Here is a 104,461-nt window from a genome sequence, read left to right on the forward strand (position 1 = left end):
ATCGACCGATTGGTCGAAAAATGCCGCCGCAGGGTGTTTCAAAAAACGCATCCGATGAGGCCCTTCCCGATTCCCATTCGATGTGATTTTTCTACCTTTGTGACCACCGTTTCCTTCTCTACAAGTTGACCAAAGTAAAGCACCCAACCCCAATGTGAGGCAGAGGAGCTGCCGTACTGGAGAGCCCCATCGCCGATGAGTTTCGATTTTTTGTATTTTTTCGACTCACCGATGGCCCTAAGTGTATTTTCTCGCATGAACTGGTGAAAGTTCGGCTAAATTCGACCGAAAACGGCCAAAAACAGCCAACTCGAGGCGGATCGCCGCCGCTAGCGGCGGCATCGCCGGAGCAAGGCGTAACCAACGTGCTAGAATTTTGAAATTGGTCGAGTGGACTCTGGGTCTGATTTTTGGGTTTATTTAGAACACTTGTAGGTACCATAAGCGCGTTTCAGTTTCCAAAGAAAAATTCAGGGAACCTAAGGACCGCCCGTAGGCGCAGTAACCATCTAGTTTTTGGCATCGAATCAAGTAAGAATCTCTCACTCTATTTCCTATCATAGATGTGAAGTTTGAATAAATAATAATACGGTCTTTTGTACAAGTTAGATAGATATGCATAATTAATTACGGTTTGCTAATGGATCCCGAATCGGACATTGTTCTTTATTGATTTTTATTGATTTATTTTACAGTTTAAAGACATGATGATATCTGGTTTAGGGTTTTAAATGCATATATTACTGTCTTACTTGACTACTGTTTGATTTTGAGAATTTAAAATATGATTGCATTGTTAGATGCATATTACTTGTTTATGTATTTATGTTTAATTTGGTAACAGAGATTAATGATAAACAAGAAAGGGATGTGATCTAATAAATAGATAAAGTGATAGCCTCACTAGATATCCTAGAAGATGGTGGACGAACCGGGTTCATAGGAAACCCTACTGTGAATGTTGTCTCATACCGGACGGGGTATGGTGACTTGGTCATTTGGCTCCCATATCAGACGGGGTATGGGGACGACCCGCTTCACCCTCATACCGGACGGGGTATTGAGGTTTAATATCTTGGCACTCATACCGGACGGGATATGGGGACGGTCCTGGAATTAAGATTATTAACAGAAAAGGTTCACGTGTAGCGGGGACACCCCTTGTGGATCCCCATGGATACTAGTAGGCTGATAAAAAAGAGCAATTGTTGTTTGATGATTTGAATATAAAAATATAATGTGTGCTATGTTGCAGATTATATATGAAATCATGATATTTATAATGTTATTGTTTTTATAGGTTGTTTTTATAAATCTCACTGCGGTAAGTGGACGATAATTAGTTTTATTATTGATAAATGAATTTGTTTAAAATTTGTGCTCTATTGGTTGTTTTCGATTTTCTACCAACTTTTACTTCTGTGATGACGATATATTGTGATGTCCTTACTGGGCTAGTGTAGCTCACCCCTTATTTAACCATTTTAGATCAGGAGGATCCGGTCCCCGAGCCCAATCTGTAAGAAGGCTACGAGTAGATCCTAGATACCTTATAGTTTCCTTTATTTTTTTTCATTTTTCGTATTTCTTTCAGAAAATTTGTTCCGTGATATTTGTTAGTACTTTTGACTTATCGTGTAAGGGATGTTAATCTTAACCTTTATTTCGCTTCCGCACTCAAATTATTATATGCATTTCTTTTTAAATTTTCGGGTTCGTTACATAATCGATTGTAAAGCATATGTGAAAATCAAAGATTTTATTCCATAAAATCTTGTTGGGATTCCACATCAACAAAGTCGTCCACTTTGTTCTAATCCTTGCCACATACTCTCTTCATAAGATCATGGAATGATTCATAAGATCTCCTCCTATTTAAAGTGTGGTCGAATATCATCACTAATCAAGTCCTTATTTTCTTATTTAAATCAATAGAATCTTCTCAAATTGAATGTCAAACACTCAAAGAAAGAGATCAAGTCAAGGGCGGCCGTATCTCAATTAATTAATATTTATTTTCTTGTATGTAATTTTCTTATTTATTATTTTCTTAAGATAAACATTAGAGATCTTTTAGGAGAGTAATTTCTATTATACTTCTCATTGTTTGCATCTATAAATAAGTCTTATGCATTAGTTGTAAAGCATCCAAAATCCAAGTTTTAAGTCAATAAAATGCTAAGTTTTCTACCTCGTCAACTTGTGGATTTGTCTTCAACCTTCTTATTGAGTTGAAGATTGATGTCTACTTATCAAGATAACTTGTGACATTTTCATCGATCTTGTTTTTTAAAATTGATTTTAATTTATCAAATTTTTTTTTTCTTGTGATGTTCTGTAACACCCACTAATTTTATAATTTTTATTATTATTATTTTTAATTTTTAATTTATTTTATTTTATAATTTTTGAATTTTAATTGATTTATTTAATTTAATAAAAATAAAAATAATAATAATGATAAAATTGGGTAAAAATATTATTTGGATTTAATTGAAATTGATTTTGGAAAAAAGGGGTGAAAATTTGGATTCTGGGAGTATTTTTAAAAAGAAAATCAGAAACTGGGGGTTCAAAACGCAATTTAGAAAAATTGTGCCCCGTCAGCGCCACGTTAGCAGCCACGTCAGCGGCCCAGTCAGCAGCTCTAGCCAACCAGGACCTGCCGCGTAGCAAGGCCACGTCGACCCGGGAACGGGCCACGTGAGCGATCCGCGTGCGCGCGATCGGATGGCCCAGATGCGTCCCCGCCCGCACGGACGGCCCAGATCAAGCGTGCATACGGACGGCCCAGATGCACGCGCACGGACGGCCCAGATTTAATCCAAATTAAATCGCGATCGAACGGTCCATATTAAATCAAGATAGACGGCTGTGATTAAAAGGCAAAGGGTATAAATAAAACCCCCACACCTGACCACAAAAACCCTAGCCACCAGCCCTCGCCGGAGAAGACGAACCAGATGCCGGAGGAGCCGGCCGCCGCCACCCGCCGCCGCACCGGGGAGTTTTCTGACCGCCGATCGAGGTAAATTTCATGCCCCCGGCTCGTTTTTCAATGCTGAGTTCTCTGGTGGCCAAATCGGAGCCAAACTCCCGACCAAACGGCCGAAAAACACAGCCGAAACCCTGCGGCGCTGCTGCGCCCCTCCTCGATTTTTGCCTCTGATGAGCCCCTTCCCGGCCTCCGTTTGATACAATTTTTATATCACCGTGATCACCATTCTTTCCTCTACAGGTTGATCGGAGCCAAATCACCAAAACACGAACCACGCCGGAGAGCCGCCGCACCCGAGAGCACCGCCACCGGTAAGCTTCGGTTTTTCGTAATTTTTTGGCCCCCCGAGGGCCTTAAGGTTGTTTTATCGCAGGGACCGATGCAAGTGTGACCGAATTCGACCGGAAACGGCTGAAAACGACCAACCCGAGGCGAATCGCCGCTGCAAGCGGCGGCGGAGCCGCCGTGCCGGAATTGCGATATTGGCCGAAAGGGGCCCTGGGTCTAATTTGGGATTTTTTGGGGCACGTGTAGGTACCAGTAGTGCGTTTCAGTTCCCCGAGAAAAATTCAGGGAAAATTAGGGACAACCTATAGGCGCACTGTAGAGCCGTATTCAGACCCCGAAAACAAGTAAAGATTCCTCACCCTATTTCCTATCACGGTATTAAAGTGCAATAAATGATAAAATGGTATTTCATGAATCAATAGCTATGTGAAATTGTTTAAGGTTGCTAATGGAGCCCGAGTCTAGTGTATTTGTCGGTCAGTTGTTATTTGTTCTATTTTACAGTTTTAAATGCAGTATGATGTCTGATGTTTTTATTTCATAGTTTCGTGTGCATGTATCACTGTTTCATTGATTATGGACTGAATGACTGAGAATCCGATATTGTGTGTTGTCTTGTTGGCGTGAACTACCGGTTTGCATGTTTCTGTGTGACTTAATGATGGCGACTAAAGAAAAAATGATAAAAAGTTATGTGAATTGGCAAACGAATAATGTGGACAACCTGACTAGGTATCCTGGGAGATGGTGGACGGACTGGGTCCGTAGGGAACCCTACCGAGAACGTGGTCTCTCATATCGGACGGGGTATGGAGACCTTATGTGTTTTTGGCGCCCATACTGGACGGGGTATGGGGACGGCCCGTTTCACCCTCATATCGGACAAGGTATTGAGGTTCATGGTTTTGGCGCCCATACCGGACGGGGTATGGGGACGGCCCTGGAATCAAGTTATAAATGTCACGGGTAGCGGGATCCCTATGGATCCCCATGGATACTAGTAGGCTGGTAAAGAGGAATTATGCTGTTTAAAGATTGAAATGCAAACGCGTGATAAATGTTGTATTATAAAGTCTATGTGATAACGTGATGATGATAATGTGTTGCTTGTGTATTGTTTTATGGATCTCACCAGGTAAATGGAAAGTAAACATTTTTATGAACAAATGAGTTTATTACAAATTATGCTCCATTGATCGTTTTTGTTTTCTACCCACCCTTACTCCTGTGACAGTGAGGTAGAGTGATGTCTTTACTGGGCTAGTGTAGCTCACTCATTACTTAACCATTTCAGATCAGGAAGACGTGGTTCCCGAGCCCATTCCGCATGAAGACGGCGAAGGGGACGCCTGAAAACTCCGTAGTTATATTTATAGCTTTTATTTTCGAGTTTCTCTTTTAGTTAGTTTGTTCTTTTATACTTTGAGCACGTTTTTGGTTTTAATGTAAGGGGTGTTAATCAAAATTTTTATTACGCTTCCGCATTTGACCTTTTTAATACACATATTTCATTTTAAAATTCCGGAGCCGTTACATGTTCTAATCAATTCATTTGTCTATATTATTTTAGTTACAATTATAAGTTGATTGTTGGCTAAGTAAGGAATGCTTGTTTAGGGAATAAGTTTTATGTACTAATTGTGTACGTGTAGGTTTAGATTGCATTGTTGATCCTGATTTCCGCATAAATAAGCATGTGATATTTTTCATTAGTAATAAAAGAAATTTGGCCCATTTTTATTAATTTACAGTGATATTTGAGGACTATCTCATATACTTAATATTTTTAAAGTTTGATGGTTTATGTCATTTATTGATAATTGCACTAGAGTTACCTACTACTTTTACTTAAAAGCAAAATATGATGCTAGCAATATATTATTTAAGTTCTGCAATATGATACGAATTCAATTTAGAACATCTATAAAAAAAAAAAAAAAAAAAAATTATGTATCGACAATGCCAAAAATATTTTTAATTACACACTTTCATCATTTTTTCACTGATGAATTTTTCATGAATCATCCTGTGTTCACACTCTACAAGAGAACAAAGTAGTGGAACACTAGAATGGTTACCTCTCAACGAATTTATAAGTTGAGTCAAGCATTATTTACAACTGTTAATGATTTTATTGGGTTGGTGAGAAGTTTTTAAAACATAGATATTGATATCTTTGTTTATTGAATCCAGCAGTGAACAAAAACTAAATAAGCATAAATAGGTTTCTCTTGTAACTCAGCTTAAGATTATCATAATTTTTTGTCTAAAGATTCAGCATATGTTTATTTTGTCACCTTATTTGTTTTTAGAATTAAGTAAATGTTTTAAGCAATTTTAGTTTATATTATAAATTTTAAAAATATTATTTAAATAATTATTTATTAGAAATGTTTTTAATTAAAACTATTTAATATTTGATAAAAATAATTATAAAAAATATTATTATGCTAAAAAAACTTATAAGTTATCTACTTAATTAACTTTTAAAATTTTAAGAATAAATTTTTAATAAAAATCAAAATAATTTTCCAAAAACTACATATAATAATTTTTAACTTTAAAATTATTAAAAATAAATTTTAATTTTAACGGTTGCCAAAAGCATTTTGTATATTTTGTATTTTTACTTAAAATGTAAAAGCTAAAGTCAAACCTAAACCAAATTACTCTTTTATAACGTCAATATAATTTCTGTTGAAGAAAAAAGGATAACCATTTTCATCCCCACTTAATAGTAAAAATTTGTAAACAAACATGGTACACAATAGCTATTTATAGGTGTAATACATCTGTAAACCTACAAAGAATTACACGCGAGTAATCAAATTTGAATGAGGCCATTCCCTAAGAACAAGTATGCCATCCGGACAAACCCTCATGAAGGTTCTAAAATTCTCCTTTTCTCAGGCTACATAACATTCTTCTCCAGCTTAAAATGCTGTTAAAGTAATAATACAGTTCACAAGAGGCTAACCTGGCAGCGGTGAGTTCATTACCTGCAGCCAATTGCTCATATAAAAAATGGCGAGATAATGGCTGGAAACGAACCAACTCAGCACCTCTTTATGATATCTGCAACATTTCTGCCTATCTCTTCTTTCGTTTGCTCAGACACAGGGACATCTCCAATGTACATGTCAAAGAAAGCCCCTGGAAATAAATTGCATATCAAAACATTAGTGTTAAGTTTCACCCTCCACTTGTTCAACTTGGTGTTCTGAAAAGGTTAATTTGCAGGCCTGTTTGGCTGGTGATATCAAATATGTTCTAACACAACTAAAAATTCACTTACTGCATAAATCCTTGCTGTGGACTGCTCCAATCTGATTGCCACCAACTGCACAAATGTTTTTCACCCCAATAAGATGCATGCATGTCATATTTAAGATATTTACTCAGGTTACTCTTCTGCCGTATGTGGTTATTCCCATTTAATTTCTAAATTTTGTAGAAATGAGTTAATACGTTATACACATAACTAAAATTAACTTCACATATATCTCTAATTCCACAACCTTTAACATATATTCTCAGATATCAAGAAAAAATTACAAAAGCACTTAATTTAAATTAGACATAGAATTGACTAGGAATTACAATTTTATTTTCAAGAAAAATTTATTATATTTGAATTGTGTTCATATTACTAATATATGAAATTAAAGTTTAATCGAAAATCATCCTTAGTGAGAATTCAGATGGAAAAAACTAATGCTTATATTGGGTGGCTAGGTGGCAGTCATTTCTGATGCATCCATTGTTATGGAACCATAATAAAAATAGCCGTTCCCATGTAAGTAGTTACTCACTTTCTGTAATCAGGTGTCCGTCAGCTGTCCGCCGAAAATCAATCATAGTTCCCTGCAAATTTCCATTAAGTTTGGGTAATTTACTGTAATACACCACAAAAAGTCAACAACGAAAGACTAAATAAAATATTACCACAGGTATTGGGATATCTTTTGTGAAGAACGAACCAAACACACTTAGGCAATGATAATCAGTGTCCGGATTTGTCTATAGAAGTCAAGAGACTCTCCAGCAGTCAGTATTATTCAGAGTGGAAAAACAGAAGAGATTTTTTTCTAGTTAGAGAAACTACCTTTGCCAGACGAGCACGCAGAGATTTCTCAAAAGCACTGCAAAACAAAGAGAAATAAAGATTTAATTTTCTCTCAACCACACAATCAGCTAGATTATGTGTGAAAAGATAAACATACAACATGAGACCTATTATTAGGCTCAGGCTTCAACTTCTAAATATTGGCCCAAAATTTAAATGGATTTACTTTCAAATATCCCCTTGCATGGTAAACTGAGTACATTAAATGGAGACTGAGTTCAGCAAAAATTTCACCATCTGAACATGAGTTTGAAAGTAACCATTGACCAGCCTTAAGACTGGAATGGAGCAAATGAGATACCAATCAAAATGGTCTCCTGCCCTAAGAATAAAAGAGCCAGTAGCATTCATGACTCAAGATAAGAAAGAGATGCATCATAAGCATTCTTTATATGTTCACAACATAAAACACATTTGGCACCCTGCATTTTAAAACAGTAATATACATATTTGACACAGTAGGAAATCTTTAATCAAAAATGGTCCATGTGCAATTTCGTCTGGAGGACATTATTATGATGATTAAAAGTTATTGTAACGAAAGGATTAAAACCAATGAAACTTAAAAATAAATATAAAAAAACTTTAACTTACTCTTTCACAGTATTGATCTTGAGCCCATTGCAATTAACCACAAGCCTAACCCGCATATCAATATCCTCCCTGTCATGTTCAAATAAAAAATCATTCATAAGCAATAGTTCAAAATTCAAAACAACGTTGGAAAAGCTAGCAACCATAAGGTTCAACCTAAAATTTTGAATCAAAGCAGTTAACTGCATGCCCTAAGAACAACTGACTTACACAAAAAAATGCTCATAAAAGTCCGCATACTTAACAAAGTAAAAACATTTTTTGCATGGCATTGACAATGCTCAACCTCAAGTACCTGAGAAGATCTTGATAAAAATCATGGTGGTTGGTTAGTTCACATATTGGCACAGACCTATACTTCGGACCCAATTTTTTGCAAAGCGAAGAAGGATGAACATCTATAAGAAATGATCAAGTATTAGAAGCTGAAAAAATGAAGATTCATGTGCTAATAACATCAGATTAGAATGCAGAAGAGTCCACTAACACTTACAAAACCCAAATGCATAGACCTTTAGAGATCTAATTTTAATTATTTTCATAGTCCTGGACCCAGTTCCAACAAGCACCTGAAATGCACAGGAAAGCTGTATGCATTAGCAGGAAGGGGAAAAGATTAAGTAAGATTACAAGGTTCATCTAATGATATGCGTGACAAGCTCCATTAAGAAAGCTGTGAATGTACCTAAAATATTAAGTAGCATAATTTTTAATAAAAGTAAATTATTTCCTCTCTTGGAAAATCAATATTCTTCAGATTTCATATTTGCCTTAAAGCTCTCAAAAATGACCCAGTAAGTATCCCTTTGAGATCAACATCAACAGCAACTGTAACAGAGATGAGACCACACTGAAAGCCAAGCACATTGAGCCTTTTACGCAGAGGTTGGTGTTCAGAAATGCAAATTCATTTTGAAGTGTTCAAAAAGAAGCAAAATTGATGCCAAAGTCATAATAAAATTCAAAGTGAGACCAATACTCCAGATTATTTCGATGCATGTCATTAAAACAGCATGGTAACCAGTAATGTTGCTTTGACCAAGTTGTCAATGTGAAATAACTGAACTGAATGTTAAACTTGTAGGAAATTGTCCAACATTTATCATTCATGTTCCAATATACATTCTAATATCCTCTTTTGTGTGCAAGGACACTTAATTGAAAACATAGAGAAATCATGAACTTGCCATTTTTCTGTGCTGAAATTTAATCCGACAGAAACGGGCCAGCTAAGATTCACACTTGAACTTTGATATTGAAAAGCTTAGATGATTCAGTCAATGCCTCCTTTTCAACTTTTTACAGACTTCGGTCATATCAATACACCTCCCGTAAAATGCCAACATCTTTGCAGCCCATGGCTTCACTCATCCACAAGTACTGTAACCTGACCTCCAAATCACCCCCCTCCAATAGTCAAATCAGAAAACCTAAGAGGCAGTTGCCATGCTCTCATATCATTGATAAAAAAAAATCTTAGAATGTCCATTTAAAGCCCGTATACTTTTCAGATGGTTGTAATTTTTGGTCCTAGAAATTTAGAGCACTCGAGCAACATCACTAACACATAAAATAATACAAGGTAACAAAAAGTGGAAAAACTTAAACTGATGGGAAAATGTTCAACTTTTATTGCTTGTATTCTAATACATGTTCTAATGGTTACCTTATCCTTGGTGACTTAAGACAGTGCAAAGAAATATATTTATTTTTTATTGTTTGTATTCTAATACATATTCTACTAGTTACCTTATCCTTGGCGACTTAGACAAAGCAAAGAGACATATAGATTTGCAATTGGATGAGCCTAAACATTCAACATAACTTGTATATAGAAAAGGGATATCCAAAATTAAATAATCAGTTAAAATAATACTAGAAGGATACCCATCAAGTTGCTGTATAAATGGCTATTACAGGATAATGTAACCTTAGGACTGAGACTGTTAGACATCCATAAACAACAGTGATATTACTGCTTTTACCTCAGAATCTGAACTTGAAGCATTCTCTGCATCTAGGAATTGGTCCAATATCATTGGAAACTCGATGCCCGTTCTGGGCTCAACAGCATGTCTGGTCCAATTCAAGTCAACAAAAGATAACCCGCCACATCCGTGATGGCCCACCTCACAAGGCCTTTGGTCCACACATTCATGCATTTGAACATCTGTCTTCTCCAAAGGAACCGCAAGTACTTTAGAAGATCTGATGACAAGCAACAAGGAAATGAAATTAGGTAGCATGCAAAGAATTAAAAACTGATTGCCAAAAAGAATAAAAGGAAAAAGGAAGACTGCAATCCACTCCAATCATGAGACTTCACTTACAAGTTGTCAAATGGGGTTACCATAGCAGCAGCTAAGAGAACAGAACATGATTGTAATCTTTCAGCTTGATTAAAAAGTTGTCTCACAGTGAATCTCGATATTTTCATGGCAGGTTCCCTTTTAGATCTCCTACTGGATTGAAATCCGGCAAGACTGTGTGTACTAGAAACTACATGCTTCACCTGGGCAGAAGATTTATAGCTTGTGCATGCTGAACCATGTTGGTTGCCTGATATTTTCCTACTCAAATTTGAAGTGGAACTACTAGAGAACAAAAAAAGTAAAGCACCGGCAAATTTGGAGAAGCAATTAAAAGCTTCTTGAAGGGCCAAGTTCCCGGGGACATATAAGTTTGAAAAGAAATTACTACCAAAACCATGTGATACAAGGGACTCCATCGGTAAAATGTACGGAGACCCCCCATCTAGTTCCATGAAAAAGAGCCAATTATTCAGCATTTTTTTTTTGTATCCTAAAATCCAAAACTCTCAAGCTTTTTTAAACTATGATTATTGGCAATCGCACAAAACCAACGAAGAATCAGTGGACCTGCAAAAAAATTACCCCAGTATACAAGATATCAATACAAAATTCATTTAGAAGATATTTTAACTCAGCAAATATTAAATTATTAGTCTCGCTACCACAAAACTAGGAACTGACGAATATCTTGAATAACTAGATTTATTCTCCACAGGTATGGATATGATCCTCTAAATTGAATCCATATATTAGTAAAGCAACCAACGCTGTGGAAATGAGTCTTCCGATCCACTTCTAAGACCAAAGCCTGGTTTTTTCTAACTAAAAAAATCCTTCTAATCTCACATTAAATATTTCTAAAAGGACCGAGCAACGTAAAAATATGGCCACAATTTTACAAAGACATTTAAATGACACAGGGAGATCCCAATTCCTTCACGAATGATGAAAATGCCCCCACCAAACGAAAAGCAGCAATAAAACAAAAGGATGCAATTGTATCGATTTAGCTTCCGTCAAAGTTTTTGACAGCCGAAGCTAAATAAAAGGAAAACAAAATCAACAACAAAACATAGCAAAAAAAAAGAAAAAATCAATTTAAGGCAACTTCGCGAAGAACGTGAAAGCAAACGGCGATAGAAATTTGTGACGAAAGGTTTTTCTTTTTGAAGAACTTTGGAAAATACTTTGCACAAATAATGCAAGGCAGACAAAAAAGGAAACGTTAAGAAAGTACCAGAAAGCCTCAATGATGAAATGGAGGAAGGGGCTGTTTTGCATTGGAAAATTAGGTTGGGGTTCGTGATGACGTTTGTTTCATTAGCTTGAGAGAGAAGAGGAGAGGGAGAAGGGGAGAGAAAGGAATATGCTTGGTTCGTTCGTGTAGGGAAGGAGAACAAGTCAGAATGGATTCAAAAAGGTAACTAGAGGGACAGGAATGGGAAAAAGGAAAAAGATGTTTTGGGTGATCGATTGATTGTCTGGTACTCGGATTTTGGGTGGGTCCAGTCCAGGGTTGGCCGGAGGAAGAAGACAACCATTTGAGGGTTAACAACGAATGAAAAATCAAGGGGAAGGCAACATAATTTTCAATGATAATTTCAGTTCAATTTTTTAACAGTATTTACTTTGGGTGGTTTATACTACAAAGTCATGAGAACCAAAACCCAATAGGAAAATGCTAAAATAGTAATTTGATCTCCTTATTATTTATTTTTAATTTAAATTAATTTTTATTTTTATTTATTTCATTCTAAATTACTTTAAAAAAAAATTTTAATTAATTCTTCAATATTATTAACTATTAATACTATTAATTTGACGTTATATGTTAAATTTATTAATATATAATTTTTTCATCGATATAATTATAAGTTAAATATTATTTAAAATCTAATAGAAAAATGCTAAAATAATAATTTGATATTCTTGTTATTTATTTTTGCTTAAACTAATTTTTGTTTTATCTATTTCGCTCTAAATTAATTCTGTATTTTTTAAAAAAATTTTGATTTAATTTCTTTTTTTTATTAATTATTAGTATCGTTAGTTAAAAGTTATATATCAAACTTATTAATATATAAAAAATTTTGATTGATTTAATTGGTCAAGTCGATGATCCAATTGCCATAATTTAAAATTTAAAAATAATTAGATTTTTTGTTTTCTAAAAAAAAATTAAATTACTTCAAATACAATATATTTGTAGTTCAATATAAACAAATTAATATATAATTTTTTAAAATATTACGTTAAATGACACATAGTATCAAATATGATATCAAAAAATTCACAACTGAAAGCAATAAGAAGATTTTTTAATTAATTATGATTATTGGTCCACAATAAAGATAAATGGTAAAAGAGATGTCAAAAGAAATAATTTCTACCACACAAATTTGAAGCAAAAAGAAGTCCTACCTAAAGATAATACTCAAAAATTTGCCTAGCTCTTAAAACTAATGAGAAAAATTTGAGAATTTCTTCTTTTGTAGATTTATGTCATCACTAATAGGTTCATTAGTTTTTTTTTTTTTTCGAGATTTTGCAAGCTTTAATTATTAAGAATCCAAGTTCCAATTTGCATTCTTTTTCCTACTTTGACATTGAAAATGGACTTAGAGTTTTTACCAAATGAGATAGAATAATGCAAAATGAGAAAATTTTACAGTAAATATATTTTAACAATAAAAGATATTTATATAATCTAAATACAAATTTCAGATTGACTCCTTATAATTTGATATTTTTTTACTTTAAGCCCATATGGTTTTTTATTGGCAGCCCACTAACTAATTTTATAGTTTAACTGTTAGGAAAATACTTTAACAAAATTTATAGTTTTAAAAAAAGACTAGTCGGCCACTCCTTAAGCACATATATTATTGCCTAGACTCCTGACATTATTGAAAGAATAGATGAACGTAATCAAATTTTAATTAAAGCTAATTAAAAATATATTTAATAATAAACAATAAACCGAGCCCCTAGCTCCCCCCTATCTTCATTATCGTCGATGATATTGCTAGTGCATTATCATAGGCATAAAGGGGTGGTGTAAAGATCCTCATCAAAAAAATTTATAGTGTTTATCATATGTAGTAGGGGCATGTTAAAATTGAATGAGAAGACAAGGAATGAAGAGGCGAGGATACAATCATCATTATCAATAACGAAAGATGAGGAATCATAACCTCTATAGTAATCATCGGGCTACAATAATGGCTAATGCATTGTTCTCCTTTAGTGAACTATCTACGTTGTTGGCAGAGACAACCCTCCTAAATCCCCGAAAGGACTCTTTTATATTGCTCATGTTGTTACTAGTCTATTAGTTCAAGTTTAGAGAACCCACCATCCTTTACCTACATATGGCAATGATATGGATGATGACCTTAGTATTGCAAGTACATCGGAGGAGGAATCCAAGATAATTATTTATAAAAAATATTGTTTTAGCCTTGTGCCCATGGAAGGAGCAAGCAATGGCACATAGGCAGCATCCTTGGTGGAGTTGAGGTAGAGGGGAGCTACGGTTATTATTTTTTATCTTATTTAATAATATTTATAATTAATTTTAATCACTTTTGTTAATTTTTTCACCAATGTAAAGAAGTTCAGGAGTGGTCATATAACTATTTCTTCAACTTTTATAAGAGATAATATGTTTGCCTGATAACTAAAATACAAGATAGTTGACTATCAAGAGAAAAAAACCACGTTGTCTTAAAATAAAAATGTCAAACCATAAGAAACTAAACTAAAATTTATCATAATTTTAATGTTTACGTATTACTAAAATATTTTAACTTATTTAGGTACCTAATTAACTATTTGATATACTATTATATGATTGTTACATAAATATTGAGTTATAATTTGATTATTTAGATATAACATCTCTAAGTTTAGTTCTTAATAAATTTTTTATCTAAATATTATGCTTAAACTGATAGAGGTCCCAATCAAAGTAGAATAAAGAATGTAATTTTTGTTCTTTGCTTCGGGTGCAAAGGAAACCACAAGTTTTAATTTTGTTGCTGAATGAATTTTATTTGTAGCTGTAGTGAATTTACAGGCAAAGGAGTCATAAAATTCAGCCACTTACAATTGAAATCTAAACATAAAAGATAACAATGAAATAGAAAAGATAACATAATTACTTAACGGCTAGCTACAGATTTCTTGGCTCTGCAATTTCTTCACGTTTTTCTTATTTTTCTTCTGCAAGTCATGAGTTAGGAATTGGTCTTCTCTGCGATCTACGTGGTGGTGTTGTATCACTACCCCCCCTTTTTTGTTAGAACCTTGTCCTCAAGGTTCAGCTCAGGAAACTTATTATGTAATTCTTGAATGTTCTTCCATGTTGTATCTTCGGTGGAAAGGTTGTGCCATTTAACTAAGCTTCCTTCCACAAACTTAGGACTTTTTTTGAAGCCAACGGGTGTTAATGATAGCTTTTAGTTGGATGTGATATTGTCGTCGGCCATAATTGGTGGCAATTCTATACTTGGGTTTATCAACTCCCTTACTTTCTGTTTGAGCATGGGTACATGGAAGACCGTGTGAATACAGGTCCCTTCTAGCAATTTGAGCTTGTAAGCTACAGGTCCTACTCGCTACAAGATTTGATAGGGCCTATAATATTTGTAAGCTAATTTTTGGAATGTTCTCTTGAAGGCGGTCTGTTGGCTGTAGGAGTTTGAGGAACACCCAATCGCCTTCATTTAGTTCCACATCTCATTTTTTTGTTGTTGGTCATCTGTTGCATTCTGTTCCTGGCAGCCTGAAGGTTAATCTTAAGTTGTTTTAATAGTTGGTCCCGATTAGTACGTTGCTGATCCACCTCGTTGACTGGTGTGGACCCGACATGGTAATGCAGAATGGCTGAGGGCGGTCACCATACAATACTTTAAAATGGGTCACACCGATAGAAGAGTGGACAGTGGTGTTGTACCAATATTATGCCCATGGAAATAAGTTGCTCCATTTCCGGAGGTACTGATGAAGGAGGCATTGGAAGTATTGTTCAACACATCGATTAACTACTTTTGATTAACCGCTCGTTTGAGGGTGGTGGGAGGAGCTCATCTTGAGTTCAGTACCTGATTACTTAAAAATTATTGCCAAAAATTATTAATGAAGATAAGATCTCAGTCACTTACAATGGAGCGTGGCATGCCATGAAGCCTGAGGATGTTTTGGATAAAAGTAGTTGCTACTCCTTTTGTTGTGTATGGATGTGTCAAAGCTAGGAAGTGGGCTGATTTGCTTAATTGTTCGACCACTACTAGTATGATGCTTTTTCCATTGGAATGAAGGAGTCATTCGATAAAGTTCATTGTAATATTATCCTATACTTGGCAAGGTATTGTTAGTGGTTGCAAGAGCCCTACTGGTGTCAAGGAATCTGCCCTGGCCTTTTGGCAGATGTCACATGCTGACATATATTTTTGTATATCCTTGTACATTGACAACCAATAAAACTATTGTGCTATCCTTTTGTAAGTTCTCAGTGTTCCTAAGTGGCCCCCGATTGGTGAGTCGTGAAATTTCTTTAATAGTTAGGGTATGACAGGGGTTTTGGGTGGAATTACAACTCAGTTGTGGAAATAAATCAAGTCATTTCGCCACCCATAAGGCTTATTAGAGTTCTCTATAGCCAAACTGCCAATTTTTTGCATATAGAAGTGACCAGTTGCTGCCTCTTGCATCTGGGTCCAAATACTACTTTGTAGGATATAAATAACATTGATGGTAGGGCTGCCTTCCTTCCTGGAGAGTGTATTAACAACTGAGTTTACTTTTTTGAACTTATAGAAAATCTCATAATCATATCCTACGAGTTTAGAGACCCACTTCTATTGTTTCGGGGTGGTGATCCGTTGATTAAGGAGGTATTTTAAACTAACCTAGTCCGTCTAGATAAAAAACTTGTGTCCCAGTAAGTACGGTCTCCAAAGTTTGATTGCCACCACTATAGCTAACATTTCCCTAACATATGTTGACCATTTGTGTTTGACAACACCCAAGGCACGACTCATATAGACAATAAGCCAACATTTCCCTAGCATATGTTGACCATTTGTGTTTGACAACACCCAAGGCACGACTCATATAGACAATAAGCCGGTTTTGTTGGGATAAAACTGCTCCTATACCATTTCTTGATGCATCTGTCTCTATCATAAAAGTTCATTGAAGTTTGTCAAGGCTACTATTGGTGTGGTAGTGAGTGCTTGTTTGAGTTGTACAAATACCCTACCTATTTCATCAATCTATCTAAATTGTCTTTTCTTAAGTAATTGAGTGAGGGGTTGGGCAAAAATGCCATAATCTTGAACGAACTTTTTGTAGTAGCTTATCAGCCCCAAGAATCCTCTCGGTGATGGTGGATGGTCATGCCTACCTTATCACTACTTGTATTTTAGTTAGATCAACCTTAACTCCTTGAGCGGTGACAATATGGCCTAAATACTCAAGCTCTTGGGCCCCCGAATATACACTTCTTTTGTTTCACATAGAATTGATGTTTTCTGAGGATCTCGAACACCTGTTTAACATGATCAAGATGTGAAGCCCAGTCTGACTGTAGATTAGAATATCATCAAAAAATATAAGTATGAACTTACATAGGTGTGCTTGGAAGATGGTGTTTATAATAGCTTGGAATGTTGATGGCATATTGCATAAACTGAAAGGCATCACCAGGTACTCATAGTAGCCATTATGAGTGCAAAAAGCAGTTTTGGGAATGTCATCGAGTACATTTGGACTTGGTGGTATCCGACAGTCAAATCAAGTTTGGTGAAATAAGCTGCCTCATATAATTTATCTAGCATGTCGTCAACGGTCGGAATGGGAAAGCGGTCATTGATGGTGACTGAGTTCAGAGATCTGTAGTCGGTGCAGAAGTGCTAAGTGTCATCTTTTTTTCGGACTAACAAAACCAGTTAGGAGAATGAGCTAGTACTCGGCGAAATTAGCCCGTCCTGTAATAACTCATTAACATGTTTCTCAATTTTAAATTTTTAAAAGTGTGCATACCGGTAAGGCCTCACATTGATTGGTTTTGTTCCGTCTTTGAGGTTGATATGGTAGTCAATCTCTTTAGTTGGTGGCAGCTGGTTGAGCACTCAGAACACTTCTTCATATTTGGCCAGGAGTTTTAGCATGTCGGGTCTATTCTCGACTTCTTCGGCTATCTTCCCATTCACCCCTGGCTGTTCTTCTGTCAGCCAACAAATGGCGCACATCAAGTGCGTTCTGTCTACCTCTTGAGTGACTTCGCTGATGGAAGCAAGTTGGATGGTCGGGGCGTCTAGGCCGCTTAATGTCCATCGACAACCATCAAACTGGAAGCTCATAGTGAGGTGTTTCCAGTGACACTTAACTGGTCTCAATTTTTCTAGCCACCGAACACCAAAAATCAAATCCAACCCAGTAAGTGGTAAAACATAAAGATGGAGAGTGAACAAGGTACCTTGGATGGTGATCGACACGTTGTTGAACTGACCCTGACATAAGAAAAGACGATCGTCTACAACCTTGACCGAGAAGGGCGGGATTGGCTTGATTAGTAGGCGAAGTCGATCATTTACCAGTTCATTGATGAAATTGTGAGTGGAACTGCTGTCTATGAAGACCACCACTGTGTGCCCTTGGATAGTAGCGGCGACCCTCATGGTTCAAGCGATCGGCCACCCGGTGAGGGTGTGGAGGGAGATTTCTTATGCATCTTCCCCTACTGTATCTTCGTCTTCATCCTCGACTGCGTCTAGAATCAGGAGTTGTGAGCAGCGGTATTTGTGGCCTGCCATGAACTGCTCGTTGCAATGGAAGCAGAGGCCTTAGGTGCACCTGTATTATATTTCTTCCTAGGCGAGGCATCTTGGTTGACCAGCATGGGGGGCTAGGGTTTGAGGCACTTGGGAAGGTAGGTTTCTAATTGGGCTGAATTGTGGGTAGTGCCCAACTGCTCTTCTCTCATATGAGCCAGGCTGATTGCTTCCTTGAGGGACTTGGACCTTAATATTCCAATCTCATATGCAATTTCGGGATTAAGTCCACCCATGAATGTCCCGGTGAAGGCCCTTTGTGTCCAGTCATGCACCCGGTTCCCAAGTCTTTCAAACTCCCGTTGGTATTCTTGTAATAGGCCTGTTTGTTTAATATGGGAGAAGGCCTCATCAAAGTCTTCTCCTTTGGTTGACCCGAAACGAGCTCATAGTTCCTCCACAAACCCGGTCCATGTCACTGTTCTCCCTTCTTCCCTGTAAGCTTTTTTTAACCAGGGCCACCATTGATTTGCCTCGTCCTCGAGATAGAAGGAAGCGAAGGAGACCTTGTGCTCCTCTTCGGTGTGCTGGAAATTAAAGAGTTGTTCGACTCGATTGAGCCATTCCGTCGGGTTGTCTCCCGAATAAGTTGGAAAGTCGAGCTTCGCCATTCGTGAGTGGAACACCGGTCGGCTACCGTCGATTCTTGTGGGGAAAGGTTGGTTCGTCTGGTGACTGCTGGAACTCTCTCGATTGAGCACGAGGGTGTTTATCAACCGCCGGATGACATTTTCTAGTTGGTGGAGCTTGTCAACCGTGCTTAACTCCATGCGACTCAAATGGTCCTGGATATCACTAACGTTGTGCTCTGGGTTTTCTATTCTCTCCTTATTGGTTGACATGATGAGTCTGCTCTGATACTACTGATAGAGGTCCTAATCAAAGCAAAATAAAGAATGAAATTTTTGTTCTTTGCTTAGGGTGTGAAGGAAACCACAAGTCTTTTAACTTTATTGCTGAATGAATTTTATTTACAGCTGTGGTGAATTTATGGGCAAAGGGGTCCTAAAATTCAGTCACTTACAATTGAAATCTAAACAAAAAAGATAACAACAAAATAGAAAAAATAACATGATTACTTAACCTGCTATCTTCAAATTTCTTAGCTCTGCAATTCCTTCACGTTTTTCTTATTTTTCTTCTGCAAACTATGGTTTGGGAATTGGTCTTCTCCGCGATCTACGTGATGATGTTGTAACATAAACTTATTTTATCTTTCATCAACAAAATATTATTAATCCGTATAGATTACTATATAACACATTATTAATAAGAAATTCTATTATATTTACTCAAACAAATAAATTTTAATAGAATTGTCCTACGTGTTTGAGAAAAAAATCTATAAATAACAGTAGTTTGCAAACTTTTTAGCTTATTTCTACCATAATTAACTTACATAAAATGAACACTAAAAATTATGATTACTTTTATGCACCTTAACCAGATTAATCATCAAGTATAACTCAATTTCATAAGTTCATGAGTGGTTAATTAAATAATGTTATATAAATTGTACATCATAAGTAGAACTGAAAATTCATGGTCACTGCAGTAAAAAGGAAAGTATTTGTACTTGTACTCGTTCTATTCAAGCATTTTATTTTATTGTAATATACAGCATTAGATTATACTGATGCTATCCAGGAGTTAAATTTGACCGGTTGGGTTCTCCAGATTGGACCCGTAAGCCGATACAACTCTGATTCTCCCACAGATATAGTTACAGCATTGACTTTGTATCATAATTGAAAGAATATGTTCTTCCTTTCAGTCTCCAAATTTAGAAAAAAAAAAAGATAAAAGAAAAAAATAACAAAATAAATACTACAAAACACCAGTCCCTAAAATAATGCGTGAAAGTTCTTCTCTCTTAATCGTGTGATAAAGAAATTCAAATTCCAAAACTTTTTTAAGGCTGAGAAAATGTGATATTCATGGGCTGATTCCGTCCAACTCTTGTAACTCCCAAAATCTCACCATAAGTTTTAAGTTTTCCAACTATCAACATTCTTGGAAAGAAACCATTTTTCTCTCCTCATCATAATAAGCCAGCCTCGAAAAGGTTTCTCCGCCTCAAAGTTTCATCTACGAGCTTGAAAGTCTTTTTTACGAGCTTCTGATCAAGGGCTGTGGTTCGATATATCTTGAACACCCTGTCTACTCGATCTGGGGTGGTGCTTTGAAAATACAACTCCTCAAATTTCTTCTTCACAAATCTGTATATCAAGTGCGTATGAAAATTAATTTAATTGGGTATTTTCCTCTTTCCAAAAGGAGAAAATACACTACTTGTAAATGCTTACTCATATGCATGCTCAATCTCCTGTTTTCCTGTTGAAACTGGCTGGTAATCTTTGAACCAGTCACATACACTTAGTGGCACCTACAGAATGCGCACATTCAAAAACCTAACCAATAATAATGTTCCACTACCAAATATATGAAGCAGACGTTTGGCTCTTACTTTTAGAACCTTCTTTTCAAAGATATCAAACTTGTTAAGAAACAGCATGAAGGATGTCTTCTGCAGAAAATATACCAGAGCAAGCTTAAGAAAAAAAAAACTGACAATAAGAAAATGATGAGATTCTACAAGCATACCGATAAGAAATACACGATTAGAAACATATAAACAGCAGCAGTGAGAATGAAGGTAAACCTCAAAACATGGCTGCTTCAGGACCCAGTCAAAGAGTTCCTTTGTCTCCATCATTCGGTTCTTATGTTCATCCTCAAAGATTATTTGATCATACCTGACACACCAACACACTGTAAGATAAGAGTCTTATAGTGTCATATTATGTTAGACTGTAGGTAAGTAGAGTCCACAGAAAGTCCAAAGCAAGGTTCAATTTATCACAAGTGTGGCATGCAGACAAACTAATAACAAGTGAAAGAAAGCAGGTGATCTTACTCGCTAATAGCAGCGCAAAAAATTACAGCTGTTACACCTTCAAACAGATGGATCCATTTCCTCCTTTCATTTCTCTGGCCTCCAACATCAAAGAGTCTGTAGACCTCACCACTTTTTTTATTCTCGCCAACAGGGCTGCTAATCATAACCAATTTATGAGTCATTGATCAAACTAAAGAGCACATTAATGGGCATGTCCCACTCTAGTTTAGGTTGAACTCCAAATTAACCATGCAAGTTCAAGCTTAAGATAAATATATTATCTCATAAAATACCACAGAATATTCATGCAGTAAATATGAAGTTATCATGTGAATTTTCATAGCCAGAAAAAAGAAAGATGAGATGGCTGGATAGAAAACCAGTAGGTCAATAAGAAATATGTTGCTATTGCCAATACAATTGTCTATTACAGCTTTTGGGTGAAAGTTAGCAGGCTACAGTGCTGGAAACACTGAAGGCAGGAGAAGAGAAAATCAGCAAGATAAGCACAACTCAAATGGGTAAAGTTGATAAATACATCAAACAGCTAGTTAGACACATGAGGAGGATAGGATAGTCACATTACTTCAGGAGGCACTAAGTTTGTCAAGGTATTTTTTCTTTGCTTGGAAGATGGCACTCATCCCATCCTTTTATATATTATCTTTCATTTTAATTTTTTAATGGATTATTTGGATGTATTTGGAAGGGTTTATTTGCACTTTCCATGATTACTATAAAACTTGAAACAGATAATTCACCTGAACTGGATTTCTACGACACCAGTTGTACGAACTCTTGCATAGAGAACATCCTCCTGAAATATCCAAATACACCATGAAGCTGATGGAGTTACTATTTTTATGAAATAAAGTAGCTAATTTTTGTACTAGTCATATAAAGAGCCTCAAATGAAATTAGAGTTTACGATATCCTATCCTGCATAAATCTGAGAGGCTGTTGATACCAAATAGTTTTCTTGAAAATTTAGTATTATGATATTCCGTGTGCTAAAATGTCAATTACCATTGAAAATTGCCAAAGCTACAAAAAATAAGTATCACATTCAAGGCAAACCAAGGAAAAAAATGAATGCTTTGAAGACACACAAAAAGCTCACAATAGTTTTCAGTATAGAATTACAGCCACTCCTATGTAATGCTACATCACTCCATAAAAACAAGTAGATTACCAGTTATATAGATTAGGATAAGTCATATTGAGGATTTGCAAATACCATGTAGAGCTTATAACATATTAGTAACTAATCCAAGTTTTAGAGAAAAACCAACCTTTAAAGTAGGACATTAAAGAGAGGTAAGTTGTTACAGAGAAAGCTTCTAGATAATCCTTCAATACCAGGGATCCAAAAGCAAGCACTGAAGTGACCAACTGTTCTTTTCCTTATTTAACTTTTGTAAAGTCCAACTATCTTATACTCAACAAGATGAAGCATAAACAAATTCTGTGAGGAGTCTAGAATAATGTAGACAAAGTGGAACAGCGCAAAGATATATCAACTCGAAACTTTTTGGACATGCTTATTTTAGCTGACACTAAGGTGTTCATGAAAGTACCAACCCCTCAATCCCGGACATCCATATTCTAATAAAAAACTGAACAAATTTTATGTTGGAACATACAATTCTCAAGGAAAAAAAAAGAAGAAAGAGCAACTTTGAATTCTAGATACCTTTGTCGGAATATAATTTGCATCTGACAGTCTCTGCAAATTTTCCATAAAATAATGAGCACAATCTGGAACTTGAAGTTCATTACCACGAGCGTAAGTTTCCTACACATGAATGAAATAAACACTGAACCATTTCATTTGTCGTAGATATTCTCTTAAAAAACTACTAGCCAAAATGAGTTAAAAGGAAAGCAATGAACCAATGAATCAAGACAACTGAGACTTATTATCAAGGAACCAGCATATGCCAATATATTACCTGAATAGCAGCATCTTTCCACAAAGTTTCTATCTCCTGAGCAAGCTCTTTTGTGAGACTAGGATAATCTAACCTGCTACCAATTTCTGATAGTTTCTCCCCAATTTCCTGAGGCAGAGAAGAAATTTCATTCAGTTCATAACATTTCAATTATGAAAACAAACAAGAAAGACATCAAAAGAAAACCAATTTGGTTTGCAAGATGTTTTAGGACTTCAAACATCAGAGCAGCAGACAATGATATAATGGTCTCAAACCTTATTTTCACTGGATATTTCATATTTCGAAGAATCTGTTTCATTCTGAGCAAACTCCTTTGAGCCATCATGCAATATCTGTTACAAAAGTATTGAATACTTTAAATCCACGGATCACAGGACTTTTGTACATTTCACAAAAGAACTAGCAACAGATACTCTTTGTATTATGCAAAAAGGGAAATAACCAACACACCCTTTCCAAGTATTGCATACTTTTAGAGTCTGATAAACATTGGCATGGATGACTGGGATATAGCTCCTGAGCTCAGCCTCATCAAAGCCAGTTTGAAACAGAAGTTTTATCTGTAAAAAATCCATCACGAAAATGTATACATATTGAAACAGAGTAATCGAGAGCACACTATGACAGAGGAAGTGTACTATATGTCAGTCTTGCCTGCTTAAAAATGGTGGATTTCCCAGATTCTCCAGCACCTTAGCAACAAAAAGATTGATAACATTGTTAATAAAACAACCCAGCAGGACAAAAAGAAAAAAAAGTAACAACTTAAGAAATTTTGCTCGCACCAAAATGAAGAGAAGAAAGGAAGAAAATTGAAAAGACAGGAAGAATAATTTATTAGTCTGTCTATGTGTAGATGAAAGCAGAATATTATAAATATAAATGTCTTTAAAGAGAAATGACAAGTAAAAATTTGACCAAGGCCTTGCACTGAAATGGAAGAAAGGAAGAAAAATACTAGCCCTAATACTCTTTTAGATCTATAAGCATTTTAAGTTACGTAAATTGAAGAGACAGAGGAAGAATAATTTATTAGTTTCTCTATGTGTAGAAAGCAGAATATTAAAAGTATAATCGTTAAGGAGAAAATGACAGAAAAATTTGGCCATAAGAGGCAATAAGATGACAGAGATTTACACAATAGGCGTGTAGCACCTCTAAGCTACTTTTAGAAATCACATCTTCACCACAAGCTAGTGAAGGTAAGGAAACATTTAATCATGTAAGAATGATTTGATGTGTATCTTTATTGACTATTAAAACCTTATATATACAAATTTTCTAGGATGAAAAAGAAAATAAATAATTAGTTTACGCTCTTTTTAACACTCTCCATCAAGCTGGAGAATAGATGTTATTCATTCCCAACTTGTCAATAAGAATTTGAAATTTTGAATTGCTTATGTTTTTAGTTAACAAATCTGTCAATTAAGAATTAGTGGATATATATAGAATACAAATTAGGCTACTTTCAAGTTTTTCATTGATAAAATATTTGTCGATCTCAATACATTCGGTCCAACCATGTTGCACTGAATTGTGAGTAATGCTTATAACCAACTTCTTGTCACAGTATAGACGCATAGTCTTTTCCCACTTGATTCAAATATCTTCCAAAATTCTTTTTTATCCATTACACTTTACATACCCCTTGAGCTATTACTTAGAATTCTTATTCTACATTTGATCTCCCAACTATAATTTGTATCTTCCAAAATTTTTTTTTATCCATTACACTTTACATACCCATTGTGCTAGTACTTAGAATTCTGACTCTATATTTGATCTCCCAACTATAATTTGTTTCTTACTTCTCTAGGTGACTAATGTCTAAGGGAAAATACAATATCTTATAGTAGATCTTCTATTTACCACTGATCCTCTATAATATGCATCAATATATGTTTTTAGGAGCAATTTATCATTCTTTCTGAACATTCCTTTCTCTGATGACCTTTTTAGGTATTAAAGTATTTTTTAGGCTACTTCGAGATACACTTTTCTCAAATTGTGCACCAATTAGCCTATAACATTTACTACATAGACAATGTCTATTCTCATATGAGATAGATAAATCAATCTTGCAATTAATCTCTAATATATTTCTTTATTTACTGGTATATCTTGTTCTATTATTAGAACCAATTGGATTGCTAGTTAGTTTGCATGCTAACTTGTCAGTGTCTTTTAATAGAACGGTCAAAAATTGTTGGGATATCCATATAAATTCCTTCTTATAATTTTTCATGCAACATGACATTTTTCACATCAAATTGTTGTAATCGTCAGTCAAAGCAAACAACTAATGACAATAAAATTCGAAGAGTGTTCATCTTGGCTACTGGGGTGAATATCTCCTGGTAATCTGTCTCATGTGTCTATAGTTTTTTACCATAAGTCTCGCTTTATATCTCTCGATTGTCTCATTCTCTTTATATTTTATTGAAAAAACTCATTGACATTCCACTAATTTATTACTTTTGGATATATCTACTATTTTTCAAGTCTGGTTCTTTTTAAGTATCTGCATTTTTATAATTATGATATTTTTCAATTTTTCACAGGACAATACCTCATATACCAAATTAAGAATATACCATTATTTAAACTTGTGACAAAATTTCTATACTTTGATGAACACTTATCAAATGACAAATTGTGAAAATATAGATAGTGTTTAGTGCATTCCTTTACACCTCTCACAAAGTGCAATAGATATACCATTATTAAAGGATTGTATAGGTTTTTCAAGACCTTATCTTAGTTCCAGGAACAAAGTTGGATTCTTGGACCGACTTTGTTCCAATGCTCAGCATCTTTCTCCTTCTATATACCTAAGAAAATCAGAATTTGGTACTGGTCTCTTGAGATGATGGATTTTGAAGGTTTCATAGTGGTGGTGAGTTTTTTTGTGGGTTTTAAAAGTTCTTTCGTGATAATCATCTTGAGGTGTGTGGCACGATAGTACGTTAAAATCCATTAGGAGTTTTGTATTATTATCTTCCAACATAGGCTCTCCTGATGATATGGTTGAGTAAAGTAGGATTTTTATTCAACAATTATAATATCAGCAGATATAAAATTTTTGGATTGACGGATTGTAACATTTGTACACATTTTAAAAGGAGGAGTACCATACAAATACAAATTTCTAGATCCGAGATCAAGTTTTCCTCTTTGGTGGAAATTAATATAAACAAAAGTAACACACCTAAATATCCAAGGATCATATGGTTTGTGATACTTACTGTTGGGTAAAATTGTCGAAATGTTTTAAGAGTACTTTTGAAGTCAAGAATATTTTTAGTCAGACGATTAATAATGTAGGTGGGTAATAAGGACAACTTCATCTTAATATTATTTTGGAACGTTAATTTTGAGAAGAAAAGCTCTTGTGGTGATTATAAGATGACTATTATTGCATTCTGCTAATTCATTTTGTTGAATGAATGTAGAACGATTCATGAAGAATCCATTCTTGATGGGTGAAATACGAAAGTGTGAAATTGAAAAAATCATTAACATTATAGGTACAAAATTTTTCTATGGATGTTCCAAATTGAATTTTTATCATCTTGCAGAATTGTATATAATATGACTAACATCAAATTTAACTTTGAATAAAAACAGTCATGTGACCAATGCAATCATTAACAAATGAAATAAACCATCGAATTTTAGAAATATTATATATGTAAGTTGGTTTTCAAATATTATTACGAATTAATGAAAATGGAATTGAACTTCATTTATTACTAATGAGAAATGTTATACGTTTATATTTTACAAACTCACAGATATCGTAATATAAATTTCTCTATTCCAAATTTTTAAATAATGAGGGAAACATAACCTTTAAAATGAAAAACAATGGAAGCTTAAGTTTTTTATAAAGTCAAATCTTGTGTGTAAAATTGGTAGTAATAGCAAAGAAGGATCATCCAGGTACATCCAAGTAGTAGAATCCGTTTCTGATTCACCATGTCAAATTTTCTTTCCCGAATTTGGTCTTGAAAATCATAGTAAGAAGAGTTAAATATCACTTTACAGTTTTAGTCAGACGATAAGTTATTGACCAACACAATATCAATACAAAATTTAGAAACATATAATATATTTTTTAGGACAAAAATATGACTAATCTTTAATATCACCTTTGTTTGCAATAGTATTGAGAAAACTATATGCAACGACATACTTTTTATTACTTAATCATGGAACATATATATGAAAATATTTAGAAGTATTAGTCATATAATTTGTTACTTTTAAGTCTATAATTCAAAAAAAAATTTAAAAATTTATTTAAGGCATTTAATCCATGTGAGATAAAAATTATATTTGATTGTGCAAATTAATAGGTACCTATTTGTTTCTTCAAGAACTCAAGTCAAGTTCTTAATCTTTCAATCTCCACTTTGAATTTATTAAAATTTAAAATTGTCATATTGAGAGTTGATCCAATAACTTGAGATGTTAGTTCTGACATCTTCTACGAATTGAATGATAATTAATGAAAAAATTATCAGAAAAATTTTACTAAGAACACATGACTACGTAAAGAAAATACTAAAGAAAATATCAATTATGCGCTAAGTCACTACGTCAACTCAACAATTCCTACTGCCTTGAACCTTACCATTTTACTTGACTCGGTTGGGCTTGGATCTAGACAAAAGGCACGAGCATAGGGGTGTGGCAAATGAATCAGTGGTTGCACACGTGTCTGTGCACAGAGGGTTGCGATAGACCATGGCAAGTTAGGATTGCGCAATTGTGTCCGGTGTCTCTGTTTGCGTTTGTGTCTGAATTTCGTGACAGATGGTATCTGAAGTTCTTTGGAGAAAATAAATTTCTAATTTTTATTACTTATATTTTGTTTACATTTAGACTATATATATAAACTAGTTATCCTTATTCTAGTTAAACTCTAATTATACGATATAATTATATTATTAGAACTCTAACTAATATACTATTCTACTTTGCATGAAATCTGTAGAAAATCATGAAATGGTAGTTTAGTAATTTTGTGTGAATTTGTTGTAGACAGATGGGGATGTCCACTATCACAATATTCTTTTTTTTCTTCATTCTGTAAGGATTTTTTTTTCGGGTGCCAGGTACCTATATAATGGCACCCTCCTTATTCTGTAATGCAAGGAAAATTAGAGAAGGAATTCTTCTCCTCTCGAAAATCTTCATCTTCCTTCCCTAAAATCTTCATGATATCAGAGCCTCTCTGATCCAGAAGCTTCAATCCGACTAAGCCAAATCCTCAGATGGTCGCGGATGAGCAAAATTACTCTCCACCGAAGTACTCTCGAGTGCTTATCTACCTACACCCATCAACACCGAACTGGTGGAATAGTCTTCATCATTCATCATTCATCACCGGCCACAAACTCAATGGCAACAACTATCTGCAATGGTCTTCATCAGTGTTGTTGTTCATCCGAGGGAAAGGATGTGATACTTGACTAGCGAAATCACGCCGCCACCAGCACACGACCAAAATGCGCAAGCTTGGAAGATTGAAAATAGCATGGTTATGTCGTAGCTAGTAAACTCCATGATTCCCGAGATTGGAGAGAACTTCTTACTCTACGAGACTATGCATGAAGTTTGGAAAGCTGCCCGAGAGTTCTACTCCAGTCGGGATAACATGTTGGTCATCTTTGAGATTGAATCCGCCCTCCATGAGCTGCGACAAGGTGAGATGTCTGTTACCCAGTATTATAATTATCTCACTCGTAATTGGCAGCAGCTTGATATCTTCGAAGAACACAAATGGAGCTGTTCGGAAGATGCAAAGAAGTTCAAAACGATTGTTAAATAGAAGAGGATATTCAAGTTTCTAATGAGGCTGAACAAAACTCTAGATGACGTAAGAGGACGAGTGTCAGGCACAAAGCCCTTGCTAAGTATTCAATAAGTTTTTTCTGATGTCCGCCGCAAGGAGAGCTGGAAAAAGGTGACGATGGGAGAAACCCAGCTCGCTCAACTGAGTGAAAACGCGGCACTCACTACCCGGGTCACTGATTTTCAAGGAAATAGAGGATGGCCATGGTGTGAATTCTGCAAAAAACCAGACTATCTTCATGAGAAATGCTGGAAGCTTCATGGAAAATCGGGAGAGAAGAAGCCCATCAGACCAGAAATTCATCACGGAAATCTAGCAACCTCGGATGATACATCAAACACTCAACCCAATAGTGCTCCCTTCAATCCAGAACAGATGGAGGCACTCCTAAAGATGTTTTCACAAAAGGGTCTTCTTGGTAATGCTTCAATTGCACAAAAAGGTAATTCCCTACTTAGTTTATCTACCTGTTCCACAAAAAGACAAATGTGGATTATGGATTCAAGGACATCTGATCATATGACAAGAGATTGTTCACTGCTTCAATGATATAGTGAGTGTAAGGAGGTATTTGCTATAAAAATTGCTGATGGAACAAGTTCTAGGGTGGTAGGAATTGACTCAACTAATATATCACCATATTTGACACTACATTCAGTTCTCTATGTACCCAATTTGGATTGCAATCTGTTATCTGTGAGTAAACTATCTAAAGACCTGAACTGTGTTGTTAAATTTGACATTGATTTTTGTGTATTTCAGGATTTGGCTTCGGGGAAGACGATTGGCAGTACTAGGTTATAGTCAGGATTATACCTTCTACTAGTTGAAACATCTCCTTCAAATGGACAAACTTCAAATGCAGTATGTGTTAATTCAGTTTCTGTAGGATGTTCAAAAGATGACCATTCTATCATGTTATGTCATTACCGATTAGGACACCCAAACTTTTTGTATTTGAAATAACTGTTTCCTGCTTTCTTAAGAAATAAAAGTCTACTTTCATTTCAGTATGAATTATGTCAATTCTCTAAACATATTCGAAATTCTTTTCCAAAGTTGGCATATAAGCCCTCAAAACCTTTTGCATTAATCCATATTGATGTATGAGGACCATCACGGGTAAATAACATTACTGGTACAAAATAGTTTGTATCCTTCATTGATAATCACACTATAATTACCTGAGTCTTCCTTATGAAAGAAAAATCTGAAGTGGACTAAATATTCTACAAATTCAACACTATGATTCAAAACCAATTTCACACCACAATACAAGTGTTGAAATCAGACAATGCATGCGAATATTTTGAATCCACCCTGGGAAAATTCTTTATTGATTAAGGCATTATCCACCAAAGTTCATGTGTTTACACCCCATAGCAAAATTGTATAGTCGAAAGAAAAAATTGATATATCCTTAAAGTTGCTCGATCACTTATTTTTACTACACATGTTCTCAAATATCTTTAGGGAGAGTCTAGGCTCACCACCATTTACTTGATCAAAAGGATGTCTTCCCATATACTCAAACTTAAAACACACTACGAAACTCTCCTTCAAGTCTTCCCTAAATCTCACGTTCTAAACACAGTCCTGTTTAAAGACATTGACTACTCTGCTTATGTTCACATCCATGCTCATCTCAGAGGGAAACTAGACCCAAGTACCCTCAAATGTGTATTTGTTGGATACTCATCAAATCAGAAAAAATACAAATATTTTTTTCCCAGGTACCCGTCAGTTTTACAACACTATGGATGTAACATTTTTTGAAAACTAACCATTTTATCTCACTCTTGATATTCAGGGGGAGAACTTCACTCAGAAATATCAATTATGGAATGTAAACACACCTCCTCCACATATCTCTTTGACAAATATACCTTCTCCAATAACTGAACCGATCCCTGAAACTATAAAAGAGTATGAACTTCTCACAAAAATTAATAATCCATTACCTGCAAATAGTGAATTACGTATCTACACTAGGAGGAATAAGACTCAATATGGTAAAGTATCTGAACCAACTACGCATTGTCATAAATCAACTCCTGAACCAGGCATTCAGAATACAACAAGTAATGAAATCTCTGACTCATCAACTGATATTGATACTGAGTTACCTATTACTTTACGAAAAGATGTTACATTCTTGCATCATGGATCCCATACAGGATTATGTCTCATATGGTAAACTATCTTCAACATATCATGCACTTGTTGGTAAACTAAACAGCAACACCATGGAACCAAAAACAGTTCATGAAGCACTCAAGTTTCCAGAACAGAAAACTGCAATACAAGAGAAAATCAAAGCACTTGAGAAGAATGGGACATGGGAGTTAACTGAACTGCCTTCAGGAAAAACTCCAGTAGAATGCAAATGGATCTTCACTACAGAGTATAATTTAGATGGTAAGTGTGAATCGGCAAAAAATCCGCTTTGTTGCTAAAAGTTTTACTCAGTCATATGGGATTGATTATCAAGAGACATTTGCTCAAGTTGCAAAGCATAATATTATCTGGGTACTATTCTCATTAACCTCAAATCTTGATTGGCCTCTTTATCAACTTGATGTGAATAATGCTTTTCTCAAAGACGATCTAGAAGAAGAGGTGTATATGGAAGTTCCACTAGGACTTGAAATGAACGACAAAAAGTATGTAAACTAAAAAAAGCACTTTATGGTCTTAAGCAATCCCCGAGGGCATGCTTTGATAGATTCACCAGGGCAATGAAATATATGGAATATGAACAATGTCAGTTCGATCACACATTATTTGTCAAACACAATGTCACAGGCAGAGAGAGTTGTTCTAATTGTGTATGTTGATAATATTATCTCGACTGGTGATCATGTTGAAGAAATTCAGAGACTCAAAAGCTTTCTAACCAAAGAGTTTGAAATCAAAGATCTTAGGATACTTAAGTATTTTTTTGGAATGAAAATAGTTCGGTCTAAGAAAGGAATCTCTGTATCACAACAGAAATATGTCGTGGATCTCCTGAAAAAAACATGTATGCTTGGTTGTAAACACGCAAAAACACCTATGGAGTCAAATGTTAAGCTAGGTCTCAAAATTAATCGTAAACCTGCTGATAGAGAAAGGTATCAGAGACTTGCAGGCAAGCTTATCTACTTAACTCATGCAAGACCTGACATCAGTTTTGAAATGAGTACTGTGAGTCAATTCATGTCTCAACCTACTGAATAACGCATGAATGCGGTATACCAGATTATGAGATACCTAAAAATGATAACAGGACAGGGATTATTCTTTCAATAAACAATGAACAGGGACATTGAAATCTTTACTGATGCAGACTGGGCAAGATCAGTAACTAATAAGAGATCCACATCTGGTTATTGTACATATGTGTGGGGCAACCTAGTGATTTGGCGTAACAAGAAATAATCTGTTGTGTCAAGAAGTAGTCTTGAAACTGAATTACAATCACTTGCTCATAGGATATGTAAAGGAGTGCAGCTGAAAAAGACACTACTTGAATTAAGATTCTCAGTTCCTACCCATATGAAACTCTACTGTGATAATCAATCAACCATTTGCATCGCAAAAAATCTTGTGTATCATGATAGAACTAAACATGTTAAGATTGATTGACACTTCATCAGAGAGAAAATTGAAGATCAGGCCATAACACTACTATATGTTCCAACCAATCAACAAACTACAAATATACTCACAAAGGCAGTACTAAAAGGGCACTTAATAATATTGTATCCAATTTACGATTACTCAATATCTATGTAACTTAAATTGAGGGGGAGTGTAGAAAATCATGAAAGGGTAGTTTAGTAATTTTGTGTGAATTTGTTGTGGACAGGTGGGATGCCTGCTACCACAATATTCCTTTTTTCTTCATTCTATTAAGATTTTTTTTTTTTCAAGTGTTAGATGCCTATATAATGTCACCCTCCTTATTATGTAATACAAGAAAAATTAGAGAAGGAATTCTTCTCTCGAAAATCTTCATCTTCCTTCCCTAAAATCTTCAAAATCCTTATCAACACTCCCTCTCAAGTTGGTGCAAAGACATCACACATGCCCAACTTGCAAATCAAGTTCTGAAGAGATTTGTTGCATAGTCCTTTAATGAAAATATCAACTATCTGGTTGCCAGAAGATACATAATATAAACATAGAGAGTCACCAACCACCTTCTCTTTTATGAAGTGTCGATCAATATCAATGTGTTTTGTCCTGTCATGTTGAACTGGATTATGAGCAATGTTAATTACTGCTTTATTGTCACAAAACATGGATAATTTCTCATTTTAAAGCAAATTTAACTCCCTCATTAGCTTTTGCAACCATAGTACTTCACATACTTCTTGGCCATTGCTTTATATTCCGCCCAACACTGGAGCGAGCAACCGCATTTTGTTTCTTACTTTTCCATATGACTAAGTTGCCTCCTACAAGTGTGCGGTAACTTGTAGTTGATCTTTTATCATCTAGGGACCCAGCCCAATCAGCATCTTTAAATGCTTCTATTTTAAGGTGACCATACTTATATAAGAACAGACATTTTCCTGATGCAGACTTCAAATATCGTAATATGCAGAAGACAGCATGTAAGTGAGTCTCACGAGGATCATATATGCACTGACTCACAAGACTAATTACATATGCTATATTAGGTCTGGTATGTGAGAGATAAATGAGTTTTCTAACTAGTCTCTGTTATCTTCCCAAATCAACTGATGTGCCACTACCTGCTTGCAAGTTGTGGTTGCTCTCAATAGGTGATTCTGCCGGCTTGCAACCCATCATACCAATCTCTTCTAGTAAGTTTAGGATATACTTCATTTGAGAAATGAAGATTCCTTTATTGGATCTGACAACTTCAATCCCTGAAAAATATTGCAGTTTTCCTAAATCTTTTATTTCAAACTCTTGAACAAGAAATTCCTTCAACTGAACCATCTTCTTTGTATCATCTTCAGTCATCACAATATCATTTATATAAACAATGAGAAGAGTAACCTTACTCTCACGATGTTTGATAAACAAGATATGATCCGCATTGCTTTATTGATATCCAAAAGAGATCATAACTCTTCTAAACCGTTCAAACCATACTCTTAGAGACTGCTTCAATCCATATAAGTCCTTTTTTAATTGGGAAACTTTTCTTTACGTCCTCTCATTTTCAAATTCAGATAGAATTTTTATGCACACCTCTTTTTCTAAGTCTTTATGGAGGAATGCATTTTTTACACCAAACTGTTGTATATCTCAATTAAGGTTAGCTGCACAAGACAAAAGTATCATAATTGTGCTCATCTTTATAACAGGTGCAAATATCTCCTGATAGTCAATTCCATAAATCTGAGTAAATCCTTCAGTCACTAATATACCTTTGTAGTAAATCCTTTAGTCACCAATATACCTTTGTACTTTTCAATCGATCCGTCTGCTTTGTGTTTTACAGTAAACACCCATTTGCAACCAACTATCTTTTTTCCTTGTGGAGGTGAAACAAGTTCTCATATTTCATTCTTTGTCAATACTCTCATTTCTTCAATCATGCCTTTCTTCCACCTGAGATCTCCTAAAACTTCTCTCCAATCCTATGGAATAGACACAGAAGAAACAGACAAGATAAAAACTCTATAGAAGAGAGACAGAGAGTCATAGGAAACAAAGTTAGATATAGAGTACTTAGTGCAAGTTCTCGTTCCCTTTCTAATAATAATATATTTATCTGATAAATCACAAGAAAAAAATAACTCACCAGTATCTTCTGAAACCAGAGAAGATTCTTGACCTGTAACAGACTGCATGATGACGTTTTTAGACTTCTCTCTCCTTGAATACTTTTTCAAGTCTGATTTATCTAAACATCCAACATTATCTTCTTGATTAAAACTTTCTACAATAGAATTCTCCCCCTGGACATGACTCTCAATTGTTTCTCAATTAGGTATCACTTCCCCCTTTTCACTCTCCCCTTCAAGAGGTATTGGGTTTGAGTTGAAGTAAAACTCTTTTCCCCTAAAGGTAACATCCATAGTCACAAAGAATTTTCTAGATGATAGATGATAACACTTGTAGCCTTTTTAGGTAGAATAATATCTAAAAAATATACACTTAAGAGCTATAGGTTTTAGCTTACCCACATTTCTAGCATGAACAAAGCACACACATCAAAACACTTTTGGGAGAACAATGTAGGAATTTTTTTCTTACAAAACCTTCATAGAACTTTTAAAATTCAGGACCCGTAAAGGCATTCTATTGATAAGATAAACAGTTGAGAGAATTGTATCTTTTCAATAACTTTTTGGTAGATTCATAATGAACATTAGTGACCGAGCTATCTCTAATATGTGCTTATTTTTTCTTTCAGTAACCCATTTTGTTCATTGGTGTAAGCACAATCTGTCAGATGAATTATTTCATTTGACTCCAAGTAAGCACGGAAACACTATCCATAGATTCTGTACCATTATCAGTTCGCAAAATTTTAATTTTAGCACCAAACTGTCAACATATCATTTTATGAAAAAATTGAAAACATGAAAATACATCACCTTTTATTTTTAACAAATAAATCCATGTTAATCTAATACAACAGTTAATAAAAGTAACAAACTATATAATGGCAGAAAAAGAGGTATTCTAAGTAAGTCCCCAAACATCAAAGTGAATAGTTATAAAAAGATCAGTACTTCTATTATTACTTAAATGATAAGAGTTCTTATATTTAGCAAGTTTGTATGCATCACAAAACAAAAATTCCATAAAAGTTTTTTTAAATAATTTAGGATATAATTTTTTAAAAATAAAAAATGAAGAATGCCACAATCGTCGATGTCATTGCAGTATTTCCATATTGATTTCTTTATGCCTAATGGTTACTTGATTTCCAATTAAATTCAAATGTTTATCCAAGACATATAAGCCATCTTGCAATCTACCAATGCCAATACTCTTCCCGATTTGAAAATTCTGAAAGTTGCAATGATTATGAAAAAATTTAATTTTACAGTTGAGATCTCTAGTTATGGCACTAATAGATAAAAGATTGTCAGAAAAACTAAGCACATGTAAAATTGAAAACAATGTAATAATAGGAATACAATTAATGGAATTTGTTCCTGACACAGGGGTGTATGACCATCTGCTATACGGACATTATCCCCTTCAGTACAAGAAGAATAGATTAAGAATTTTTTAGAAGAGTTTGTCATATGTCTATTTGCTCCAGAGTCTATGATCCAGTTACCATGAATAGAAATAGGATGAACAATACCTGATTTTACCATATTTGATGTACCAACAGTTGATGGAAAGTTAAGTTGACTCAAAAGGCGCTTCAGATTTTGAATTTCCTCTGTGGAAAAGGCTCTAACGGATGGTGAATCAATTATTTCCCTAATTTCAACAAAATTTGTTTGAGATCTTGTGGTTCCACCTTCTTTTCCTCCCTGACCTCTAATTGGTCTTTCATACAACTTCCAACAAGTTTCTTTAATGTGTCTTGCCTTACCACAATAGTCACACTTTCATATATCTCTGGATTGATCAGACTAAGCAACTAATCCAACCTTCTCAACTGGTGCAATGTGAAGTATGACATTTTTTCTACTCTTTTCTTACTGAACATAAATATAAGTTTGTTCTAATGAAGGAAATGGATCCTTACCAAGCACTTGGACCCGTATTTGATTATTTCGGTGTTCAGACCAACTAAAAAATTATAAATTCGTTGTTTTTCTATCAATTTCTGAAATTTGATAGCATCTGCAGAACACTCTACTTGAAAATCTTAATAGTGATCTAATTTTTATCATATTCCATTCAGTTCAGAAAAATATTGAGAAATAATCATCTCTCCTTACTTTGTGCCATGAACTTTATTTCGGAGTTCATAAATTTGGGTGTCATTACCGATCTGTGAATATGCAAGAGATATTGCATTCTATATTTTTTCAGCAGTGTGAAGCAACAGATATATTCTGGCAATATGGGGTTGCATAAAATTTATGAGACATGACATTACCAATGAGCTCTCAGAGTCTCATTTATTATATTGTAAACTATCAACATCTGGTTTCTTCATCTCACTAGTAATATGACCCTACAATCCTCTAGATTTGAATAACAATAAATAAGATCTCGACCAAGTAAAATAATTGGTTCCATCAAGTTTTACGGGATTGATTTGTAATGAAAAATTATCAAAACTAGTAACACTCACCTTTTTTGCTTCTGTTATCTCACAATGCTAAAAATAAAAAGAAAAAATACTCAATAATAAAAAATGGACCTCTTATCTGCACCAAAAAGCCAAAAAATGAACAAAAAAACAAAAAAAATGACCAAAAAAATCGAAACCAGATCTAGCTCGGCTCGGCTTAGCACCGACTCAGACGTGGACAGCTCTGCTCAGGCACGAACATCGAAGGTCAGAGTGGTCTGGCGCGTGAAATGGCCACACCAGATGTCCCGTGCACCGAAAAAATGGACTGGCACAAAGGAGGGGCTCCGTCCAATCAATGCAGCGCGACTCAGTGCGCCACCGGTGCAGTGTGGCGTGGTGTGCAGGAGGATCAGTCGAATCGTCTCCAGACACAAATCGACTAGATTGGAGCGGCAGAGGGACAAAACAGCAGATCTTCAAAACGTGCGTAGCCGTGTGAAAAAAAAGGTCGGATAATCGCGATCAAGCTGGATTTTGTGCAGAAAGGAACCAGATTTGTCTCAATCGGGCTTTTATGGCGATATTCCACCGTTTTTCAGGCCGAATGGGATGAAGCCAGCAGCGTGTGTGATGGACACGCACAGAAACTGTGGTTGTTCTGGTCGGCGTTGAGCAGTGACTCCGTCTAGGTGATGTTGGGTTTGGTTTCTTTAGTAGTTGAGTACCAACTTTGGCCTATTTTGCTTATTTTAGCATTTTTTCAAAATCCTAAAATAGCCTTCCTTTAGCTCTAATACCATGAAGTTTTTTGGAGAAGATAAATTTTTAATTTTTATTACTTATATTTTGTTTACATTTAAAATATATATATAAACTAGTTATCCTTATTCTAGTTGAACTTTAATTATAGGATATAATTATAGTATTAAACTCTAACTAATATAATATTCTACTTAGCATGAAATCCTTACCAACAGTATCACATCTTACGAGCTAGAGTTGCGCGACGAATGGTGTCAAGACTATTTCTAGGATGGAGAGATGGTGCTGCATCTGCGAGTCGCGTCTGGTCCCAACTCGACAAAGAGCAATGTCGCGTCTGGTGGTGCAACTCGTCTAGTTAGCTCAAGTATGATGAAGGCGACCGAGAGAACTGTGCATGGCAGCTGTGTCAAACTAGATCTGACAATGAAGGTTGGACTTGATGGAGTTGACCAGCTATGATGTTGGCTTGTGGTAGAGGTGGTCGGGCTGTGGTGGCTAGTAATGAAGGTTGGCCCCTCTGGGGTCTTCTTATTTCGATAATGAATGTCGAATAGAATTTGTAAAAGAGTTTAAAATTTCTTAACCTAAAACTCATATACCATGTTAATAATAGTTTAATATGTATACAGGTTTTTAGAATAGGAAAGGAAATAAACAGTTAATTACGAAAGAGTAATTTACCTTATACCCTTCAATCTAACTTACCTCTCTTTAACAAATTAGAATCAAAAATTAAAACTTCCATCAAATTTCTCCAACCATGTCACCAGGAAATATCTTTAAGTATACAACTGCTGACAAATAACTGAGGGACTCATTTTTTAGGTTTCAGTTCAATTGTATGTCATGAAAGACTTCACTTGAATGGCAAACAAAATATAGATCAAAACTTCAAAAAACCCGCACTTTATGAAGATTTCACTTGTATGTCGTGAAAGTGAGGGAGGCCCACGTAGGTAAGAAAAAATTTCTTATCCCCTAAATTATGAAGACAATGCAAAATAAAGCATGCATGATAACCTATACTACCACCAATCATCCAAGCACGACTTTAGAAGTTTACAAACATTAACTGGAAAGTTAACAGGCTATCATAAAGTATTGAATAGGTTAGTAAGAATCACAGTCTGAGTTGCACGTACCAAGCAGTAGAAGTTTCTGAATATGCTTTTCAGCCTTTGTTTCTTGTTCAATTCGCCTTTCAATTTCTACAGCCTGGAAATGCATGCATTGATCGTTAGATTGATACATTATATATCAAGTAAAAGATGCAATACAGATAAGACCAAAAAAAAAAAATTTTAACATAGAATCATGAAAATTATATCCTGTAGCATTCAAATATGCAGCATAGAACTAGAAACTTCGTCCACCATGATTCACCTGTGCATTCTCTTCAGCATCTGTGTCATTATAGTGATGATGTCTGCTGCAGAGTAAGCCCATATTTGCTACAACACTAGACAGCATAGAAGATGCCCAAATCAAGCTCCAGAAATATCGTAGAAGTCTTTGACTTTCTTCTCTGACTTCCGCTCATAATGTGGCTTAGTTGATCTGTCTACAAACCCAGTAAAAAACCTAGATGAGAAACTTTTTTTTCTGCTAGTGCTTTCAAATTAAATGAGTACTTGCAAATGTTATGAACAGGTTCAGTACTCTCATTCTTCTACAAGGTTATGGCTGAAGAGAAACCATAAATCATAGGATAAATGACAGAACCATTGTTAAACATGCAAAGAATCAAAAACCTAATCAAACAAGTAAAATACAAGTGCAATACGAGAGCTGCAGCCATGAGGTCTTCCCCTTTGTCTTTAAAGCAGTTAAGCTCTAACAATAATGCACTCATCTTTAATGGCACTTTGTCGATTTTAGAGCAATGCTCCTATATAGAATAGAATATTCATGAGATCTGCTGTTATGGATGGGTTAAATACGTAATTATCAATTCATCAATTGTGGACAAAAAAGGGTATATGGTAGAAACAAGTTGGACATAAAAAGCCATAAAAGGTAAGCTTACTGGAAAGGTCATTACTTTAAGGAAAGCCAAGCTTACTGGAAAGACATCAGCCAATGAAGACACAGTCTGTAAAGACAGTTAATCGGCAGTAAATTAGACCACGATTTCCACACAAAACTGTTATGCGTTACAAGTAAGAAAAAAACAAGTGCTATTGTAAATGAAAAGAGTGCAAAATGCATCTCCCTAAATTAATAACCAGAGCCACATTACCATCCTATGCATATTATGTAATGCATCCTATTTCTAGTGCAACACAGTTGACACCTTCTGTGGCAAATTACATACTCAACGAACATGACTCTTGATGAACAATATCGAACCGGGCTACAATTTACGAATTGAAGATTTATAGTTCATGATAATTAGAAATCCATAAGCAACTTCAACTCGCAATCCGTCACTTTAGCGTTTAAGAAAGAATAAGAAAAAGAAAAACATCTAGTCGCAAAATCATGCACATTTACCACCAGAGCAACAAATTTCCAGTAAGTAGCAAGAAGAAACTGAAACAAAAGATTGAAAAACATCTAAAATGAGAAACGAAATGCCTATATCTAACTCCGGAGAAAGAAAAAAAAAAAGTGACAAAAAATAGAGAAAATTGACTTGATCTGCCACCGTAAGGGCAACGCAAAGATCCCCCAACAAAATTAAAGCAAAAAAACAAAAACTAAAAAGAAAAGAAAGATCTGGAAAAAGGAAATTTAGGAAATAGAAAGAGAAAAAAGAAAAGATTAATACGAATTACCTGATAAATAACCAAGTGTCCAGTGAGGTACGGAGTGAATATATTTGGAGGCAGATTTAGCTGTTTCCTGGATAGTTGCTCAGTGTGGAAATAACAGTTTATTGTAATTCCTGTTGTTTAATATAAATATATAATTGGAGTGCATATATATATATATAAATTCAGGGGGAGAGAGAGAGAGAGAGAGAGAGAGAAAGAAAGATGGAGATGGAAAGGGAAAGAGAAAGAGAAAAAAAAGACAATGCGTGGAGAACAAATAGAAAGAGAAGGAGAAGAAGAAGACGGAGACAAAGACGACGAAGAGAATGAGGAGAAAAAGAGAGAGAGAGAGCGCCGAAAGGTGGAAGAGGGGGGTTAGAGGCTTCTTTCTTCAGTCAAAGCTAAAAAGAGGTACACACTCCTCCTGTCTGTCCTCGACTGCATTAATATAATAATAATAATATTATTATTATTAATTATTAATTATTAATTATTGTTAATCTCACTTACAGGAAATTTATTTTTTAAGAAAGAAAAAATAATTTTATATTTGTTTAGACATGCAGCAATGCAATGGAAGTATGTATATGTATATATATAGTCCTATGAGTCTTTCATACCCTACCGTAGACTCTCAACCGTGGACTGGATTGCTCTCTCTCTCTCTCTCTCTCTCTCTCCTTTTGTCCGTCAAATGTCTCTTCCAATGTATTTAGGATATTTCTTTCTTACTATTAAAAAAATAAAAAAATAAAAAAGTGAGGTTGAGATTTTAAAGTGAAATAAAATAAAATTTCAGAAATTTTATCTCATAAATTTTTAAATAAATCTGGTTAATTAAATAATATATTCTCACCAATAATAACACACAATAAACATACAGTCCAATTTAAGTATGTACAAATTTTTATAGAAAATGAGATGTAGAAACTATCTAGTCAAAAATAAATACCACGTCAAAGTAGATATCAATAAGTGTATTATGATTTTTTGTTCTGATAATTAATTTTAATTGATACTATATGAAGTTTGAGCTTTTCTTTTTTGGTTTGATAAACTAAAATAAATAAATAAAAAGATTTATTTATAAGATAGATTTTAGTTATAGTTAGAAAATTGCTTTGTTGTATATGAGTTTGTATATTTAAAAATTTTAATTCTTAAAGATTAACAAAAAATTTTCAATTCCTAATTTGAATTGATGAACAAATAAGGATTTTTTTTTTTTATGGGTTATAGAGTTACAAGAAACTCTCTTTTATTTTAGTTTATTCTAAATTTTTTCAAATGATAGTTTACTCTAATTTACTCTATTAAAATTATTCATATGTGAGGCATTTTGATTTTAAGAGCCGCTGTGTACCGAAATGATAAAACAATCTTGAGCTAATAATGTCTCTCAAATGGCTTGTGCACTCGGGTAGAAAATTGTTTCTCATACTACTGCTTTGAAGCAATGGGAAGCAAGGGTGATAATTTTTGTAAAAAAATATATATATATTAAAATCTTTATACTTAAAACTCATTAATGAGATTATAAGGGTGTTGGGGATGTGTTTAAATGCTTGCACTAACTAAAGTACTGAAAATTTGAATTAGATGAACTTTATAGAAAGGAAAAAGTCATGTGAGCTCAACATGTTACAGTAGACTAGTTGAGATGGAGAGATCGTAACACGAAATTCTTCCATATTAGGGCAACCATAAGATAGATGAGAAATAGAATAAATGGAGTAAAACTTGCATCAGATGAATGGATGATAGAAAGAATATTCATTAAGAAGGCTTTCATGAATCACCTTGCTTCCACCTTTAAAGTTGATGGCTGCATGGACATTAACTCAATGTTAGAATGTGTGAAAAAGAAAGATTACTCCCCTAATGAATTTTTAGGCCTTCGAACCCTATAAATTAACAGAGGTCGACATTACCCTCAAAAAATACACCTCATTAAAGCTCTTGGCCTAAACATTATGTCCCCATTCTTTTTAAAAAAAATAAAAAATGAAGTGATATGCATTTGATGCTATCTCTTTGTTATTAAATTTCTTAAATCATAAAGCTTTATTGTATAATATAATCACACTTTTATCATCTTAGTACCAAAGTCAAATAATTTAAGACTCCATCTTATAATAGACTCATGAGTTTATGTAACATAGTCATATAACCGATAGTCAAACGCGTTAAAACCTTATTAAAAGTTGTTTTATATGACATTGTGCATCCATCTCAATTAGTATTTTTTCCAAGGCGACATATTAATGATAATGTCTTAATAGCCTTGGAACTTTCCACTTTATGAAAACATAAACTAAGACAAGAAAGGGATCATCTGCACTAAAACATGACAACAAAGCGTATGACAAAGTGACTTGGCCTTTTATAAACCAGATGATCTTAAAGTTGGGTTTTACAAAAAGTGTTGTTTTCTTAATTATGGAATGTGTTACTATTGTTTCCTATCTTATTTTGGTAAATAAAAAGCTTCACAATTGTTATATCTAGATAGGGGGCATCTGACAATGACATTTTTTCTCTTTTACCTCTTTATTTTATGTGTATGCGTATTTTCAACCATGTTAAGAAAAATATAATTACAATGACGAATCAATAGGATAAAAATCTATCAATCAACTCTTGTTATCATTCATATGTTATTTGCAGATAACATAATATTTAGGAAAGTAAATATCACGGTCACCACTCTCTTGTAGGGCATGTCCGGAGTGCACTACACTTTACACTTAATTAAATAAAATATAATGAAACTTTTATTCATACAAACGTACAGAAGCATTGCATCCCTTGATATATGTACATTAGATACATACAAAACGAGGTTTTAAATCTTTTTCTTTCTTATATTACAAAACAGAAGTACAAAATAGTGATTTAGGTTCTTATAGAGCCTAACTTATAAAAGACTTCCCTACTATTATCCATTACTCCTCAACGGTCTATACAGGATTTGAGAATAATGAGGGAGTGATATGCACTATCTCAATAAATAAATATCATGATATACAGCGTAATACATACAATATATAAAATTTTCACACACATCAAAACATATATCTTGTACATTTACAAATAATAGATAACTGAATCAAAAAACAAATAAGTAAATAATAAAATCACATTTATTTGGCTACATTATATAGGGAACTATACTACATCATCGTTATGAAGGGTTGTTCATATCTTCCAATTGTCATGCATGTATAGGTGCACACCTAACACTTACCATATCCCCATACACCCGAAAACGGAACAGTTATGCATGGACACACTGAAGCTTAGCATCATGCAAGTGCTTTCAGAATGACTTACCTTAATAACAAGTAATGCACACTTATTAAAATCAAATTTCAAAATATATGGATGAAATAACACTTAAAACACAAAATTACTTTCACATAACATTTGCACTTTATATATGAAAGTACGTATAAAATACTGATAAAAACACTTGAAAACTATATATGTTATGCAATCATAATATCCACTTATCTTAAATTCTATGGAAATTTTCATTTCGGCACAGTCCCCTTTTAGACAAACTCCTTATAAAAACTTCAATTTCCTATTTTCAAATGAGCATAGTCTCCCCTTAGTTTATTTTAATTTTCTACTAGAATTCCAGTAGAGTCTCCCCTTAGGACCATTAATAATTTTTAACTCAAAAGTACATTTCTAATATAGAAACAACATATTTAGAAAAAAGGTAAATGACCTTACCTTATATCACACGAAATCTTGATTTTGACAGAGTTCCAACTTAGTTTTTAATATTTTCCACTAGGAATTTCGGCAAAGTTTCGAGTTTTTAATATTTTTCACTAAGAATTTCGGCAAAGTTTCAAGATGTTTTTAAACAATATCTAACCTTTAAAATATCCCTCACATTACTAAAAAATACTCTCAAAGGTTCATGGGAAACTAAATTAAAATGAGAGAGATATGCTTACCTAAAGCCCAAGGACTACCCTTGAGAACTTCCCACTTTTTCTCTCATATTTTTCTCTTTTTTTTTTCTCCTCACTATACTTCCCTACCCCCCTTCCTATCATTCCCTATTTATAGGAGAGGAGAGCCAAAGTGTTAGTTGTCTATCTGATATGGGATATGTGGTTCACCATTTTAACTTCTTAACTGATGTGAGACCTTTGTAACTTTAAACTTCCTAATCGATGTGGCATTTTTTTCACTTCAATCTCCCATTCTAGAGACTTTCATATTTATCCAGACTATTCGCAGCACTTTATCCTTCTTCGAAGTGTGTTCGTACCAGACTTGGGCTCCATTCTAATTGTTTTGGGCCGCTTTAGGCCCACCTATACCCTTAAGGCCCAAAATCACACTCCATGCACATGCATTCTCTTTCAATAACCATAACTCCTTTGATTCTTCTGAGTTTTCGGTTTATTTTAATTTTTCTTGTTCATTGTCGTTTCAACTACTTAAAAAAAAAATTAGACTCAAAATGACTATATTGACCCACCTAAGGTTCACCTAAGTCCCATAAGATCTAAACTGCACATAAAGTTAGGCCCATGCCCATACCCTTATTTCAAAACTCCATAACTTACTCAATTCTTAATCTTTTTTAGCAAACTTATGCTTTGTGTGTTCCTCAAGCAAAGAACTATCACTTGGTTTTAGTTTGAGCTTCATTCGAGTCAAATTGGTCCACTTATGGCCTAATCAAGCTTAAAAGTCCAAAACTATTTTCCATGTGCATGCCTCTTGGGTTTGGTCTTATTTCTCCCAAATTTTCTTCTATGGAAACTTTTTTTTCTACCCACTTCTTCTTTATTTCTCAGCCAAATTTGAGTCTCAAATTTTGTGTATTTTGATCTTAGGACACAAATCAAACCAAAAGGCTCAATTAGGGCTCCTTAGGGAATTTCCTTCCTCACATGGGGATTTCTCTCTCGATTTTTCACCCAATTATTTTATTATGTTCCTAAAGTATTTCCTTGCCTTTTACAATATCATCCTAGTCTCGAAAAGTATTCTTGGGTCTAGAAATCTCAGTTGAGGAAAAACTCTTCTAAAGAAATTTTGATTATTCAAATTTCATTATTTTCACTCCATTTTACTTGAAACTTGGTATTTGAATCCAAATTATGTTGCTAATTACATGCATACACACAATCATAGATATCACCTACTCGAAACAAGCTCAGGGAATAGTCAGGTTATCATAGTAAAGATAGATGAGGTAGGAGCTAAGAAGGAGATCCTGAAGGATTATGAGCAACTTTTAGGTCAAGTTATAAATCAACAAAAATCAACAATCTCTTTCTTGAAAGGGACAAGTATAACACAAAGGTGGGTAATTTTTGAATTACTAGAAGTGCAATGGAGAGAAACTCATGCTTAATACTTGGGTTTACCCGTGATGATAGATAAATCAATAACAACTACCTTTAACTCCCTTGTGGATAGGGTGACAAAGCATATTCAGAGCTAGAACATGAAAAGATTATTAAGAGTAGGAAGATGAGATGTTCAAAACAAGTGCACAACCATTCCAACCTATGTAATGAGTGTTTTTCTTATCACTTAAGTATATACACATAAATATAAAGAATTATTTATAGCTTTTAGTGGAATCATGAACATCGGTTGAGAAAAATTCACTAGATTGCGCAGCTAAAGTTACCAAATTCCAAATGAGGTATGGATTTATATTACTTAATAGTTTGCATAATTTAACAATGTTAGTAAAATAATTCTAATGTCCAATAAGTAGCCAAATTCATTGCTATTGTGCCTCTTGAGTGCCAAATACTTTTTCAATGGAGACATCTATAATATAGGGGGTGGATATAGGCCAAGTTTCTCATAGTGGAATATTTTAACAGTATGTGATCTTCTAGATTATAATTTAAGATGACAAATAGGAAATTAATAAAATGTGTATATTTGGAGGCATAAATGGTTGCCTTTACAGCTAAGGCACCATGTTTGGATCCAACCACTTCATGGCCCAACTCCAACATAAGTCTTGAAATTATTTGATCCTCATGAAGCCATTTAGAACATCCCATTATCGCACTACTTATTTAGCTACTAAAAAGTCTCACAAATATTAGCAACCCCCCTTAGCAGAAGGTACTACTAAATAGGCTTATTTGGAGCTATACCAAATATGGGGATTACACCTTAAAATTTTGGCCACCCTCAAGCATGGCTAAAGAGTTGTGGTTTGAGAGGAGGCTCGAATTGCAAAATTTTAGATTTCACTATTGAGGTAAACTGTGGACTATTTTAATTCTCTCTAAGATATCGTATCAGTGAAATATAGACTCGTTTAGAAAGAGGTCAATGTTAATCCTACATGTGAAATGTATGATGAATATGAAGAAATAATGGAACACCTCTTTAAATGCTACAATTATGCCCAAAAGGTATAGAGACTCGATCCTTTAAGAGGTATGCTTTTTAACATTAAAACTTTTTGTTAATGGTTGTCATGAGGTTTGAATTGAAAATGAGTAAATAGGTATATGTGGTGTATATTTGTTGTTTGGGGAATATAGTGGAGCCTTAATATATGTTATTATAGAAACCATTGGTTGATGCCCAATGAGCTAATTATAAAGTTATGGGACATGTGGCATGATATCCATGAATTATATAGTCCATATCAATTTACCTCTTCGACAAATGAAAGTGAGATTACTAAAGTTAAACTTGGATGTTTCTCTGAAACATGATGGTTAGAGAGGACTCGAAATGATCTACAGGAACTAGAATGATAATATTATTTTTTTAACGCATGAAACCTGTCCATACTCCAGAATTTATGGAGACTGTTGAAGCATTAATTTTGCCGTACAATTTTAAACATATCAAGGGAAAAGGTGTAAATGTCTATTTTTAAAAGCATTGCGTTACTAAAGGATAAATGTCTATTTTTAAAAGCAGTTTTAATATAAAATAAAAGTATTCCTAAGATAAAAATGTATTGTTTTTTATCAAATTTTTATAAAAAGCACTTTTAATATAAAATATAATATTATGTTTAATTAATTATGCTATAGAATTAATATTAAATGTTAAAGAGAGAAAAGTTTCGTAGTAAGAAAATTTTAATTATTTAAATGATTTAAATATATTAAAAGTAAGTTGTCTAATATACTTATAATAAATATAAAATTATAAGTGATTAACTATTATTACATTTCTATGTTTGAAGTATTAAATTTATGAAGTAGAGCATAAAACTAATAAAATAAAGTTATTAAAATTATTATTCACTCAAACTACATTTTTGAGTAGCACTAAAAACTTATCAATAATATAAACAGTTTGTGTTATCAAAGAAACATATATATATATATATATATATATATATATATATATATGAAGTGTTATGAATGACTTACCTCATGATCATTAAATCCAAAAAGAAAGAAGCAATTATTTTTACAGCATTAAACTGATTATAAATAATTTGAAGTAAAACAAAATTTTATAATAAAGATTAAAGGAATGTAATTTAGGTACATGATAAAATAATAAAAGTTAATGTTATGAAGAATCACGTAAGAATTTCTCGAGGATCTTGTTGAACTCCCTACTATTCTCAGCTTGAGGCATATGCCATGCATTCTTTATTACTTCTAATCTTGTCTTAACCCCAAGTATCCTGCCATAAATTCAAACTATTATAATTCATTCGTATACATATATATATATATATATATATATGTTTAAATTCATATCATTAAGCCACATCCATTTACGTACTCCTTCAGTTCAACAGCCATTCTCAAGGGGAATATCTTGTCTTCATCTCCCCATATTAGCAGCACTTCCTACAATATACATACATATATAATACAGAAATAATAAGTAATTAAAATTAATCAATTGTTATAATAGAATTAGTTATTAATTAGTTTGTAATCAGTTACAATTTGTTGAAGTTAGTTTGTAATTTGTTAGCAACTAATTAACAACTCTGCTATAAATAAATTGAGCATGTAATCCATTATACATATACATGAATACAACAATTTTTTTGTTTTTTTCTTTTTTTTCTTCTCGGCTATCTTGCTTCTGATGTGGTATCAGAGCTTTTGCCAAAATTTTTCTTCAAATTCAAAAAGCATCTGTAATAAAGCTTCCGCTGTTCATCCTCGTGGTTTAGAAATCAGAATTTCTCTTTTGTATTTCCTCCTTCATCTCGACACTCTGTTCATCTTTATTTTTCTACCGATTACACACCAGTTCAAGCATGGCTCGTGGAGGACAATCCTCTCCACAGCAGTGTCTGCCACCATCCTCATAACAATTTCCACCGCTTATATCACCTGTTGTTGAGCGAGTTGCTGCTGCGACATCAGTTATGAGTGATACTAATCCTCATAGTCCCTATTTTCTTCACAGCAGCGATCATCCAGGTGCTATACTTGTCTCTCATATACTCACGGGTCCAAATTACACAACTTGGAGCCGAGCCATGGTTATGGCTTTCACGGCAAAACATAAGTTTGGATTTATTGATGGGTCAATTCCTCAACCGGATGCAACAGATCCATTGGCTGGAGTTTGCAAGCGCTGCAATAGTATGATCGCTTCATGGATTCTAAATGCTGTATCAAAAGATATCGCCGACAGCCTCTTGTTTCACGATAATGCAAGAGCTATCTAGAATGATCTTCGGGACCGCTTCAGACAAAGCAATGAACCACGCATCTATCATATTAAACATTTTCTCCAGAATTTCTCACAAGTCAGTCTCGATGTTAACACTTACTACACAAAGCTTAAAGCATTGTAGGACGAATTAACCAATTACTTACCTGTCCCAGCTTGTTCATGTGGTGGAATGCGCGTTTGGACGAAATGCCAACAGAAAGAACAAGGAATGCAGTTCCTTATGGGGCTGAATGACAGCTATTCTAGTTTGCGCGCACAGATCCTAATGATGGATCCTTTTCCTCCAGTCCTAAAGGTATTCAATTTGGTCACTCAGGAAGAGCGACAACGAGGCATCGGAATCAATGGTAGTACAAATCGCGGCGAGGCAATGGTTTTCGCTGGCGGCGCTGGAGCTAAGTTTGGGGGAGCTTCTGGAGGTCAGGGACGACCTAGGAACCAACCTGTTTGCAGCTATTGTGGGTTGACGGGTCACACCATGGATCGGTGTTATAAACTCTACAGGTACCCGCCCGGTTACCCAATCAAGAATAAAAGTTCATTCCAAAATAATATGGCTCAGGCGAGACGGGTAGGGCATGTGGCCAAAAGTTCATCGTCTTCTCCGATTGCTCAACCCGGTTTTGATTCCGGGTATTCTCTGCCAGCCGCCGCCGCTGCCACTTACACCACCCCTCAAATCCAGGAAATGATCGCTCATCTAAGCACTCAACTCCGTTCGTCAGCAGCCTTGCCATCTACACCGCCGCAGTTGACCTATATTCCCCACGTTGCTGCTATTCAATCCGCGGCTTCTCACGCGAGCAACAACACCTTTCACCTTTACTGCTTTCATTTAACAATAAATATCTTAACCGAGATTCATGGATAATCGACACTGGTGCCACTCATCATACATGTTGCAATGCAAAATATTTTTTCACACTACACACCATTTTTCCTGTTGAAATTACACTGCCTAATGGTAATATCGTGATAGTTAGCCAAGTTGGGAATATCATTCTTACCGAATTTCTTACACTACAACATGTCCTGTATGTTCCTGCTTGTAGCTTCAATCTGTTGAGTGTCAGTATGCTAACAATTCATAGTCACTGTATGGTTAAATTTCTGTCTGATTCATGTGCTATCCAAGACCTTACCAAGGGGTCGACGAATAGGACAGGTAGCAGACACGTGAACCTTTATTTTTTGAATTTTGTCCATTTATTTTGTAATAAAATTTTTCTTTCTAGCTCAATTGTATCCAAACAATCTCTTTGGCATGCTAGAATGGGACATCCCTCCCTTACAAAGATACAGATTATCAATAAAGAGCATAATATTGCTTCATCAGATTCTGAAAAGCAATTTCATTGTCAAACCTGTCATTTCGCGAAATAAAGAAAATTGCCTTTTATTTCCTCAAATAAACTAGCACCACATCCATTTGATTTAGTTCATGTAGATATATGGGGACCATTCTCTGTTCTCACTCCTGAAGGATACAAATATTTTTTAACAATTGTTGATGACTGCTCCGGAGCCACTTGGGTTTATTTGCTTCATACCAAATATGAGGTGCTTACAATTTTTTCCATATTTTATACCTTCATACTTATCCAATATAATACTCCTATAAAAGCAATTAGGTCGGATAATGCACATGAATTAGATTTTAGAAATTTCTTTCAGGACAAAAGCATCATGTCTTATCATTCTTGTGTTGAAACTCCACAATAAAACTCTGTTGTGGAACGAAAACACCAGAATATTTTAAATGTCGCACGTGCCTTGTTTTTTCAATCACACCTCTCTCTTGTATATTGGGGAGACTGTATTCTTACAGCAGTTTACCTCATAAATAGAACTCCTTCTATTATTTTATCACATAAAACCTCTTTTGAGATTCTTAATCATAAACAACCATCTTATACACATCTTTGTATTTTTGGGTGTCTATGTTATAGTTCTACTCTTACTTCACATTGCAATAAATTTTCTTCCCGTGCAAGAGCTTGTATTCTGCTTGGTTATCCCTTCGGCTACAAGGGTTATAAACTTTTGGATCTGCAAACAAATCAGATCTATATATCTCGTCATGTTGTGTTTTATGAGGACGTTTTTCCTTTTCATTCTCGAGAATCTCTTCCTTATGATGATTTCTTTGGTTCTTCAGTTCTTCCATTACCCATTACTGATTTTGACACTGGTCTCAGTCCTTCCATTCCTTCTGATCTTCCTAATATTTCTTCTTCTAGGCCTTCTAGAGTAAGGAAACCTCCCTCACACTTAGCTGACTATCATTGTTATTCTACACAGAGAACCATACATCCCATTTCTACACATCTTTATTATACCAGATTACGACCAGCCTACCACTCTTATATATCTGGCCATATCTACTTCTTCTGAGCCTGCAAACCTATCACAAGCCTTATCTTCCCCAGAATGGCAACAGGCTATGCAAACTGAGTTAAGTGCCTTGAAAGGCAATAATACCTGGACTATTGTTTCTCTTCCAGCTGGCAAGAAGGCTGTTGCTTGCAAATAGGTATTTAAAAATAAATGCAATTCTGATGGTTCTCTTGAACAACACAAAGCTCGCCTTGTTGCAAAGGATTTTACACAACAGTATGGTGTATTGATTTTCTTGAGACATTTTCTCCTGTGGCAAAACTAGTTATAGTCAAAATATTATTGTCTCTTGCTGCCACATATGGATGGAGTTTGACACAACTTGATGTCACCAATGCCTTCCTTCATGGTGATCTTAGTGAAGAAGTCTACATGGAATTACCTCCTGGATATTTACCAGGAGAGGGGGAGATTCTTCCACCAAAAGCAGTATGTCAGCTTCATAAATCTATTTACGGCCTTAAACAAGCATCAAGACAGTGGTTTCATAAGTTTTCTACTGCATTAATACAAGAAGGATTCAAGCAATCTGAATGTAATCATTCTTTATTTGTCAAAATTCATAATAATATTTTTGTTGCTTTACTAGTGTATGTTGATGACATTGTCATCGCCAGCAATAATGATACAGCAGTACAGAACTTAAAGACAGTTTTGAGTTAGAAATTCAAGATGAAAGATCTGAGTCCTCTTCGGTATTTTCTGGGTATGGAAGTAGCACGGAATTCAACTGTTATATCTTTATGTCAAAGGAAGTATGCACTTGATCTTTTGACTGAAACAGGATATACATGTTGTAGATCTGTTTCTGTTCCTATGGAGCCAAACTTAAAATTGTCAAAAGAAGATGGTGATATTCTTGAAGATCCAGCTAGTTATTGTCAACTAATTGGAAAACTGTTATATCTCACCATCACCAGGCCAGACTTATGTTACTATGTTAACAAGTTGAGTAAGTTCATGTCTGCCCCACGAACTTCACATTTACAAGCAGCCATGCGTATTCTACAGTATATTAAGAAAACGCCTGGACAAGGACTTCATTTTTCATCATCATATTCAGTACAAGTAAAAGAATTTTTTGATGCAGATTGGGGAACTTGCTCAGATACTCGACGGTCGTTAACTGGATTTTGTGTGTTTCTAGGTTCTTCACTTGTTTCTTCGAAATCAAAGAAACAAAATGTGGTGTCTAGATCATCAGCTGAAACAGAATACAGATCAATGGCCAATACTACGTGTGAGATAGTTTGGGTTCTCAGCTTATTACAAGAACTTAAGATTTTACACTAAGGATCGGCATTATTATACTCTGACAATCAGACAGCTTTGTACATTGCTTCAAATCCAGTTTATCATGAGCGTACAAAGTACATTGAACTTGACTGTCATTTTGTCAGAGAAAAAATACAGTCAGGATATTTAAAAACTATGCACGTGTCATCACAGAATCAGCTTCCAGACATAATGACCGAGGCTTTGTCTCCACAATTGTTTTACTCATTACTTGGCAAGATGGGCATCATCAATTTGTATGCTCCATCTTAAGGGGAGTAATAGAATTAGTTATTAATTAGTTTGTAATCAGTTACAATTAGTTGAAGTTAATTTGTAATCTGTTAGCAACTGATTAACAACTCTGCTATAAATAAACAGAGCATGGAATCCATTATACATATACATAAATACAACAAAGTTTTCTTTTTTTCTTCTCGGCTATCTTGCTTCTGATATGTTAAATAAATAAATGTAATATATATTATATATACATGCACATACCTGTTTAAGTGGAGTAATGCTTGGATTCTCATCCCTTCCAACGCTCAACCCGTCCAGAAGTTCTTTCTTCTCCTTCCTGTTTCCATAGTACATTTCCTGCAAGAATATCACCTTGTCAATAACAAAATCACACCTTGTCTATATCAAAGATGCCATCCTTAATTAACTAGTTAATTAACTGATTAATTAATTAATTAAGAAAGTGGACTTAACGTGTACAAAGTCATTGTAGAAGATAGCAGGAACGAAACGGAGCGCACGAGAGGAAAGCGATAAGCCGGTGAGAGTCCGGAGCTCCTCCGCTGTCGCCGGCAACATAACCTCCTCCACTTTCCGACATCTCGCTCTCTTAATTAACTCATCGTTATCGCTTTTTCTCAAATTCAAACCACAACTAGCAATCACCACCTTCTCCACTCTCTCCGGCCACATTTTCGCCAAGCTGTACGCCACAAAACCTCCATAGCTCGTTCCTACTACATGAAATTTCTTAATTCCGATCATCTCCATTACCTTCCCAATTGATTCCGCCTGGAACGCCTCCGATCGCGCAGTGGAGCTGCTGGTTGACTCACCGAAGAACACCAAATCAGGCAAGTACAGGTTGAAATAGCGGTTTAGGATTCGTATCTGGTACTGCCATGTCCAGATCGCGGATGGACCGAAAGCGTGGATAAGAAGGAGGTTTGGTTTGTTGTTTTGGTCGCCTGATTTCGGTCCCCAGAGATGGATGGTGGTGTGTTCGTCTATTGCTAGGGTCTGAGAGGAGAGACCGACGACGGCAAAGAACTTTCGCACGAAGTTGCCGTAGAGAGTAGCCAGACCAAGCAATGGTGCCATCAGTTGATGAATGAATCAGTCTTTTCCTCTCTGTTCTTTTTGACGTCAATTCTGTAACTGCTAATTTAAATTTGTCCGCCATGACAATTTTTTTTTTTTTTTTTTTTTGAAAAAAAAACTGATCATATTCATCAGTCTATTCTTTTTTAACTACATTATCGTTGCTAATTGTTCTTAAAAAATTCATAATCGGTCAGAAAATTATGAATTATTTTGTATTAATGAAAAATTATCACAAACCACTAATTAGTTCCTCCACATTGGAACTTTGGATTGAATCTTAATTAGTTAATAATCATTTTGTAATTACGAGTAGAAAATCATTTTAACTTCCCCTACAAATGAGGTTAGCACATCATACATTTTCTTCTCATCTTAGGTGATGCATGTTTAACTAATAAGGTTAAAAGTATTTTATTTAACAAAAAAATTGTTAACAAAGCATAGATTAGTTATTTTTTTAATAAATATACATATATATATATTAGATCTTTTCACTCCATGTGTTTATTATAATTAAAAAAATTTAACTTAACCGTCATGAATAGTTTTTATTATCATTTCTAAATATAATACGATTAGTTAAAATTTGATTCAATATTTATAAAGTAACGAATTCTACGTTTTCAATAAAATTTGAATTCATTGATTATTCTTGAAATATTTTATTTATTTAGTCTGATAATTTATAATGTTTTGAAAAATATAAAAATTAAAAAAAAAATGATTTATTGATATGTCAATTAAATAGGTTTTAATGTTTTCTTCTAGAGTAGGTAAAAGTTTTATTGGTTGTTTAAGTTTTTGTTAAACTATTATTGATGGTAATACATAAAATTGTAGTAGGTGTATGTTGAAACTTAGTAGTTATAGTCAAACCAGAAATTCCAATTATTAGAATTAAACTTTTCTATTTTTATTAAAATTTGAAGTCTTGATAATGCTAAAAAAATGGTCGTCCAACCAGAATTGGGCTTGGATGTACCACATTTTTGTTTCTAGTTCAAAATCAACTTTAATATTCATTTTTATAATTCTAAAAAACAAATAAAAAATTATTTATAAATCTACCGATGATAATAATTTCAAAATAATTCATCTATAAAATAATACATGTTTATAAATATATACAATTTAATCAACCGACCCCCAAAGAGGCTTTGGCGCACTCAACACACACACACATATATATATGTATGAATTCATGCACACAAATTCCATAATTTAAATAAAATACTTTGCATCATGACCAGAGACATTTTGTTGCCTCAACTCTAGACAACCAACTCGTAACCACAATATTCTCCATAATAATAACAATAAAAAATTACGAACACAATAATATTATTATCAATTTTTTTTTTAATTATATAATCACTATTTTTATTATTCCTATAAAAATAAAAAGTTCTACAATGGAATTGTGTGTTTCATGTCTGTTTCGTTTTAATTAATAAAAATAATATATGATTAATTAAATATATAAAAATAATTATAAAAACATTATTAATAAATAGTTTACCAAACCTCTTTGCCTAAAAATTAAAAGAAAACCAAAATGACTTCCTTGTGTTTGGCATACATTGAATCTTAATAAAAATACCTAATTTAATAAAAATATTTTTTAATTTACACACAAAAAAATGCTCTCTCTTAATGATATTTTGCTTACTGAAAAAGGCATGGCGCCGCCGTGCCTGGATGATGATCGTTCGACAAAAAAAGTGAAAATAAAGGAAAGACCCAATCGTCCGGCACTGGAGGGTGAGTTGGTGAGTGAATCGATTCTAGGCGAGAACATGGAGGAGGTTAGTGACATGGATCTAACAGAGTCGAAGGATGGTGAGCGGATGGAATATGAACAGCAAAGAATGGGTCTTTATGGACGCTGGGAATGAAATCATGAATCTTTCAAGAATGAACTTACCAATGCAAGGCCAATAGAGAAGAAGGCAGATGACTTCGAAATCAAGGATGATGATGTGATCCTGGCTACGGATGGTGACTTCCCGATAGTGGCCTTCTCAGATAGAGTCCATAACGATTTGACCCAATCCATGAGGAACTCAGTAGTAATCTGATTGTTGAGCAGAGCCATTGGGTCATTTACAAACATTATTTGACAATGCAACTATGGACAACATCTTTCACAGTTGAGGAAGATAAAGTCACGTCAGTGGTTGGCTGGATCCAGTTTTTGGGGTTGCTCATCCAATACTACCATAAAAGTGTGTTGAGAGCCATCACTAAGGCAATCGGCACGGTGATGAGGATCGATTATAATACGGAATTGACGGAGCAGAGAAGTTTACGTGTCTAGCTGTCTCGGTGGATTTCACTAAACTGTTGATTTCTAAAATTTAGATTAAGGGGCATTTTCAGAGGGTGGAGTATGAAGGGCTACCAACAATATGTGAATATTATGGCCACCTTCATGACCAATGCCCTAGGAAATCCACAAAGGCCAACACTGAAGGGGAGAGTCGACCTGAAGGAAATACCCAGCTTGCCCTGTCGTAGCCGGTGGCACAAGGGAAAAAATTTGGGCCGTGGATGCAAGTGTTGCACCAAGTAAAAAGGAATTACAGGAAAAAAAATGGCCCCGCTAACAAGGAAGGTTTCATTATCATCGGCCCTATAGATTGGGGTCACACTTTGATTTGATTGTAGAGATAGGGGAGGGGGATTCAGTCAACATCGGATTGCATGTGGATTTAAGGAAAAAGTCTGTAACGGGTGTTAATGTAAGAGAGTAAAGGAAGGGAAAGTCGAGCATCACAGGGGAATATTGGTAGATGATGAACAGGGTGTTAATATGGGTAATAAATTAAAAGAAACTGTTACCAGGTTGGGTCGGGTTGGGTAAAGCGAGCAGGCCCCAGCATAAAATCTGTTGCGCTGGGCCCAGGAGAGGAAGCGCCCATTGGAGTTTAACAGGGAAGGTGTAATGGCCCAAAACGTAAGAGAAAATAAATTATAAATTGACCGCGGAAGCGAAATAATAGCGTTAGGGTTTACATTCATTACACAATAATTCAAAATACCCAATAGGGTTACGAGAATTATCATTGTAAAAGAATAACGAAAAATTAAAGAAATAGATGGAAATAAACAACTGAACATCCTATTTGCAACCCTCTTGTGAATCAGAATTTAGATCTTGGTCCTCTTGATATGAAAATGTTAATGAAAGAGTGAGATACACTACCTCAGTAAGAATGTCACACTACTTATCGATATAGAAACGAAGGTTGGTAAAAATTATGAAAACAACTAATGGAGCTCTTAATTTAAATAAATTCATTTATCATAAGTAATTGTACATTTGTCGTAGTGAAATTTTTAAAACTAACCTATAGAGGTAATAACACAAATAATATAATAGTCTCATATTCAATTAACCAAAACAATAAATTTTTCTTTTTATCTACCTACTGGTATCCATAGAAATCCACAGAGAAGTCCCCACTACGCGTGAACCCTTATTCAATATTGTCAACTAACCGGCCGTACCCATATTCCGTCCGGTATGAGAGCCAAAAATACCATCCATCAATACCTCGTTTAGTATGAGGGCGAAACGGGTCATTCCTATACTTCGTCCGGTATGAACGCTAAAAATATCATCCCTCTATATCTCATATGGTATGAGAGTGAAACGGGTCATCCCTATACCATATCCGGTATGAGCGTGAAAATACCAATTATCGATACTCCGTCCGGTATGAGGCAACATTCACGATAGGGTTCTCTATGCACCCAGTCCGTCCACCATCTCTCAGGATATCCAGTAAGGCTACCATTCATTTATTCACTTAATCAAACAATTTTCTGTTTACATTTAATTTTCAGTTTTACAGTTTAATTGTAAATCATGAAAAATAAGCAATACATGCATAAAAAAACTACAACTGAATCATCTTACTAACTCCAATCTATTATCATGCATTTAAAACTATACAATTAATCAATCAGTTAAAACATGATAAACAGTGATAAGTAATCAGTCTCGCCTCCATTAGTAACCTGTGATTAATTATCTAGATTTTTTAAATTGAACAAAATACCACATTATTTATAATTAAATTTTAATTCTATAGCAAGGAATAGAGTGAGGGATTCTTACGTGAATCAGTGTCCGAGTGTTAAACTTTCAGCTGCGCCTACTGGTAGTCCCCGGGTTCCCTGAATTTTTTTTCTAGAGATTAAAACACGCTCCAAGTACTTAGAAGTACCCCAAAAAATCCAAAACAGATGTTAAAACCCTTTTCTGACCAATTTCAGAATTCTAGCACGATGGCACCGCCGTTCGCGGCGACGGTTTGCCCCGAACTGGCCGTTTTCGGCCAATTTAAGCCAATTTCTGCCGATTTTATACTTATCCTTACGAGAAAATACATTAAAGGGTATTGATTGGCCGAAAAAAGTCAAAAAACAAAAGCTTACTAGTGGCGAAGTTTACTGGTGTGGCAGCTCCGCCGGTTCACCTTCACGGTTGGGCCTTTTTCTTTGATCAACTTGTAGAAAACAGAATGATAAATACAATGGTAGAAAAATCACACGAAATGGGAATCGAAAAGGGCCTCATATGAGGTAATTTTTTATTTTACTCGTGATTTTTGCCTCATCCATTGGTTCTTTTGCTCTGATTTGGTTACGGGGGTCTTCAAAATCGAATTTTAAGCGAATGAGAAATTTTTTACCTCTTTTGGCAGTCGGAGGTGGCTCTGGCACGGCGGCAAGCGACAGTCGACTCCTTCTCCCGACGACTGATTCTTCTTCTCTGATGGGGTTGGTGGCTAGGTTTAGAGTTTGGTGTGAAGTGAGATATTTATATTCGTTTTTTTAATATGGATCGTCCATCGCGTTTGATTTTGACCGTCCGATCGCGTTTAAATAGAAAATAAATCTGTATTGTTCATTGCGATTTGATTTAGACCGTACGATCGCGCCTGAGGAGGAAACGAACCCGGACTGTCCACACACGCAGGATAAATCCAGACCGTCCGATCGCATGCACGCGATTACCAGCGTGGCCTCCCAAGTGGCACCGCGTCAGCATGCCTTGGCACGCGGTGCACTCTAGTTCATTAAGGCTACTGACTGGGCAGTCCTACGTAGCACAATTTTTTTAAATAATATTAAAACCCCCTGTTTCTGATTTTTTCTTCAAAAATACCCCAAAACCCAAAATTTCACTCATTTTTTTCAAAATTATTTTCAATTTCATCATCCACCTATTTTTCCTAATTTTTACATTAAATAAATTTCATAAATTAAAAAAATTATATTTTATATATTAATTTTAAAATTTTAAAATTAATTACGGGTATTACAGAAAGTTTGTGACAAAAAGGCCCAAAGGAAAAATTATGGGCCTCCCAATTAATTTTGACCTATCAGCCTTGATCCATTAGGGTCGAACCTTACTTGACCTATAGAGGAATTCAGTGGTTCGGATTAGCAACCAGGGCGAGTCAGGTGTCCATACTGACCCGGCCAAAATCACAACCTCCGACGCCTCTTCGTCAAACACTCAGAGCCAGAAGACGGTCTGGCCTCCTCATCGACAGCTTTCTAGTATCCATGTGAACAAAGCATCCCACTAGGACCACAAGGTGAAAAAGCAAGGTGAAGAGGTCCTGAATGCTTCCAAAATTGCAGTGGCAGAAGTTCTGGGTGGTGCTCATGCCGGGAAAAAGAGTGACGAAGATACAACTATGGCTGGCGCTGCTTCCAGCAACACTACCTTAGACGGTTGAGTGCCCTTTAGTGGTTTCGAACCCTCTCCCTCTTTTACTCATATTTTTATGAATTTAAAAATATTTACTTGGAACTGCTAAGGAGTGACTAACCCAAATGTTGACCGCATACTTCGGACCTTCGTTCGGTAACACAAACCCTCGATACTTGCATTGGTGGAGCTGCGTGTTACTGGTGATAAGGCGGACATGATTATTTGTAGTCTGGGTTTGAATTATTCTTATAGGGTGGAAGCCCATGGGTTCATTAGGGGTATTTGGCTTCTTTGGAATGATCTAATTCGTGTTGACATATTGGTTAATAACGTCCAATTTGTCCACACCCGGATTCACTATAATGATAGCGATCTAGGAATCCTTTTTACCGCTATGTATGGTAGCCCCCAAGTGCAAAAGCGTTGCTATCTCTGGACTCACCTCACTCAACTTAGTAGCACCGTTTATGAGCCTTGGTCTATTACTGGGACTTTCAATGCGATGATTGATGGTTATGATAGACAGGGTGGTGCCACTAGAGGAAGTGGTGGTTGTTCGTTTTTTTCTTAGTTTATCAGTCATAATTCCCTTTCTCAACTTGACTTTGTGGGGCCAAAATTTACCCGGAAAAGGGGAATGTTGTTCCAACGTCTTGATCAGGCCCTCGCAAATTCTGCCTGGCTTGACATGTTCCCTGATTCAGTCGTACAACACTTTCTCAAACTCCAGTATGGTCATAGACCTCTTCTCATTAACACCAGGTTGCTATACACCGCATTCCCCGCCCTTCCACTTTCTTGCTTCTTGGCTTACCCACCCGGGTTTTCCTAGCCTTGTCTGGAATAGGTGGAAGAGTGGTGATTTATTCTAGGCTACTGTGGATAACTTTTTTCAACGTACTAAGGCCTGGAATACCATGGTTTTTGGCCATATTTTCTAAAAGAAGAGACGATTAATGGCCCATATCAACAGAATTTAGAATGCCCTTGAATGCTCCACTTTCAATTATCTGAATAGACTCAAGGTCTTTCTCCGTCAAGAGCTCGAGGAGACTCTCTTACAAGAAGAGCTCTATTGGATGCAGAAGTCAAGATGCGAGTTCATATCTCTTGGTTATAAGAACACAACATATTTTCATGTGTGCACGATGGCTAGCATAGGCGGAGTAGGATTTTTATACTTCAGGACAGTATGGGTAATTGGATCTTGGATGAGAGTCGGCTTAAGCACATGGTCATTGAATTCTTTAGAACATTATACTGCAAGGAGGATTTTAGTTGTCATGCATTTACTGTCCGGGATAGATTCTCCATTCTCAGTAGTGATTCTGTTAATGCTTTGAGTAGGTCAGTCACTAAAGAGGAGATTCCTATGGCTTTGTTTGACATGAAACCTCTCAAGGTGCCGAGTCCCGACATTTTACATGCGGCTTTTTTTCAACTTCACTGGGAATGGTCGCCAATTCGGTGTGTGCCATGGTAATAAAAATTTTTCAAGGTGGTGATTTGGAGACTAGTCAGAACAAAACCTTAATCACTCTTATTCCTAAGGTGGCGAGACCTAAGTCTATCAAAGATTTTCGTTCTATAAATCTACTCAATGTCTCGTATAAAATTATCACAAAAATCATTACTAACAAGCTAAAAAATATCATGCCTAGTCTGATTAGTGAGACGCAAGCGAGTTTTCTCGAAGGCAAGAGCATTTCAGACAATATAATTATGGCCCAAGAAGTTATCCATTCGATGAGGCGTAAAAAGGGCAAGATAGGCTGGATGATAATTAAAGTGGATCTTGTGAAAGCTTACGATAGATTCAGTTGGGAGTTCATCAAGGATACTTTCTAAGACGTTGGCCTCCCACAGGATCTGACTCGGGTCATCATGCATTGCATCAGCTCTGGTTCCATGCAGCTTCTTTGGAATAGGGAGGCCACGGAGGAGTTCACTCCTTTGATAGGCATCCGGCAAGGCGACCCTCTCTCACCTTATATCTTTATGATGTATATAGAGCGTCTTTCCTAGTATATTAATAAGTTAATCTGCAGTGGTGATTGGTGCCCAATTACTCTGAGCTTGGGGGGCCCCAAGCTCTTGCACCTCTTCGTTGTAGATGACCTAATCCTTTTTAGTGAGACTTCTAATAGGCAGGTATAACTTATTAAGAGGGTGCTCGATGAGTTATGTTAGAGCTCTGGCCATAAGATCAATATGTCCAAGACGTGCATTTTCTTCTCTCATAACATTGCGATTGGGGACGCCACTCGTATTAACTCCACTTTTGGTTATTAGGTTTTCAAGAACCTAGGTATGAACCTAGGGGTTTCCCTCCTACATGGTAGGGTTACCAAGGACACCTACAGGTACATCTTAGATAATGTGCGGGAGAAATTATCTTGTTGGAAGGCCACAAGCCTGTCTATGGCTGATTGCCTTACTCTTGCCAAATTTTTGCTCATAGCTATTCCAGCCCTATGTGGACTGTCGCCCTCCCTAGCTCACTCTGTGACTAGATTGATTGGCTAATGCGAGACTTCATTTGGAGCTCGTCTAGTGGTGCGAGGAAGACGAGCCTTGTCAGCTGGCATGATATATGCCAGCATACCACCCATGGAGGAGGTGGTATCATGAACCTTAAGAATCTCAAAAAAGCCTTTTTAATGAATGTTGGCTTCAACATTATTACACAGCTGCATCTCTTCTGGGTCAAAATTCTATGGCATAAGTACAAATAGCACCTCCAGTGCAAGGCTAGCAAGTATTTAGGATATCGTTCCCACTTATAGAGGAAGTTAAGTGGTCTTTGGGAAGAGGTCCACTTAGGGTTAGCTTGGCATGTCAGGGACGGCACTATAGTGAGTTTCTGATAGGATAATTGGCTGGGGGGATATGGGTCACTCAAGTTTTTTTCCTACCAACCTCTTAACAATAACAACGAGTCTCAGAGGGTTAGGTATCTAGTGACTCTGCATGGTCAGTGGGATTGGAATTGGCTGCAGAGCAGGCTTCCATCTAGGGTTATTATGCAGCTGGTTGTGGTTAGGGTTCCATAGGAGGGTTTGGGGGTGGATGTCCCTTACTGCTATCGAATGATTACTAATATTGCTTCTCTTTTTGCTGATAACAACTGGAACCTTGCATGAAAGTGGTCGAGCGCACAATGCATCTAACATTTCTTATGGATAATCCTCTAGAGAGGGTTGCTTACCAGTACAGAACGGGTTCGCAAGCACATGACAGATGATTTGGGATATATCGTGTGTGGACTTGGGCATTGAGGACATTAACGATGTCTTGAGGGAGTGTCATCAGGTGAAGGTTTTATGGCAGAAGCTTATCCCACTGATGGCTTCCTATACCTTCTTCAGCATTTCATTTGACGACTGGGTATGCGGTAACTTGTAGAATCAATAGAGTTAGTGCACTTCCCTTCAGGACTAAAGGACAGTGTTTGGTATTACATGCTGGTTATTATAGAAGCAACAAAATGCTTTTGTCTTTGATGACAGGCCACTCAGCATGGATGAGTTGAGATAAGAGGTCTTCAGAATGACTGAGTACACATTCCAAGCCTCAAGCCTTTGCTCTACCCCATCGGACCACTATAGTTAGAAGTAGGAGAGACTAATCAGTTGGATTCTGCCCCCCCAGAATTGGATCAAGATCAACACGGATGGGGTTCACCACGAGAGTAGTGACATTGCCTATGCTAGTGCATTGGGCAGGGATTGTACTGGACAGTGGCTCGGTGGGTAGTTTAGGAAGATTAGGACTTGTTTTGTTCTCCAGGTGGAGTTATGGGGAGTCTTAGATGGTCTTGAGCTTGCTTGGAACCTGGGCTCACCCAAAGTTATCCTGGAGATAGATAGTGCTCTCGTCCTTCAACTTCTGAATAAGGTGATTAATAATGAGATGGTTGTGGCTAACACTAATTTCAACCTTCTCTTAGCAATTAAGACTTACCTCATAGAAGATTGGACTGTGAAGGTACAACATATTTATCGAGAAGGAAATAGATGTGCCGACTACCTGGTGAACCTGCCTTATGACAGTCCAACGGGAGGTCACTTTCTACCGTAACCTCCCTTGAGACTTCTGCTCATCCTTCGTGATGACATCATTGGTGTCTTCTAGACCAAACTGTGTCATACCTATGTGTGATCATTTCTATTAGCTATATTTGCTTTGCTTTCCCTTGTAACAAAAAATAATAATAATAACTTTTATTTTTATTTTTATTTTTATTTTTTTTAATACAATCATCATGTCCAACTCCTACCAAACAGGAGGTTTTGGATAATGCTCATCCACATTCATACGATGCTCTCCTCAAAATCACACCGTCAATCATTCATACTTTTCTAATAATCAGATTCTTTGTCGCTGCTTCAATTGATGACTACGTACATGGGCTCTTGACACGTGCGAACACCTAATAAAAAGTTCTAATTCCTTAATTCCCATGTTGTCGTACACGAACAGTAACCATTGCTCTCAGTCGGGCTGCAAAGATGTTACCTAATACAAAACCTTAATTCCACCAATGAAAAATATATGTGTATATGTGTATGATGTAGTTTTGGTGAATTTTTTACCAATGCAATAAAATTTTGTTTATTTTTATAAAGAATATATTTTTCCCTCTTAATTAATTCTCACATCCTTCAATTTAATCACGATATTTATGTGGATAATAATTTAATGTTTGTCAAGTAGTTCTTTATTACATTAACTAATATTTTTTACTATCACATTTATCACGGTCGATTATTTATTGATAAGCAATCAACTAAAATTTGTTAGAATAAGATTTAAAAAATAAATTAGTTAGTGGCACACGCGAAGCGCTCATTTTGCATTTAAAAAGTATTTTACAATGAAACAAAAGAGTTTTAGTTAAAATTAAAGTCAAAATATATTTCTAAAAATACTTCAACTATTATCATTTTTGTTCTAAAATTACTCTCAATGAATTACGGTCTCTTTTCTTTTTTGCTTTATTCAACCATTTCCACCATCGTCCCCCGGCCATCATCACTTGTCGCATGTCATCCTCCACCTCCAATGCCCCGCTGCTTGCTAGTCCCCTCTGTATGCCTTCAATCACCTTCTCATGCAGTTCATTGTCTGTTGCCGGTTACCATCTCATATCGTTGGCCGACCATCATCACATCTCGCCTGTCATCCTCCACCTCCAGTGCTTCTCTGCTTGCCAGTCGCCTCCGTATGCCTCCAGTCACCTTCTCCTGCTGTTCATTATCTTTTACCAATTATTATCTCACATAAGTAATTATTTTAATCAAACACTCAATATTTACTTTTTAATATCCTACTTTCTGCAACTATTTTGTAAAATATATAACAGTTTTTGACTAAAAATATATTGATTTAATAGTTATTTTTACAATATTTTTAAACTCATAACTAAAGTTTCTTTACTAAATACGCTTTTAAATTTAAAACATATTAAAAAATTTATATTTGATGTAAATAACTTTTTTTTTTTTTTTTTGTATAACTAGATAAACTAATATTTTTTGTTGGTGATAGAAATAGTTGAGAGTTTATTGTATGGATAAGCCTAACTTTTGAGGGCATGAAGGCATATTATTTGCAAATCCACAGGTTTTGTAAACCAGGGAGACTGATGTAAAGTCCAAGTGATTAGTTAATATGTACTCAAGGTTTATTTCTATATATAATATATATGTATATATATGTTTTTAAAGCCATACATGGCTGGAGGCTGGAGGCTGGAGGCCATATATCTCCAGATTTTCTAGAATGTGTTTGGTCAGTGCATATTTTATTGGAGGTAAGAGGTGGTTGAGAGGGTAGATTCATCTGTTCACCCTTTTCCTTTTGACATTTTCTGAAACTACTTCTTAGACTAATTACCACAAAGAAGACAAAAAAAAAAAAAAAAAAAAACTCAAAGATGCTGATCCTTTTATTACATTAAAATGGAAATTACAATTTTTATCTCATTTCTAATTAAATTGATTAATCCTTAATTAGTTATATAATTTAATATTTAGAATTAATTCTTTTTTTCTAAACAAAGAAATGATTGTTGTTATTCTAACTAAAATAACTTAATTTATTACATAATATTTATTTTAATCGAATACGTTAGACTTATTCAAATAAAACGTAATTTGTTTATTATAAATCTATTAGTATATTAATAAATTAAATATAATTAATTCATAATATATTTATAAAATAATAAATTTTACGTGTATTCAGTTATATTCGAATTGATGGCTTAAATTTTATATATAATAAAAAATAAAATTTTAAAGTAACATATTTCACGTAATATTATATTTTTAGGCTTCTCTCAAAAATAATTATTATAAATAATTAACCCGTAAATAAGGATTGGTTAAGAAATTGATTGAATCAATCCTCCAACCTTTATTTTTATAGAGACTGAAAATAATAACACACGATTCAAAAATTAAGTAGGATTAAACGTATTTGACTTTATGTGATGTATGGTCCAATTATATTATACATTATATATATATTAATCTTCAATATGAACAAGTTTTTTTATTGGACATTTGTAGTTCATAACTGTGCACGTATGATATTTGAGCAGTGCGCTTGTTATTTTGCAATTTAAAATTCTAACAAATATGTACCTTTTTGTAAAAATTATATGAATGACGCTTGACTTGGCTGCTGAAAGGACTATATATATATATATATATATATAGATTGATTGAAATGACCCAATACCAGAAATATATAATTAAAGTTAAACTATGAGGAAAGAGTACAGAAAATTTTGAGTAATTTTGCATGCACATCAACACATACAACATTTAATATATATGATAATATAATATAGTCTGTGATAAGCCCTTATATAAAATATTACCAAGTGCTCGTATTATATACATACATACATACATAAATAATTAAGTTTTCGGTGATATGCTATCATGAATCTGCAAGAAAAACAAAAGGGTAAAAATTTCAGATACCTTCCTCCAGCTGCTCCGCTCCCTTTGACATTGAAAATGATGACACAAGGCTTTTAACATTTATTTATTGTAAGCCGTCAATTGCTGTACTGTACAAAATTTAAATTTATATATTTTGTTAGTAAAATATTTTCCAAACTCAATATGAATTGAAGTAAGAAAAATATTTTATAAAGAGTAAGAAAGTTTTAATTACGATGAACAATCTTCTTGTTTATCCATAATATTATTTAATTCATGATTTTATGTATAATCTTATTTAAAAATTTGTTTTTAGTTAGTGTACGGATGTAATTAATTTAACCAAGAATATTAGTAGGAAGAGTTATCGTAGTCATACTTTGCTTAACAAATTCAGATACAAAGAACCCCCCGACATCACAAATTAATTAGCAGAAATATATATATATATAAAAATCTTTTGTGTATCAACTTCAAACTCTTCATATATATATATATATATATATAAAACACATATATTTAGAATTAATTAATTAATTAATTAAAATTATTCAGTCATGGGAACACCTTTTCAACCATCACTTTTTATTTTATTTTATTTTTAAAAAAAAAATCATCGAAACATCTGTATATAAATTAAGGAGTTAAGAGGACACAGCAGGTCAATCGAAGTAAGTAATTTATTCACAAACGCCTGATTTCCTTCAGAGCAAGTTTCACATTCCGCAATGACGAAGAAGATGAGTGTGATGAAGAAGAAGAAGCAGATTTCATGGAAGTCTCTGATCTTCAGTTGCTACAAAAACAATGAATTGGTAGAACACGGCGTCAAGAAAAGCTCCTTCCGTCGGCTTTCGTTGTCTGATGTTAGCGATCCCGGCTCTCGCCTCTCTGTTGATGATCTCTCAAATTCTCTCATCGGTTCCAAGCTTCATGCGTTTACATTTGCAGAACTCAAAGTAATTACTCACAATTTTGCAAGGAGTAATTTTCTTGGAGAAGGAGGGTTCGGGCCCGTTTACAAGGGATTCATCGATGAGAATTTCAGACCGGGATTAGAGGCTCAGAATGTTGCTGTTAAGGCTTTGAACTTGGACGGAATGCAGGGCCACAGGGAATGGCTGGTAATTATTAATTAATTATTTCCCCCCCCCCCCCCCATTTTTCGAAAACAATTTTATCAGATATACTTATATATGCGTATATATGTATGTATATGTTGTAGGCAGAGATTATCTTTCTTGGACAATTAAGGCATCCGCATCTTGTAAAGTTGATTGGATATTGCTGCGAGGATGAAAACAGGCTTCTGGTATATGAATACATGACAAGAGGCAGTTTGGAAAATCAACTCTTCAGGAGTAAGTATTTACTTCTTTTTTTCCTCTTCTAACTAACTATTACGTATATAATTATATATAAATTCACTTCATTCCAAGTGATCATCACGTTTCCATTAATATTTTAATTACACTTTTTGGTCTAATAAAGAATTTGGGTATTGTTTTTGCAGGATACTGTGTTAGTTTGCCGTGGTCAACCAGGATGAAAATAGCTTTGGGAGCAGCCAAGGGACTAGCCTTTCTTCATGAAGAAGACAAGCCTGTGATATATCGTGATTTCAAATCTTCCAACATCTTACTTGACTCTGTAAGCATATATAATTATTATATAGATGTGTTGGTGAACACAAAAATATAATGTGTCATATAATATATACATACACTTTCAGGATTACAATGCCAAACTGTCAGATTTTGGGTTAGCAAAAGACGGTCCCGAAGGAGAAGACACCCACGTCACAACCCGTGTCATGGGCACGCAAGGGTATGCCGCCCCGGAATATGTCATGACTGGTATGTGCATATAATATAATATACAGGTAAGTCATATATTTTTTTACTATATTAAAATATTTAATAATAATCTTACATTATTAATTACAGGACACTTGACAACAATGAGTGATGTATACAGTTTTGGAGTAGTTTTATTAGAGTTAATAACAGGAAGAAGGTCTATAGACAATAGAAGATCAAGCAGAGATCAGAGTCTGGTGGAATGGGCAAGGCCACTTTTAAAAGACCCAAGAAAGTTAGAAAGGTTGGTAGATCCAAGACTTGAAGGCCAGTTTCCAGTCAAAGCTGCTCAAAACGTTGCCGCATTGGCCTACAAATGTCTGAACCACTACCCTAAGCCTCGCCCAACTATGACCCATGTGGTCAATATTCTTAACTCTCTTCAGGACTTTGATCAAGATGCTTTTGTAGGACCATTTGTGTATGTAGTTCCAAACCCACTTAGTAAAACTTCAGAAGAAACAACACAAGAAGAAGAACCTTCCAGGCAAACCATCAAGCTGCAAATGCCTCTGGTGTCTTATTCAGATTCTGCTTTGTATAAAACTTTCCCACAATTACCAACAAAAAGGGTATAAGTACAAACCCATTGCGTATACTTTTTTTTTTCTACATAGTTGTGTTGCTCAAATTTATAGGATTTTTTTTTTTTTTTATAATTTGGGTATTTTGGATTTGGAATTGTGTTAAAAAAAATTCAATTTTTTTTTTTTTAGTTGTTGAGAATATAAGAGAAGAAGAAGAAGAAGAATGGACAGACACCTAACTTAGAAATTCAATTAGAATAGACAAATACCTACTCTCTATCATAGTCAAGGGGCAGATATTTCTAAAAAACTAATTTTTTTGATTTAAAAAGAAAAAAACATGGCATGCACCAACCTGTTTTCAATATTCATGAGAATATACACACAAGTTTTAGCTACTACTCACCGCCCTTTTACTTGCATATATGCCTTTCTTTTCCTTTTTTTTTTTTCTAGAAAAATTATATATATATAAGAAAAGAGTAGATTATCATTAAACCCATTATGTTTTCACCCATGGCCCGTTAGAGTAATCAAGGAGTCCAAATATTTTTGTGAAATGGTTCATAAATCCATACAAAATAAACTAAACCCATATTGTCATATTAAAATGATATATATTTAAGCTATTGATGCAAGATTTGTCTTCAAAAAAATGTAAAAGATGTTATAAAAACTAAAAAATGTAAAAGATGTTATAAAAATTAAAAGAAAATTATAATCATTTATAAAATTTGAACATAATATCAGAAAGTAAAAGAAAACAGAAAATTGAAGCAGAAGAAGAAAAATGCTTATTTGTTTTATTATTCGTTGAGATATAACTCAACTAACACTTTTATATACAAAGTAGAATATTAAAGTTACATTCAGTTCATCTAAAACAGAAACTACATGTCAGGTCATCTACCTAATTTTAACAATAGCTGACTTAACATAATAATTCTACATCCCTCTCTCAAATTAGAGCTCAATGAAGATCAATCAAGCTCAACTTGGCAGTGAATAGAACAAAAGAGCAACTAATAACTTTCTAAATAGGTCTGCAACTTACTGCTTTAAAGGAATATGTTGTGAATTAATGAAACCTTCTTTATATTTATCTTGAACTAGATGACAATTGATTTCAATGTGTTTAGTACTCTCATGAAATACATGATTGGCAGTAATATGTAAAATTATCTGGTTATCACACTAAAGAGAAATAGGAGTTGAAATCTTGACACCAAAATCCTGCAATAAAGTTATGATCCACTGCAATTCGCGTACAATTGCTGCCGTACTGCGATACTCTATTTTTCGGGGTCTGAATACGGCTCTACAGTGCGCCTACAGGCTGTCCCTAATTTTTCTTGAATTTTTCTCGGGGAGCTGAAATGTACTACTAGTACCTGCACGTGTCCCAAAAAATCCCAAATTAGACCCAAGGCCCCTTTCGGCCAATATCGCAATTCCGGCACGGCGACTCCGGCGACGGCGTCGCCGTTTGCAGCGGCGATTCACCTCGGGTTGGCCGTTTCCGGCCGAATTCGGCCACACTTACATCGGTTCCTGCGATAAAATAACCCTAGGACCCTCGGGGGGCCAAAAAATTACGAAAAACCGAAGCTTACCGGCGGCGGTGCTCTCGGGTGCGGCGGCTCTCCGACGTGGTTCGTGTTTTGATGATTTGGCTCCGATTAACCTGTAGAGAAAAGAATGGTGATCACGGTGATATAAAAATTGTATCAAACGGAGGCCGGGAAGGGCCTCATCGGAAGCAAAAACTGAGGAGGGGCGCGGCGGCGCCGCTGGGTTTCGGCCGTGTTTTCCGGCCGTTTGGCCGGGAGTTTGGCTCCGATTTGGCCACAGGGGAACTCAACATTGAAAAACGAGCCGGGGTATGAAATTTACCTCGATCGGCAGTCGGAAAACTCCCCGGTGCGGCGGCGGGTGGCGGCGGCCGGCTCTTCTGGCTTCTGGTTCGTCTTCTCCGGCGAGGGCTGGCGGCTAGGGTTTTTGTGGTCAGGTGTGAAGGGTTTATTTATACCCTTTGCCTTTTAATCACAGCCGTCTATCTTGATTTAATTTGGGCCGTTCGATCGCGATTTAATTTGGATTAAATCTGGGCCGTCCATCGCGATTAAATCTGGACCGTCCGTACTTGATTGAATCTGGGCCGTCCGTGCACATGCTTGATCTGGGCCGTCCGTGCGCACGGGGACGCATCTGGGCCGTCCGATCGCGCGCACGCGGATCGCCCACGTGGCCCGTTCCCGGGTCGGCGTGGCCTTGCCACGCGGCAGGTCCTGGTTGGCCAGGGCTGCTGACTGGGCCGCTGACATGGCTACTGATGTGGCGTTGACGGGTCATATTTTTTTCTAAATTGCGTTTTGACCCTCCGGTTTCTGAATTTCTTTTCAAAAATACTCTCAGAATCCAAATTTTCATCCATTTTTGTACAAAATCAATTTCAATTAAATCCAAATAATATTTTTACCCAATTTTATTATTATTATTATTTTTATTTTTATTAAATTAAATTAAAATAAACTAAATAAAATAAATTAAAAATTAACAATAAAAATAATAAAATTAATGGGTGTTACATAGATTCTTGCGAATATAGAAACATTCAAATGAAATTAAACATATATATATATATTTCATTTTTAGTAAGTTCTAAGTAATCAATTTGTTAATAAATAAAGTAATAAAAATAAGTTGCGAAATTTCTTGTAAATAAGTAAAATAAAAAAAATTTATATCAGGGTAGAAATGTATTATTTAATCAGTGGTTTTTGGAAAAATAAAATCTGATTTTCATTTTTCCATGCAAACCAAAACCCCAATTTTGTCCGCATCTTTCTCCCTGGTTGTACTACTACAAAGTAATAGCGGTTTGTACTTTATGAAGCATTTTGTACTTTCAATCCATCTTTTTGCCGCTTCTTGGATACTACTCTTTTAACTTTTTTTTTTTCTTTATTATTATAATAATATATTAATTTTATGAACTGATATTAATAATATTTCACCTTCTGGGTTACCAGTCCAGACTATTCGTATTCACCATACATTAGTTTAATTTAATATAAAATAATTCATATAAAATGCATTCTCAAAAAATTCAAATCGTAGAAAAAAATATAAACATTTAAAAAAACTCAATGTTGTAATGTTTTTAAACTCTTAATTTTTTTTTTATAATTACGTAATATACAGTGAATTTATATAAATAAAATTTGAAATTGATTCTTAAAAGTAGAAAATAGCATAAATAACTATTAGGTTGAGACATATCATTTTTCTCTAAACTCTACCTAAAATCAATAAAAAGATGTACTCTATAAGATCATTATATATGTTAGAATAATATTTTCAATATTAAAAACTAAATTAATACTAATTATTAACTTAATTTACAAATTGGCTCAAAAATATTTATATCTTTACATCCAACTGAACTTAAATAAATTAATGGATTTTTTATATACAAAAATGGTAATAAAGTTAATTAAATTGACTTAATCATTGAATTCTTATATGAAGCTTACATTTCATGTTAAGTGAAAAAGATAACTATAACAATTACATAAAATATTCATTTGCTTAAGTTCCGTTATGATTAGTTTATACTCGATAGGATTTCTTTCGTGAAACTTTGTCCAGTGCAAATGTCTTGTATTTTTTAATAAGAAAGATATAAACATGTGATGGAAAACACGAAAGTTATCATTAAATGAGTTTTTTTTTTTTTTATTTATCCTCATGATTTTCTTGATTTTATGGAACTAAAAAAGACATCCAGAAACTAAAAAATTTGATTTCATATAAACTCAAAAAGGTGTATGGTATTGAGTTTTCTCTCTCGAACATGAATAAAACTATGTGTCTCTTTAAGGAGTGAATCTCTTTCTATATGATTTTGTATACCTTATAACATATAGCCAAAATATCCAACCAACAAAAATGAAGCCAAAGTCGATGTATGCACCTCCTTAACACTTCTCTCTTTTGTTTTATAGTCCACCATTTTCAATAATTATTTTATCGCATTCTTTTGTTCTTATCTTCCTTTTCGTTAGTAGATAAGTGTTTACAAGACAATTATAGCTACTTTTCTTTTGAAATGTAGTCTAATCACTAGCTAAGCTCTAGTATCGTCTTTGTTGTTGTGTTTGTCTTTTCAATTTTTTCTTGGTCTCCTTTATGTTTATATGCTTTTAGTTATGTGTCTACTTTTGTGTTTAGTGTATGCGCCCAATATTTATCTACAATTCTATTGAGTGTTGTGTTTGTTTATACTTTGATATGTATGATGTCACTCGAGAATTTGTAATTAAAATTCAGCAAGTTATTCAGTTAACACATAAAAATCTATATTTAATTACAGACCCGAAGGCCTTGCCAAATAAATGATCTAGTTCATTAATTGAGAAAATTCTCTCCCCTCTAACTATATCCTCCTTTATCGTGACCAAATTCTCCAGAATATCTGGAAGTAACATCAAATAGTTGAAATATAAGGGCCTAGACCAAATCTATTTCTTTTTTGTACATCTTGTGTTTAAGTACATTGCTTCGAATTGAGGGGTCTGGTTTATTAAAGACAAGCCTCTTATACTGAAACCTTGTTTCCATAGTATAGTTATGAATCAGGAGGATTTATATATTGGTTTATTATGGTGTAAAGTTAAGGACCTACTTATCGACATGATGAACACTCATAATGCTGCTCAAATTAGTAATCTCTTGCCAAGGTATAAGATATAGAGCTCACAAGCGAATCTGGCCACTAGTTCGATTACTTAAGCATCAAAATTGATTTCAACTTTAACTTTCTTCTACATCAATGCCATCCTCCTCATTGTTTATCTCGCCATCATCTCTTCTTATTCCAACTCATCAACCATAGCCCGTTGATGCGTAGCTCACCACAACTATATTTAGCCTTGTTGTAGCTCTTATTACTAAGACCTTATCTACTAAGGGTTCCCCACTAATTATACCCATCTCACCATATACTTTTCCCACCACTCAATGACCCTCAAACATAACGACCCTAGTCTTATTATCTCCCAAAATCCTTTAGGCTTATTACATCACCATCTCGATCCTCAACCAGAAGCCTAAAAAGAGCAAGGCCACAGACTACTACTAGTCCTTCACTAAAAAAGACTCAACTCAATACATACTAACGTATTCCTTTCCCCTTCTAGCCCTTTTACGATTTTCAACCAACCATCCTTGCTACTCAATTAGCCATGTGCCTCGGCGACTTAAAAGACAAAACCTATTTCAAGGACAACATCCTCAACTGCTAAGACTGTACTTTGACAACCCACAATTACCCTACAGTCCCCTACTTAAATTACTAAATGTATTGCTCCAATGGTAAGCCAATAACCTTTTTCTTCTTCATGAAGCTTTCAAAAGCCAACAGTCGTGGCCTTAGCCAAGCCTTGACAGTAAGGCTTTTAAAGCCCTAATACATAAAGTCCATCCTTATCTTTTCTTTATCTCAAACACAATCAGATTAATCGAACTACATGATTATGCCAAAATTTTAATTCTTTAATTTTATATGTCCACCACCTTATGGAACTCGAGGAAGGCTTTACTTACATTGGAATATGTCATTAAATTTTTAGATAATACATATCTCTTTTTGTCTAATTTATGTTTTTATTTAGCATCTCACTATATCCAAAGATTGGCTATGTACCAGAGTTTATGGTTCCCCCTATCCAAGCCAAAAACATATCTTAAGGACTCCCTTAATAGTATTGCCTAAGCTCACAATCTTCTTTGGCTAATTTTCAGGGATTTGAATGATATTCTTGATTCAAATTAAAAAATTAACTCTAAAAGCATATCAAGCTTATCTAAATTGCACTTCGAAGAACTATTAACCAATCTTGCCCTTATTCATCAAGGGTTTAAGGGTAACCCTTATACAGATTTTAATAAAAATGTGGAAGTTATCAATATTGGGGCCAAATTGGGCTGGGTTCTCAGTAATTAATCATAGTAACTATTATTCCCTATAACTTTAGTTTATAATTGCGCTGCTACATTCTCAGACAATACTCCCTTATTAGTTTACTTAAATGGGGATTACCCCACTATCTAAACTAGAATAAAATTTAAGTTTGGAAATACATGGCTAAAGGACGCTGCATGTGTACTTCTGATTTACAGAGTGGATATACTCGAATACTTGGTCCCAAAAACCATTAGTTATGCTAAAAACTCAAAATGGTACATCCCTTGCTCAAATAATGGTCTTTCAAATACTATCGTAAGCTCCAAAATTTTATAACTCAAACTCAATAATATTTTGAACATGTTTTACAATTAGCACCAATTGCCTTTAATAAAGATAAGGAGATTTATTTGCAAATTCATTTGCATAAACTATACACCTCACAAAAAGCCTATTTGAAGTAATAGTCTAAAGATAAATGGATGCGAAAAAGGGATAGAAACACAACTTATTTTCATTTAAATGCAACCATTACAAAAAGGAAAAATCTTACTTATATTACTACTGAACAAGATCATATAGACTATTGAAGTTTAAAGAAATTTGTTCTTATTTTAGATATCAATTTCAAACTTTATACACATCCTCTCGTCCCATCTTTCCTAACTAACTTCCATCCTAAATTTTTCTCCCAACACACAAAGTGAACATGATCATTTAAGTGTCATACCCTGAGAACAAGAAATTTATCAAGCCTTGCTCAACATCATATTCAAAGGGCCTTAGGCTTGATGAAATTCCTTCATTTTTTTCTAAAGCTTATTGAAAACTATAAAAGACATATATTATCTCATATCTCTAGGTTTTCTTTCACTCGGGATATTTGTTGAAACAACTCAACCCAACAACTTTATTTCTCATTTCTAAAATTTTGGACCCTCACAAAATACAATGCTATAGACCAATCTTTTTATGTAATGTTAGTTATAAGATTATAGAAAATTCTAGCTAATAGGATATCTCCCTTACTAGACCATCTCTTATCTCCCAACCAGTCAACTTTTATCAAATCTAGGCATATCTAAAAAAATTAAATCATCACCCATGAACTCAAACAAGAAAAATTAGGATGATTTATGCTGAAGTATGATATGAGTCAAACGTTTGACCAAATTTAATGGTTCTTCTTCATAAAGGTCCTGAAATCTATGAGTTTTGTTTCTAAAATTTTACAACTATTATCTTGATGTTTCACTATAGTCGCCTACCAAATTGACGCTAATGGGATACCCGTCCAGGGCTAACCCATTAAAAAGGCCTTAGACAAGGTGTCTGAAATATCTTCGAATTTTCGTAACTTCTAACATTTTTTTTTAAAAAAAATAAAGGAAATGGCTTGCACTATGTTGGAATTAAAAAAAAAAGCAGAGGAAAAGAAAAAGGAAATGATGGGATGCTTACTTTTCTTGTTTGGACAAAAGAAAAAAAAAAAAAAAGTAAATAGTAAAGAAAACAAATATTACTACCTAATATATTTACTATTTGTTTTACCATTAATCATTTTATTTTATTTAAACTAAATAAGATATTACAATAGTAAGTTTTTTTCTAAATTTTTAATTATCCAAATATATTTATATATATATTTCGTTTTAAAACCATTTTCTTTTGTTTTGTTTTGTTTTTTTTTTCTTATCAATCTGCTAATGCTTACCCAAACCTAGTGTTAGAAATTTTGTTTCTGTTTTATTCCATTAGTATACATTTCTTCTTCTTCTTCTTCTTTTTTATATATTTTTTGGAATTTCTATTTTCTTCTCATTTTGTTTCCTCTCCATTTTTAGTAAATTTTACGCACAAAAAATGGTGTTATAAACTCTCCTCAATTATTTTATTCCAAAAAAAAAAGAAATAATCAATTAAAAATGGCATAAGTTATATTTATCAAATTTTTGGGGGGGCAATTTCGTAACTTAATATACCCATCTCGTAAATCGACTGTACTACACCCCTGGAAAATTGTACTCCATTACTCCTCCCACAATATCATTACATCACCCTTTTAACAAAAATAATTTTTTTATTTGAAAAAACCAAAAACCAAAAAAAAGAAAGAAAGAACATCAGGCTTATTAAAATCCCCACCCTCTCTGGGGATTCTTTCTTCTTCCTCACTTTCCTCTCAGCATCTCCTCTCCATTTCCCATTTTTTAAAATCTCAGATCTAAAAATTACAACTACAAGATGATGCACATGACCTTTTATTGGGGCCGGAGGGTGACCCTCTTCTTCAGCTCCTGGCAAACCGATTCATGGCTCGGCTACGCGCTCACCTTACTCGCCTGCCTACTCGCCGCCGCTTTCTACCAGTTCCTGGAAGATCGCCGGCTGAAATTGATTCGCTACGCGGTTGCCGCGAAGAAAGTATCTCCGGGAGCGCCGGTTGAAGCGCCTCTCCTGCATAAGACTGCCGTGGCCGGAGGAGATAAATGGTGGTCGCCGGTGAAGGTCTTCGGAGCCTTGCTTTTCGGGATCAACGCATCGCTGGGTTACATGTTGATGCTGGCTGTCATGTCGTTTAATGGAGGCGTGTTCTTGGCCATCGTTTTTGGGCTGACGATCGGATACTTGGCGTTCCGGAGCCCCGATGATCAGGAAACGGTGGTGATTGTTGATAATCCTTGCGCTTGTGCTTGAGGAAAAAGAAAATGGAAATTGAGACGGAGGCGAGGATTCATCTGTTTTGTTATATATATGTTATGGTATTTATGTTTGTATGTGCAAATTATCTATTATGTAGTTTTGTGTTTGGAAAGCTAAAGAAACAATGTTGAAATCTCAATTTGTGATGTAGTTGGGAACAGATATGTTTTGGGAATTCAGGAGATAATTCCTTTCAGAGAAGCAATTATTTTAGTTAATTTAATTAAATTTAAAATTAACAAACAAATTAGTATTGAGGTGTGGGCAAATCATAATCTGAAAACATTTAGAATTGGTAAATTTAATCGTCCATCACAATCAATTTTTGGGAAGATAGATACTCATTCTCTGAAAACAAACAAGATACATACATATATATAAGATAGATACTCATTCTCAAGAGTTTTTTTGACTTCACAACTTGATCTCCTTTTAACTAACCAACCGTAAAGAGACTAGCATACTCTGGATCCTGAGTACTGCCTCTCTGTCATTTCTACTAAACTTAAAAAAGCCCCAATTAGCTTTCTTTTAAATTCAAAACAAAAATTTCTGTCTGTAATCTCCATTACTAATCCTCTGTGTATTTTGTTCGGTGTTCCTACTTTCGGAAGAACTAAGCAAAGTTCTCTCAAAATATCTTTAACTTTGCATTTACCGGGAGGGAAGTTTCTCAAGAGAATTTTTTTTTCACACAAAATCACTCTTCTTAAAACTCTCTATAAAAAGGTTGGTATTACTTTGATGTTTGTATCTTGATTCTGCTGTTAGATCGGTATGATCATCCTAGTAAAAAGATGTATTATGGATTTTAATGGCCCAATTTAAATTTAATGAAAAAGTAAAAAAAATTGACAATATTAAATATAATTTAGTTATCATAATCTTGATAACAATAACATTAAATAATATATAATAACATAACCAGAAATGTACCCTGATGATTTAGAAATTGAAAGAGAAAAAAAAAAAAAAAAAAAGAAATATAAAAGAAAATCTCGAAATGGTTGTCAAAATCATTTGACGTAAAATATATATTCATGTATCTGTTTGTTTACTCTTTTACCATGTCTTTCCAACATGAAGTGCTTCTTAAAGTTCAAATCGTTTTATAATAACAATAATAATTTCATAACATACTGATTAACAACAATAAATAATTAGATTAAAAAAAAAAAAGATCACATGAAAAAAAATTATATATATATATATATATATTTTTTATTATTATTTTATCATATTTTAATTTTATAAAATTGATATATTTCTATACATAAAAATTTAACTATAATCTAAATATATAAAAACAATTATAATTCAAAGCATTTAAAAATGTCACTAGTGTACAACAATAAGAGAAATGGGTACGAATTATTGTAACTAATGGTAGATGTTTACGATTAAATTAGGATACAATAAATTATTAAGAGAATACAAAATCTTACTTTAACATATTACTTAAAGGTTATGGAATTTGATATGAGAGAATCATTTTCAATAGCAACATGAAATCTTATGATGATATCTCCTCATCATAGCCTCCCTAACTATACATGAAACATTAAATAACAATTCATAACTATGTTATTTACGTGGGTTAGAGTAAGAAATATATAATCATATTTTCTTCAATGTATTTTGAATGGGCTTTAAACTTAAGTCAATTCCTATTAGCTTAATTGATATAAATTTAGATATAATACTCAGTCATAAGACTTATAAGATAAAATTCTATTATGCATATATTATGACTCATCTTTTATGATTTTAAAATAACAAGTTGAAAGTTAAAGGACTTAACCTATGAAGCTGATAAATGTCAAATTTTATCTATCATTTAAAAAGACATAAAGTATTGAACTTTATCTATAAAAATTTTACCTATTATTTAAGAAGACGATAAGAGTTGAACTTAATTTATATATAATTAATGAAAACTTTTTTTTAATTGTAATTTATTCTTAAAGGTTGGTTAGTTAACTGAAAAATTCATATCAATATATATACATATATTTTTCTTCTATTTTCCATTTAGTTTATTCTTATTTTTATTATTTTCTTAAGTTCTAACATCGTGCACCCGTAATTATTGAACCTATCAATTTCGAGCTATGCATTATGGGGAAGATCCCTTCATACCTTTATAGCAACTCCATCTTTATAGTTTTTTTTTCTAAAAAAAATTTCTCCTTTTTAACATCTTTTAAGGCTCATAAGAATTTATTGATTTTTTTTGTTTAAATTATTATTTATTGATTAGATCTGGAAAAAAAATTGATCGGTCTTGTGCGAGGAAGAGAAAGTATAAAGATTGACAAAGATAAGAGAATGAAAAAAAGACAAATGTATAAAGAGAGATGTCAAAGAAAAATAAGTTTTATTTATAAGAAAAATAAGGTGTAAGAATTTTTTAATTTTTTGCCCTCATTTTTCCTTTGGTTGCTTTATCACCATCAATTATTTTTATTTAGATACCTAGAAACAGTAGGAAAAGAAGATTGGATAAAGTTTCAAAATTAAATTTTTAGCTATAGTTGAGAAGTTTTTACACTTGGTAAGTGTACCTTGTTTCATTATTTTTGAAGTAAAAAATTTCTAAATTTTTCTCAAGTTTCTAAAGAAATAAATGATGGTCTAAAATGAGGAAATGGGATTTGCTCATGATGGGAATTTTGACATGTGGGTTGTAACGGCCCCAAAAATTCAAAAGGAAATACATATAATAATCTGAGTGCAGAAGCGAAATAAAAGATTAAGATTAACATCCCTTACACAATAACTTAAAAGTACTAAACAATATCACTGAATAAGTTCTCTAAAGGAAATACGAGAAATGAGAAAAATAAAGAAAACTATAAAGTATCTAGTATCTACTCGCCGTCTTTTTGTGGATTGGACTCGGGAACCTGGTCCTCCTGATCTGAAATGGTTAAATAAGGAATGAGCTACACTAGCCTAGTAAAGACATCACACTATATCACTGTCACAGAAGTAAAGGTTGGTAAAAAATCAAAAATAACTAATGGAGCACAAATTTTAAACAAATTCATTTATCAATAATCAAACCATTTACCGTCTACTTATCGCAGTAAGATTTATAAAAACAACCTATGGAAACAATAACATTATAAATATCATGAATTCATATATAATCTGTAACATAGCACATATTATACTTTTATATTCAAATCATCAAACAACAATTGCCATTTTTTATCAGCCTACTAGTATCCATGGGGATCCATAGGGGTCCCTGCTATACGTGAACCATTCCCCTTAACAAACTTAATTACAAGGCCGTCCCCGTACCCCGTCCGGTATGAGCGCCAAAACAATAAACCTCAATACCCCGTCCGGTATGAGGGTGAAGTGGGTCGTCCCTATACCCCGTCCGGTATGGGCGCCAAATGACCAAGTCTTCATACCTCATCTGGTATGAGACAACGTTCACGATAGGGTTCCCTATGAACCCGGTCCGTCCACCATCTCCCAGGATATCTAGTGAGGCTGTCATCTTATCTATTTATCAAATCTCATCCTATAACGGCCCCAGAAATTTAAATGAAGATGTATGCATTAAAATTTTTAAATGCGGAAGCGAAATAAAAATTCTGATTAACGTCCCTTACACAATAAACATAAACGTATTCAACGTATGAAAGAATAAGCTAATTAAAAGAAATATTCGAAATAAAAACTTAAATAGAACTATAAAATCTTTAGGCGTCTAACTCACTGTCTTCCTGTGGAACGGGCTCAGGAACCACATCTTATTGATATGAAATGGTTAAGTAAGGAATGAGCTACACTAGCCCAGTAAAGACATCACACTATCTCACTGCCATAGAAGTAAAGGTTAGTAGAAAATAAAAACGACCAATTGAGCATAATTTATAACAAACTCATTTATTAATGATAAAAACCTTTACTGTCCACTTACCTCGGTGAGATTCATGAAAATAACATATGAAAACAATAACATTATAACCATCATAAAATCATATACACTTTGTAACATAACACCTGTTATACTTTTCCACTTCAATAATCAGACAATAATTCTCCTCTTTTACCAGTCTACTAGTATCCATGGGGATCCATAGGGGGTCCCTACTACACGTGAACCATTAATATTAATAACCTGATTCCAGGGCCGTCCCCATACCTCGTCCGGTATGGGCGCCAAAACTATAAACCTCAATACCCCGTCCGGTATGAGGGTGAAATGGGCCGTCCCCATACCCCGTCTGGTATGGGTGCCAAAATACATAAGGTCTCCATACCCCGTATATATGAGAGACCACATTCCCGGTAGGGTTCCCTACGGATCCGGTCCGTCCACCATCTCTCAGGATATCTAGTCAGGCTGTCCACGTTATCTATTTATCAATTTACGTACATTTTTTATTTTTTTCTTAGTTTTCTGTTTCTCACATAATCATGAATATTTAAACCAGTAACGAGCATCCAACAAGGCAGGCATATCATCGTATTCACAAAATCAAGCCATAATGAAGTAAATAGTGATTCATGCATTCAAAACCATAAAATAAATAGATCAGATACTATAATGCATTTAAAACTGTAAAATAACTAAAACAGCAACTGACCGAAAATATATCAGACTCGAGCTCCATTAACAACCTTAATTAACTATACATATCTATTAATTCACAAAATACCGTTTTATTATTTATTGAGCTTTAATACTGTGATAGGAGATAGGGTGAGAAATCCTTATTTGTTTCGGGATTTGAAATCGGCTCTATAATGTGCCTACGAGCTGTCCCTAAATTTTCTGAAATTTTTTCGAAAAACTGAAACGCACTACCGGTACCTACACGTATCCCAAAAAACTCCAAATCAGACCCAGGGCCCTTTTTCGGCCAATATCAGAATTTCGGCACGGCAGCTCCGCCGTGCTCTGGCGACGGCACCGCCATCCGCGGCGGCGATCGGCCTTGGGTTGGCCGTTTTCTGCCAAATTCGGCCAAACTTGCATTAGTTCCTGTAATAAAACAACCCTAGAGCCCTCGGTGGGCAAAAAAATCACGAAAAATTGAAACTTACCGGCGGCAGAGCTCTCGGGTGCGGCGGCTTCTCCGACGCGAGTCACGATTTAATGTTTTGCTCCGATCAACCTGTAGAGAAAAGGATGATGATCATAGTGGTGTAAAAATTGCATCGAACGGGAACCGAAAAGGGCCTCATCGGAGGCAAAAATCAAGGGATGCCGCGGCGGAGCCGCTGGACTTCGATCGTGCGCACGCGGATCACCTACGTGGCTCTCTCCTGCGTGGCCTCCCGCGTCAGCATCTCTGCTGTAACGGCCTCGGAAATTAAAAAGGAAATGTACATAAAAATTATGAGTGCGAAAGCGAAATAAAAAGTTCTGATTAATATCCCTTACACAATAATTGAAACATACTAACAATATAAAAGAATAAGTTAACTAAAGGAAATACTAGAAATGAAATACTATAAGGAAAACTATAAAATATTTAGGCATCTACTCGCCATCTTCCTACGGAATGGGCTCGGGAACTAAGTCCTCCTGATCTGAAATGGTTAAGTAATGAATGAGCTACACTAGCCCAGTAAAGACGTCACACTATATCACTGTCACAGAAGTAAAAGTTGGTAGAAAAATAAAAACGACTAATGGAGCACAACTTTTTTTAACAAATTCGTTAATTAATAATAAAACCATTTACTGTCCACTTACTTCAGTGAGATTTATGAAAACGACCCATGGAAACAATAACATCAAAGATATCATGAATTCATACATACTCTGTAACATAGCACATGTCATACTTTTATATTTCAATAATCAAACAACAGTTTTCCTCTTTTATCAGCCTACTAGTATCCATGGGGATCCATAGGGTCCCCACTACACGTGAACCATTAACTTTAACAATTTAATTTCAGGGTCGTCCCCATACCCCGTCCGGTATGGGTGCCAAAATAATAAACCTCAATACTCCGTCCAGTATGATGGTGAAGCGGGTCGTCCCCATACCCTGTCCGGTATGAGCGCCAAAATATTTAAAGTCTCCATACCCCGTCCGGTATGAGACAACGTTCTCGGTAGGGTTTCCTATGGACCTGATCCGTCTACCATCTCTCAAGATATCTAGTGAGGCTGTCAACTTATCCATTTATCAATTCACATACTTTTTTTATTTTTCCTTAGTTTTCTGTTTCTCACATAATCATGAATACTTAAACAAGTAACGAGCATCCAACAAGGCAAACATATCATCGGGTTCATAAAATCAAGCCGTAATGAAGTAAACAGTGATTCATGCATTCAAAACTATAGAATAAATAATTCAGATACTATATTACATTTAGACTGTAAAATAAATCAAACAGGAACTAACAGAGAAATATGTCCGATTCGGGGCTCCATTAGCAATCGTAATAATTATGTATATATATTTAATTCATAAAATACAGTTTTATCATTTATTAAACTTTAATCTCGTAATAGGAAATAAGGTGAGGGGTCCTTACCTGATTCGAAGTCTAAAATCGGTTTCTTTTTTTTCACTGCGCCTACGGGCAGTCCCTAAATTCCTTGAATTTTTTCTCCAGGAACTAAAACGCACTTATGGTACCCGCACATGTCTCCAAATAACTCAAAATTAGACCCAGAGCCTATTCGGCCAATTTCAGAATTCTGGCACGGCAGCTCCGCCGTGCTCCAGCAACAGCATCGCCACCCGTGGCGGTGATCCGCCTCCAATTGGCTGTTTTCAGCCGTTTCCAGTCGAATTCAGCCAAATTAGCACCAGTTTCTGCGAGAAAACACACATAAGGCCCTCGGTGGGCCGAAAAAATACAGAAAACCGAGACTTACCGGCAGCGGGGCTCTCCAGTGCGGTGGCTCTTCCGGCTCGAGTCGCGATTTGGTGTTTTGCTCTGGTCAACCTGTAGAGGAAGGAACGGTTATCATAATGGTGAAAAAATTACATCGAACGGGAATCGGGAAGGGCCTCATCGGAGGCAAAAATCGAGAAAAACTGCAGCGGCGCCGCTTGGCTTCGGCGGTGTTTTTCAGTCAATTAGCCATTGTTTTTCTGATTTGGCCACATGTGGGTTTAGAATCAAATTTCGAGCTAAGGAGAGAATTTTTACCTCGTTTGGCGGTCGGAAAGTGCTCCGGTGTGGCGGCCGGTGGCGGCAGTCGGTTCTCCGGTGGCTGGGCTATCTTCTCCGGCGAGGGGTCTGGCGGCTAGGGTTAGGGTATGGGTGTGGATGAGATTATTTATAATCTTCCGCTTTTAATCTGAGCCGTCCATCGCGATTTAATCTGGGCTGTCCGATCGCGATTAAATAGAAAATGAATCTAGACCGTTCATCGCAATGCAATATAAGCCGTCTGTGCACGATTCAATCTGGACCGTCTGTACGTGTGCAATATGGGCCGTCCGTACGCGCTTTTGATGTAGGCCGTCCGTGCGCACGAGAACGGATCTCAGCCGTTCGATTGCGCGTACGCGGATTGCCCACCAGACTCCTTTCCACGTGGCCTCCCACATCAGCGTCTATGCTACGCGGGGTGTCTTGGTTGGTCGGGGCTGCTAACGTGGTGTAATTTTTTTAAATTACGTTTTGACCCTCGGTTTTCGATTTTCTTTTCAAAAACACCACAGAACCCAAATTTTCACCTTTTTTTTTCAAAATTATTTTCAATTAAATCCCAAAAATAAATTTGTCCATTTTTATTATTATTATTATTATTTCTATTTAATTAAATTAAACTAAATTAAAACCATATATTATTACATAATAAATCATTATATTCATATAAAAATACAAAAAATTAAAATTAAATAAAATAATATTAATAAAAATAATAATAATTGGGGGTGTTACAACTCTCCCTCCCTTAAAGAAATTTGATCCCTCAAATTTACCTCTTACTCTTGATCGAACAAATGGGGATACTGGGTTCTAAAGTCTGATTCTAGCTCCCAGGTAGCCTTCCTTAGCGTGTGGTTCTGCCACACGACCTTTACAAAGGATATTTTCCTTGCAAAGTATTATGCTCTTTCGATCCGTAATGCCGACTATAACTTCCTCATATGATAAGTCCTCCTTGAGTGGAAGCGGTTTATGAGCCAAGACATTAGAGGGGTCCGGGTTGTACTTACGTAGCATAGATACATGGAACACATTGTGGATCTTGGAGAGCTCTGGAGGCAGTGCTAGTCTGTAGGCAGCAGCACCGATCCTGTCTAAGACTTCAAATGGTCCAGTAAATCGGGGGTTCAGTTTTTTTCTCCTGCCGAACCTACTAATTTCCTTGAAAGGGGTGACTTTAAGGAAAATTCGGTCGCATTTCTCAAACGCTAAATCTCTCCTCCGGGTGTCCGCATAACTCTTCTGTCTGCTCTGAGCTGTCTGAATGTTCTTTCTGATTTTAACTATTTTAGATGTGGTCTCATCTACCAGCTCCGGGCCGAAAAATTTTTTATTGCTCACTTCTTTCCAACAAATCGGCAATCTGCATGGGCGCCCATATAACACCTCATACGGAGCCATGCCAATGCTCGTTTGGTAGTTGTAGGCAAATTCTATTAGGGCTAGGTGGTCGTCCCAATGGCCCCCAAAGTCAAGGACACAAGCTCGGAGCATATCCTCAAGTGTACAGATTGTCCTTTCTAATTGTCTGTAAGTCTGATGGTGGAAGGCAGTATTAAGAGACAGCTTTATTCCCATGGCTTGCTGAAAGCTATTCCAAAATCGAGAAGTGAACCTGGGGTCCCTGTCGGATACCACTGTCACTGGAACTCCATGCAATCTGACTATTTTCCGGATATACATTCTTGCCAACTTATCTACGGGATCGGTCATTCTGATAGCTAAGAAATGATAAGACTTAGTAAGCCGATCAACAATTATCCAGATGGCATCATGTCTTGAGCGTGCCTTGGGTAACCCTGTTACGAAGTCCATGGTGATATGTTCCCACTTTCACTCCGGGATCGGTAAAGGCTGAAGTAACCCACCTGGGCGCTGATGCTCTGTCTTGACCTGCTGACATACTAAGCATTTAGATACAAAGTCAGCTATGTCCCTCTTCATCCCATTCCACCAAAACTGTGGTCGCATGCTTTGGTACATTTTGGTACTTTCGGGATGCATGGAAAACTTTGAGCTATGGGCCTCCATCATGATGTCTCTCTTCAACTCACTGTCGTCCGGGACACACACCCTGTCCTGGAATCGGAGTAACCCATCGGTAGAGACTCGAAATTTTGAACTCACTCCCTGTTCTGCATCAATCTTGCGGGCTACTAGGGCAGGGTCGACTGACTAAGCTTTCCTTATTCTCTGGATTAACTCGGGCTGAACGGTCAGATGACCCTCTTTTCAAGTCCTGAAGTCGAACCTGTTGTGTGGCCCCAATTTACCTGCATTCTGAAACCATCAAATGGGGTAAGACATCTGCACTTTTCCTACTAAAAGTATCTGCTACTACGTTGCCCTTACCCGGATGGTACAAGATATCACAATCATAGTCTTTAAGGAGTTCCATCCACCTTCTCTGATGTATGTTGAGATCCTTTTGAGTTAATATGTATTTCAAACTCTTATGATCAGTATAGATTTGAAAGGTCTCTCCGTATAAATAATAGCGCCAGGTTTTCAAGGCGTGTATGATTGTGGCAAGCTCTAAGTCATGGGTGGCATAATTCTTCTCATGATTCTTTAACTGTCTGGACCCATAGGCTATGATATTCCCATGTTGCATTAGAACACAACCTAGGCCTAGATAGGAGGCATCACTATGAACTGTATATTCCCCCGATCCACTCGGTAAAGCCAGCACGGGTGCAGTGGTCAGCCGCTTCTTTAATTCTGAAAAACTTCTTTCACAGTCCTCATTCCACTCAAACTTGACATTCTTTTTTGTGAGTCAGGTTAGGGGAGCTGCTAGACTAGAAAATCCTTCGACGAACCTGCGATAATAACTTGTCATTTTCAGGAAGTTACGAATTTCTTTAACTGATGTCAACTTCTCCCAGCCAAGTACCGCTTTAACCTTTTCGGGATTCACTGATACTCCCTCTTTTGATATGATGTGTCCTAGGAAGGCAGTCTGCTCAAGCCAGAATCCACACTTACTCAACTTTGCATATAGCTTCTTTTTTCTGAGGACCTGTAAAACCTATACTAGATGGTGAGCATGTTCTTCTTTGCTTTTTGAGTAGACCAGGATGTCATCGATGAACACGATAACAAATTGATGTAAGAATTCCCTGAAAACCTTGTTCATCAGATCCATGAAGATGGCTGGGGCGTTGGTTAGCCCGAATGGCATGACCAGGAACTCATAGTGTCCGTACTTGTTTCGAAAAGCCGTCTTGGGGATGTCTTCTGTCCTTATTTTCACCTGGTGGTAACCTGATCGCAGGTCTATTTTGGAGAAGACCTGCGCACCTTGCAGTTGATCGAAGAGGTCATCAATTCTGAGAAGGGGATATTTATTCATGATTGTGACCTTGTTCAATCCTCTGTAATCAATACATAGTCTCAACGTTCCATCTTCCTTCTTGGCAAAAGTGACTCTAGCACCCCAAGGGGACACACTGTGTCTAATAAAACCACTGTCTTGCAATTCAGTGATCTGTTTCCTCAGCTCTTCTATCTCAACGCGGCTCATGCGGTAAGGAGTAACCGAAATGGGCTAGGTGCCTGGTTGTAGGTCTATGGTGAACTTGATTTCTCTGTCCACTGGCAGTTCGGGTAGTTCGTCCGGAAACACATCTGAAAAGTCTCGGACTACCGGAATATCTTGAATACAATTCTTTTTCTTGGGCTTGCCTAGTTAGAGAAAATAACAAGGTTAAGGTACTTGAAAATTAAGAAAACTTGTCATCAATGAATAAGTACTAAATAATTTTATTAATTTGTAAATGGCTCTTCATTAGGAGGATTGAATACAACCTTCTTGCTAAAGCAATCTATGGTGGCGTGATACACCACTAGCCAATCCATCCCTAAAATTACATCAAATCCCCCGTGTCTAATCCTATTAGGTCTACACTCAGTTTTCTATTTGCTATCTCCACGGCACAAGCCCTGTAGACAACTTCTCCCAATAGTGTTTCACCCCCAGCAGTAGACACAAATAACATTGAATCAAATTTATCAGGTAATACATTAAATTTGGATGCAAAAACATGTGAAACAAATGAATGCGATGCACCAGTGTCAAATAAAACATGAGCAATATGGTTACAGATAGTGTATATACCCTATACCACGTCCGGATCAGCATCGGCATTATGTTGTGTGAGGTTGTAAACCCTACTCTGAATAAGAGGTCTTCCTTGATTCTGTTTCCTCGGGCACTCTCTCGCATAGTGCTGGGCACTACCACATATGCGGCAAGTGCTGTTGAGGCGGTAGCATGGTCGGTCCCCGTGATCCTTGCTGCAGTGCTGACAGATCTTACCACGTGCTGCCACTGGAGCCTGAAGGGGAGCCTGGATCACCGGTCTGGGCCTCTTATTCTGTTAGACAGGCGCAGTAGGTGCTGGTCTACGGGGTGGAGCTGAGGGTCTGTGACTCCCTGTTGACTGAGGAAGGGTGTGGAGGCTCCTCTCCACTAACTGTGCCTTTACCAGAACAGCTGAGTATGTCTTGAGCTCTAGTTCAAATAAGTGTTGTTTGATCTCTAGGCGGAGGCCCCACTGGAACCTCCTAGCCTTCCTGCCCTTATCCATCAATGTCTCAGGAGAGTATCAGCCCAACTCCAGGAACTTACGAGCATATTCCGACACCGTCATATTTTCCTGGACTAATTGGACAAACTCCATCTCCTTTAGATGTCGGATGTGCTCTGGGAGGTACTCCGCATGAAAGGTTGCTAAGAATTGTTCCCAAGTGACTGGAACAGGCAAGGTGGTCTGTTTGAGTTCCCACCAACGATCTGCTTCTCCCACCAGTATGTAGGTAGCAAGGGTGACCTTCTGCTCGAGAACCACTTCTAGGGTCTTGAAAGCCTTCTCTGTCTCTGCCAACCAGTACTGGGCATCTTCAAAAGAGGATTTCCCTACAAAAGTGGAAGGGTTCAGTCTCCTGTACCTCTCTACGCAGCCTGGGTCAATCAAGGAAGGAGCTGGGTCCCGTGGAAGAGGGACTGGGCCGGGCTGAGGATAGACTGGGGGGCCCTGTGGTGGCACTTGCTGGTATGGTGGGGGCACTGGATTATACTGTGGCGATGCTGGGTAGTACTGTGGCTGCAGCATCGATTATACTACGGCGGTGGTATCGGGTGGTACTGTGGAGGAGCAGGCTCGTACCAGGGTAGCTCGGGATCCTCTCACTGCAGCGGTGGCTCAACCTGTGGTAGTGGGGGAGGGTTGGGTAGCTCCCTTCTCTCCTCTCGACCTTGCTGGGCAGCAATGAGTCTTTCCAGCATCTCAAATATTCTGTCAATATCTTCCCAAAGCAAACCATCCGGGGCTGCTCGGTTTAGTGGGGGTCTTCCTCTCCTCATGTCTCTGCACCTGCATTTCACAATGAAGGGTTGAGTAATGATTTATTGGTTTGGTATTTCTCTACGTATTATTGTGTAGGGGACGAGTCCGAGGAACGCGACTCTGATACCAACTGTAACAGCCCCGGAAATTAAAAAGGAAATGTACATAAAAATTATGAGTGCGGAAGTGAAATAAAAAGTTTTGATTAATATCCCTTACATAATAACCGAAACGTACTAACAATATGAAAGAATAAGTTAACTAAATGAAATATTAGAAATGAAATACTATAAGGAAAACTATAAAATATTTAGGCATCTACTTGCCGTCTTCATGCGGAATGGGCTCGGGAACCAAGTCTTCCTGATCTGAAATGGTTAAGTAAGGAATGAGCAACACTAGCCCAGTAAAGACGTCACACTATATCACTGTCACAGAAGTAAAAGTTGGTAGAAAAACAAAAACGACCAATTGAGCACAATTTTTTTAACAAATTCGTTAATTAATAATAAAACCCTTTATTGTCCACTTACCTCGGTGAGATTTATGAAAACGACCCATGGAAACAATAACATCAAAGATATCATGAATTCATACATACTCTGTAACATAGCACATGTCATACTTTTATATTTCAATCATCAAACAACAATTTCCCTCTTTTATCAGCCTACCAATATCCATGGGGATCCATAGGGGTCCTCGCTACACGTAAACCATTAACTTTAACAATTTAATTCTAGGGTCGTCCCCATACCCCGTCCGGTATGGGCACCAAAATAATAAACTTTAATATCTCATCCAGTATGAAGGTGAAGCGGGCCGTCCCCATACCTCGTCCGGTATGAGTGCCAAAATATTTAAAGTCTCCATACCCCGTCCGGTATGGGCACCAAAATAATAAACCTCAATATCTCATCCAGTATGAGGGTGAAGCGGGCCGTCCCCATACCTCGTCCGGTATGAGACAAAGTTCCTGGTAGGGTTCCCTATGGACCTGGTCCGTCCACCATCTCTCAAGATATCTAGTGAAGCTGTCAACTTATCCATTTATCAATTCACATACCTTTTCTATTTTTTCTTAGTTTTTTGTTTCTCACATAATCATGAATACTTAAACAAGTAACGAGCATCCAACAAGGCAAGCATATCATCGGGTTCACAAAATCAAGCCGTAATGAAGTAAATAGTGATTCATGCATTCAAAATCATAGAATAAATAAGTCAGATACTATATTACATTTAGACTGTAAAATAAATCAAACAGGAACTAACAGATAAATATGTCCGATTCGGGGCTCCATTAGCAACCGTAATAATTATTTATATATATTTAATTCATAAAATACAGTTTTATCATTTATTAAAGTTTAATCCCATGATAGAAAATAAGGTGATGGGTCCTTACCTGATTCGAAGTCTAAAATCGATTTTTTTTTTCACTGTGCCTATGGGCAGTCCCTAGATTCCCTAAATTTTTTCTTCGGAAACTGAAACGCACTCACGGTACCTGCACATGTCCCCAAATAACTCAAAATTAGACCCAGTGCCTACTCGGCCAATTTTGAAATTCCAGCACGGCGGCTCCGCCGTGCTCCGGCGACGGCGTCACCGCCCGCGGTGGCGATCTGCCTCGGGTTGGCTGTTTTCGACCGTTTCCGGTCGAATTCAGCTAAACTAGTACCAGTTCCTACGATAAAACACACGCAAGGCCCTCGGTGGGTCGAAAAAATATAGAAAACTGAGACTTACCGGCGGCGGGGCTTTCTAGTGCGGCGGCTTCTCCGACTCGAGTCACGATTTGGTGTTTTGCTCCGGTCAACCTGTAGAGGAAGGAACGGTGGTCACAATGGTGGAAAAATTACATCGAACAGGAATAGGGAAGGGCCTCATCGGAGGCAAAAAGTGAGAAAGCCCGCAGCGGCGCCGCTGGGCTTCGGCGGCGTTTTTCGGCCAATTGGCCGGTGTTTTGGCTACGATTTGGCCACATGTGGGTTTAGAATCGAATTTCGAGCTAAGGGGAGAATTTTTACCTCGTTTGGCGGCCGAAAAGTGCTCCGATGCGGCGGCGGATGACGACAATCGGTTCTCCAGTGGCTGGGCTGTCTTTTTCGGCGAGGCTAAGGTTTGGGTATGGATGAGATTATTTATAACTTTCTACTTTTAATATGAGCCATCTATCGCGATTTAATCTGAGCCATTCGATCGCGATTAAATAAAAAATAAATCTGGACCGTTAATCGCGATGCAATCTGCACCATCCGTACGCGTGCAATCTGGGTCGTCCGTACGCGCTTTTGTTCTGGGTCGTCCGTGCGCGCGGGAACGAATCTCAGCCGTTCGATCGCGCGCACGCGGATCACCCACGTGGCTCCCTTCCGTGTGGCCTCCCGCGTCAGTGTCTCTGCCACGCGGCGTGTCCTGGTTGGCCAGGGCTGACCGAGCTGCTGACGTGGCTCAATTTTTCTAAATTGCGTTTTGATTTCCAGTTTTCGATTTTCTTTTTAAAAAATCTCCAGAACCCAAATTTTCACTTTTTTTCCCAAAATTGTTTTCAATTAAATCCCAAAAATAATTTTATCCCTTATTATTATTATTATTTCTATTTAATTAAATTAAACTAAATTAAAACTATATACTATTACATAATAAATCATTATATTCATATAAAAATTACAAAAAATTAAAATAAAATAAAATAATAATAATTTAGGGTGTTACATCTGTCACCTGACGCGTCCTGGTTGGCCAAGGCTGCTGATCGGACAACTTACGTGATACAATTTTTTTAAATTGCGTTTTGACTCATAGTTTCTGATTTTTCTTTCAAAAATATTTTCGAAACTCAAATTTTCATTCATTTTTTTCAAAATTATTTTCAATTAAATTCCTAAATAATTTTTACCCCTTTTTATTATTATTATTATTATTATTATTAAATTAAATTATATTATATTAATACTTAATTATATTTATATAAAATAAATAAAATAAAATTAAAATAATAATAATAAAATAAAAAGAAATAGTTGGGTGTTACAAGGGTTATGTTGGTGGTTTTGGAGTATAATCACACACTAAATTTGAAATTTGAGAATTTATAATTTTAATATTAGATTCGTCTAATTATCTTAAATGTATTAATTTATATTATAAAAATTAAAAAAAATACATAAAATATTATGTTATTAAACACGTAATATTTGATATGGACAATGACTTAATAATTTTCTCCAAATCTTAGATATTAAGTTTATATTTATGTGATACTTCTAATAGTACCATTAATAATTAAAAATTGATATAACAATTATTTTAAAAGTTTGAGGTTAAAATAATAAAAAATACAAAGTTTAATTTAACTATTTAAAAATATTACAAAAGATCAAATTAATATGCCAATAAATAATACATCATTTTTTACTGTCTTTTTTGTTTTTAAAAAATAGTTATTGGCTTCATCGTGTTAGGCCAGACACCAGGTGTTTATCAAGGGTTTAATCTAAAACCTCACTCCTTCTGTGCGTGTTCTCGCGTCAGTATCAGGGAAAATGGCGGTGATGAAGCTACTGCTCTCTCAAGCTCGCCGCTGCTATGTTAACAAATCACACTTTTCTTTATCTTCATCCTTCCACAGATACCTCTCCTCCTCTTCTGATTCAAATCCAAATCCAAATCCAAATCCCAATCCCAATCAAAACGAATCCCCTAGAAAACCACTTCCAGTCCAAACAGTCTCTTACCCTGCCAAACCCAAAGAGCAGACTGAAACAGCCTCTACGGAAACCCTTTCTCCTTCCCAACAACAACAGCAACAGGCACAATCACCATCATCCCAGCCGCGAAATCAATTCCGCAACTCAACCAATCAACAAACTCGGTCGAATTGGACTAGGGAGGACGTTCGCTATGTCAAAGACGCCCCTTCCATATCCCCCGTCTCATATCCCATCCGTGTTGCCCCGCTCCCCGAGGATCGGGTTTCAACTTCCTCTGAGGAAGGAGGGGAAGGGATTGAAGAGCGAATGAAGTGGGAGAATGTAAGGGAGGGTCGTGATGTGGAGACGCCGAGAAAGAAGATTGAGGACCATAATCGTGTCATGAGAAGGATGTTTAGGCCTGTTATTCAAGAGGAAAAGGTTGCCGTGCCGTTTCCGACGCTCATTATGCCAGAGAAAAAGCAAGAGAAGCGGACAATTTTTGATTTGTTGGACGCGATTAGGGAGGTCAAGGTCAGTGCAAAACATTTCATCGTCATCATCATCTCTTTCCTTTTCTTCTTCTTTTTCTTTGTCTTTGATGTTCCTTGTCAATCTTCGAAGAACTCTCTTAAATTCATTTGTCTGTTGGGTAATGTGGTTTTCTGGTTAATTTAATATTGTGCTTGAATGTGGCCTGTCTTGGGAGTGAAAATTATTTTTGGAGGATCTGTATCAGTGAGTATGAACAAATAAATTATTTAGTTTTGTGGAGTCATTTTATTGTAGCATACTCTAGATAGTTTTGGAGATGAAAAACAAGTAAAAGAACCAACTTTTCTTCTTACTCATCACAGTTCGTTGATAAATTCAGTCAATTTATTTTGATTCAATTTTCATATTGTTTATGTTCGAATTAGTTATAAATAAAAGATTTTCTCTATGAATTTTCTAAAATAATTCATTGTTCCAAACACATCCTCGCAAAAAATTGGAAATGAAGCAAAGAATTTTTGACATTAATGCTACAAGTAGAGATGATGTATGATTTTTATGAGAATGTGTGGTAAAAAATAAGTTTTGAATACTATATTGAGAGTTTTAATAAGAAACATGTTCAGCAGGTTATTATAAATCAGAATTGTTCATCTAAAGAAAAAAGAAAAAGAATTGTTTTTATTGGTGCTAATTTGTTTTTGTTTTTCTAGTAAAATTTTCAGGCTAATGCCAAGGCAAACTTTGATGAGACAGTGGAGGCACATGTAAGGTTGGGAATTGAGAAAGGCCGATCTGAGCTGGTATGTGCTAGTTCACCTGAGTTAGTCTTATTTTCTGGAAGCTTTTGTTTTATTTTATTTATTTATTTACTTTTTCTTGGAAAATTTAGGAACGTATCCTGTCCTCTTGTTCATTTAGACTCTATAGTATAAGTTCTTTAAACATTTCTATGTTCTGACGAGTCTTTTGAGAAAATGTTGAACATTGATTGTCATGGCCAGGGAATAAATTACTAATATGCTTTGATATTATTGAAACAGTTCTTGAAATTCTTTTGTTACCATTAAAAAGTAGACCCGTTTGATATAATGGGATTTCCGGGCATGGTAGGCTTGTTCGAAAGGCAGCAAGCTTATGTCATTCTCTTCTATGACATTTTCTATCTTTCTTTGTTTTCTATTATGATTCATGCGATTGCTTATATCCTTCCAGGATTTCCTTAGATATCAAGCTGTTAGTTCATTTAATATCAAATGCGAAGTTATTTGTTCTTTTCTAGCCCAATGAGATCAGTTCTTGTCACCTCATCAAATGAAATCAAATTTGACGAAAGTCTGTCAAACTACTCCATGTTTTTTGATTGCACCTTGGGCAGAATTATCAGAAATCAGACATGTTACTTTTGTATGATGTTTGACCTCTACTTACCTTCTATCTTGATCTAATAAATTTTGTATTGTTGCATCTTTGAAAGAAGTAGCTAAATACATCATTCTGTCAATTGTGTCTTACCTATTTGAAAAGATCTTTTTCATAAGAAAAAGATATTTAATACAATGGAAAACAAAGGAACTTATTTCTTAAGCTTTTATCTTTTTGCTGTGGATCTCAGCTGATTTTGGACAGATTGAATTGTTGAATATATCTCTCCAAATTCCTAAGAACTAGTTTTGTAAAGCTCAGCTGGCTGCGTCTTACATTTTTTTAGAACTCTGCGCATGTGAAAAGTTTGGAAAATAGCATCTGAAGCACTTCTTTTAGTAGCTTTTTAGAGTAGTAAGTACAGAGCACTTACTGTGGACCTCATATGTCAGTCCTTCCACTGAATTGCATTTCATGTGCTGTATCTTACTCTTGTTTAACATCTTCCTATTATTTTTTCTAGAAGACACATTGCAGACAGAGGCATCTAGGATGCCAATCATGTTCAAATAGAGAACAAAAATTACGAAAGAGAATAGAAAAACGGATCTATGAGTTCACCAAGGTTTTCTCTATTAAAGGAGAGGATGATCTTTAAACAAAAAACCCAAGTTCTGAACCAATGGTCTCTAAACCTAGCCAAATAGGATACAACACCCTCAGAGCTTCTTTTCTCTCTCTTCACATGGTTGAGACCATGGCATGAGGAATAAGGGCCTAAGCTTCTTCTTGCATAGGTCTTCGTGCATGCCTCCCCATGTGAGCAGCTCAGCTGAGATGTTCCTGCTCACCATGCACTGGATGCCAAGTAACTGATCTCTGAATCCCGTAGCTTCTCCTCTCAAATCACCATGAAAGAAGATGGTTATCGGATTCACTACCACTAAGGCAAAGTAATGATTGATAACGATGCATCCTTCTTCTTCAAGTTATCCAAGTGAGAATGCAGCTCCTAGAGGCTTCCCATACAGAAAAGAAAACCACCAGAGACCTCTTACTTATGACTAACATTATTCTAGTCTCCTAATTCTTTGTCACACAAATATGATCTGCTAAACGGTTCCATCTTTTGATCTGATTAGCTTAACCATAACATAAAAGATTAGGTGATAGTATATGCTTAGTGTTATAACATCTCATACAATTTCTTGTTTAGATTAACATAGCTAATGGGTAATTCCTAATTTTAATACGCAACATCTCTCTAATAAATACATTATATGGAAGTTCTTACTCTTGCCATTAATGTTATAGCCTTTATTTTGTTGATTCTGGCAGTTACATTCTTTTTACTGACACTGTTAATTGAATTGCAGATAGTCCGTGGTACCTTGGCTCTTCCTCATGCTACTAAAAAGGTATTTCAAAGAATTATACTTATTCACCATAAGATGTATTTTAATTCATTTATTGACAACCATTTCACTTTTCAGGATATCAGGGTGGCCTTCTTTGCTGAAGGGGCCGATGCAGAGGATGCAAGGGCTGCAGGAGCTGATATTGTTGGTGGTGTTGAACTTATTGAGGAAATCGCAAGTAATGAACTGAATCTGCAGAGTTACATGCTACCAACTGATGTTCCACCTGATTTGTTGAAAGCTGTTAAAGAGAATAATGCTGCATCTACTTTGTGTTGTGACATTGGCTTTTTTAGGACATTAGCTTATATAACCTCTCTCTCTCTCTCTCTCTCTCTCTCTCTCTCTCTCTCTCTCTCTCTCTCTCACACACACACACACACACACACACATAAAGAGGCACACACAGAGGAATATATCACTTGCAGTTGTCTTGTTAGATTACTGTCCTTTTGTGGAGAGGCAAGATGGAATCTTTTTTTTTTTTTTTGAGGAATCACAACGGAATCCATTCACACTTGCCTTCATTCCATCTTTTTCAAGTATTGAATTTGGCTCTAAAAGCTTTCTTTTTATTTCTGCAGACAGTGGGAAGATTGACTTCGATAGGTGCTTCTCAACACCTCAAGTCATGCAGCGAGTTTACAAGGTTTGTAGTTTGATTAGTTTTATGATTGTCTGATAAGTGAATCTACGGGTTCTTTTTTTCTTCAGATGGCATTTCTTTTCCTATCTTGCAGATATCCAGGATTCTCAATCATCATGGTCTGATGCCAAATCCTAAAGTAAGTTTATCCTCTCTATTAGATTTAAAGAAAAAGTTTATCATCTTGTCGGTAACTTATAACATCCTTAAATTCATTGATAATGGTATCTTGTATAGCAAGGTACCGTGACCAAGGATGTTGCTAAAGCAGTAAGAGAAGCAAAGCAGGGACATACCAAATTTAGAATGGACAAAACTTCTATTGTGCATGTGCCTCTAGGGAAGGTTTGTTGTCTTCTAGTGAGTTAAAGTATTAATGTTAATTTCTCATTTTACGGGCTTTAATATATAGTTCTGATAATTATCCACAGGTGAGTTTTACAGAAGAGGCATTACGTGAGAATGTGGGTGCATTTATGAATGTCCTTTTGCAGGCGAAACCTGCTGGCTTGAAAAAAAGTAAGTGGTACATACCATATGTTCTTTTATAGGCTGAAACACATTTAGATAAGAATTCAGTGCATATTGGAACAGAGGTCTAATCAGATATGGAAGCATGGTTGGATTGAAATCACTGACTTGGGTTCAATGGCTGTCTATGATAGAGTTTAATGAGTTCTAAATACTTTTTTTTTTTCAATTGTGAATGCTCTTTCATTTTTTTTCTTAAGAAAAACAGATCTATGTTGACACGTGTAGGATGCTCTCATGAAAAATTACTTGAAACGGTGCTAAATATCGTGCACAACGAAAGTTTTTTTTTTCATGTTTCCTTCTCAAGTTCATTTCAAGGTAAGAAACTTAGTTTGATTTCTGCAACAATATTCTTCTATCTATATGAATGGCAATTAATTGGTCTTAGTCCAAAGTGTTCAAATCAGAGTAAAAAATCTTTGACCTCTCTGTACACTTGAATCTGAGAAGAGAAATGTTTGGCAACAGAAGGTACTGCATATTAGAATTCATTGGTAACAGCTACCCTGGTTGCTTGTTCATATTAGACATTCAATCCCTTTTTTCTTATAGAAAAAGAAATATTATTAGAAAGAGGAGAGAAACTTACAGCACTATAGGACAAGAAATCCTTCTACAACAACAGAAAAGAATACATAAAAATCAAAACGACACAGACTTCCCAATCTCCTTATAGAAGAGCCAAGGAGGTATCTCTTAGAAACCATGGACTTTTGCCTATAAAGAAAAAAGAAAATCAATCAATTCCAAGGAAGTACAGAGGGTATGAAAGATCTAGTGCTGCACTCCAATTACAACAACCACACACCAGCAAAGACAGCTCCTCATCCAAGCACCCTAGCTTCCTTCTAAAGTTCCACTCACTTAAAGGACATAGAAAGAAAGCACTTGAGGGAATGGAACAACACACAGGAAGGCAAAAGAAAGATTCTAAACAGCAACCTCTGAGCCACCTCAAAATGAAAAAAGAGATGACGAGGAACTCAGCTTTCCATTAAGCACATAACTCATATGGAGAAAGAGCATGGTTAGGCCTGCAAATACTTGCAACAAATCACTAGTATTAAGCCTATTCAGAATGGTAGTGGAAAAAAAAATGATAATTTGATTGTAGCAGATTGTTCAAATTAGTCTTGGCCTCTTTACGAGTGCTGTCCTTGGACCTTTTTGAGTAATCGTTCTTTCAAGGGGATTATCATTGTCCTGTTGCTGATAGATTCGTGCCTCAGGAACTACCACCTCTCCTACTGTGGTGATCTTAATCATATGATTGTAGATGATTCTTGAATTCTATATATATTAATTAAATTCATGGATTTTTTGCCAAGCATAGAGCACATTTAATGCATTTAGTCATTTGTCCATTTAGCCACTATATTCTATGCTACTTACAGATAGTTTCCATTGCTCTCTGCAGCTTCCAAATATGCTGGCTATGTGAACGCCTTCCATATATGCAGCACGGTGAGTTCATAAACCATGCCATAAATCATGCATAAATTTTTGAGATCAAACCTTTTTTTGGATGTCTTTCACTAGGTTACATATTTGACATTTAAAATAAAGTTTGTTTATGCATTCAGGAAACGTCTTGTACTTGTGGATGTGTATCTAACACATGTTAAAAATTAACCAGTGACTCTTTCTCATATTAATAAGAGGTTTTGAAATTTCAATTCCATGTTTAATCAACCATCCGCATTGATGGATGGTTATTCTAGTTACTGCCATGGAGGTGTTATCTGTTTAGTTAGACTTACTTTCGTAATTCTGTTACTTAACCTTATAAAAAAAACTTGCAATTTCAATTATATGTGTTGATCAATGCACCTATTGTAATGTAGGAGAAATATGGTTGATTTGTCCAATTAGGTACTTGGGAATAAGACTTATACATCACACCTAGGATTTTTATACATCATATTTAAGAAGATTTAAGCATCATACTTAAGGGTTTGATTATATCACAGAACTAGAAAATTGAGTTGACTCTCAAAGTACTTTATTGAATAACTGAATGATATATCAGGGATCAAATTATAACGAAAAAAGAATGAAGAACTAAATTGTAATAAGCACCTAATATCTGAGACTAATTTAGTTATTTGTGCAAATATTTATTGTAAAAAAATGTTGAAAATATAGACATAAAAAAATCCTTTTCAACTTCTAGTTTGGGAATCCTCATCATTGACTTCATAGATCAAATATAATAAACTCTAGCTATAAATTATCCAGTGGTTGATATGCCATCAAGTGCTCACAGATACACATATCCACACCAATGTCTTATCATGTCTGGCACAGGGATGGCACTAAAATTAGTGTCTCCGAGCAACCCAGTTCCTTAGTACATGTTTAGTTTTAGTTATGATAATAGAAATGATTTTCCAGGTTGTTTACTTTTTAGTTTTGATAATAAAAATGATTGTAAAGTTTTTCTTAGCCTAGGAAATTCAGTTTACACCCAGATGTTGAATAACCCTGTACTGGTTACGTGCAGATGGGCCCCGGATTCCCTGTTTCAATACAATCATTATCAAGAGCAGCAGATCACTATAACAAGGTGCAGCTTAAGTGATGTCAAAGCCCTCATAACTGCAACTTAGATTAAGCACCCTTCTTAGCAGCTTTCTTATACGAACTACCAAGATGTTGGCACACGATTGGACTTGTTTTGGACATGTTAGTAGAATTAGTTTATAAACATTTATTTGGTTTTGCTCACACTCCTGTGTATTTTCCATTTAAGCATATAGTCAGATTTGGCATTGATAGAACACTTATCTAATATTTTTTTACTTCTACTGGATTGTTTCTAACAATTTTGGAGTGTAAAATCCACATTCTTCACCCAGTTCTCTATTCATTTGATCACCTTATGTTGGGAACAAATGATTTCATTTTTTCAAATGGAATTTATAAGCTCCGATCCTTGAATTACACTGTGAAGACATTTTTTTAGTGGAGTTTATGTTGGGATCTTCTTTTCCCAATTTCTTTTCTTTTCTCTTTTTTCTTTTAGTGTTTTTTCACTCATGGATTCACAAATAAACTCCTTTCTTTCTTACACAAATATCCTCTATGGTCACACTCTCTTCATATCATGTTCATGTTTTTGTCATGAAAGAAACCAAAGACTTCACCCTTAATCATTGCCCTCAATCTCATGGTGGTTAAGGTGTCGCTATGCTTTTGTTTTTCTAGTGAGAGTTTGACTGGCGTCAGTCAGTTGGCAAGATGGATCAGAGATGATGACAGACAAGGAGAGTTGCCAACGTTGGAGATGAATTAAAATGAATATGAACATCAGAGATGCATATCTGGGAAAGATGAATACCAGAGGTGCGTTTAGAAGATTCTCCAAGCTTCTTGATCAACTCTAGAAACAACTTCAGTTGTGTTTTCCGTGTCAATCTCGCTGCACTGACCTTATCTTTATCTTTTTCTTTTTTTTCTCATCACCCTATCTGATGTTTCAGGGAGAAATTTTCTTTCCTTTCTTCTTTTTGCCCCTTCTACTGAGCTTAGAAGAAATTTCTAAAAGCATCATCCAATCCTTATCTTTCTTGGTCAAGCCTTCTACCACTTTCAACATGCTTAAGAAAATATGAAGTATAGACTCCTAGTCTTGCATGTAATAGTTCAAGAAAAGTTGGAGAACAAACAAAGAGATATGGAACCAAGTTTAGACTTCAGTTCTGCATTTATGGTGATACGATTATGATAGATAATCTTATCTAACTATCAAAATCATCTTTAGCACATGGTAGCTCATTTTTAAATGTCTCTTATCTAGTTGTTCTATTGTGCTTACTCTGGAAGTGATATATAAAAGCAATTGATATTTATGTTTACATGTTAGATTGTGGGACATGGAAGTAGGAATATAGCACTTGGCTTCCTCTTCATCTTCATGCCTTGTTGTAAATGGAGATAATATCTTCACTAGCAGAAGATTTTAGAAAGGCAGTGTGGGCTTGCGCTTTTCAATCAAATTTTCTCTCAATAACCCACTCTGGCCTAATGGGTAACAAAAGAAGCTACTAGTTTCTTTGTTTAAATTATCTACTTGTTCTATTCTGCTTACTCTGGAAGTGATATATAAAAGCAATTAATATTTTTATGTTTACATGTTAGATTGTGGGACATGGAAGTAGGAATATAGCACTTGGCTTCCTCTTCATCTTCATCCCTTGTTGTAAATGGAGATAATATCTTCACTAGGCCGAAGATTTTAGAAAGGCAGTGTGGGCTTGCAGTTTTCAATCAAATTTTCTCTCAAGAACCCATTATGGCCTAATAGGTAACAAAAGAAGCTGTTAGTTTCTTTGTTTAAAATTATACCCATCACTTCTACATTGTAAGGAATCACATGGTCATTCAAGGAAATAGTCAACAGAATATTTGTAGAATGAGGACATATCATCATTAAGGTATAGAACGCTAGGAATATACATAGCCAATGATTAGCAAACAGTTGTATTAATTTCATTATTTATTAGCTGTATTTGCATACACGTATAATATATATATTGATTATTGTTGTCTATATAATAAAATTACTCTCATCTCACAAATCATGAACTGAGATTTGTTTAGTACAAATTCGTTAAAATATTGAAAGTTTTTCTTGTTATCAGAGCCAAGCATCAATGATTGGAGGTAGTAGTAATTCAACAACCTCTTACAACAAAACAAATGAAGGAAAGACTCAAGCAAACAACACAACAATGATCAAAACTTTGAATTCAGCAGGAAATTAAATGGGTACATACTCAATAGTTAAGTTGAACCATAAGAACTATTTATTGTGGAAGAATATGGTATTATCCATTATTAGGGGAAACAAATTAGAAGGATTCATAACGGGAACAAAGATCTGCCTACTGGAGTTCACAGAAGAAACGATGAATGAGTAAGTTTAAACCTTGTCAAACCTAGAGTTCGAAGGATGGTTTGCCCAAGATCAAATGTAACTAGGATGGATATACAGTACTATTGAACTAGTGGTGGTTTCTAAATTAATGAGACATGAAACATCAAGAAACTTTTGGAATGCAATCAAAGAGTTATTTGGCTTGAAAACTAGATTAAATATAGTTTTCTATAAAAGAGAGTTTGTTAAGATGCAAAAAGGAGGAATAGAGAGGGAGGGCACGTTAAAGCAATGAAAACTCTAGCTGACAACTTGGCATTAGCAGGTCACCCTATTTCCCAAGAAGTCTTGGTCACTCAAATTTTAGTAGGCTTAGGTTCACAAGATACAATCCACTGGTGCGTCAAATAGCTGAGAAATAAACGATCAGCTGGGTTGAGCTTCAGTCCAAACTATTGAGCTATGAAAGAAGGCTAGAACAACTACACGTTGAGATTGCAACCATCAACCTTAGTCAGCTTGTGGCTAATTATGCAAGGAGCATAAACCCTCCAAATAGGAATCAAAATTATTGTTACAATGGTGTCAGATCTATAAACTATAACAGAGGAGGAAGAAGCTATACAAAACATGGTAGAATTGGAGGAAATAGACCATTGTGTCAAGTGTGTAGAAGGATTGGGCATACTGCAGCACTATGCTATTACAGGTTTGACAAGAGTTATATGGGTTCTTTACTAGATTCAAACAAGAACCAACAACCACACTCAGTATACTTGGCTTCAACAGAAAATTTTACGGACGATGCTTGGTATATTGATAGTGGTGCAAGCAATCATATCACCCATGATATTGGAAATCTGCAGAAGAAATATGAGTACACTGGTAAAGAAACTTAGATCGTG

The 104,461-nt window shown here is 35.5% G+C and overlaps 6 protein-coding genes and 2 long non-coding RNA genes across 17 annotated transcripts; 3 read left to right on the forward strand and 5 right to left on the reverse strand.

Moving 5' to 3' along the window:
* Positions 1–6,047: 6,047 nt before the first annotated feature.
* FAP2 (Chalcone-flavanone isomerase family protein) lies at positions 6,048–11,905 on the reverse strand. Of its 2 annotated transcripts, none has more exons than XM_022035042.2 (11): positions 11,556–11,905; positions 10,337–10,885; positions 9,992–10,214; positions 8,494–8,575; positions 8,302–8,404; positions 8,007–8,075; positions 7,392–7,428; positions 7,232–7,306; positions 7,099–7,150; positions 6,582–6,626; positions 6,048–6,439 (listed from the first exon to the last, which is right to left on the reverse strand). In XM_022035042.2, the coding sequence occupies exons 2-11, from the start codon at positions 10,792–10,794 to the stop codon at positions 6,342–6,344; spliced, it is 1,242 nt and encodes a 413-aa protein (XP_021890734.1). In that variant the 5' UTR covers positions 10,795–10,885; positions 11,556–11,905; the 3' UTR covers positions 6,048–6,341. The 2 variants fall into 2 exon arrangements, with proteins under 2 accessions (XP_021890734.1, XP_021890735.1); XM_022035043.2 differs by having other exon boundaries at positions 8,500–8,575; positions 11,556–11,903.
* A 2,384-nt stretch (positions 11,906–14,289) lies between these two features.
* On the reverse strand, positions 14,290–19,255 carry LOC110809253 (uncharacterized). 2 transcript variants are annotated; one of them, XR_015813340.1, is made up of 4 exons: positions 19,241–19,255; positions 17,802–19,031; positions 16,951–17,726; positions 14,290–16,871 (listed from the first exon to the last, which is right to left on the reverse strand). It is a non-coding gene; the product is annotated as an uncharacterized LOC110809253 (long non-coding RNA). The 2 variants fall into 2 exon arrangements; XR_002538781.2 differs by lacking the exon at positions 19,241–19,255 and having other exon boundaries at positions 17,802–19,128.
* A 456-nt stretch (positions 19,256–19,711) lies between these two features.
* Positions 19,712–40,987, reverse strand: LOC110809268 (G protein alpha subunit 1). 6 transcript variants are annotated; one of them, XM_088206816.1, is made up of 15 exons: positions 40,592–40,987; positions 39,856–39,906; positions 39,198–39,371; positions 38,957–39,029; positions 23,665–23,702; positions 23,481–23,570; positions 23,265–23,342; positions 23,008–23,115; positions 22,749–22,850; positions 21,817–21,872; positions 21,074–21,208; positions 20,819–20,912; positions 20,624–20,707; positions 20,463–20,542; positions 19,712–20,375 (listed from the first exon to the last, which is right to left on the reverse strand). In XM_088206816.1, the coding sequence occupies exons 3-15, from the start codon at positions 39,282–39,284 to the stop codon at positions 20,198–20,200; spliced, it is 1,203 nt and encodes a 400-aa protein (XP_088062942.1). In that variant the 5' UTR covers positions 39,285–39,371; positions 39,856–39,906; positions 40,592–40,987; the 3' UTR covers positions 19,712–20,197. The 6 variants fall into 6 exon arrangements, with proteins under 6 accessions (XP_088062942.1, XP_088062939.1, XP_088062941.1 ...); XM_088206813.1 differs by having other exon boundaries at positions 39,198–39,375; XM_088206815.1 differs by having other exon boundaries at positions 39,198–39,375; positions 39,841–39,906.
* Positions 40,988–48,037: 7,050 nt separating this feature from the next.
* Positions 48,038–54,312, reverse strand: LOC148252943 (alpha/beta-Hydrolases superfamily protein). Of its 2 annotated transcripts, XM_088207769.1 has the most exons (4): positions 53,639–54,312; positions 53,426–53,521; positions 48,335–48,402; positions 48,038–48,233 (listed from the first exon to the last, which is right to left on the reverse strand). In XM_088207769.1, exons 1-4 carry the CDS (start codon positions 54,263–54,265, stop codon positions 48,116–48,118), a joined length of 909 nt encoding a protein of 302 aa, XP_088063895.1. In that variant the 5' UTR covers positions 54,266–54,312; the 3' UTR covers positions 48,038–48,115. The 2 variants fall into 2 exon arrangements, with proteins under 2 accessions (XP_088063895.1, XP_088063896.1); XM_088207770.1 differs by lacking the exons at positions 48,038–48,233; positions 48,335–48,402 and adding an exon at positions 52,520–52,850.
* On the reverse strand, positions 48,444–50,564 carry LOC148252944 (uncharacterized). The gene is made up of 2 exons (XR_015813397.1): positions 49,393–50,564; positions 48,444–49,285 (listed from the first exon to the last, which is right to left on the reverse strand). It is a non-coding gene; the product is annotated as an uncharacterized LOC148252944 (long non-coding RNA).
* Positions 54,313–67,600: 13,288 nt separating the features above from the next.
* ARSK1 (root-specific kinase 1) lies at positions 67,601–69,429 on the forward strand. Its single transcript, XM_088206995.1, has 5 exons — positions 67,601–68,082; positions 68,184–68,319; positions 68,472–68,608; positions 68,691–68,814; positions 68,905–69,429. Exons 1-5 carry the CDS (start codon positions 67,687–67,689, stop codon positions 69,393–69,395), a joined length of 1,284 nt encoding a protein of 427 aa, XP_088063121.1. The 5' UTR covers positions 67,601–67,686; the 3' UTR covers positions 69,396–69,429.
* Positions 69,430–77,398: 7,969 nt separating this feature from the next.
* LOC110812035 (copper transporter 5.1) lies at positions 77,399–78,216 on the forward strand. Its single transcript, XM_022038693.2, has one exon. It carries the CDS (start codon positions 77,557–77,559, stop codon positions 78,007–78,009), a length of 453 nt encoding a protein of 150 aa, XP_021894385.1. The 5' UTR covers positions 77,399–77,556; the 3' UTR covers positions 78,010–78,216.
* A 15,762-nt stretch (positions 78,217–93,978) lies between these two features.
* On the forward strand, positions 93,979–101,572 carry LOC110812048 (Ribosomal protein L1p/L10e family). 2 transcript variants are annotated; one of them, XM_088207710.1, is made up of 11 exons: positions 93,979–94,753; positions 95,440–95,517; positions 97,456–97,497; positions 97,573–97,675; positions 98,082–98,146; positions 98,238–98,282; positions 98,381–98,488; positions 98,575–98,662; positions 98,903–98,995; positions 100,095–100,141; positions 101,181–101,572. In XM_088207710.1, exons 1-11 carry the CDS (start codon positions 94,073–94,075, stop codon positions 101,256–101,258), a joined length of 1,428 nt encoding a protein of 475 aa, XP_088063836.1. In that variant the 5' UTR covers positions 93,979–94,072; the 3' UTR covers positions 101,259–101,572. The 2 variants fall into 2 exon arrangements, with proteins under 2 accessions (XP_088063836.1, XP_021894398.1); XM_022038706.2 differs by lacking the exon at positions 98,903–98,995 and having other exon boundaries at positions 93,981–94,753.
* The last annotated feature ends 2,889 nt before the right edge of the window (positions 101,573–104,461 follow it).

Source organism: Carica papaya, chromosome 7 (genome assembly GCF_054855325.1).
Source record: "Carica papaya isolate Zhongbai chromosome 7, ASM5485532v1, whole genome shotgun sequence".
Taxonomy (NCBI): Eukaryota; Viridiplantae; Streptophyta; class Magnoliopsida; order Brassicales; family Caricaceae; genus Carica; species Carica papaya.

What these genes read in the sequence shown, in the direction of transcription:
- LOC110812048 (XM_088207710.1), top strand. Translation starts at nt 94,073, where the DNA reads ATGGCGGTGATGAAGCTACTGCTCTCTCAAGCTCGCCGCTGCTATGTT. An exon ending in TGCATGTGCCTCTAGGGAAG is followed by an intron (nt 98,489 to 98,574) that starts GTTTGTTGTCTT and finishes AATTATCCACAG; the next exon opens with GTGAGTTTTACAGAAGAGGC. An exon ending in CTTCTCAAGTTCATTTCAAG is followed by an intron (nt 98,996 to 100,094) that starts GTAAGAAACTTA and finishes TGCTCTCTGCAG; the next exon opens with CTTCCAAATATGCTGGCTAT.
- LOC110809268 (XM_088206817.1), bottom strand. Translation starts at nt 39,284, where the DNA reads ATGCTGTCTAGTGTTGTAGCAAATATGGGCTTACTCTGCAGCAGACAT. An exon ending in AAATATCCAGTGAAAATAAG is followed by an intron (nt 23,116 to 23,264) that starts GTTTGAGACCAT and finishes TCTCTGCCTCAG; the next exon opens with GAAATTGGGGAGAAACTATC. An exon ending in CAAATTATATTCCGACAAAG is followed by an intron (nt 21,873 to 22,748) that starts GTATCTAGAATT and finishes TGGATATTTCAG; the next exon opens with GAGGATGTTCTCTATGCAAG.
- FAP2 (XM_022035042.2), bottom strand. Translation starts at nt 10,794, where the DNA reads ATGCTGAATAATTGGCTCTTTTTCATGGAACTAGATGGGGGGTCTCCG. An exon ending in CTTCAAGTTCAGATTCTGAG is followed by an intron (nt 8,576 to 9,991) that starts GTAAAAGCAGTA and finishes TGTGCATTTCAG; the next exon opens with GTGCTTGTTGGAACTGGGTC. An exon ending in TGCGTGCTCGTCTGGCAAAG is followed by an intron (nt 7,307 to 7,391) that starts GTAGTTTCTCTA and finishes TGACTTCTATAG; the next exon opens with ACAAATCCGGACACTGATTA.
- LOC148252943 (XM_088207769.1), bottom strand. Translation starts at nt 54,265, where the DNA reads ATGGCACCATTGCTTGGTCTGGCTACTCTCTACGGCAACTTCGTGCGA. An exon ending in GCATTACTCCACTTAAACAG is followed by an intron (nt 48,403 to 53,425) that starts GTATGTGCATGT and finishes TGTATATTGTAG; the next exon opens with GAAGTGCTGCTAATATGGGG. An exon ending in ATGGCTGTTGAACTGAAGGA is followed by an intron (nt 48,234 to 48,334) that starts GTACGTAAATGG and finishes AATTTATGGCAG; the next exon opens with GATACTTGGGGTTAAGACAA.
- LOC110812035 (XM_022038693.2), top strand. Translation starts at nt 77,557, where the DNA reads ATGATGCACATGACCTTTTATTGGGGCCGGAGGGTGACCCTCTTCTTC.
- ARSK1 (XM_088206995.1), top strand. Translation starts at nt 67,687, where the DNA reads ATGACGAAGAAGATGAGTGTGATGAAGAAGAAGAAGCAGATTTCATGG. An exon ending in AGGGCCACAGGGAATGGCTG is followed by an intron (nt 68,083 to 68,183) that starts GTAATTATTAAT and finishes TATATGTTGTAG; the next exon opens with GCAGAGATTATCTTTCTTGG. An exon ending in CCAACATCTTACTTGACTCT is followed by an intron (nt 68,609 to 68,690) that starts GTAAGCATATAT and finishes ATACACTTTCAG; the next exon opens with GATTACAATGCCAAACTGTC.